Consider the following 141,964-nt stretch of genomic DNA (forward strand, 5'->3'; position numbering starts at 1 on the left):
AATTGCAAAAATTCCCACTCAATTTTGTTTAATTTTGGAAATTGTGAAAATTCCATTGTCTGAACCGGTTCGGACCGGTCTGACCGCCGGTCGGACAGGTCGAACCGGTCCGAACTGATGCATCTTCTTCCCCAACTCAGCTGCGCCATTTGCAGAATTGAGAGTCGAATTTCAATGGCCAAATTGATGGTCAATTCGTGTATAATTGTGTCAATTGATTTAGGGTTTTTGTTGTGCGAGTCAAGAGGCGTCGAACGCCACCGGCGGCACGGCCAATGGCCGCCGGAGCAATGCGGCATTGCCGGTCAAAGCTCCAGCACGCAAAAAGTCAACATTTCTAAGCCCAAGTGCAATTCACGCTCGTTTTGGACTCAATGGACATCAAACGGCCTTGGACGGAATCTTAACGATTCCGTCACCGTTCGGCGAGCCGATTGGCATGTGATGGGCACGTGGGAGTCTCGGCCAGCTCACGCCCGTGCGCGCGCGAATTCAAAGATCGAGTATAAAAGGCCAAGAGGATTCTAGAACAAGGGGGAGGCTCATTCGCTCACTCACGCAACGGAATAGAGAGAGAAAGAGAGAGCGAGAGGTGAGAGAAGTTCTCGCGAGCTTTACCGTAGCTCGCCGGAGTTCAAACCGCGCGACGCTCGCCCGGCCAATCCAGGCCAAATCGAACTTGAAGATCACCGCCGAAAGCTAACCTGAACCACCGGGAAGCTATCGCACCGCTCCGATTGGCCCGCAACGTCCAAAAACGGCAAGGTGAGCTCTCGGTTTCTCCGCCGCACGATCATGGCATCCTCTCGTTACGAGCGTGATTGATAAAATTATTGTGTGCGTTTTCATCCTTGAGCTCACCGATCACGATCGCATCTTTGTTTGGCATTGATCTCGCATAAAAACCCGAGTCGAGCCTCCAACACCTCACGGCCTAGTCGGACTTCGGCCGAGTAACCCTAGCCTTCACGAGCTCAATCAGAGCTCCGGGTAAGCTTCCTCAACTTCTTCTCGAGCTTCTGTTTGATGGAATTGGATTGTTATGCTCTGTCCTTCGAGATTGAACTTCGCGTTGTCATTCTATGTTTGACTTGATTCTCGCGATTACGTGAATGAAATGATTTGATTCCGAGGTATGTTAATCTAGGAAGTGAGACGAGTAGAATAGCGTTGGTTTGGTGTCATTACGGCGAGATCTCACCGTTGGATCTCGCCGGAATATTCTGACCGTCCGTTCGGTGTCGTCGCAACAGAGAAGATGAAGTTGACGCGGCACGATCAACAGGTCAAAGTCTAGGTGGCGTCGTACGATTGGTCCAAGGCGTCGGCGACTCGGCTTAGTCGTTGGCGCGAGTAAGCCGAGTCAGATCTGATCCAACGGTCACCATAAATAGCTAGATTTGATTACGGACTGTTGGATCAGTATTTTTGTATTTTCGGAATTTCGTTTATTAGCTATAAAATAGAATAATGCAAAAACGGTGGCGTTTTATGTAAGCTGTGCGGCGTCGTTTTAGTCTTAGGGGAAGTGAACGGCCCGGATTGAATCTAGGTTAGATCGTAGCCGTCCATGCTTTTAATTGATGCGGCGTCGTTCGGGGGAGAGGGATAAATGCGTCGTCGTTTTAGGTATAAATGAAGCGAACGGCCTGGATTATATTTGGTTTTTGAATCGTGGCCGTTCATTTGTTAAGTTGCGCGACGTCGTTTTAGAGTAAAGAGATCAACGGCCCGGATTAGAACTAGGTTAGATCGCGGCCGTCCATTCGTTTAATAAGCACGGCGTCGTTTTTGAATAGATAGACTGGAATGTCGTCGTTTCGCTTGGATGAAGGTTGACGGCTGAGATCGATTCTAGGATTGATCTCGGCCGTCCATCCGTTTTCTTTAATTCCGAATATTAGAAATCGGATTTAGAAAATCCAAAAAAATGTATATATATACGGTACCGTTTTCGGTGTAGGGCGAGTCCGAGCCGGGTCGGACCGGGTTGACCGGCCGTTGACCGGGTTGACCCGGTCCAGAAAATTAATAAAAAAATAATAAAAATAAAAAGAAATTTCCAAAAAATCCAAAAAATTGCAAAAATACTTAGAAAATTCATAAAAATTCCCAGATTTTCCCAAAAAATTTCAAAAAATTTCTAGATCGATTCAGGACTCATAAAGTCTGGATCGAGAATTTTGAGACTTTGAGGGTCGATCTGTGTTGATCCGGAAAATTCCCAATTTTTTAGAAATAAATAAAAAAATTCAAAAAAATAGAGAAAATTAGAAAAATTCCATAAAATCACAAAAAATGGGAAATGACCACATTCAACTGGCCCGACCCTAATTTTGTGATTTTCGGGTCCCGAACCCCCAAAAATGACCATTCTACCCTTCCGGGCCTTTCGCCCCAAATTTTCCCGAACCATCCCCGGAACTCAAATTAGATATTTACGTGGGTTGATAGGACCGTATTAGACTCCTTTATTGGATTGATTGTCTGAATTGATTTTGATTGTTTTGATTGCGCATTAAATTTTTTGATTGTGATTGTTAAAAATAGAAAATTCCCATCCGCATGAACACCCTAGAATTGTTAGAGCCTACCTCACCCGATATCGCATCTGCATGAACTCGTAGGTTAGAAAATCACTCAACATCGGTAACCGAAAGGACGTCGATGAAAATCTCGGCGTAACCAAGTCCCCGGACCCAAAAATCTTTGATTTTTGCAGAACCGAACGGTTCCTCCCGACCGCTCGGTAGGGTTTTCCGATCGTACCCTCCAATAAATCGATCGGTGGCGACTCCAAAATTGCATGTACACATTGCACATGCCACCCGACCACACTAAGGTCGATTTCGATATTTGATAATTTTTACCCGACAACGCGATTCGAGTGATGGGTCTTGGGAGAGACCTGCGATCCTCAAAATACCCCGCGGACAACCGGGGTCATACATATAAAAAAGAGGAGGATCGGCTCGTTAGCCCTACTCGCCCGCCGGGGAGGAAGGAATTTCCGACGGAGGGTCGCGACAGACCGGCGACTCCACCGGGGATAACTTATAAGAGGACTTAAGCCGATAAAAATGTTGATTGTTTTCTAATCCCATTTTCTGCAGATGCTCTTGAAGTTGAGGTAAGTCCACTAACAAAAGTGTTAAATGTTGATGCAGATGGGAGTTATAAGGGGTGGTGTCTATGCTAACCTTTTTTGATGTAGATATGGAGTTTCGGGTTGTGTGTTTATTTATGCAAATATTGAAGCGGTGTTTTGAACATAAATTGTTGTGCATGTCTTGCATATTTTGAGGATCACGACACTGCACACACAAGTGCCTAAACCCGAGCCGCGAATCACCCTTATAGGTCGCCGTAGATAGGGATCGGTATGCGAAGCTCTTGTGTTTGATTGCACTTGGGTTGACCATATTTGATCCCGCTCGCTATGCAAAATTGATGATCCTACTCACTTGTTGTTTGATTGCGCTTGTGGACGGCTCATCGATTTGTATAGCGGGAGCCTTTTAGGTCCATACCCGAGCCTTTTTTGATTTCTTTAGAGTTGAACCTCACTTGTCTCATGCGCATGTGAAATGGACGGTTGGTATACCTAAAACCAAAAACCCAAAAAAAAGAGTAACATCGGTTAGTAAGGCTTTCTACCCTTTTTATTTTTGAATTTTTAAATTTAAATTTTGCATATCATGCATTTTCACGACATATCATCACAATTTGTAAGATCGTTTAAGTGATCGGGGTTGAAGGTCAAATTTTCCTTTTTAGGATAGATGGCGCCCCGAGGTCATATTGATGTACCCGACGTATTCATATGGGAGCGGAGGACTGTTCGACGCGAGGACCGAGTACCCGCTACATTTCGAGTCTTTGGATTTGTCCATGGACGGGAGCTCAATGGACGGAACCGCATTCGTAGCGAGAGTTGCGATTATACCCGTTGTGGACGCCATTTGGAAGTCAAGCGTGAAAAGGAGAGAATTTGGGAGTTTTATATGAAATTGGCGAGAAAGCCTCGTGCGATCAAGACGGCCCCAAAGCGCTCCCCGATTAAGAAGAAGGAAATCATCACCATATCCTCCGATGACAAAGAAGATGTCAAGTTTCCCGAGATAGTAGAGATCTCATCGGATGAGGAGACCATTCCGACTATCTAGTTTAGTATGACTTTGGGGCATTTTCTAGGTTTCATTACGTTTTGAGTCGATTATGTACTTTCATCGACATTTATTCTCCGAACATCTTTAGATGCTATCATGTCCTATCTCTTTTGACTTTATTGTACTAGACTTGTGAATCTTGTGAGTGGACAAATTTGGAGTTGTAAAAGTGGCTTTTTACCCCGATTGCGCTTAAACGATCCTAATCAAATTACATACCATCTTTGGGTGAGATTAGGTCCATAACTACCCTATTTGGCTTATTTGAGTCAAATGGGAGTAGTTGACATTCATGTTACCAAAAGATGACATTGAATTTGGTTAGCACATTTGCATCACATTTCATGCATATGCATATTAAATCCGTGGTAATTGACTTTAGGATCATCATTTTTGCATTTTTAGATCATGGGGAATGGAGACATCAAAGTCATCCCAATACCGCGCAAGGAGCTTTCTATATGGTGGGATCGCCTCGACATCATCAACAAGGCTTACGTTGAAGGACGTTTGGGACGGCTAGTAGATTTGATCAAAGTGGAATATCAACCGGCTCTCATTCAAGCACTAGCCAAGGCATGGGACGCGCGCACAATGACATTTAACTTCCGAGGGTTAGAATTGACCCCTACGCTTGAGGGATACACCGCTATTATCGGGGCCAAGTTTGAAGAACGTATAGCTCAACCCCCTTTAAACATGGACTCCACTCGTTCGTTATCGAGTTTTCTCCGTCTTAAAATTTCTGAGATTGAAAAAGTTTATAAATCAAATTCTAACAAGTTCACATTTTCATTCCTTTTCGACAATTATTCCTCTTTACCCACCGAAACCGGTCATAAATCGGGAAAGGTGTTCATCTTGGCTTTCTTTGCATTTGTCCTATTCCCAACTTCTAGAACTACCTTTGACCCTTCCATTGTCCATATAGCCGGACAAGCATGTTGTCGCTGGGATTATTCGTACATGATTCTAGCCGAGACCTTTCTTTCCCTAAATCGTTTCAAAACTTCGAAAAAGACCGTTTTTCAAGCATCTAATGGGCTACTCTACATGTGGTTCACTTCTCATATAAAGACATTCCAACTCCGAGTAGGGTGCTATAAGATCAATGAGCACGTTCACCTTCTTAGATCCTTCCTCAAGTGTCAATCCCTTGTACCCAAATACTCGTTTAAGAAGTGGGTTGAGCTATTAGAAAATTTGAAGCCTGAACATGTTAGATGGCGTTTGACTTGGCCTAAGATTGTGGAGGCTCGCATTATTGGTGTTGAAGATAGTCCTATCCCCTTATTGGGATGTACTTGCGCCGTGGCATATTACCCCGTCCGAGTGGTGAGGCAATTTGGAGTTCTACGAGAAATACCACCGGATGTTTATCCCGGGATTTTCTCGTTTGACATGACACGAGGAAAGCTCACCAAGGAAGCAAAGAAGTTGTATCGATCTCGGATCAAGCTCATTCTTCATGCTTTGAAGAACTCCCCGTTACGACAAGTTGAATGGCCGAATTATTTGGATGACGAGATGAACGTTCATAGAGCCTCTAAGGAGTATATCCAGAAGTTTAAGGAGTATCGTCAATCAATGGTCGAGCCATATGTACCTGAGTGCGTATCTTCTCGGATTGAAGATGTGGAGTCCTATGAGCCGGAGTACATAGTACCTTATGTACCGAGAATAGAGTCGTACATTCCCGAGGATCCGGAGCGGTGGATGTCAGAAGAAAGAGAAGACCCATACCCGTGGGACTCCGATGGATCGGAAGAACAAGAAGAGTGGAAGCGTCCTCGACTTGGATAGATTCATTCCCCCATTTAGATTTTCACATATTTGTTATCTTTTAGATACTTTTGAACAATTTGGTTTGTAATAAATACATATTATTTCTTTTATGAGCATTTCATGCATACATATAGAAAAGTCAATTACCATGGATCAATGTCTCCAAATCCTTTAATATTTTTCATACCGATTCGATGTTCTGGAAAACAGGTGAGTGACAAATACGAGGACTCGTAGCAAAACGTGCAAATTAAGGATGGAACAAGAAGAGCTCGCACCTTGTGTGGGTAATCTAGAGAACCAAATGAATATGATCGCCACAATGGTAGCAGAGATGAAAGCAATGCTGATCGCTAGTCAGGGGAGATACCCCGTCGACCCTAATTCTCAAGCCCCCGCGGGTTCATCCGATGGAGCGAACGCTAATCCGGCGCCCGCCGCTAATCCCACCCCGAATCCGGAGAGACCGCCTAAGGATCCTCCTGTTGTGATAGATTTGGAAAAGAAGGAGAAACATGTCCTCAAAATGGAAGAGGAGATCAAAAGGCTTGCTAAGATCGAAGAATGTTTGGCGAGTCGGGAGTATGAACTTTCAAGGTTCGATAAGGTAGCACCGTTTGAGAAGATAGAGGTTCCCGCTGATTACAAGGAACCAGAATTTGTGAGGAAATATAATGGGACCGGGTGTCTCAAGGCGCACTTGAAGTATTATTTGCGTCGAATGTCGCAATTCTCGGACAACGTTCCGTTACTGGTTAACACCTTCCGGGAAAGCCTATCTGGGGCAGCCCTGGCGTGGTTTATTGAATTGGAGCCGGAGAGGCTCGCCGATTGGGACAAGGCGCGAGACGAGTTCCTTCGGCAATACAAGTTTAATACTTTGACCGCCCTCACTAGAGAGGACCTTCTGAGAACCGTAAAGGGAAAAAGCGAGGCCGTTCGCGCCTACGCCCAAAGATTGAGAGCATTGGTTGTGCGGGTAAAGCCGCCCGTCCCGGAAGAAGAACTAATAGACCTGTTTCTCAAGGCCCTTCCCTTTGAATTTTTCGACAAGCTGAACACCTCTGAGTGTCGGACGTTTGCGCACCCGATCAAGGTGGCGGAACGCCATGAGTGGGCACCGAGAGAAAAGAAGATACCCGAAGCGCCTTTCAGACGCCAATACCCTTTGAGAAGGGACAATATGGAGCAAACCGGAGAAGTAGCCTTTGTCCCTAACCCGCCAAAGCCTAAAAACTTCTCGCCTTCAATCCCTACCCAAGGAACGTCCTCCTGGACCGCTTCCAAACCACCAGAATTTAAAAGAAAGAACCAACCTGTTTTCACCCCGCTACCCCGACCCTTATCCAAATTATTAACCATGCTGTTGGAGAACCGCCTGGTTGCAAAAGAGCCACCTAGAGCTCATCCGCCAAGATTTCCTGGGTTTGATGAGACCTAGACGTGCATATACCATATGGGAGAAAGGGGACATAACGTGGACAACTGTCTCGCTCTCAAGTTCAGAGTACAAGCGTTGATCGACGGTAAGGTTTTGGAGTTTGACAAAACTGAACCGAATGTGCAATGTAACCCGTTACTCGAGCATCGCGAGGTGAACGCGATTTTCGGAGGTGAAGAGGAAGAGGTTCTGGAGTTCATAGTGGATATGAGTAAAATGCGGGATGTCTTGACATTAGCCTCACAATACCCGGAAGGAGAGAGTATTTCCCGGGGGCAAAAGGAGGCTTGCTTAGAAAAGCTGATTAACTTGGGTGTTATAGGAAGAATGGAAGATGCTACTTTTAAGGGTATTTATGTGGCTGTGGACATGCTGTCCAAGGAATTTGCGATGAAACCTACGAGGGGAGCTGTTTTGAAAATACCCCCAGGATATTTAATGAGCATCAAAGATAACCAAGAAATTGAAGAGATAGACGAATATGAAGTACGCCTGGATAAAGCACGCAGAGGAGATAGAAGATTTATGCGGAATGCTCTTGAGAGGGGAGAAATAGTTGATAACCTGGGAGAAGATAGTGGCGGTTACAACTTCAAAGTTTTGTATTCAGCACCCCCAAGCTTTTTCATTGATTCGGGAGATGTAGTCCCCGATGGGTGGGGTGGCATGGATGACCCCGAAAGTGAGGAATTTGTGGGAACGGTCGATGAAGTTAAAGACCGGGCAGCCCCTCGGAATGAACAGGAGAACCGAGAGGTCGATATGCGGGTTTCTAATCTGGAGACGCCTATACGTCATTTGACAACTATGGTAGCAGAGTTATCTCGGTTGTTGGCTAAGAATGACGCCATAAGAGTAGAAGAGAACATGCAGATTCTGGAAATGCGGCGGGCCATAGAGACACAAAATCGAAAGATCGCCCTACCGCAAGAGCAAGGAGACGATGTGTCAAGGAAAATGGATGAGTTGAAAGAGCTGATTACACCACTTACTCAAGCAAGAAATGTTCCGCCCTAAGGCGTGAACCCGAGAGTGACCTTCCGCACGAAGTATAATGGCGCTGGGTGTCCTCTGGCGCATATCTCATACTATCTTCGCCAAATGGTTGGCCATCATGAGGATGATGAAACACTGATCCGGAATTTCGGACGTAGTCCGGCGGGCCCCGCACCGGTGTGGTTCCAATCAATCAATGCGGACTGGGTCCCAAGCTGGGAGGAATTATCGGAACACTTCATACGGCACTTTGAAGCTGGAATTAGAGGGTACTTTACTAAGGCTAATTTGTTAAACATCGGGAAAAGTGAAGATGAAAGTTTTGAGCTCTTTGCAAGGAGATGGAAGAAGCACGCTGCAATGGTGCAACCGCCGCTGTCGGAGAGAGAAATCTTGGAGTTTGTGCTCAAATCCCTTCCGGCGGAATACTTTGACCGCATGTATGCATATATATATTCGTCGTTCCAACATCCGGTGGAGATTGGTATGAGAATTAAGGGGATTATCCCGAGAATCAGAAGAGAAAGACAGAGGGATCCGGATGAAGAAAATGCCACGCTGGTAAAGCCAGGTCCAGAACATAACCCCGATGATGTCCATGAAGATGAGATGATCGGAATGGTAGATACTCCGATTCGCTTTGTCATTGATCTAAATAAGGTAGATAGTTGGGAAACATCCGCTTCGGAGAAGCCGTCAACGTCTGAATCACCACTAGAAAGGATCATATCGGTGAAGATTAAGTTACCGCTTGTGGAGGAATATAACTCAAAGGCAGTTCATTGGGATTATGGAACGGGCGAGATCGATGCCATAATGAGATCGGGGAGATGTTATCCACCAATAGAGGCGGATTCCGAAAAGAAAGTCCCAACTGCGGAAGAGGTTGAGAAGTTGCAATCCGACGGAGGGTCGCGACACCGTTATATTAAAAAAAATATATAAGTTGGTTTTAAAAAAAATTGATTTGTTTTTAATTCTTGCCTATAAATACCTATCCTCCCCCTTTCATTTTTCTCACAAATCCTCTCAACAATTCTCTCAAATTCTCTCAATTCACTCAATTCTCTCAATTCCGCCTCAATTCTCTCAATCGGATTTCCGATCAATTCTCTCAAAAATGGCAAATGGAAGCAGAAATGCTGAAAAGGGCAAGATGGGTATGGGAGATTCCGAGTATCCCATTCCTGAATATGATCATCGTGAGTATGCATGTTGGGAAGACAACGACGATAATATCAACATTGTCTCGATTCCGAACGTCGAGCACATCCCAACACAAGAAAGTCTTCATCTTTCTACTGGTGTCGAAGAAACGTCAACGGTAAATGAGCCGGAACGGAAGGGCCGAGATAGTACATCCGACTTGTGGCTACACTTCGATAAGGTACGTGATGAAGGCGAAGGTAAGTATAATATAAATTGTAAATATTGTTCGCAAACATATAAATTTACGAAATGAGACGGCTACGGAACATTCCGTTGGCATCTAACGAAAAAAATCCAATGCAAGCGGGGATGGACAATACGCAACAACAAATTTCCAGGTACGCCAATTCTAATCGTCATCTTTTATTCCGTTATACCGATGCACTTTATAAACAAACATTAGCTGAATATGTTGCCCTTGATCATGCTCCGTTTACTACTGGTGAAAATTTTAATTTGAAATATTTGATAAATATTGCATTGGTTCCGCAAGCACCAACTATTCCAAAAAGTACTATTAAACGCGAAGTTTTTCATTTTTATAAAAAAGGAAAAAAATCTTTAGCAAAATTTTTTGCGGAATTCAATGAACGTGTGCGTATAGGTAGCGATATTTAGAGTGATCTTTGGCAAATTCATTCTTATATGGGTGTCACGTGTCATTGGATAAGTGACGATTGGATCATTCAAAAAAGATTTATTGCATTTTGAGTTTTTGATGAAAGACATTCGGCTCATAATATTTATAGAATAATTAGACAAATTTTAGAAGAATATAATTTGATAAATAAAGCATTTTCAATTGGTTTTGATAATGCCGCCGCAAATACCGCTTTCATTTCCGAATTAGAAACTATTTGCAAACCCTCTTTTGGTGGACAATTTTTCACATTAGATGTGCTTGCTATGTTTTAAATTTATGTGTATAAGATGGTTTACGAACTCTTGACACTTCTCTCGCCCCAATAAAGGGTGCAATTAAATTTTTATAGAGTCGTGCCCATTTTATGAAAGCATTGGGAAAATTTTGTAAAGAACATGAGAGAAGGGCAAAAGATTTCCAAAAGATATTCCGACTCGTTGGAATTCTACCTATGAGTTGCTTCGACAAACTTTTGATTACAAAAATTTATGATGTATGTTTATTTTACAAAATATTCTCGAAATTACTTTACTTTCGCAACATTGGGACGTTTGCAAAAAAAAATTAGATTTTTTGAAAATTTTTAATGATGCTACTAAGATTTTATCTGATATTTATTATCCTACTACGCATTTATTTTTAATAGAGTGTGTTAATATTGGTAGTGTTTTTAGTGAATATGAAAATGATACTGAATTAGCTCTAACTATTTTAGTAATGCGAGAAAAATGGTTGCATTATTATTTCCAAATTCATCTTGTCTATTTAGTTGGCGTTGTTTTTTATCCATGTATTAAATTAGATGGTTTACTGGATTATTTGAATGTGTATTATCATGATTGTTTACATTTGGAAGATTAAATAAATATTTCAAATATACAAGGAGATGTTAAAGAATCTATAGTAGTATTATATGGAGAATTTTGTTGTAGATATGGTTTAAGTGATTCTGGATCTTTACAATTTACTGCCTCACGTATCGAATGTGGTAGTTCACTTAGTAGAGGGTATAATATGCTCAAAAGTATGCAAAAACAAAAAACAAAAAGGGGCAACAAGTAGTATTTCTGAATTAGAACAATATTTAATCATTCAATTTGAGTTTCGTGATACGTAACATAGTACAGATTTCGAAATCCTAAAGTGGTGGAAGAGTCACCAAATCGATTATCCAGTTCTCGCCCTCATCGCTCGCGAGATATTAGCAACCATTTCTTCAACGGTTGCGGTTGAACAAGCATTTAGCACTGGATGATTAGTTTTGGACTCTCGCCATTCAAGATTAAGCCCGGAGTCTATGGAAGCTCAAGCTTGTGTCGACGACCGGACGAAGGCGAAATTTCGACACCAAGAGCTGGATCGAGAACACAAATTTTTTAGCGATGATTGTGGAGATACCACCGCCACGGGTACCATAACGGGTAGCGACGATTGACGATGAGGTAAGTTGGGGTTATCAAAGGTAAAATAACTACATGAGCTTTGATTCTTCTATCGCCACGAGTAACTTAATGATAATTCATTAAGTTCAAGCTCATTCCTCCTCTCTCTCTTTTTTCCTCACATTTTATTACAATGTACAATTTGATTATATTTTATAATTTATAATTTATTATGTTTATTTTATTATTTATTATTTTAAAAATTAAAATTAAAAAACGGAACCGGAAGGAATCGGCTCGGGAACCAGCTCGGAATCGGAATCGGCCCTGGAACCGGCCCGGAACCGGTATTTTCAAGGGCCGGTTCCTGTTCCAACTTTTCGTGGAATCGAAACCGCCGGTTCTACGGAACCGGCCATGTCTAGTTACACACGAGTAAACCAAACATGAATATGTCCTTTCTAGAATACTCTTTTCTTGAATATCGATCAATTTCGAATAGCCTAGTATTCAATCAATTAGTAATCCAAAATTCAAGACATTTATTAAATGAGAGAGATCCACTAGGGAAAAAATACTATAGATTTAAGATATAGAAGAGGAAGAAATGCTTTCTTTTTTGCCATTTTTTCTTTTCATCTTTGAATTGTTAATGAACCCGCCTCATTTGTTGAATCTATAACTTACCGGGCATACCTCGCCAGCATTTAAACCTGCATCCTCAAATGCGGAGAAAGCATCTACAGATAGCACCTCTGCCCACTGAAAACCAAGACATTAAACCACACATATCAAACAGGGGATGAAGATATTTAATGAAGGACATTTAGCTACAACAATGAGCATAAGGTCACAAGTCTCATCGTTCATCTAAGAAACAATGAAAAAAATCATCCGAAAGGGTAAAATTATTGTGGCACAAGAATGGCTCATTGGATCATATAAACCATCATGGTCAATAACCGAGGACTCACCAAGTATCAGGTGTGAATCAAAATGTGTTTAGAATGGGAGCGGGTAATATCGAAAGGTGAACAATAGACCCATTTCTAGATACAGGCATTGGAGGAGAGAAGTGCATATCTTCGGACATTATACATTGTAAAAATATTAGCACTACAAGGATTCAGTGATATCACATTAAAAAAATAGATTGTCATCACAAAATTTTCAAGTGAAAAATTGCTTGGCATTTACATCATTAGTCATTTCCAGAAACTAATCTTCTCTTGCTAACAATCGTTATTGAACCTATTTCTTGATTCTTTCAGTAGTTGTGCTCCGAGCAGGTGGAATGAGGACAAATCAATATATATGTGTGTGTGTGGACTTCTTCATAAATGTCTTTACAATTGCAGAACTTTGAATCCTATTTAAGAATTTACCAAAATCCAACCATTAAAACTAAGATCATGGAAAGCAGACTTAAAAACCCTCATCTATTTTTCTGATGGCAATATGTCGTTCCCACCATTTTTTGTTAGCTTGTGGCTGCACTAGCTAACCTCCATCTGTTTAGCTCGGACTCAAATAGCATAAAAGGTCAATAAACCGAGGAAAGGAGTTGAAAATCGACCTCTTGGAACATTATCGGAGCCGGCTTGTTCCCCAAAGCTGGTGTTTGATTGATTGCACACAATGATAGTAATTGATAATCTTGCACTTGCACCATCTCGGGTTCCAAAACCTCCGTTGAAGTCGCCTTCCACGTCGAGTATCCTCCCTCCTTTGAAGGACAGCCACCAGAAACCGCCATGTTGCCTTCCAAGAACCGACCCTCTTCTCACCCCTTGGACGCCGCCATGTTTCGGTGGAGAAACCACCTCCGATGGAGAATTGCAACGCCGTGTCGCGAAGCTCAAACTCCCCTGGCCTCGGATGACGCCTGCGGTGATCATGACGGTGGTCAGAGTGATCGACGCTGGTTTTCCTAAGCTTCAAGAGCCGGGACGAGAGCAGAGAAGGGCGGGGCGAGGCTCGCCACACCCTCGCCCGGATCCCACCTGGCTCCAACAGAAAGGAAAGAAAAAAAAAACACGAATTTCCCTTTTTTAATATTATTTTTTATTTTTTATTTTTATTTTCTGTTGGGGCCGGAAGGGCCCGGCGAAAATATAAAATGATGAAAATACCTTCTTTGAAATAATATTCATTTTTAAAAAAAATTATTTTTCAAATAATGGCGGCCTTTATTTGGAATTTTTACAATAGAGTATAATAAAAATGTGAAAGTAATAGAATTGACACTTGACATCATCCTTGTTACCTTAAAAAGAAAAAGGAAAAAAATAGAAAGTTTTTCAGCTCCGCATTTTCACAAATGGATATCGAGCAGCTTGCATCAGGTCCACTTTATTTTTCTTTTTCCCCATTACAAATTATCAGATTACTTACCGCCATGGAAAGACTTGCTCTTTCATCTCACACACTGCTCACATAAACGACCTTAAAATTCATAACAGCGTAAAACCTCACCGAAGCTCTTCATACACACGACCACTTCGAAGCCGAGGCGTGCGAAAGAATCGGAGAATTGTGTAACTTGGAGTAGTGATTTTCGTAAGCCGGTGTTTCGATAGAAGTTAGAACAATGAGATAATGCATTTGCAAACTAAGAATCCTATACAATAGTGAGGGCCAATGGAGATGGAGATGGAGATGGAGCTCACATGAGGCTTGAGGAGACCCTTATGTCGCGGACGATGTTGAAGGGCTTCCGTTTGCACCGAAAATTGGTCAGGTCCTCAATATGAATAAACATGTGACTAGAGTGCATGGTGTCATTCTGCAGGTCCCCAAACTCTGCAATTTCTTCGTATCTAATCACTTTTTATCTGATTCTATCATATTTTTATTTTACATGCTACTGTCCGCAGATTGCGGCTCCGTCGCTCACGCGTCCCCACCCTTAACCCCGAGAAGGTGGGGAATCGAACTCCCCACCTCCTTGGGAAAGGTGGCCACCCCAGTGGTTTATCTGAATCACTTGTTCATTAGCTGTAAGTTGTTGCAGAATCTCAATTGGTATTGATGACCCTCAAATCAAACCTAAAATCTCTCATGAGCTCGTTTTCTGAAGCGCTGATCGGATGGCGGCAACGGCGATATGGCTATGGAAAACAAGAAGAACCAAATTTTAGACACTTAGGAGAAGAATTACAGTCAGGTGAAATATGAATTTTCTGTCGTTTAACTGCGTCATTTGCATACACTCCTCCTCCTCCTCTTCTTCTTCTTCTTCTTCTTCTTCTTTCTTTTTTCTTCTGCAAAAGAAAACTCTTTGCAACTCTGTCGACTCGAAAATGGAAATGGAGATCCCCTGCCCATCTTGTACAGTTCAACACAGGGAATGTTCCAAAAAAATGCACCCGATGGTTGACCTGTCGCGGAAGAATCGTATGTCCAATCTTTCTCTGCTTTCGTTTCCATCACTGGTCGCTGTATGGGCGGATGAAAGCGGAGTTCATCTGCCATATCTTGAGCGAGGCCTTAACATTAGCCTCGGTGGCGTTGTTGAACAAGAAGACCCGTGCCGCGCCGTAGATGGCCTTCGTGGGATAAACTCGGGCCGTGATGCAACTCCTCCCTCCCTGAGCGAAGGTCTCTACGATGGAATGATCCACCTGGAAGATCGGCGTAAGAGAGGACACAAGTTACTGATAAGTCCAAGGATAGGTACGACGCATAACATCAATTTCATGTGAAAGAGAATGTGAGCTCTCTCACCATGATTCTGACCGACAACTTTTCGCCTTCTAGTACCGGGACAAAGCTCCCATAGACATGCTTGACGACATCGCTTGCCTCGGAAGACCTAGGGAGCCAACGAAAATAAGTTTTCAGCATGATTAATGAAGGCGAGACCAGACGGAATCGAAGGAGAAAACGAGATCGAGAGGGTTACCTCAATTGGTCGGTGCAGATTGAAGTCTTGAGCGTGCCGTTCGGTCCCTTAACGACATAGAAGTACACGGGGGTCTGCTCGGATAAGCCATCGTCCGCTAGAACCAGGAGGCCAAACGGCCCTAGAGCACCTCGTTGAGAAGCCCCACCACTGGCGCCGCAGCTGTAATCAGCATCGGCCTCGGGTGTCGCCCCTAGGGCCTGTTTGTCTAGCTCAAACTCAGCCACGATGTCCACCTGAAAATCAATATTATTGTTAGCCAGAAGTCCTCACTTCACCGAATATTTTACAGTTATAGATGAAGAATAGAAGACACGGACCTGCGTGGCGGTTCCGACGTCTAGAGGCACCACCGTCCCGGTTTTGACCTCTATGCTGTCGAATTCTTTGCTGCTTAATCTCAAGCTCTCAACTTCCTCCACCGGCCACTGAAGTAGGTTGCTTCCGGTCTTCGTGTCGAGAACAATGGTCCTCGGAATTCCCTGAGAAATTCGAATGCAGTTTATCTTGCTCAGTCTCGAATGAGGATTTGAGATCATTAAACAACCACATGATATGACATAGGGCAAGTGAGAACATTGCACAGACCTGAAGTGAAGCCCATCCTTTCTGCACATCGGCGGCCTCGCTGTCTGACTCCGTGATCCAACCCCACAAGATCCGCCTCCTCTTGTTCTGGTCATAGAACGTCTTCGAGGCATAGAATATACCGTAGTCATACCTAATCCCGATCCCGACATCAATCTCGGGGTTGTCCGGGACCCAAGTGTTGGCCTTCTCGTCATAAGTCCCGATCGAATAGTAATCGTGCCTGTCGTCATCGAGGCTAACCTTCATCACGTGCTTCACTCCTGGACCATTCACAGACGTGTCCAACCCGTCTTCCGAGACGGGGAAAAAGTCCACGCATTCCCACATGCCGGTCCCCGGGACGGCATGGAGCATGCCCGGCAAGAGCTTGTAGTTCTTGAAGTCCTCGGTCTCGTACACGAGCGACATTCCCGTCTTGTTGATCTTGGCCCCGATGGCAATGCGCCATTTGCCTCCCGATGTGTACCAAGCAGTGGTCGGGTCACGGAAGTCCAACTTGTTGATGCACGGCGGAGGGGCCAGGACAGGGTTGCCGGGGTGCTTGACCCAGTGGACGAGGAGCGGGTCAGAGAGGTCGGCGGGGTAGGCGAGGTTCTGGAGCTGCACGGACTCGTTGGACGAGCCGGTATAGAGCATGACGACTTGGCCATCGGGGAGGATCGTGGCGGAGCCGCTCCACACGCCGTTGACGTCGTACCACTGGTCGGCCACCATGGCAAGGGGGAGGTGGAGCCAGTGGATCAGGTCCTCCGACACAGCATGGCCCCACACGATGTTGCCCCAGACGGCGCCCTCCGGGTTGTACTGGTAGAAGAAGTGGTACCACCCTTTGTAATACATGGGACCTAGAATGATTTCTCTTCGTTAATGTTCGACGGTCAGCAATTTCTGTACCAAGTTACACGTTCACGAAAGCAATCTTTACCGTTGGGATCTATGGCGGACGATGAAACCAGATTCCCATGCCAGAGCGAGACCAGAGCCATGAAAAGAAGGACAAAAACAAACGCAAATCAGTTAAAATACAAATCTCTAGTTGTAACTATCAATAAAGTCAAAATCTTTTTTTTTTTTTTGTAGTCTAAGTTAAATTACATTTTCCGGTGTACTATACGCTCATTGAACAAAATCTCGATAGAAAAAAACCTCAAATGACCTTTCAAGGTACCCAGAGAAAGATTTGACTTGAAGAATCCTCAGAAAGTTTGAATATCATTCTAGCACAAAAATAACATCGACAAAAATTCCAGAAAAAGGCAAAGACATTCTTAAAGAAATGAAATGCCATGAATGGACAAGATGAGGACAGCAAAAGAGGAGAAGGAAAGGAGAAAAAAAAGGTCACCATTCATCCAGTTCTTCTCTGGCTGAAAATGGAAGGCCGTTCTCTGCCATGACAACATGCTGTTGTTCCACGGGAAACTCGGCACGTTGACGCCAGCAATGATCCTGCTCGACTTATCGGACACTCCTTCCTTCACGCCGCGAGCCCCCGGCCTGACCACAGCCTCGGCTGGTATCGACCTCGGCCCCGCTCCTTCCCGGGTCATCGACAATAGGGCATCATTAGCTTGCGTGCAGAAGTCCGGCTTCGTGTCAGTGAAGAAACCGAGCATCATGCCGATAACTAACAACACGGAAAGGCCTGCCAAGATCACCTTGGTCGGTCGACGGCGGTCCTCGGGTTTCGCCCCGCCCGAGAGAGGGGCGTATTCGGGGTCTTCATGGTCGATGGAAGAGCGAACTGGGTTGGGTTCCGCCATTGGGAACGGTTTCGGCATGGAAAAAGCTTTCTAGGATGGCTTAAAAAGCCAAAATGTAGAGAGAGACAGACAGACAGAGAGAGTGCTAGCTGTTCAATGGAAGAAAACAGAATGTTTAGCAAAATTAGAGATGCTGAATTTGGAAAAGGGTATCAGCCCTATACGAGGCAAATGATACTAATGATCCGGACGTGAATATAGAGATGAATTCAAAGCCCATTTATACACACACGTTCAATTGTAAGCAAGGGTTTGAGGAGATTGTTTATTATTTCGTTTGGAACGTCTAAAGTTGTCTCTTGTGATTAACAGTGAAGATAATCACAAGAGACAATGAAATGGTAGATTTCATTTATATGCATGCGACGAAAATTGACAAATTCCGAAGCATGTGCTTGATAATGCGCGTTGAACATGAATAAAGTTATCTGCGTCAAATGGGGCAACTTTGTCCCCGTTTGGTGAGTCGTGATCTCTCATGTGTCATGTTAGGGTGTCTTGCTAGATTGAGGGTGGTTCAATAAGGAAACGAGGAGGATGCTTGTTCATTCATGCTTCGTTGCCCTTTTCTTTTGCATAGAATTTCGAGGTTCGATCCAAGTTTGAAACACACCAAACCCTTCGTGTCTTAATGTATTTCAATATCGGAACTTGCCTAAATATCTCCGCATACTTATTGATAGATTTAGAGAAGTTGATAATGGAGTGATAAAATTACAATTAGGCACAAGGCCGATATAAATATACATATAGGGAAAGGTATAAACATAAATACATACACTAAAGGAAAAAATCCTAATCCTAATATATACAATATATCTAACTCTTATTTTCGATAGATTCGGGGTCATGTATGACATGAAATTTGTTCGTTCGACAACCAGGGTGGCGCCAAAGCTCGACGTCCTCTTATTTGGTGGGAAAATTCTAAATTGTGACTGGCGTCGTTAATTCGGTTCCATCGATTCATCTCCAACATCCACGAGGATGATAAGAATAACAATAAAGGAGGAGGAGGAGGAGGAGGAGGTTGGAAGGGTGAGAATGACGGACGGACAAGTATGAACCACACGTCTAAGGAAAACGAAAAGTCCATTCAAAATTAACTGTAAAAAAAAAAAAACAATATTTTTCCCTATTACCGCGAAGGGGAGGATTCAATGGTCCAAAACGAGGGCATTCGGGGTGCAAAAGAGAAGATGGAACACGTAAATCCAATTCTAGGGTTTCCGTTCATCACTTTGGACAAGCTCGACCTGGCCAAAAAAAACATGTCCCACGAGGAAACAAGAGAGCGATGAGGAGTTGCTGATTCGGATCCGGAAAGTGGGACTCCTCCTCCTTTTGTCTTTATCTGCTTCAATGTTCACATAATTCCATTTCTTTTAATGAATAGACGTCGCATAAAATACGACGCACCACAGAAAATTACGTGGGGAGATTGGCAAAACCGTCCACATGAATCGAACATAGAACTCGGACACGTGGCACGAGCCTATTGGCCAGAGGTACGGCTGACTCAGCACGAACACATCAGTTTGACCCCGATCCATCGAGGAAATCATGCGTGGGGACAATTTTTTTTTTTTTCTTTAGGGGTCTTCATTAGGAAAAGTACAAAGGCAATAACCACAAGGAGACAACCGTCAGTCAAATCAGCTCTCGCGTTTTCTCTGCCTTCTTCCTAATAATTTGGGTGAATTATGGGGGGAGGGTAGGTTGGTTCACGATCACATGGGAGGCCACGTGGTGGCTTCTCGGCATCACATGCTTTTTGCCTTGGCAAAGAACACAAACGATAATAATAGAGGAAGACGGGATCGATGCGTTGGCACGAAATCAGGAAGTTGAAATGGATCGATCGGCGCGTTTGGATCTTGTGAATGATTAGCGATTCGGAGGAATCAATCAGGACAATAGAAAATTACACACACACACACAACGAACAAGTGCCCTCAATTTTTATGAGAAAATTGTCAAAAAAAAAAAAAAAGTCCTAAACCTATTGCATTTTTATCAATTCAGTCCGAAACATTTTAATTCTACAAATCCAGTCTTAAATTTTTTATATACGTGCTAATTCAGTCCTAAACCTTTCGTTGTGCTAATTTAATCCTTAATATTTGTATTTATGTCAATTCAATATATTCGATCAATTTTGACCAACAGGCGATGACGTGGATGTCAATCGGCAATGACGTGGACATTAGAGCTAACTTGAATAGTTTTTTAATAATATTATAATATTTTTTCAAATTGTTTTTTAAATTTCCTTTTTTCCCCTTTTTTCATCTTTTCTTTTTTTCTTTCTTGTTCCTCTTCTCTCCATATCTTTTTCCTTCAAGAACCAGAGGCTGCCATAGTAGGTATTCAAGAATCAGTACATGAAATTTTAATGAATTTGAAAGAAATTATATTGAGAAGTAATTTATATGGAACTCGCAACGCGTCTATCTCACAGGCCTTAGGTGAAGCTCATCCCTGTCGCCCACCGGCAAGGGCGAGCCTCGCCTACGCTATGTGAGGCGTGACCTTGCCCGGATCCGGTCCGCGCGAGGTCGCGTCTCGACCGGTCATGGCAAGGCCCGACCTCGCCCAAATCGGATCCGAGCAAACTAGACCTCGCCTAGTGATGGCGAGTCCGGCAAGGCACTATTTGGGCTAGGCGACCGCCGACGCAATGCAAGAGAGGCCAAATTATTTGAACTGACTCAAAATTCGTCATCAAATCCTTTGAAGCTCGAATGAAGCAGCATGTGAGCTGCTGAGGGTATAATACGAGCACATCCAAATGGCAAGAGAAGAAGACGAAAGGGGTTGAGGGGAAACTTGAATTATCATGGATGGCTTGACTCGTCTCTTTTGGTTCCTTCTGTGACCAGAGAGAGAAAGACAGACGGGAAGGAGAACGCACGAGAAAAAGTAAAAAGCAAAAAGAAAGAAAAAAAAGGAAATCAAAGAAATAATTTGAAAATTATTATAATATTATTAAAAAAAACTATCCTAGTCAGCGCCCACCGTCCACGTCAACGCCGGCCGGTATCCACATCGGTGCCGATTGGCCAAAGTTGATTGGATGGACTGAATTGGCACGAATGCAAAAGGTTTAGGACCGAATAGACAATATTAAAAGGTTTATGATTAAATTATAAATTTAGAACTTTTTTGACAATTTTCTCTGAATTTTCTATATTTGTATAAATTCAGTCATAAGATTCCGACAAGATTGGCCCTCAGCTGTGGTAGGAGGAAAAAGGAAAAAATTTTAAAAATTATCAAAAATTCGGATTCTTTAAAAAAAGAAATTGTAGAAAGTGTCCACGTCAAAGCGAATCGTGCCACGTAAGAAGGCCGGCGTCCACATCATCAATTTCTATCGAAATTGATCGGAAAGACTAAATCGATTTGTCAAAAGGTTTACAACTCAATAAACATAATTGAAATGGTTAAGATTGACTTAGCACAATCGCCATAAGTCTAGGACTCTTTTGGTAATTCGCCGACAAGGACAATTTGAAAATTATTGTTTGTGAGTTATAGATAGACCTGCTTGTCCACGATGTGATTGTTACATGTGAAGAGAAAAGGCACGGATTAGACATTCGTTTTGGCCTGAAAACACTAATTAGATTCAAGTCCCCACACTAATCACTTTTGAGAGGCGTGTTATCTCGGTAATTACCATATATAGTGCGAGTCGCACCATTTTCTAACATGTTATTTTCTTCATAAAAAAAAATTAATACTGGTTGTTCGTTCAAGGGTAAAGAACTAAGAAGTTCGAAACTTCAGTAAGTTTGGCAGATCAAAATTGGCAAAAGCTAGTACAAAACCCATTTGTCTGAATACCCTTTGTTACAGTCTTTTTTATTGCGAGCAAGGATGAAATCGATCCTCCACATTCCCCAGGTAGCAAAAATCATTTGAAATAGATCGTGTGTCTATTTACAGTCCATCAATTGGACTCATATAGACATTGAACTACTCTTTTCATAAACTTTAAAATAGGGGCGCGCGCGCGCACATCTTGCTAGGATGGGTAAGTTCGAGCTTTTCCATAGTAGACTTCATCAATAAGACTTCCAAGCCAACAGCTAAGAAATCATCAGGGAACGGATTATGGAGGAGAAGATAGAACACCTGAGATTCAGCTGAAGACATATTCTCCACACGTTCCGGCAAAATCCTTTGCCGGAATGTCATGTGCTTACTTATTTCTTTTTGCCAGGTATGCTACGCCAGAAATATTAGAGCAGCTAATAAGACCAATCTCATTACCATCCCAAAAGCATGTGACAATGCCAGAGCAGAATCATATGCTTCACGAGCATTGAAAATAAGCGGACTTTGAGGAAGAAGCTTTCAGAATCAGAGATGCACGATGAAGCAGAAACCTGGAACACCAAGGTTACACTCTGTTTGGTGACAAGGACGACTCAGGTTCGGTTCTCATATTGGAGCAAGGAGGAAAAAATTCGATAGCTGTAAAACTTATTAACATCAGGCGATGAGCTTTACATTCTTTTGCATCATAGCCCAAGTGAAAAGCCTAAGCGCGAAAAGCAGGTGGAATCAGAATTATTCTCTTCGTAAATAAGAGCCGCTTAGAGATTCCAGATGGTGAATCATACGTTCGGGGGTGGCCAGATCTTGCCAAAAAGCTCCTCGACTCGCTTGGCCTGATTAACGTACCCATCCAATCCAGCCGCAAGTAGCTCCACAGAAGCTGGTCCCATAGCTGAGCCAAGGCTCAGTTGGTCCCACTTACGAAGCTGAACAGGATATATACCCATTGGAATCAAGTCAGTGACATTGTAGATGGGAAAGAGAGAGTAGTTTATTCCAATGATGAAATGCATCTGAGTCATCTTTCTTACTCAACATGTAGTAATCGTCCATATGGAGTAGCACTACAGACTCCTTAATCATTATGAAAAAAATGTGATTAAGCGTACCTATAACTTTTTTAAGATTTTTCAGCAAGCTTCTTAAGCGCATTCAACAAGCTCGCTCTCTGTCCATGTGCACGTGCATGCATGCGTGAGTGTTCATGAGTGTGTACATGCATGGCGTGCACTATGCACTTCCCAATCTAAGAACGGACATGCACTAAGCGTGACGCACCCAAAGCAACTACAAAAACTCCACTGTGCTTCACAGGGCACATCTATTTTCATTCCAACAGGTTTGCAAGCTACAGCATCATCGGTCCTTTATCGGATCATTTGGCTCCGAAATGGAGCTCACATTATCGAACAGCTACCCTAAAATCAAATGGGCTCACACAGACTAGATGCAAGCAAAAAACTATCACGGGGGAAATAAACATGTACAATTGAAGCGCACCTCTTCTTCAGAGAAATTGTAGGTAGCAGCAGACTCTGGTGACAGCCTACTAACAAAAGAGTATTTCTCATCTGGAGCAGTGATTGATTCTTTAAGAGATTGCATGACCTTCAATGGTGCAATAATGTAGTCCACCCTGTAAAGGAAGAACAGAAAGACATGATCAGAGAATGACAATCCTTGACTGAAATTGACTAGAAACTTCGATTCTGTTCAGAAAATTAGCATAAGAAAAACATGATGCCACGAATGTCATGGGGAGAGAGAGAGAGAGTACCCTAGAAGACTGAACAAATCCTGTTTGTTTCTCACTGCTGCTGCCATCAATTTGGATTTATGCCCATATTTGTGGATGTAGTTATAAGCCTTCGTCACCTGCACGAAGAACATAACTAGATCAGGCATGAACAGTTATTCCGCAGCAATATTGTGAAATAGAACTCTTTTCTCGCGTTACTGATGCAATGGAGTACCCTCATGTCAAATCAACTTCAATCCGGCATTCCAACTAGATGTTTCTCTCTTAATATGTAGTCCAACTAGGTATCGAAACAAAATAAGTAATTAACAGTAGGAGCCTAGGATTTCTATAAAGGAGCTCAGGCATCCCCTACTGCCGAGGCATCATTGAATAGTGCCAGAATGTTAAAAATAAAACCATTGATGCTAATTGATCACCTTCTCTCCTACAAGGTGTGCCTTGTAAGTTGACATCCTTTTCAAATAGATCAAAGACAAGGGCAGAGGTCTGTGGACCGAGGAAGGCAATGACCTTTACGAAACATGACTACTGGGGCTTTAGATTGAGCATAATAGTCATATCGCTTAAAGTGGCAGGATCCTAATGAACATAGCAAGGATCCGCAGCAAGTAGTCATGTTAATGCCAGTAATTTCAGTTTGAAAGTGGCAGCTCAAACCACCTTTATCATGGTAACGACAAGATACACTTGGACTGCTCCTATGATCTTTGGCTAATGTGAATTCCATAGCTCCACGAGATCACGAAAAGATCAAAAAATAAAGAATTTTTCCTTTCACAGTAGTCAACTAAGAAACTGAAGAAGTTATATAACTACTGAGCAAGAGTTGAACCCTTCAACCTTCTAAAAGCCAACAAATTTGTAATATAACACAAAGCTATCACAAATTTCGACAAGAAAATATCCATGAACAGTGAGTTTGGTGGCATGGCTAACTGAAGAAAACCTTTTGCAGCATAGAAATACAATCACAAATGCGTCTACGACTGCTATTTATTTTACCAAAAATTTAATCTTTGTAACTAACCAGAGCCAACCCTGGATCTTCACCTCTTCTCGTAGCAGCATCCACTTCTGGGTCACCAGAGTGATTGCGTGCCCAATCCTGAGGATGATGCAAGTGTCAAAAGGAATGTCGCAAATAATATACAAAAATCATAATAGAAAAGAGCCAAAGGGCTAAGCTGTTACCCTAAGACGACCAACAAAAATCTGAACGACAGAAGCACCGGCTTGTGCGGCAGCCGCTGCTTGAGCAAAGCTGTAGATAAATGAACAAATAATCAATGGCTAGTACATTAAGACAGCTCAAGGATAGAGAGAGAAAGGAGGAAACTAGAAAATAAAATATCATGATGTGTGAAAAGTCAAAGCAACAAGGGATAGAATAGCAGCGAAACTTCCAAACACAAAATGACAGAACCTAATTATTATCAAGCTGGATCGCGAGCCCTAGTCCGCCAATAGTGCTTACAATTCTCTAGACGGATTATCCACGGAAAGCCATGCCAATCGACAAACATTGAAAAACTAGCAGGACACTTCATGTTAATCATACCAAAGATGGCTTCCCAATTTCTAAAACTATGTGAAATATTATGGTACTAATGAAATCTCTGGGCAAGCTATTGGAAAATCAATGGTTTTATCAGCAATCACCTACAGCCCTTTCCTCTGCTGGGGGCTTCCACGAAATGAAAAGGGCCGGCGTCGTCGTATGCTCGACATTTGTTGCCCTGGTTTATATCCCGGAGTACTCCAATGACCGATCTATCACCCAACTTACTTAAACAACCTAAAGGCAGGGGTGAATTTCCCAATTCCTAGCTTCCGCACCAGATGATTGCCACTACCACGTTCTCAGCAAATTCCTTTCAATGCGAATCTAGATCTCGACATTCGGAGTGGAATTGATTTAATCTCCCTAAGGTATACTGTTCCTATACCAGCAGGTTCTTGTGCCAATTTGACCGGCGTCCTGCGGTCCTATTAAGTCTCAACTAGTTTATACCGAATTGGCGCTTCTGCCCCTTGAAAAATTATCAAGATACTTCAGAGTCCATGTACACTATCCGCACCAATATGTTCTCCTGACATTAGAGGCACTACAAAAGAACCACACATTTCCCTGCAGACTTGGTCACTGAAACCGATGCCAGGCTGAGGAAACAAGTATTACATGGTGATGATTCAGATTTGAAAGTAAAATGAATACTTGCAATCACACTCAAAAAGCTAGAACAGAATTGAGTCGTGTCAAGAGTGGTTGATCTTGTCAATCACACTCAAGTAGCTACATGGATTCATCCGTGTGCTTCCAAAGATTTTTCCCATGCAATAGATAGTTAGTCATGCTGTTAATTATCCGAATATTGTGATATAATCAGTCTTTCAAGTCAACATTCAAACAGGCTATTACCCTTGATTATGGGCATTGGGGCCTGGCTCATCCAAGGTCTACAGCCCAAAATTTTGAAGGCAAGTGGATATGGCTCTCTAGGGTCGGACCAGCCTCTAATATGTGAAAACAATCTCTTTAGGTATTTTATGTCATTGGTCATTAAGTACAACTATTTAGGCCCAATGCGCAGCCGAACTGACTAGCTGGTCCACTCTGCTTTTACAGACGTCTAGCAGCTTGTGTAAAAACGAGGACTCTAGATGATAAACATCAAAATAGCTTGACAGCGTAAGCAGATAAAATGAAGTAACCAAAAAAGCCCTTATAAAAATACCTGTAAACAAAAGTCAAATGTGTCTGTATGCCCTCAGATTCAAGCAATCTTGAGGCCTCTATCCCCTACATAAACACCCAGAAATGGCCCACAAAAGGGCCAGATAAGTATAAGCTAACTTTTAGAAGTACCAACAATTCCAACTAAAGCACACACTGGCCACTTACTTGCCATGTGGAAGGAATTTTAAACAACAAACGCTCGGGAGGAACATTTACTTCGCCGTACAGCTTTAGCAAGTCATGCACCTGCAATGAGTAAAATGTAGCTGGCATCGGATTGGACACCCAAGTTCCAATTTTACTGCTAAGAGCTCCCAAAGGAAGCTGACTACTCATATTGCGGATCAAAATCATCAAGTAAATTTTAACAATTTTTTCTTTACAAGCATACAATAAATCCAACAACAACTGTTTGTGATAAAGTGGAGTCAGCCTGATGTCCAATATCACACTCTCTTATCTATACTCCATCGCAACACATTGTAGCAAGGTCAACTGTATGAGCCAAAATCGGAGCAACATCAACCATTAAGTCCAAATTCACAGAAAACATTGCATTCAGAGAGGAACCTCAATTTTCTACTATCTTGGATTAAAAAAACCTCTTCTATATGAGATAATTGCAAGACAGTCATTCGTTTACATAGCTTAGTAGGGACTTTTAATTTATCAATTTTTCTACAGGGGCTTCTGCCATCAGTAACCTAATATGGACATTTACACATAGTAATATGTTGAGCGTAGCTCTACAGCTATGAGGATGTTACAGGCTTATTGATTTTTTTTTTTTTTGGTCGAAACATGCTTATTGATTAGGGAGTACAAAAGAAGCAAATACCTTTCGAATAATTCCATGAGTGTCATAAGCCAGACGAGCATCCACTTCTGTTGATACTCTACCCGGAACAAGCTTTGCCATATCACCTCCGACATTGACCAAAGCCTGCGTTGAGAAATCTCATATCAACTACCCAACCAAAGGAAGAAAAGGCAAATTTATACATGATCCGGCATGTCACATCTAAATGTTTGATAAAAGGAAATTATTCTCTTTCTTGTACTCTGCATTCAATCTCCATACAAAAACAAGGGTAAAGTAACGTAAGTTTTCCCCTCATTCTTTCTGCTTTCCAACTGAAATTTCCTGTTGTATAACACACACCATGAATTGAAAACTGCAAGGTAGAGTGGGGAAAAAGCACCTACCTTGTTGACAAAACAGGACAACCTCATCTCATTGTTCGCCAACCCATAGCAGCCTCTATCAGCCAAGGCCATTTCAATGGCATTCTAAGCAAATGAATGGTTTCCATTCAGCGAACAGGGCAGTTAATTGGAATCAAAAGATTAAGTGGACTTTTCCTACTAGTTTCCGAAATTTTCCCCTAAATGAAAAAAAATTGATACCCCGAAAATAGTATCCGGAAGACTGCATATCCCCAGGAGGAGCGAGGAGCTAACGGTCGCAGCGGTAGGAGGAAACCTGAAATCAGAGAAATTGAGAATAACCGTTCGCGATTAAGCTTGAAACTCTTCGATGCAAAAGAGAAACGGGATTACGATCACTATCGTAATAATGCCAGTGCAGAAAACAGATAAACAGCATCATCTACGCCGCACTATTATTTCATTTCGCTCACTTCTCGAAGTCATCGAAGATGACAGTATCAGGAACGATCTCGCTGAAGCTGGACACCGCATCCAATTCAGTGCTCAGACCTTCACAAAACAGTTAAATAGACGAAGATCAAATCATCAAACACGAACGTCAATCGCAATGCCAAAAGAAGCTACGCTAGCTGAAAAGCGGATGAGCAATACCGGCATCGAGAGAGGAGGAGGAGTTGGAGGTGGCTCGAATCCGAGGAAGCGACGGATTGTAGCAGAACGCGAGCTTCGACGCCGCGGATCGAGCGAGCAGCCTCAGCTTCCCGTCCTGTATATATGTCGATTAAAGCACCGATTCACGCATTTTTCACGGGGCATCAAGCAAATGCACAGAGAGAGAGAGAGAGAGGGGTTACGTGAAGAGAGGAGGAGGAGGAGAGAGTCGAAGAAGGCGGAGATTGCAAGGAGAGTGACATCTTCTTCAGCTTCGGAGAGGAGTGAGCGAGGGAGCTCGAGGAGGAAGGAGGCAGCTTGAGCTAGTGATGGCGTGATTCAGGAGGGTCCGTCCATACATTTTCATTTTAGAAAGGAGGTGGCAATTTGCCTTTCCTCTCCTTTCAATTTTTTCCATTTATATATATATATATATATATATATATATATATATATATATATATATATATATTCACTAAAAATTTTAAAACTTATAATCAAGTACAATTGAATCCTACAACTTATAAAATTACAATCGAGTTCTAAAACTTATCAAATTAATACAATCGAGTTCTAAGGTTAACTTCATCTAATTTGGCTAACAAAAAATGATCATGTTATATTTTTTTTAATATTTTCTCTCTCATATGTAACGATAAGGGGATTAAAACGACTTTATTTTGATTCGAATCTAATTTTTAATAGGGCTGGCAACGATCGGCAACCCTCAACCAAAGCCGATGATGGGAGGCGGCAGCAACGACCTAGTCTCACTATCGAAACCCGCCCAATTGCTTTTCCTCTTTTCTTTTCTTTTTTTTAAGTTTTAGCTTTTTAAAATTAAAGTTTAACTTTTTCTTTAGTTTTTAATTAATTTAAATAATATTTGGAAAAAAAAATCATAAAAATTACCACATAGGAGAGAGAAATTAATTTTAAAAATAACATGTCAGCATTTTCGCTCGAACAAGTTAGAGGTGTTAACGGAAGGATTCGATTACATTAATTTGACAAGTTTTTGAGACTTGATTGCACTCTTTAAAAGTTTTAGGATTCAATTGTAATTTCGCGATAAGTTTTAGGACTTCTAGTACACTCATCTCTTTTTTTTTTCCCTCTGAATTTCGGTTTTACCATTTAATTTCGTTTCGATCTTCAGAATTTTTGTCTTGATCGTTGAAAAACAGATAAAAAGATGATAACGACGAGAATTTGGGGATTGCCTGGGATACTCCACTGGATAACAAATACATTCCGTAATGTGGGTCACTCGATAAGACCACGACTTTCATTGGACTCCACCCTCGCAACTAGAAACCATCGAATGCACTAGCCCCGGTGAATGGCATCCAGGCCGGTTTCGGATGATCGATTCGCTCGCGTCCACTGTTTCAAACTCGAGTTTGTCACAACATTGAGACAGAGGGGTTTGAATGGAATCGCCAAATCGTCCGTCACAGGAGCATGAATCTCCAAGGAACTGGAATCAATACGTATTCTTCCCGAATGAAAGCTTTATTTCGTAAGGGAATTTTTATTTTTAGGGCGGCGACATTCTGTAAGCCAATCATGAACGACAAGTCGGTCGATGAAATCGAGGAAGACATGTCCGTCCGGTCCAAGCCAAAAAGCCTGCCCCCCTCGCGTCCTCCGCCCCGGTCCTCATGCGAGTCCAAACGCATCAAAACACATGGGCCTTCTTCAACCACCTCAAACATTCTCGTATTCCAAAACCAGAAGAGTCAAAACCGAGGTTTTGCTAAGACACCGGTATATGACCCTGATAGGATGCTGAGTGATGCCGGGAAATTCATCTCCATCGTCATCGTTTTCTCTGAAAGTCACTTAAAAAAGAGTACAGCTTTCCTCTCTGAATTGTTTCACTATCTTCTGTTGCTTTTCACAAAATCATCACAGAACTCAGCAGAGATTCAAAAGAATAGACAGGAGGAATACAGAGTGTCATATAAATTAAATAGCCGGCGACCATCCACATGCGATTCCCCTCGGGCCATTGTCTGTCTCAATAATTAGTAAAATGACTAAGACTATGAAATGAACCAAACACCTTATTTAGTACATCGCATTCCATCCGCTCCCTCGGCAAATTAAATGCGTGCGGAGCGACGGAAAAGACCTTCAGACCCAAAAGAACGAAAAAAAAGAATGTACCACTCGGTTGCCCGGAAGAGAAAAATTGCAAGCAATAGGCCTCCTCTTTTATTGTAAGCAGGAAAAAGAACAACACGAGAGCCTTGATCTAATCTGCTTTCTGCAACATACTTGTTGAGACGGCATTTGATTCTCAATCATTCCCCGCTTCTTCGGTCTTCTTCCAATCGCCCAGCAACTTCAAAAATTCCATGACCTAAATTTTGCCAAGAGAAGAATCCCGCGAAAATCAGACCAATGCCGGAAAAAAAGATGCAAAAATTCGATGACGAGAAACTTCAATGATAACTGCTGTATGCACCTCTGATGGATCCTTGAGTGAGTAAACAGCACTAGTTTCCTTAGGTGTTGAAGCTACTAGAATACCAAAACCACAATTTCCTTCTCGCAGTACCTAACAAAATGAATATCGGGCTGAGATCAGGCTCTATGAACTGTCCATGTCCAGATTGGGAGAGGATGAGGGTGGTCTTTTCTTGTTACCTTAAATGCATCTTCGTCTGTCTTGTCATCCCCGATGTAGATCGGAAGCACATCTTCGCTGTCACTCAGCCCTGTGACCAACAGAGTAGCAATTGAGAAATTTGAGATGAGGCCGAATTCTTACAGAAAACCACGAAAGGCGAAATGCGGTAAAATGGCAAAATGGCTCAGTACCAAGAGAATCAAGCAAAAACTCAACTGCCTTTCCCTTGTTCCAGTCAATCACTGGACGGACCTCTAAAACCTGGAACAATTGACACGACTATCAAGCGGCGGCATCATAATAGCGCGAAATAGATGTTAGGAGGGAAAAGGAAACAAAATGAGCCTCCTAAGGTCACCACCAATAGTACCTTCCGTCCATGTGTTAACCGTAGACGAGGATACTCTTTCAGAATATCATGAACACACTGAGCAATAACTGGCCAATTCTGAAGTCAAGTTAAGGAGAAAGAGATACATCAATATGCATCCGGCAGCCAAACTTATATAGACAATCTGAAGTCCAAGAAAATTCCCCTACCTTTTCATCTACATTACGATAATGTACAGAGGCACAAAACTTGTGATTCTCAACTTTTGCGCCTGTGATACCCTTTGTATTTTCGACGAGGGTTCTAAAAACCTGCATAAACACGTTAAAGGTCATCCAATCAGAAAGAAAAAACACTACTCCGAGAAACAAAAACTATGCATGCCGAACAATTCTTGTACCTCATCAATCACGGGTAAAAATTCTCTAGCAGGCTGGAAGAGATTTACCTCCTTCCCCTGCCATGGCAAGCATCCCCATTAGTTACGTCATGGAATTGGAGACTTGCTAGGGAAGGCAAATCGAAAGAACATATGATTTCGCTACCTAAGGATCGCACCGGGAGAGAACAACAACAATCAAGCTCTCCGAAAGAAACACCATACCTGTTGGTCAGTTGATTTAACGCAGCTTGGGTGGTCATTGGACACACTGTTGTTGACAGGGCCCATAATGTCCATTCCATGACTACCAGCATAGTAGAGTTCAGTTAGTCCTACCAAATCGTAAACCTGTAAATTAAGGCAAGTCAGACCTCGAGTTTACAAGTGTGGATCAACAGATGTACCAAAAAGAAACATCATGTTGTATTCGAAGGAAGATCCTCGATTACCTTGTCGCGACTCCTTCCACTGATAATTGCTGTAGGAAAGCGATCTGCGACATTCTTTACAGCTACACGCATCTGAAAAGCAATTTATATGGTTCGACATAAGTAAATGCGCAAAGACGGGCATCTGCAGAGGCAAATGTTTTGTCCGCTTACATCATCAGACATTAATGCACAATCTGGGTCATCAACAATTGGAGACAGAACACCGTCATAGTCCAGAAACACCACTATCTTCTTGTTCTTAGCCTGCTCAATTATTTGCTCGAAAGAATTGAGAGCTGATGGATGCTTAAGCTGCATCATCACCGAAAAGAAGGAATCAGGAAATAAAAAGGCAAAATAAGGAAAGAAATCACAATTCGGTGACAGAAAATACTACTATATATCACAACCTGCAATGCTTAATGTGTTTCTTTATCTACATATGAGATAAGAATAATGAAACATCTCGACTAGTCATTTGAGAAAGAGAACACACCATCCAGGATACATAAGCAGCATCGGAGTCATCTACAGCAACTTCAAGAATGAAATCCTTGACAAGCTTTTTGCGAGGGGGAGAGGATGCTTTCATGGCATCGAGCCAGCCGTTGGAGCGGACATCATCCAGTATTCCAGGCTTTTTCCTCGGAATTGTTATGCACTTGCTCGAGGAAAGCGCTGCTCCATTCTGAGGCCACAAGCGGATGCCAAGCCTTGACTTGGTAACAGGAGCAGGATCAGTAAGAACAGGAGAAGCATGATTAGGCTTCATTTCCATTGGATCCAGATTTCTTGCTACGGTATATATGTACTCTAAACCAAAACGAATTCTTTAAACAGCCACTTGGTCAGAATGGAGATCTAGGCACCTTTAACCCAGTTTCCTTTACCCAACCCTTTTGTCTATAAAGAACCACCGCTTCAGAGTCTTCTTGTCACTGCTGCTGTTGGGTGAGCAGTCCATTAAGCGTAGGCTTCCTGAGAACTGGTTACAAGGTCGAGTGAATTACAGCTCAAATCAGAGTGAAAAATGGGAAGAAAAATTATGCTACTTCCGAGAGTAATAGATTACCTTCTCATCTCCAGAGCCAAACCACATTTATAGCAAAAGATTAAACATCAGCATGGAGGAGTTCGTCAGAAGGATGGAGCAAATTGCTTCCAAATCTCAGGAGTGTAAAAATCTGCTCCTTCCCGAAAGCACTGAAGGGGCAATAATTTTTCAACGATCAGTTGGCCAAAACCTTAAAAGACAAGTATACAACAAGGTTTTCAGAAACAAATTCAACATCAAAGTGAAATAATTAGACCAAAAGTACGATCGAAAACTCATGGATGGTTTTCTAGTAAGGGATTTTTCTACCACTTGAACAATGTTTGAATTTCAGCAGCCTCTTAGATCTTGATTGCAGTCAATGATAATCTTATCAAGCAAATAAACTTCCAACAGATGTTCGACCAAAAAAAAAATATTAACAGATGACTTTAAAAAATTGCATTGACTTCATTAAAGCACTAAAAATTCAGTGGCACACAATATTTATAATCCTCATTAATATGACTGTCATGATTTCATGACCTGTTCCATGACATATTCCAATTACAATATCTCTTATCAGATAAATTTCATATCTTTTCCCATGATCTCCGAGCCAAGAGTGTGAATCTTCATGTATACTACGGCCGAAAAGTTGCGGACCATTTTATACTATATAATATGTGCAATATAAACAACATTTCCTGCTAAAATTAAGAGAATAACCTCTCAAGGATCATTTACCGTTTCATGTATTTGAGATATGAAAGACAGATAGTGATACAGCCATAGACAAATAAATTATTTTACAAACCAAAGCACTTTGCACATGAACAACCTTCCATTATCAAAACAAATACAACAAACCACACGTTCACACCCAGAAGCACATCTTCAACCAACATTAAACAAAGGGAAGCTACATGCTGTGGGCCTGTGCGGCCTTAGACAAAGGCCAAGTAAACATTAAGCAGCGACATGTCTACTATAATATGATAGTGGCTTCATAAAATAGAAAAGGAAAAGAAGGAATTCAAGGCTGCGAAAAGACACCGCAACTACCAAAACAACCACACAAAACCCAGGAACAAATAAACTTGAAAAAAGGAAAAACTAAAAGAAAAAAGCAAAATTATGCCCACTTGTATTATCAAGAAAACTTCAATTTAATGAATCAATAAGTCACTTTTAACACAGCATAAGAGTTAATGACAATGGAAGTTTCTTGGCAAGATATAAAAGATCTAGCAAGACCACACTAGAAAAATGATACATAGCCAATGATCGATGCGTCGACTTTTACCCAAATTGCAGGTTGCATCGAGAAAGAATTATACGTGTTTCGGGGACTTCTTACTCCCGTTTTACACCAGCACACTCAACCAAATAAATTAAAAGAAAAGAAACTTGTACTAAAATATGCTGGACTTATTTAAAACAAGGTCTTGGAATCAGACCAAACATGGGAAACAAGACGTAGACTTTTCCCCACTTAAAGGTCATGGGACTGGTTCTTTATGCCGGTTACATCGTAAGAAAGTGATTAAGACACACTTCGTGACTTTAGACACGACTCTCTCCCGGTTTACAGCGACTACCCAAAAAAGGAAAAAAAAAACCTATGGACAAGAAAACATCGTCAAATCAGCATCTGTAGAACATAGAAGACATCACATGTGAAACCGGGAAAACAAGTCATTTAATACTATTCACAAAGTCAAATACCGCACCGAGGGGACCAAAACAAAGCCATCTAAAATCTGATTCTGCCGATTCAAGAAATCCTAAAACCGACAGCTTCACGAACCTAACCCTGATAACTTCCTTTCCAATTCACGAGGGAAAAAAAAAAAACCCAAAGACGCCAACGGAGACAAGACAACAGCCTCAAACAAGGCCACACGATCCTCCATTTTCGCACACGCACCAAGAAAAAACACAAAACTCACTCGGTTCGCATGCATCGTCTCCAAAACCCCAAATTCACTTTACGCAAAAGCATCGTAAAGCACAAGAAACCCGCAAAACAAAGAACGGAGGCGCATTTCTAGGAATCGACGGCGAGCAATGAGGGGTAAACAATCTTAACCCAAATGTCGGAAGCCGAGACCTCGGACAGAAAACGCCGCGTCACCCTCAGAGCATTCGTTACTGGGAATTTTGCGCGGGGTTCCCACGAGAGAGAGAGAGAGAGAGAGAGAGAGAGAGAGAGAGCGCGAGAAGGATGGCCGAAATTGCACCTTCGAGGAGAAATGGGGGAACCGCCGAAACCCTAGGGAAGCGCAGGAGCCGCAGAGCGCGAGAATGGCAAAAACGAAGAGAGAGAGAGAGAGAGAGAGAGAAAAGAGAGAAGGATTCTAAGGCGAGAGGGGAGGGGGCATTTATAGAGAGCTATGGATTCAGTTGGACGAGGAAGACGTGCTTTGCAAGGCAGCTGCTCGGTTGTTCAAACCGAAAGCTTTTTTTTCCTTTTTTTTTCTGGGACATAAAAAAAATTTAAATTATTTATGGAAAATGATTAAAATATTCTATTTAAATTTATTTTTAAAAAATTAAGCGAAGCGTTGTTAGTTTTTGGGAAGTGCTCGTGGAATGCCGTCGAAAATACGTGTAGGTGGAATATGGGGGGGACGCTGACCGCGCTCGGGAACAAATCTGCGTGACGTGGCCACGTGTCAGCGCGGGCCCCGCCTCCCCCCGCCCCCTCTCTCTCTCCCCTAACCACAACCTTCGCGTCGCTGTCGCCGTGCACAGCTGTCAGCGGTGGGTCGGCGAGGCGAACCACCGAAAACGCCTGCCGATCCCGTCGCATTTTACGCTTTTAACTATATGGGTTCCGGCTGATTTCGTCAACGAGGGAAATTATTGCGCGGCTTTAAATTATACACTTCTCGATGCGCCATCTTAGCACTAATTAAGGAAAAAAAAATTGGAAAGATAAAAATAAAAAGCTAGCGCTAATTAAGGAAAAAAAAAATTTTAATCGCCGCTGATAGGTTCGGCCGTGGCGAACACGTGGGAGAATCAGCGCTGGTAAATAAAAAAGCGGGGTCCTGCTTTTCTACGGCTGGGGAGCCGCACGGATCTCGTGTTCCGTGCCACGTGCGACCCGCCATCCGAGCTGGCATCGCGGGTCCCCTTTTCCCCCCTCGGCTTCATGTGAGGCCTTCCTTCCCAACAACTGTTTTAAGACAATTTATTTCTTTCCCTCCTAAGGATTTCCATCATAAATGAGAAAAACAGACATTAGTTGAGCGACTTAAACCGTTTTTTCAATGAATTATTTCAAGCTTAATGCGCTGAATGAGAATTTACACACACACACACACAAAAAAAAAAGAACGAAAGCCGATTATCTAAAGAGGCGGGGGTGCATGTAAGCATAATTTTTTCCCGTTCACGGGCCGTAGAGGATTTTATATGGAGTACATGTCTGAAAAGATGCACAAAAAAACAAGGGAGAATTACGGCGGTTGCGCACGAGAATTAGTCCTTTTGTGAATTGCTCGGTTTCTTCTTTTCACTATCGAAGTAGCAATGGAGACAGAGGAAATTAAAAATGCCCAAGCTTAATTGCTTGATCGATCGATCTAATTTATCTTAAGAGGCGAAATATTTTTTGAATATCACATCATAATAAATGTATATTCCGTAAATTCGAATCATTAAAAAGCTCACAAAATGATTTTTTTTTTTTTTTGTGGCGAAGGATGAGTCTCTTGACTAGATCAAAAAGCACCATGTGGGTGGGAAAAATCTGCAAAATCCTGGACTTATTTAATAGAAAAGTAAAGTTCGACCCAAAAAAAAAAAAAAAGGAAAAATAAAGTGTTTCAGTTTTTGCCCTCGCTTCTAGACGAATCGTGTGGTGCTTAGGGTTTGTGGCTCCAATTACTTCCGTTGAAAGGAAAAGCACACGGGAGTTGGTGGGGCCCAGATACGGTTGGTCGTTTTTTCCCCCTCCTTTCTTGCCGCCGTTGGTCACCTGTCTCCAAGGAAACATCGCTGGAATTCACGGAAACGGTCCATCTTGACGGGGATTGCGTGCGAAAAGGCATGCGACCGAATTTCGTGGCTTGAAATCGAAACGCCATAGTTCTCGACGTTGTCCTCTCGCTTATTTTACGTGCTTCCTTAGTCCCTATGAATCCTTCCTCGCTTGTAAAAAAATTTCAATACAAGAGTAATGACGCGAAATTAAAAGTTGAAATCATCCGCTTCTCTCGGAATACTCTGTCATTAATGATTAGTAAAATTGAACAAGAAGGGGAATGTTGTAATTTGGAAGCTAAGTTGGAGACACTCGCTAACCTGAACACGGCACTTCGTCCTTTGACTTCCCCCTCTCTTTTCCAGAGAACACCGAATGTCCGTGAGAAGCACTCGGCGGCGATCCAAATTCTTAAAAGGACAAGAATAGAATTTTAGATATCCTCCTTTAGCTCTTGGCTTAGAAGTCTTGCTTTATAATCTTTCTTCCTCCTCTCCTGTTCCTAAGATTGTTTCGCATATGACATAATAAATGTTCTTGTCGTCGGGGTCGAACATTAAGATAGAGTTTCTATAAGGGGAAAAAAAAGTCGGGCATGCAAAAACTAAAATGTGGCAACTCAAAGCACCAATGGAAGAAACACCAAGAATGGAAGCACTATAGCTCAATAGTTCCCTTATAATTGGGAGATAAATAGGAGATTTTCACATCTCACTAGATTCTCCACATCGGAACTATGCATTATTGCTCCCCGAATATCCTTGATGAATGCTTATTGGTTGGAATCGATGTTGCAATATCACGTTACCTGGTATAACAATTTTGTAAATGTCGTGAATAGGTTCATGTACTCTTGGGGCATGTTTGGTTCAGCATTTGGAAAGAGCTTTAGGGCTCTAAAGTCCCTTGGCCAAATGCAAATAGCGTTTGGTTCTTTTTTGCTCAATTTTGGGGAAATGTTATTGCATTTCCAAAGGCCTTTAGCCTATAGTAGGTCCGGAGGTTCTCTGGAAAGCTGCAATGCCGTAATGCAATTACAATTTTTTTCTTTCAATTTTACCCTCGCTCAACTTTCATAATTATGGCAACATCCTCGAAACCCTAATTTTGTCAACAAAGGCCTCGATTGCCGGCAAAGGCTCCACGAGCATCCGATGAGCGACCAGCAAGTCGCCGCTAGCCTCGCCGAGGTCGCTAGACCTCAAGGGAGCCGCCCAAGGTCGGTCAACCCCAATTTTGCATAGTTATGATTATCTCGTTACATTTTCCAATTCACAATTTAGCATATTTCTATTGGCATGGCAACATACATACATACATACATACATAATCCAAGAGATAAAAATAATCGAGGAAGATATGAAGAATCTCCCAATTATCTTTCGATTATCTCTTCACATTTTGCCATTCACAATTTAGCAAATTTCTGTTGGCGCGGTGAAGTGCGTGGACCAAAAGAACAGTGCTAGAATCGACTTAGCGTCCTAACTTGCTCTCCATTCATCTATGGACGATCCGATGGATTGTTCTCCACTGACATGGCGACACCGATAAAAATAAAAATAAATTAAATTGACTTCCTTGTCCTCAAGAGAACATGCATACCTGTGTACACGTACCCGAGTTTGACTTGACAATTTCTCGTTCTTTTCTTTTCACATTTTTTTGTTTCTATTATAACATTGTTTTACGCGCATTCATCATATGAACGGTAACGCGAATTCATCGCCAAAGTCAAGGCAGCCAACTGTAGTTCCTTGATCTGTCTTATTCTGCTCATTTCTTTTTGAATAATTGAGAGGGCACGGACATACAGACCCGATTACTTGAGGACCCACGGATCCATTCAAGTTGAGACCTTTAGCATGCGCATGTGGTCCATGCACGTAGCGCTGATTTGGTACAGTTTGCATGCAGCTCGTGGGGATTCGAACGAATGATCTCCAATTACTGAACCGAACATCATTCGATGCCCCCAACCTACCTCGCCCACGGAATTTTCAAAAGAAAAGGTAAATTACCTCCTGCTATACATACATGTTATGTATTGTTTCAGGGGTTCAATACTACGTGAAGTCATATTTCAAATACTATAAATAAAACAAACATAAAAAAGGCGACAATTAAATGCAGAGATCACGTGAAACACACCTAAATATCTTTTGCAACAAGACAACATTGTACATACAAATCGAATCAAGCTGGTACAAGGAGGGAGGTTGGTGGTGAAATTGGAATACCGGGGGCCAAAATACTCTGTTTCCTCCCATGCACTTTCCTCTTGTTGTTGGATCTAGCTACCCATCAATTTAACGACACCTACCCGTCGTTGCTCCCTCGTAAACTCTTAGCTTGAACCATGGACTGCTTCAAGCAAAAGCGAATCGAATTCGACGGTCTTAAACTCTTCAACCCTACAAATTTCACAGTTGTCAGTCTTCAAAGCGGGGATTGGTGAGAAGATGCTTCTCCCAGGCAAATTTCTTCTGTCAACCCTAATCGCCAGGAGTCACGTGCAACATTGTCTGCTCTAGAAAATATGATAGGAGAAAGCGCACGAAGACAGCTTGAATCGTCCGTAAGAAATAATTGACGTCGACCATCGTACTGAGAGAAAATTGTCAAAAAATTCCTAAATTTATTGCAATTGTACCAATTCAATCCTAAACCTTTTACAATTGTGCCAATCTAATCCATCCAGCGAATTTGGCTGGTCGACGCTAACGTGGACATCGGTAGGCAGGCGATCGAATATTTTAATAATTTTGTGAATTTTTAAATGAATTTTCTTATTTTTTTCCTTTTTTTTCCCTTTTTTCTCCCCTCCCCTTCAGCTTCCCCATCCCCGTTCTACCTCCCCCCTTCCCCTTCCCCTTCTTGTTTCCATTTTCCACCTCCAACTGGACCTCGAGCCAGCAACCGGCCAAAGGTCAACCGGCAAGGTTGAGCCTCGCCATGGCCGGGCAAGCGAGGTCGAGCCTCACCCGGCCATGGCGAGGCCGACAAGAGCCTCGCTAAGGTACCACGAACACGCAGCCATGCATGATGTAGATCGACGTGGCGACCCTTGACATGTAGACCCATGGTGGGGGAACGGCGACGACCGTGGCGAGTAGGAGCGGAGATGGGGCGAAGGCGGACACGATGGGGTTGTGGACGTAGACTAGACGATGGCGTGGCGGGTGGCCTGCAGCTGATTCGAGTTCTTCTTCGGTGAACTGGTGTAGTTGAAGTAGAAGAACAAGGAAGATGAAGTCGAAGAACATGGAAGCGGAAGTGGGAAGCAGAAAAAAAAAAAAAAAACTGGTGTAGTTACGGGCTAGCGAGGTCGGCCTTTCCCTGGCCATGGCGAGAGCCTCGCCAATCATACTCTAGCCGGTCGTCCGCTCAATGACCTACTAGAGGTAGAAGCGGAAGGGGAAGGGGAAGGGGATCAAAGAACGGGGGAAGCTGAAGGGGAGGGGAGGAAAAAAATAAGAAAAATAATTAAAAAAAAATATTAAAATATTCGATATCCGGCCAAAATTCGCCAGATAGACTGAATTGACATAATTTCAAAAGGTTTAGGATTGAATCGGCAAAAAAAAAAAAAAAGATTTATGACTAAATTGACACAATTACAATAGGCTTAGGATTTTTTTGGTAATTTTCCCTCGTATCGATGTTGTTGTATGCACCGGTGGAAAGTAAGCCTCAAGGCCCTACATACTCATCACATATGAAATCGGGAGATAGAAGCTAGCTAGTGTGTTCTTTTTGGCAGAAAGATATCGTATACCGAATGCACATGAAGCACAATAGCGGTTGGACCAACCAAGTGAACTTTTTCGAGCAATTATATACTTTAGAGTTAAGTTATCAATACTCAATTATAGTACTTTGTTTTTCCCTTGAAACCACAATCGAATTCGGGTTCCGAGTAAGACTTACTAACCAATTAAGTCGAGCTTCTTGAAAGCACATGCCACTTGAATTCGCTTGGGTGGTGTTTTGAGCCTTAGATATTCGAGCTGGGTCGAGCTCAAGTATTGATCTGTATACCGATTCGATTCGATTAGACCTTGTTAGTGACCTACCGGTGCGCCATATTATTTCTCTCACTCACTGTGCTAGAGTCTATCTCTCAATCAATCTCGAAAGAGGCCTTGTGCATTGTAAGAGGTAACGACGTCGAAACCACCTCGGACAGGACATGGTGCAATCCGCTTCTGTCCGGACCGTTGACGACAAAAGAAACACTGGGGCCCACCATCCGGCATCGGTACGGCTAGCCTCCCGCCTAGCCATCAGCACTTGCTCTTGTTTCTCTCTGTCACGTGTCACGTCCCAGTGATCAAAGGGACCGTGCTGACGTGGCTTGGATACTTTAGTTTAGATGGGGATCGACGGTGTTCCCGTCTTCCCTCCTCCTTTAATTATTACATTTTTTTGGGGCCCAAGGCCATCTTCTAGCGGCCCCCACGTACCTAGGGAACGCAGGGGAGGTGGGGCGGTCTCCTGGATGACGTGGCGCAGACGTACTACTGTGGCCTGACTCAGAGCTGACTAGGATTGCACTGGTGAAAAGAGCGCTGAAGGCCGGACAAGAAGAGAAAAACGAAAAGGCAACATCTTTCCTCGCCTTTTTGGAACTTTCCGGGAAAATTGGGTCCGATCTGAGATTGCCCAGTATAGAAAGACAGTGGAGAGAGAGAGAGACCCAAAAAAAAAAACAGAAAGAAAGACAGTGGAGAAGATGCTGGGATTACCCACTTGGGCGGTAACCGGTAAAAGAAATCTCTTTAGCTATGGCAGGGGAAAAAGGTACGGACACAATGATGAGACCATCATTGACAAATGGGGTTTTCCTCCTCCAAAATTCTATTACTTGAATGTCGAGTTTGGCGATTTGATTTCCTACTAAAAGTGTCGGCAGCAATACCACCACAGAGGTAATTCTTTTTCGCATTTTTTTAAGTAGAATTAAAGGAATAAGTGTGTTTAGATGAAGGCGTGATTTGCCTAGTACTAGATTTTGCTTGATTTGGAAATATTTCATTGAGAGGCAAATAGGATCTTAAAAAAGTTTGAACTAATGACCTCCTGCTTTGGTAGGATGTGAGATTTGATGGGAGCATTATTAATCATTTTAAAAGTTTAAACTATTAGATGAATATGTTATTTAATATATATAATTACTTTAAAAGAAATAAGATATTTAGCATTTTGAGTACTTTGATTATTTATCCTAACAGAAATTGTTACTGACCAAAATCACGATTCAAACAAGATAAAAACATGACAAGCGAGAAAAGGATGAAAACGTAGCATTTTCGGAGACTAGCTTATAGAAATTAAAGCATATATACCAGCATGTTAAAATTGGAATGAACGATTACTTTCGAGCGCCTTCGTTAAGGAAGATATGCTCTTTACTAAAGAAAAAGATGCGCGCCTTTCAACTATATACCGGTTCGGAATTGCCGCAAATTGTTTCAGCCAGAGCTACAGCACAATCAAAGTGATTCAAATTCCGGTGATATTCATGCACGCGACTTTCAATCATCAACCAGTCAACGTAGAATACGGATCCAATTCTCCAGGATGACAAGCAAGCTTCGGTTTAACTTGCATACTTACCTTTCCCAAGAGAACAAGCCAAGATAGAAATCAGAGGAAACTTGAGAAGGTGAGCAATTGGTGAACGGCGGCATATTGTTCACTCACTCGTCATCAATGACATCTTGAGAAATGCTTGGGCGCTAAGTCGATTCAATACTCATGCACGGTATCTTTCCGTGGTTCTTCGCCCATCTTCGATTCTCGATTCCATATGCGAAAGATGTTAGGATTAAACATGCAAACACAACGAAATAGAGAATTAAGATGAAAAAGAAAAATCGAGACACAATATTTATCATAATTCACCTTTAAATTGTGGCTATATCCAAGAAAGGACTCCATTGTAATTAGCATCTCCCCATCTCTATGTTACAACTCTTGATTACAAGAGAAAAAAACTATACATAATAGTAGATATTTATCGGCCAAAGCTCAAACTATCAATAAAATACGGATTAAACTATAAAAGCCCTCTAGTTTTCTACCCGTGCCTTCATGTCGATGGGGCGTATGAACGACATCCAAACATTCTCGAACTTGGCGACTACTTCACATACTTCTTTAGAGCCAACATAGCTGTTCACCATTCAAATTTTTATGCACTCACTACCTTGGTCAAAGAATTTGCACTATTCACCCATGTGTCAACTTTTTCTAGCACTACAACCTTATTTTTCACTTTCTCACGGGTGAAGTGATATTGTATTCTGATGTGCTTTGTTCCCGCATGAAATCCAGGATTCTTACCCAATAATATAGCACTCTGGCTTTTACACCTAATCTTCACTCTTCCTTGTATAAAACCATGCTCTTTACATAATCGGCACAGCCACATCACCTCCTTAGCAACATGAATAAGGATCATGTACTCTACCTCAATAGTAGATAAAGCAATTGTGTTCTACCTCTTGCTCATCCAACTTACAGCTCTCCCAAATACAGAAACAACATATCTGTTGATTGACCTCATGCTATCAAGTCACGTTGCCAATCCACATCCATAAAACGCTTAGGTTAGTGCTTGTTGTCTCTTTGAGCTAATTATGTTTTCATAATATAGCTCAAAGTCAGATGTACCACAAAGATAACGAATCACCCGTTTTGTTGTCATTGTGATGGTCCAAGTTTCGCCTAACCATTTAACGAGTCAATCGGATTAGTTTGGCGGCGAAAGTCGAGGAATCGTATTTTAAGGAATGTTAGTCGATGGCGCGGAAGTTTTATCGACAGAAGTATGAGGGCATCTTGTAATTAGTATCGGTCCCATAGAGCTTGCTTATGCGGAAAATTGGAGCAAGTAGTGCAATTTTCTTCTTGGTGGACCGAAAATTTGTGAAGGCAACCCCAACCAACCCCCCCCTCCTCTCTTTCCTTCCCTCACCGTGGACAACTCCCTCAATTCTCTCTCTCGCTCGGCCATGCTCTCCCTCTCTCGATCATCTCTCCCTCCCACTCGGTCTCACCCCCCCTCTCTCGTCTCTCTCCATCTTGCTCGAGCGAAGGAAGAAAGGAAGGGCTCGCGGGTGGCGCAGCAGCTCGTTGACGATCATCATTGTACGTGTATTCGAGTTGAATTTCTAACTCTTTGATTTTTGGTTTGTCGATTGTTCTTGCATGTCGTGTATTCGAGCTAGATAGTTGTCCTCCAATGTTGGGTTTGCGGATTCTGTGGTTGAATCGTCACGAGGGACGATGGATGATGGTTGATCGCATGAGAGGTTCGAAAATGGGTTAGTTATGGGTGTGACAAGCGTCCAATTTGCTTGCATGTCTTAAATTTTAGCGGGATAGACTTCCTCGATGTTTGGGTGAGCTGAATTGATGGTTGGATCATCGCGAAAGGCGATGGATGGTTGCTAGGCGTGGATGACCCGAAGCGAAGACGTGGGCGTGAAAGGCCCGGAACTGGTTTGCATGTTCCATACTCTTGCTAGATGAGGTGCTATGATGTTCTTTCTCCAAATTGGACATATATCTACTCAATACTTCCACTGCTTGAGCAATATTTAGACGAGTACACACCATATCATATATCAAACTCTCAATTAGACTTGTATATGGGGTTGTTGCCCACTCTTCAGCATCATCTTCAGTGTTGGGACGCTAGGTTGAAACTTGTGAGCGTGAAGAGTATGACCCGCACCCTAACAAAAGACTCGACCAAAGTTCTTCTTTAGATGTTTCCAATAAGTCTTTTCATGGAGAACCGTTTTCTATAACTCAGGTTTGGACGAGCACGATATCCTCCTTAGGCAATGCCATATAGGCACAAACCCATTTCTCGAGTCATGACCATGACTAAAACGTCTCATTTTTAATCATTAGACATTGAAAGCAACATAAAGCCCTAAATTTTTCTTCCTCGTCATTGATCTTGCGAGTCTCATTATGGGGCCCACACATTCAATGGTCATGGCCAATAACGGTACAGGTCCGACGTATTTGTTACCATTATGGATGTCGTGTTTTGTCACTAATATTTGTTCCCCAGGCGTCCAGGGCTGCAGCTAAACCTCCTCTCCCCAAGTGCATTAGCTGTTAACCTTAAATGCAAACCCAAGACCCTACACTTTGCACAATCGAGTCTCATTGTCATATGTTCTCTAGTTTCTCCGATCCCCTCCGCACCACAGATCTGTTTACAAAGGGCTAAATGCCCCCAGAAAAACAAAAGAAGAGTATGACAGATACCAAATCTAACCTAAAGTCACAATGTCGAGCTAAGTCATATCGATCACTTTGCTATATCCTTAAAATCGCTATCCATTGTTTGGTTTGCATTGCTTTCATGTACAGCTTTACCTTTTGTTGACACCTAAAACAATCCAAGAAAGCTCGTGACAAGCACGTGAGGGGGCAATAATCGGTTACCGGAAGGAACACTGAAACAAAGTACGTGCCGATCAAAAAGGGTGCCACGTGTTAGGATAAATTCTGGCGCCACTTCCTTCCCGAACAAGAAAGGCTCGCGGAGGAGGGCCATGATCGAAGCGGTTGCTAAAAGATTGACGGTAATCCCCACGAGGTAAAAAGAAAAGGCGCGAAAACTAGGAAACCGTCATCCACGTGACTTATGGAAAAGGGTAAAGCGTGGGGCCGAAGGAAGAAACCGCTCGGCAGTTATCAAAGAGTCTGCCTATAAATACCCCGTAGTAGCAACACACAAAAACACACAACAACAAACACAAAAGCACCTATCTTTTCAACTACCCCTTAGTCTTTAGTCTAGCCTAGCCATAGCTTTTCAGATTCCCGTCGTCGATTCAATTCCGGCGAGTTTCATATCCAGAGTCGGGTGTCGTCGATTAAATTCCGACGTCTGCTCACTAGGTTCGATACCGTCAATTCAATTCCGGTGTTAAACCCTTCGCCCATCTTGTCCAGTACCGTCGATTCAATTCCGATGTTGTGTCCTATAATCCCCCGTCCAATGATGTTGATTGAATTCCAGCATTGTGTCCTACATCATTGCCCGGTCCTATCGATTTAATTCCAGGATCGTGTCGAAGTTTGCCACATACTTCTACTATTGCGCGTATTGAATTGTCGAAGTTGTTGAAAGTCTATAACACGCATTTTGTGTTAATAAAGACATTTACTGCATTTGATACTCTCTGTCCAAAATCGACCCAGAACTCCTTTTCGAAAAACGAACGGATTAAATTCGATAAAAGATTATAGCGTTAGCAATATCTTTTGGGCTATAGTCATTTTGGGCCTAGAACCCATAACCAAGATAGCCCGGTCGAAGGATTTCGACGCGCAACACCTTTACAACGTCCTTCTTGCCTAGCTACCATTATTTCATTTGCTAAGTCGTTAGGTAGCTCGTCGTTTGTAATGTCTTAACAACATAGTGTATACGAAAGAGTTGTCGGGTATAGCATTCGTTTCATAAGAGAAACAAAGTCCTTGTTCCCCGATCCTGTCCATAGTTCTACCACATTGTCATATGCTCAATCGACTAAAATGACAAAACAATATGAGTCAATGAAAGGTGGTTCTCCATCGAATTCCATCTACTACCCTAATAATGTTTCGATACCAGCATCGGCAATATACGGGGAATTAGGGTCTGATTTCAAGGGCAAGAATCTGGCACTTATCGGCGGAATTCAAGCTCCACGTGAATCCTAGCTTAATATAGCTTCGAGAGCCCAACAATGGATCAACAACCACGTTCGTTAGGCCATTGTCCAGCTATGAGATCACATGGCTGACAAGATGAGGCCAGAAAGTTGGTGTGGCAAAAGGATGATAACGCTGCTCTCTCGATCGTGCACGAGCGCATTAGGCATGCTTGTTTGATATTCAAAATGTCTGGACTCATCAAAAGTCAAAAGTAACGTCTTCCTTTCCCACTAAAACACCAGACGTCGCTCAAATTAAGAGGTCATGAAAAATTTGTATGAAAGCTTCGGGCGCTTCAAATTGAGAAAAGTCAACGCGCGTGAGGCCGCGAGATTTGCAAACCGTCGAAAGTCAAAAGTGAAAACCGGCTCTAGACAAACCCTAGATGATTAGAAAATGACACTGCACATCTTTTACATTTACGCAATCCCATCTATGGGAGAACTTGTAGAAACGAGGGAAGCTTGAGATAAGCGATAGTAAATACCATATCATGAGTATGCCCTAGGAAATCTAATGACAAGCAAAGGGAAATACAAGGACTTTGACTCGGAACCTCTTATCTTTTTTATACCATCTTTAGGATATCATGTTAGAATTATTTTTCTATCTCATCATTCCCACGAAAAATCTTCTATTCTCATATCACTATGGTTTGGCTATCGACCACTTCTTGACAACCTGTGATCTACGATTAAGATACTTGGGAAACTCAAAAAGATGGTCCTTGCCAATATAGTCTTGGGTTCATATCACGAAAAACCTCAAACTGGTACATCTATGATAAATTTATCCAAAATTTCATTTTTTACCACAAAAAAAAATCAAATTGATACATATGTGACAAATTTAACCCATACTATTTTTTTGACTACCTAAAATCCTAAACAGATACACATGTGATAAATTTACCTTAAACTAATTCTTTGACCAAGAAAAACCTCAAACTGGTACACACGTAATAAATTTACCCTAAACTAATTTTTTTACCACAAGAAACTCCAAATTAGTACATCTTTGATAAATATATCATATGTTAGTTTCTATTCAATTGGGTTAATACCACGAAAAAATTTTTAAAATTATACATTTGTGACAAATAAGGGATAAAAACTCCAAATCGGTATACCCATCATATGTCATGTGTTATCCAACTTATCAATTTGCACATTTTAAATTATCATGTTACGGTTAATATTCTATCTCATCGTCCCCGTGAAAATCTTTTATTCTCGTATCACTAGGGTTTGACTATCGACCATTGCTTGACAACCCGTAATCTAAGATTAAGATTCTTGGGAAACTCAAAAAGATAGTCCTTGCAAATATAGTTTTGTCGTACTTTTCGTGGTATTGGTTGCACACCGCACCTAAGAAGTCCAAGAGTGAAAACTACCATCTCATGACTATTTGCTTCGAACAAATGATGGGGACAGCTTCTGTCATCTGACATATACATCAACAGTATGATGTGCAGAATTGTGGTTAGGATGATTTATCAGCACCACATCTTATTTAAAACTGTTGACTATTCTGACATTACTTCTGTGTTGTCCCATCTCATTGGGCCTGAGAAGCACTTGGCCTTGAAAAACCATTGCCAAGCATCAATACCAGAGAATATCTACCCAATCTTTGACTTCACTTTACTTTTTTTGGTGATAAAGAGCCCAGGTTTTTGCCTTTTGGTGCACATACTGCCATATTTGGAGGAAGGTGGGGACTAAGCAGGTGCTACTTCTGGGAATCATGCTCGAGACTCAAATAAATATCTACATCTTCTTGTAATGCTCGAATCTGTCAGAGCTTTCTTTTTCTTAACTTGTTCTTGTCTTGCCTTAAATCTGTCAAATGTTTTTGGATAAAGCAGAATCTGTCTCAGGAGAGACCAGGTGCCAACACCAGGAGAGCCTTGGCTTTTGCACGCTAATGAACTCCAAGTTGACAACGTGACGATTTTTAATCAGTTCCTTCTCCGTGTCAATCCAACTCCAAAGCTCTCGCAGACTATTCTACGATTAAACTGTCGTTGTCTGCATCGTTGGTCGGTACCATTCAGGAATTCGTTCGAATATGTCTCATCGCGGTTGCCAGAAATGAGCTGGAGTTTCAGATTCGAACTCTCTTTTTAGTCTGTTTGGCGTTGTGTTGTACTTCTTGTAATTTGTGATCATCCTTGTGGATAAGGAGAATTATTGCTGATGGGATATTAAACTCCAAGTTGACATTAGTTCCCATATATTTCACCAGTCTCATTGGCTTTTGTTGAATAAATTTCGCTTATGTTTGGATCAGTCCATCTAGTTCTGTTGATCCCGCACCCTAAAAACAAAAAAAAAACACAGAAACCACATGGTCCGCCGATCTTGTTGGATATTACTTGAAGCTCCTTATTTGCTAGAAATAGCTGTAATATAAAGATATGACTGTTCAATATGTAAGCCGTGAAAATGGCACCCCGACATCTCCATAGCTAAGATTTAGAACCCAATAATCGAGAAAAGAGAATTTCACACCTAATCTGTACTTCGACGTCCTTGATGCGGAATTAAGGATTATATATAGAATTTTAAGCCGCAAACCCTCTCATCACAATCCTGGTTTTATTCGGCTCACACAAGCTAGCCTCATATTAGACTAATTATGAACATGTATATCTTACCCTATTAGTCCAATTTCGTAAAATGGTAATTACAATGCTCGCGTGAGAAAAACTCTTGCACAGTCTTCACCCAAGGTTTCATTTCTCACCTGTATCTTCGAATGGTGCATAATCGCCATTGGGTTTGGGCCCAACCCATGGGTGTCATGGTTTGGGCTCATCCATCTCTCAGCACAAAAAGGAGAAAAGACTAATCAAACCCAGTAAATGTACTCGAAAATTGACCTGATCAAACACTGCGAAGCAAAAATCCAGGGACTTGCATTTCCATCTGTCCCTTCCAAAACTTCAGGGAGGCAAACATTGCCCACGAAAAGAAATGAAAAACTAAGATCGCAAACAAGAAGTCACTACTACTCTATTCGAATTGATTCGGGGAGGAAAATCGCGAGCTCACACCAAATTAATCGGCAATCCAAGGACACCGCCATCAAAAGGTTCGGAGCACCCGCCGCAACGAACATTCAGTCGGGGCATCATAGCTGGCCTTCTTTTCCCTGCCATCGACGCAGCAAAAAAGGAAAAAAAAAATTGGAAGTTGCTTAGTTAGATTAGCATGTATTAGCCAACCATTTGGAAGAACTTCCAAACTACATTACAGGCGCGATAGGGTTAGATGACGGCATACCTTCGTCCCCATGCGGAAAAAAAAAGAAAGGTCCCACTCCAAATCCTCCAAAAGAAAATCAACAGCTTAAATAAACCCTAAATTATGGAAAGTCGAGTCCTCATCAACGCATCTTCACCGGGCAATGCTGGAACTTCTCCAGCAATTCCGGGTCTCTCAACCCAACAAGAAATTGGGCCAAAGCTTCAAGAAACAGACCCGCCTGGTACACATTGGTTGCGCTCATTATATCCGCCAGCACGCTCTTCCTCAGCCTGTTGGCATCCAAGAAAACGCCCGCCAAACCCTGTGTTGTGGCCGCCGCGGCCTTCCCTAGCACCGCCGTCATGTCCTTGGTCTTCTCGCCGGACGCTCTCGTCCACTGATCAGCCACACGGTCCGCGAGGCGGGCCTGCTCGGCCTTGGCCCGGTCCCACAGGGCTGGCACCATCAGCCGGACCCCGCACTCGATCTGCTCGATCCGGGATATCGTGTACTTGCTAGGGTTCTTCCACGCCGTCAGTACCTGCCACGGCCTGCCCAGAAGGTGGTTGCAGTTTTCTTCAAGAAAGACGCCGGCGCATTCGTCGTCGCTGTCGTGGTCGTCGTTTTCGAGGAGCGAGCGGAGGAGGGTGGTGAAGATGTAAGGGTGGAGGTCGCCGAGGAAGAGGAAGGGCCTCTCGAGGGAGTTGCGCCACGGAGGGTAGAGCAGCTGAGGGAGCTGGCAGGAGGAGGAGGATGCGGCGAGGTTGAGGGCGGAGTAGTAGGACTGGAGGTGGCGGTGGAGGGAGTGGACGGCGGAGGACAACTGGGTCGACGTGGACGAAGAGGAGGAGGACAAGGAGTCTCGGAGGAGCGGGAGGAGGGTGCCCTCGAGGGCGTTGAGCCACTCGACATGGAAGTCGGCGAAGCGGCGGGTTTTCTTGAAAAGGTTGGCTGTGTGCGACAAGATGAAAAGAATCAGAGAGAGGATTCCATGGCTAGGGTTCGGGTTAGTCCTTTCTTGAAACTTACAGAGAGAGAGAGAGAGAGAGAGAGAGAGAGAGGTACCTGCAGATTTGTGCATGTTGAAGAGACCAGAGACGAAAATGGAGTCGTTGCTTTGACTTTGAGGAGAGATCCAAGGGGAGAGAGAAGAGAAGGAATTTGGAGACGAATCTGAGGAATTCTTTAGTTGGGAGGTAAAAGAGAAGAAGTTTCACCTATTTGAAAGCTGCAAATGGGCGGGCATCCAAGATAGTTTCGCGGGTTCGGCTCAAGGCCCGTGAAGTGATGATGCCCGAAAGCCCGCAATAAGGCTACCGGATTTTTTTTTATTATTATTGTTGGTCTTTTGCCCAACAATAAAGATTGTAAAACCAAGTATTAACAAAGAGTTCTTCAATATAGCTTCTAGAGGAATAAAATCGCCATATGCTTTCGGTATATAAATGTGTGGAGAACATTAAAGACACCCAGAAAGCTAGCTCTATGGTATCACCATTGCCATACATACCGCCCAACAATTACCATCACAAATTCATCGAGAGAGAGATCGAATACAGCTTCGTTCGAAAAAATCTTGATTTATCTGGATATCGCATAGCTCGCGAGTCGTAAATAGGAGAATAAGAGATGAAAGAAGGGCGATAACATCGAGATCTTTGCTTTGTCTAACCAGAAACTCGAACGAGTACCTACCTAAGGTGACCAAATTGGATGGATACTGCAATGTTTGCATGCCACTCTCTTTCTAGCTTCATTAAGTAGATTCGTCAAGTTTATGTGACTACCTAGTGTAGGATGATGGTTTTTTTTTTTTTCCCTTCATATTCCCATCAATTAGAGTTATTTTAAGATTTGTCGACTTCTATTTTTGCTTGTCAAACGTGGAAGAGGCCTTAAAGCAATCTTTTCCTGGGAAAAATACAAAAACTTCAACTTCAATCTTCCACTTGCAGGACATAGGATCAGAGCTTCTGACCGAGCCGCAAGACCAACATAACGAGGTTAAGATTTGAGAGCGGTCGGTGCGCGCGTGGCAATTAAATAGGGCGGTGGGAGTACAGAAAAATTAAGATATAATATTTAATTGAGAGATCAAAGCGTTCATCAAGCACCAGTGGTCTAGTGGTAGAATAGTACCCTGCCACGGTACAGACCCGGGTTCGATTCCCGGCTGGTGCATTGAGTTTCCATTTTTTCTCTCTCTCTCTCTCTTCAGCTCTTATTTCTTCATGTAACTTTTTTTGCTTATCTTTTTGGTTTCATGGTGTGAGAAATTTTTTTCTCTCTCTCTCTTCAGCTCTTTTTTCTTCGGTCCAAACACGGAAAAGTAAGATCGATGTATGGAAATGTTCCGACGGAAAAGAGTTCGGGATTCAACCGTCCTAAAGTTTAAATAGCCATCATCATGCAACATACAATACAATCATGTGGAAAGCTAAATTATAAGAATGTACTCGAGTTTGAGACCGACTGCTCGATTTTCAGTCAAACATCTTCTCCTACTTCGCCCAAAGAGCACGTGCATTAGCCTTCTTAGAGGGGTGGACACACTTGCTCTCTGGCTTTCTGCCACATTCCCTCCACTCCAGTGGGATAATGCATGTTTCGACAACGGAGATAAACTCCTCACTTGAGCCCTCCCTGTCGAGCAATTCGACTTGGTTAACTTGATCATGTCACCACAAGGAGATCATGCGGGTCGGTATTCAAAATCATGATAAAAATGAAGAGAGAATCGAGACTTACTCCTTGTTGGAACTACAGATCTTCCAATTTTAATTTGGTGTGAACGTGAGTTTTCTACATTTTCGAGAGAATTATATAAAAAGTTATAAACCTACTGCACTTTAACTTAATCAATTTTAACCATTTCAATCCACTTTTTCTCTTTCTCATCCGTCTCCACCCTCTAGGATTCCCAGCCGCCACTAGCAAATTTGAGGGAGAGAGAAGGACCTCTCTCTTTCTCTCCTTCTTCTTAGGTAGTTTTACTTTTCTATCTCTTTTTCTTGTTTTCCTCCCATTTGAGAGTTTTTCTCTTCCGATTTAGTCTAAATCTAGAAGTTTCTCTCTTCCATTTCAAAGAGATTTCTATCCCGATCTAGTCTAGATTTTAGGTTTTTTGCGTGCATGTTTTCGGGGTTTCACTTTTTCTCGGGTTTTGTTGGTGAACAAGTTTAATTTTGAAAAAGATCGGAGGAACTTCATAAAGGTTTCGCTTTCGCGGGTATTAGATCTATGCCTATTCAATATTTTTACTCTGTTTAGTGATGGTGTTGGGGACACTAAATATAGGTGTGCACCGCCTAAAGGTAAAACCATAGCATCAAATAAAGTTCTCAGTGTGTGCTCATTATCGAAGACAAATTTAGTGATAGGTTGCCGATTTTGGTGTGAAGAAGTTATAGGTGTGTTCTTTGATTGTATAACCTATAATTTTATTCTGATGATTTGTTTTGTTATTTTGAGCTTGTTCTATTTTGAAATTGTTTGGGATTTATCAAGGTTTGAAGTTATGCTCTTTAGAGCGAGATGTTTCTCTCTTGTATGTCGATAGAGGAAGTGAATGAAATGTTACATTGACAAAAAAAGATTCTACCAATTGAGTCCTAAAAAATATTTTGACACTTAGAGTGATTAAATTTTAACCATTCAATTCTACCAATTGAGTTCTAAAAAACCTTTTGACACTCTGCCAATTGAGTCAATTAGGCCGAATTTAGTAGGAAGTTGCTAACGTGGACGAAGGATGTCCTACTTGCCACGGCTAGTACCGACGTGGGCAATTTTTATAAATTTTTTAAACAAATTGCATTTTATTTTATTTTTTTATTTTATTTTTATCATGTTGTACTTCCGATGCCGTCGACGGAAGAGTCGAAGGTACAAAAGTCGGCTCTTATAGTCAATGTAGGCCCAATCCAAAACAAGTCTACGGCCCATGGTCCGTTTGAAATTGTTGGCAAACCAGTCCGTACGTTCTTTTAAATACGTCAAGACTTCCCAACCTCAGTGAAGTCAAATTGGGCATGCGGATTTTCTCCTCTCGTTTCACATTGATCATTAGATTTTTCAAACGCTAGTGTCGTTCCGGCTTTCAACGCTACGAGAAATTAAGGAGAAATTATTGTTCAATTGTATAAGAAAAAGTAAACAAGTGCAGTTCGTCTCTTGTTAAAAAAGAAATTCTTATTATAGATCGATGAACGTGGCCCCATCGTAGCATAAAAGCTCCGCAAAATGCGAGCTTTAATTGTCCTTCGAAGGGCAGGGCAAGGTGGACTTTTATTTCAATGATGCCGGATTGAATTTGCGTCACTAATCTTGCGCTTAGTTGACATTGACGCGACATGAATTTCATGCATGAACAGTTACCAAAGAGGGATAAGATATTCTTACAGCAAAAAGAAAGGGGACAAAAGTAGGAAACAGAGAGGATGTATGTTACATGTCAAATGATCATCATAATGACATATTCACGTGATCATATTTCGAGACACTTGAGATCAGTATCATCTTAATTTAGAGAGAATTATTCAAAAAACTCTTAAATTTATTGTACAATAGCCAATTCAGTTCTAAACTTTTTAATTTGACAAATTTAATCTCAAACCTTTTGATGATTCGTCAATTTAGTCGTTCCGGTCAATTTTTGCCATAAATCACCGATATAGATGATTTTTGCAGTTCTTTTAAAAAATTTCTGAACTTTTTTCTTTGCTCTTCTTCCTTTTCTTTCCTTTCCTTTTTTTTTTTTTCTTATTTCCCATCTCTGGTCGTTGGGCCTTGGTAATGGCTCTCATCGGCGTCAACAATCTTACGCCGACCGGTCATGCGAAGTAAGACGACCGATGGCCACATTAACGAATTTCAACTAAAATGATCGGAAAGATTTCATTGGCAAAATATCAAAATGTTTAGGGAAAAATTCAAAAAAGGACCTGAAGTGATCGCATTTTCTCAAATAAGGGCCCAGAGTGAACTTCGTTTCAAACAAGGGCTTGAAGTGTTAAAATTGTTTCAAAAAAGGGCCTAATCGAAGGGCATTTATGTCATTTACTCTTTGATTTTTTTATATTTTTCTTTTTACCTTTTCTTTTCTGTTTTTCCCCTCTCCTCCGTCCTGTTCATCATCTCCCCAAGCATGTCTACTTCGAGGGGGACTCGCCGACGCACACATCAATTTTTTTTTTCAACAAAGATCAGCATATTTTCGAGACAAAAACGACCAAACGGAGAAGGTACCAACCGGACGATTAAGAGTCGATTCAAAACCACCAGCCATGAAATCAGCCAACCCATTAATAAAACCTTCATGTTCGAGAATCCTAATGTCCTCGCCGCTACCGTTTCCACTCCTAAAAGAAGCGGTTCTTGCGATCTCGGCCATGTGCCTTCGGTTCAAGAGCTTGTTTTTCCCATGAGCGAGCGCGCTGGAGTCGAACCCACCATGGCCGATTGACTTCAAGCGGCGAGAATCGAACGCCAAAATGGGATTCAGCCACAAAGATTTGACCTTTGAAGAAGAAGAAGAAGAAGAAGAAGGGGGAAAAGCATTAAAACTTGGTTGGTGAACGACAGTCGCGGAGTTGGGCATTTTGGGTAATGTGGGAACAGAGAGAGCAAAAGCTGCGGATTTGGTTGCGATGCAAGGATCGCAGATGGAGGTGGCGTTGTCATTGGGCAGCAAGTAGCATCACGGCTCATTCGGGTCACCGAGAGCCATCAAGCTTAGCAACATAGAGCAGCCACCAAAGCCCAACGTTGAGAACGACGGCGGCCGCGAAGTGACCGGAGTTTCACGGCACCCATGCGGCGACTAGGAGGTGTCGGTCTCATTGGATATGATCAAGATGTTGACATTGCCTGAGATGACACCACTAGTTTGTGGACGTGGTGACCGGTGTCGACGGCGAGAGAGGAGGCTCCGATTAGTGAAGGCGTAGGTGCAGGTCTTTCGGTGACATCCCCGGGAAGAAGACGTGCTGGGGGAGATGATGAGTAGGACGGAGGAGAGGGGAAAACTAGAAAAGAAAAATATAAAAAATTCAAAGAGTAAAGGACATAAATGCCCTTCGATTAGGCCCTTTTTTGAAATAATTTTAACACTTCAGGCCCTTGTTTGAAACGAAATTCACTCTGGGCCCTTATTTGAGAAAATGCGACCACTTCGGGTCCTTTTTTGAATTTTTTCCAAATGTTTAGGCCTAAATTAGTGAAATTGAAAAGTTTTAGTATTAAATTAGCCGTTGTACAATTGCTTTAGGACTTTTTGAACGGCTATCCCTCTCGATATATGTATGCTTTTTTGTTGATTTGTGTATGTTTCATTATATTTGGCCGTCATTAAGATCTTGACTTATTAAAACCGTGCTCTCTTAATGATTTTATGCGTGCAAGGAAGGTTTATGTTTATGATCATTATCTTGCTATTAGACGAATAAAAATCGATCAACCTCGACAGGACATGTTCATCTGTCCAACCGCCCATCATTTGAGCAAACAGAAAGATTGCGTTTTTGACGAAGAGAAAGATTAGCGTCCCTTCCCAACCAATTTTGCGTGTGCCGAAATGAAATTATGAAACTTTCTATTGGTTTCGGATTTTGTCCTGCGGCCAAGACAAAAATCTCAATGAATGCTTTTGGTCGATTTCGTTTCTCCTCGGATCCGCCTGATGGAGATTGAACCTGGACGGTTGGACCGATCGTACGCACGCGGCAGAGCATGAATGATACCTTCGGAATCCAATCTTTGGCCCATTTATTTCCGGGTACGAAAGGAAACGGTAGTCACGAAGCTCCTCGAGATACACGCACTTCCGAACGAGACCCTACACGAACATAAAAGATTTCGACTTTCAAATTCAAAAACTTAAATTGTTTGGCAGGAAAATTCTAAATAAGAACGTAAAGTATCATTATTTTCTCAAATAATGAGCTAAAGTGAATCTTATTTTGAATATAGACTTGAAATGCTTTCAATATTTCAAAAAAGAACATTTTAGTCATTTACTTTTTCCTTATATTTTTTTCTCTTCCTTTCAAAGTCCGATGGAGACCCCATGATTCTCGTCCAGGATGACGACTCTAACCAAGACCCGAGTTTACGGCCTCCGCCCCCACCTCCACCTCCACCTCCTCTCGTTGTGGCCCCAAAAGCAAGAAAGCCTTGCTGAAACGGTGCGCCATAGAGAGGAAGACGCAGTAGAAGCTCGAAATGCTTGTCAAGACCTTCAAGCCCATTCCTTTCGCCCCTCGTCAAGGCTCTCGACTTATCGAGTCACGAGGATCTGTTGCACCGGCTGGGCGAGGCCAGCAAGGAGGGGGGCCCTCTCCTGGTCGAGGGCTGCACGGCTCGCTCTTTTTGAAACCGGAGATCGGTTGCGCAATTAAGTTGCCGTGCAAGGCCTTGTCAAAGTCCTTGGGAAAAAATGGAGAAAAAAAGAAAGAAAAAAAGAAAAAGGAATTAAAATAAAAATAAATAACAATAATGCCCTCGACCATGCCTTCTTTGAGATAATGTGGACACTTCAAGTCCTCATTTGCAATAAGGTCCACTTTAAATCCTGATTTGAGAAAATAAGAGCACTCCAATCCCTTATTTGATATTTTTCCTTGTTGGGCGATAAGGATCCACATGCATATTAAACCCACATCCGCTTCATACCTAGGTGAAGGCAACATGTCACTTGACGTAAAATATTTACCGCTTCAAATCCGTAATTTTTCGCGTAGTGTTTGATTTTATCTCAATAATACTTAACAATATTTGATAGAGCTAAATCCACACATGCTCCGTCTATCATAGCTCGACCAGTCCTTTCCCCGGGGCACGATTGGCGGAGGATTAGTCAAAATTGGGCCATGCTAACGATTACAAATTCGAGGAATTTTTTTTGTTCTTATGGATCAATCAAATCAATAACTACTCCAGAAATCGTGAGATTGACTAAGGAATTTCGTAAAATGATGCTCGTTTTCCTCCCCGGGTTTCCCACATGTTCGGAACATTGTGCTAGCGTCGTTTCGCGTGCAATTGGACTGTGTCTTCATTTGTCCCTTGATGGTGCTCGGGATTGGCTGCAACTTGCAAGTTAAGGCCAAGACAATGATGGGACTATACTAGTATTTAATTTGGAAAAGATTTATTATTTTGAGCGAATTGACAAATATGTCCGTCTATTCGGAATACGAGGATGTTTGGTCTTGGAGCTTGTAATTTTGTGGAAAAGGGACGGTCAAATTGTCATGTGCTCGTTTAGTTATAATAGACTTGGTTGTATAGCTTGAATATCTTCCCAGCATTTAATTAAACGTGGGTGTACTATGAAAAGTTCAAATATTTTCTTATGTGTACATAGATAGTTGGAAAAGAATAATGAAATTCAATTAGGCTCGACCAGCTTAGCATCGGCCTACTCGAACTTCACTTGATAAGATACTTGATTATAACCGAGCTCGACTCAAAGTAAAGTAGAGCGAGTACATTTCAAATGTTCATCGAATCAAACTCAAATTATTTGTTCATACATGGAAAACGTGAATTCTAGAATATCAAATCAATGAGATCAAGCTTTTGAAGACCAGACGAATGCGAGTCTTGATTGGCTATTACAGATAAAGTATAGGGCCAACGAAACCCATGAAGCGTGGATGCTCAACGTCCTAACCATGGAAAGCTATCAAATTAGTCTTAAAGATATTGTACAAATGCTAATTCGGTCCTCAATTTTCAATTTTGTCAATTTAGTCTCAAACCTTTGCGCAAAATTTCAATGCAATCCTTTCGGCCAATCTTCACAAAAAAAAATCGCTAATGTGGCAACGTGCCGTGTAGGATGACCGATCTTGAACGGCCCGCCACGTCCATCGTTTCCGGCAAAAATTAATCGGAATGACCACATTGAAATTTTTCATACAAACATATATGATTAAATTGGCACAAACAAAAACTAAAAAAAGAAGAAGCATAAATCGAAAGTTTAGAACCGAATGGGCATTAGTACAATAATTTAGGATTAATCGAGTAATTTTGCCTTCCTAATCATGTGCTTTCCTTCATTGATTGTACGACTTGGACGTGGGCAAACGTCATTATACTACATAAAATGACATCTTTCGAGAAAGATATAAGGAGTGTCCAATAATTCACAACATTAAATAAGAGATAAATTAACAAAAGCAAGATCTAATGGAATTTTTTTTTTCTGGATCGCATACGCAGAAAGCAACAATCCATAGATTGCAGGATCTTCCGAGAGATCTGACCCCCCGAAGATGGCAAGCCAGACAAGAAGATGAAACGCCCACATGACAGCGACCAACAGAGGAATCGAATCATTCGGTACACCATACAAATTGCATGTGGACTAGACACAAGACAAAGACCCATGATGGTCTCCCCTTTCAACACCAAAAGGAGAGAAAGGGAAATTCCAAAATATGTCTAAATAACGATAATACGAGTTTTGGCGATCGGCCGCCAATCGTGCTGCGATGGTATGATAAATCTGTTCTTGTAGAAGGAGGGAGTTGCTATAGGTTATACTAAGTTGAGCTCGAACTAATGTTTTTCTTTTTTCTTGTCATAAGGAAATTTTCATTTCACTTAAAAGAAGGGTAAATGTCATCAAGAAAAAATCAATCACAAATCGTTATGATTCGGTATAAATCTGAAAAATAGATCAACTTGGCTGCAGCAACTCCCTCCTTCCACAAGACCGAATTTGCTACAATATCATATCATAATCGGCAATCGATCGCCGAAACTTGCATCATCATCGATGATGAGCACACAGAAAAATCTTCATCTATAGTAACGGTTTTGCCAAACCATGTATGGTACTGGGGACGCTAAACTTGGGAGCTCTAGCTAATGTTTAAAACAAGAATTTCTTTTCAATGCTCGAGCTTCCCTCAACTACAATGGCGGTCCCGGCTCATCCATTTGAACATGATCTGATGGTAGATTGTGACTTAAGGTTTGCACGTGCATGAGTTTATTAAAGTATCCTACATTTTTATTATCTCTTTTCACCTACTAGCTCAAGCATTAAAGTTGGAAATTCTAATAGGTAATCGAGTCATCCATTTCAACATAGATTGACTACAAATTTTTGAAGTCGAGCATTCTCAAATATTGGGGAAATTATCCGATCAATTTTAAATCTATTGTACGGATCTAAATTTAGTCATAATATTTTTAATTCTGTCAATTTAATCCTCAATCTTTGCGTGAAATTCGATATAATCCTTTCAATCGATTTTCTCTAGAAATTGTTGACGTGGCGGTCCAGTCATTGTCGGTTGTCAAAATTGGAATTCCATACAAAGGGTTAGGACCAAATTGACAAAATTGAAATGTCTATAACTGGATTGACATTCGTACAATATGTTTAGGACTGATTAGGTTCTCGTCAAATGTGTTGGGGTATGATTCACATTTCCCATTGATAAGAAGGCATGTGGGTCCCGCTTCGATGGGGTCTTAAGGGGGCGGCGCCCCTGGACACGAGAGAGATTTTATATTTTGAACCCATATTTTTTTCATTGGTAGTTTGGGCTTGAACTCATGAATAACCACCACTATATATACTCTTTTTCACTTATAATTAAATGATGTAACGAGATGTTCGATATGCTAATTATAGTGGAATCCTCTTTTGGACGTAGCCCTAATTTAAGGGTGAATCGGGATAAAATCTCGTGTCTTGATTTCTCTTTCTCTTTTTACGCTTTACTTCGTTGTAATTGTGTGTCGAATCCTAACAAAATATTGAGTGTTCGTGGAGTGAACATCGATTTATAATTGCCATTTTGCATGAGGTCTCTTCTAGGACTGGAATTCTGTTTTATGTTTTTACGGACATACTTGATAATTTATATACGCTTGCGTACGGTTGGAGCCAAGCATTTAACGCTGAAAATTGTTCCCTCCCATTTGGCTCGATCTCTTCTGCATCCTTCTATGCTTGGCGCAAGATTTATGGACATTTGAGAACAGCAAATCAAACACCACCAATATCACGCGACCATTGTAAAATTCCAAACAATCATTCGTACAATGATAATGATGTTAGTACATAGGAAATATTATTGGGAAGGGAAAAAACCACCAAAAACCCTAAACTATGTCTCTTGTGACACATTTACCCCGAACTTTTTTTTGTATCACCAAAAACCCTAAACTTATATCGTGTGACAGATTTACCCTCGGTTATGTTTTTGTCAAGAATCACCGTTAAATATTCTACGTGGCGGCCGACGTGGATGAAGAAAAGTATAGGGTTCTGATGTGGCGTCCACCTGGATTAATGAAAAAGAAACGACCTGGTTTTCTTGGGTATGAACAAAACGACGTCATGTTCTTCCTATATGTCGTTCTTCGTCTCTCTCGTTTTGGGGGTTAGGGTTCTTCGCGATGCTCCGTTGCTCTCCATCTCTCTGATTGCTCCACCGAAACGATGACGAAAGCTCGATTTCTCCGGAGGAAGGAGTTCGACTTCGGGCTGAACTCTCGCGATTCCCCTTTGCATCTCACTTTCCGCTCGATTCGTGGCTGAACTCTCTCTTCCACGATCCGGGGTCTACGTTCTTCTTTGATTTTTCTAATCTTCCATTGCCCCACATGAAGTAGCTGGATTCGGTTGTTAAAGGTTATCATATTTTTGGCCCTCTTTTCGATTTTGTTTTGCGTTTTCTTCATCGATTTGGGTGTTCCTTGATTTCCTTGTTAAGCTACTATAATGGTTTTGAATTCCCCCCTCGCTCTTTCCTGATTCATTTGTTGAATGTTCGGATGGTCGAACTTTTGAGTTGTTCCGCATAATCTTTGATATGCTTTTGGCTATTAGTGCATAAGATGCGTGTGATTTCTCTCTCTGCATATAGAGGCGATTGCTACCTTCAAAAGCTAATAGGTCTTTCTTTACGGGTATAGTTTTTCACATTTACGGGTTGTTCGAGATTTCGCAGCAATTGCTCCAACTGTCTAAAACTCCATCCGTTGGTTGGCTCGTTATCGAAGCTGTATTTGCTCCATACGAGACTCACTCGTTTCTAGCTCGGTAATTCTAAGCAAATAGAGTTTCTGAAGTGGTTGTGTTGTTTTTTTTTTTTTTTTTACCTCTATTTGTTGACCTTTGATAATGCGGTCGCATTGGGTCTTAAGCATGTTTGCTTAGGGAAAACTAACTTCTCGAGTTCATATTACTTTAGAACATGATATATTGTTAACGTAAGTTACCTTGTCTTTGCGGGGAAAATTGAGGAGTCTCTCGGCTTTAAGTCTCCCACATGCAAAAAGATGGTACAATGTATAGATGGAATGACAAATATAGTTGATATTGAAATAGTAGATGACTTTGAGGTGGAAATTCACAATGGAGCCGTGGGTGCTAGCCGGGGTGAAGTTGAGGTTGGGTTTGAATCAAGCAATAAAGTTGGGACTGAACTTCCGGTTAGGGTGCACGGCGGGGCTTGATTATGGGAGTGCTAGTCAGAGTGGAGTTAGTGAGAGTGATGATGGACTTTGCTTTGAGAGTGATGATAGTGAGAGTGATGATCATGAGATTGATTTATTAACTTGGATGTGTGATCAACACATTCTATCTAGAGATGAGGAAGGGATACATGAGGTAGAGATGGTAAGGGATGCGACATTTATTGTTGATGCGGGACAAGAAGACATGAATGAGACTGAAAATGATGAGGACAACGAAGCCCATGAAGATCTTAGTCCTCCTAACTCTAGAGATGAGGAGATATGTCACCAAACAAGGGCTTTGACTATTAGATATGACCCTGGTTGTGATCATAGAGAATTGCAATTTCAGTTAGGCATGAGATTTGAGTCTCATACTCAATTTAAGAGGGCAGTCCGGAAATATGCAATCATGAACGGCTACAACATTGGTTGGAAGAAAAGTGAATTTAAAAAGATGTATGCGAAGTGTGTGAGCGGATGTGAATGGTCTCTTTATGGCAGTTGGTTGAACAAAGAGAAAACATTTGTCATCAAGACAATTGGTGAAGACCATACTTGCCCTAGAAGTATGAGAAATAAAAGTGCATCTTATGTATGGCTTGCGGAAGAGTTCTTGCCTAAGATAAGAACTAATTTGAAATATCTTGCAGCACAATTGCAGGCGGATGCAATGGAGATGTGGGGACTCACGCTCAACAAAAGAACCTGTTATAGAGCAATTGCCAGAGCTCTTAAGATTATTAGGGGTCCATTTGCCGAGCAATATAAGTTATTGGCATCTTATAAAGCTCAATTAAAGCAATCTAGTAAGAACAGCACATTTCATGTTTTACTTAGACACCCACAAAACATGTTCAAGAGATTTTATGTAGGCTTCGAAGGGCTGAAAATGGGCTGTCTAGAAGGTTGTAGGAAAGTAATTGGACTAGATGGTTGTTTTATTAAGACCGTAGTAAGGCGGATACTACTTTGTCTTTGTTGGAAGAGATGGAAACAATCGAGATGTTTCCGGTTGCATGGGCTGTTGTTGAAGCGAGAGACACAAGACAGGTTGGACTTGGTTCCTCAAGTTTCTATTCTGAGATCTTCAAGTAGGTAGAGGTGATTGTTGGACCTTCATTAGTGATCAACAAAAGGTAGAATGAGTCTCCAACTTAATCGGTTCCTTCATAACTATTGTTGAATTATGTCTTAGCTTTATTAATGCATTTCAATTATGCCTTATAGGGCCTTATTAGTGCGGTTTCTTCATTGGCTCCTTGTCTTGAACATAGGAATTGTTCAAGGCACATTTATGCAAATTGGAAAAAACTATACAAGGGAGAAACATTTCGAAATTACTTCTGGAAAGCTGCATATGCTACATACGAGGCTGAATTCAACATAGCAATTAAAGGAATGAAGGAGGAGTCTGTTGATGCCTATGAAGACTTCATGAGACAAGGGCCAGAGCACTTCTACGGGGCATTCATAAAGGCTGGGCGAAAATGTGATGCCATCGAGAACAATTTGAGTGAGACTTTCAATGCGTATATCTGCAAGCAGAGAGAGATGCCAATTGTTGATATGTTAGAAGCGATAAGAACGACTTTGATGGTAAGAATGTATGAGAAAAGCCAGTTGATGGTGGATTCCCGAGATGAATTGTGTCCAAGAATTAGGGGAAAGGTAGAGGAAGCAAAGATGAAGTCCAGGTGTTGTGTTGCCAAACCATGTATTGGGGGAAAGTTTGAAGTTGAAGTTGATAATGATCGATTTGAGGTGGATTTGAGAGGGATGACATGTACTTGTAGGCAATGGGATATCTCGGGAATACCCTGTAGCCATGCTATCTCGTGCATCAATTATATGAAGCATGAGATTAATCAATATGTTGATGATTGTTTCAAAAAAGAAGCTTACGAAAGATGCTACCAATTTCCATTGCCGACGTTGAGTGGGAAGAAAATGTGGCCATTGTCCATTGAAGAGCCAATATTGCCTCCGCCATTCGGAAAGCTTCCGGGGAGACCCAAGAAACAACGCAATAAGCAAGGTGAGAATATTGAGAAAAGGACAAGAAAGGGGAAGGCCATGGTTCATCCAAATACTAATCCAAATAAATTGACAAAAGTCGGGGTAATCATCTCATGCTCAAACTGTCATGACTCGGGACACAATAAGAGAACATGCCTCAAGCCTCTAGCACCAACACGCATTAAACCTCCGGTAAGAAATAATGGAGACAAAGAAAACTTACATATGGCCCAAGCCTCTAGTATCAACATGGCCTCGTGACGATAATTACTGTAACTTATACTTACTTTTCTATGCGGGGTAAAAAGGGAAGACCAAGAAAACATCCGAGACCAGCCATGGTGAAAGGGACATCTACCGGACAAGGAGATGCTATAACACAAGAATCTGCAAGTCAAACCCACCATGTCTCAAATCGGGCTTGTAGAACATGTGGAACTCAAGAATCTGCATGTCATGCCCCATGTTGAAGCATATGTGAATTCCATCCAAATGTTCATAGCTAAAGAGTAGTTGCTTATTCTTTTTTGGTTTTAATTCAAGTCTAGCACTAATGTAGAATCTCGTTGCTTGTGTTGTAACTAGAAACAAAGAGTACAAGCAAGAGTTCCTTTTTTGATGTAATCCAAGTCCCTTTTTGGTTGAACTGGAAGAGTTCCTTTTTTGATGTAATCCAAGTCCCTTTTTGGTTGAGCTGGAAGAGTTCCTTTTTGGTTGTAATCAAAGTTCAATACTAACTATGACTCATTATCCAATTGTGGGTATGCTAATGTGATTAGATTATTTGTGTTGTGCCTCGTTACATGAATGAAATCGATGTTTTGATGGTGGCCGCAAATTATTAGTCTTGCGCACTAGTTCATTACCTGCTGCTTGTTCTTTTTAGTAATCCAAGTTGAATTGTAACTCTTACTTTGGGTAATGCATGAAGAGAAAACTAGCTGGATATTTTTGTGGGAAGAAGAGACTTTGTAGCGTTGTAATAATCTAAGTTGGTGGAATCTCTTTTTACGTGCCAACTTGGTTGCTCATGTCCAATCGGATTTTTCTACAATGGCAATATTACTATATGGACAGCTTATGGAACACATTAAACACATAAGAAGGACAACATTGCTACAAGGTATTTAAAATAGATATGCAATATATGGAACAAGACATCTATTATTGGAAACATTGTAAACAGTTAGAGCTTGGATTTGCTAATACAGTTGAACACGGTTTCACTTTTTTCGCATCATATCGGTCTTCCCCAGCATCTACCCTCCACCGAGATACGTAAAAGCAAAAAAAAAAAAAAAACAGAAAAGAAGAAGATAGAAAAACAACACCACCATCTCCAATCCAACTCTGTTGTGTTCTTTTATCCTTCTTCGGTAGCAGCATTGCACACATCAGCCCTATAGATACAACTAAGCCTCTCAAAAAGATTTTTTCCTTTGCTTTCAGTTGAGATGCTCCCACTTGAATCTTGTTGCTCTGTCGCTTACTCCATTATAGCTGCATATGGGTTACGTTTGGCTTGCACGTAAGACATGCTGCAACAACCATTCCGAAGTTGCTTGATTTTCTTGAGATATACCTATTGACTTCTGTTTCTCTTCATTCGATGAGACACCGTCTTTAGGAGCAGCTTCTTTCCACCTTTAACATGTGATTATCCTAAAAGAATGAATAGGACCTCAAAAGCAAAGAAAATAATTGTTGAGCTATATACTAATTAAGTGAGAAGAACATTAACATGGCTAAACAAAAGGTTAAACTAATATAACGTGTTATCTCTTTGAAGTAAGCTCGAACAGGTTGCAACAGTGATTAACAAGAAGTGCACTATCCAGAGCAACAACAATGTCAAATTAGGAAGAAACTTAAATTTCAGAGTTCGGAAAAATTTCAACATAGTAAGTTGGTACTATCTTGACTTTAGTCTGAGTTCTACTACCCCAATACACCTCATAAATCAGAACTTACTCTTGTTGTTCCAAATTAGGAAGAACTTTTCAGCGTTGCATCTATGTCGAGTCCCGCTATTGAACTTGTCGTGATGCATCATTTTGATTGCGAAAAGCTGTGGGAAATTTAAACAGAGTAAGTTGGTACTATTAGTCAATGTATGGTGTTAGTAAAATAAATTTTAATAGATCTAGTCAATAAACAAAGCAGCCATTTCAAACGACAATGTACTAAACTGTTTTAAGATGTTTTAACTTTAGCAATCACTTTGATGGGGTCACCGATGCACAATGACTTTTTCCACTGTTTAAAAGGGATGTATAGAATAGATAAATATCAATTCACCAAAGTCAATAAGTTATACATATATTGTGCAAGAAACAACCAAATTTTCATTTCATAAATTGCACAATGAATAGGGATCACATTCAAATTTTCATTCCAAACCTTTTGTATGCTTACCTACACTATACTAACCTAAACCATGAGATATAAGGAACTAAAAAAGTTCCATTCTTTTATGCCCACGTCTTGACATATTACACCTTATGGCAGAGGATAACAACAGCATGTTCAACTAAGAGCCAAAAGCATAATAAAGATGATGCATAACAGTTGAAAAGTTTCACTCTTAGAATAGTCAACAAATGAATCAGGAAAGAGCAAGAGGATGGAATTCGGAACTATTATAGCAGCCTAATAAAGAAATCAAGGAACACCCATGTGGATGAAAAAAACGCACAGACAAATAAAAAACGAGAGGGCCAAGAACATGATAACTTGGACAATTGAATCCAGTTACTTCATGTGGAGCAATAAAAGTTTCGAAAAATTAAGGAAGAACATAGAAACCCGGATCGTGGCGGAGAGAGTTTGGCCGGGAATCAAGTGGAAAGTGAGATGCAAAGGGGAATCGCGAGAGTTCAGCCCGATGTCGAACTCCTTCCTCCGTAGAAATCAAGCTTTCGTCGTCGTTTCGGTGGAGCAATCAGAGAGATGGAGAGCGACGGAGCATCGCGAAGAACCCTAACCCCCAAAACGAGAGAGACGAAGAACGACGGATAGGAAGAACATGACGTCGTTTTGTTCATACCCAAGAAAACCAGGTCGTTTCTTTTTCATTAATCCAGGTGGATGCCACATCGAACCCCTGTACTTTTCTTCATCCACGTTAGCCGCCACGTAGGATACTTAACGGTGATTCTTGACAAAAACATAACCAAGGGTAAATCTGTCACACGATATAAGTTTAGGGTTTTTGGTGATACAAAAAAAAGTTCGGGGTAAATGTGTCATAACGGACATAATTTGGGGTTTTTGGTGGTTTTTTCCCTATTGGGAAAGCCAAAACATACCCACATTATCACTTGTTTTTTTTTTTTAAGTACCGCCGACGTTACTTTAACTAGCCATCACCCGCAGACCTCCCATACTGTTCACCACCACTGCAATCCACGATAGGAGAAAAGTACAAAAAAAAATTTATAAACCTATTGCCCAAACTTGCTAATTGAATCAATTCAATCTCAAACTTTTTTGTATATATACCAATTGAGTCCATTCGATTAATTTTGACGGCAATCACTAATGTGGATGTTAGCCATCCTATGTGGCGTGGCCGGCGATGACGTGATTGAGAATATTTTAAGTTTTCTTTCATAACATTTTTGGTTCTTTTTTTCCCCTTTTTTTTCCACTTATATGTGCTTTAGCTCTTTTTCTTTTTTGCTGTGGCTGGCAAAGGCGTCCAGACGACCATCGTTAACCCCTAGGGTGAGGGCTCGTGAGGCCCCTCGCCCGGACTCGACGAGGATCGTGATGCCCTTGCCGGATCCGGGCCACGTAAAGGCATATTGGGCCTCAGCCAAATAAAAAATAAAGAACAAAATATAAAAGAAAAAAGATTAATCTATAAAAAGATAAAATTGCCCATGTCACGTCGGGTTGTCAGAGTTCACATCAGTAATTTCTGGTCAAAATTGGCCGGATTGACTCAATTAATACTAACGCAAAAAGGTTTAGGATTGAATCGGTTCAATTAAAAGGTTTAAGATTGAATTTGTACCGATGCAATATGTTTAGAATTTTTTTTTTTTTTGGGTGCTTTTTCCTTAGCCACGGCCTCCAAATTACTACCGCAAAGGCCTGCCGCAGGACAACGGTCTCTCGCGGTATTGGCTCGTCACTACGATGATAGTGTGAGTGGCCGAGACACGAGCGGTGCGGCAACGAAGGAGACGTCGACAAGAACATCGGCGAAGGTTGGAAAGTGAGAGGCGATGATAAGCTCTGCGGATCGAATGAGCAAACAGTTGGCCGAGATCGAGGATAAGCAAGTGTCGAATGTGATTGATTTTCTCGGGGAGATCGGTTTCCCGGTAGAAAATCATACATGGCCAAAGAAAAATATTGTTTGTAAAGCAAAATGTTTAATGAATTAATCTATTTTCCATCGCTTTCTATCAGAAGTAGTTTTCGAATCTGTACAGCAAATATTCTGTGGGCGAACTCTCATCTATCTCGCATTAACCCAAACATCTTTTTCTCTTAACACGCGGCGACCACGAATTAAATGAGTTTGTCGTTGTCGTTTTCATCCGCACTCCCGCTTGCTTTTTACCATTAAAACGATTTTCTTCTTCTTTTTTCGTTTGATCGATTCTGGGTTATCTGAGTAAAACCTGTCGTCTCTGCAGATTGCAAAGAATCTGATTGTAAGGAAAAAAAAATATTGGGGAAGAAGAAGGTAAGACGATAATTTTCATTCGCCCTATGGTTTAACTTTGACATGCCCATGATATACTCCTAGAGCCTGTTTGGTGATGCTTCTATCACTCTGATTCCTGTTTTGTTGTTCCTGAGAACATAAAAAGGACAGAAATTTGTTTGGAACTTCAATTAATTTTTCTGTTCCCGAGAACAGATCAATAGGCGAGGAACAGATTTGAAACAAAAACAAGAAACCAAAAAAAAAAAAAATCTACTTATTTGTTCTCGAGAACAGAATTAGAAAAAATCATTTATGCTCAGAAATTATTCCCGAGAACAAAAGTATTACCAAACAGGCCCCTAGAGGTCACATCGGAAAAAAGAGAGGAAAAAAAGTACAACAACAAACAAATATTTAGGTGTTTCGAATCGAATTTGATGCCATGTAAAGTGTTTGAAAAAATTATCCAAAAAGTCCTAAACTTATTGTACGGCGATCAATTCAATCATAAATCTTTCAATTATGCTACCGTAGCCCTAAACCTTTTCACTATTTACCAATTTAATCATATACCTTTCAATTATGTCAATTTAATCCTAAATTTTTTGATATTTTGCCAATTTAGTTCTAGATCTTTTCAATATTCGTCAATTTAGTACTAAATCTATATTGGTGGAAAGAACTACGCTGACAAATTATCAAAATGTTTAGATCTAAATAGGCAAATCATCAAAAGGTTTATAACTAAATTGACACGATTGAAAGGTTTATAACTGAATTGCCAAATAGTCAAAAGGTTTGGGATTACATTGACACGGTTAAAAGGTTTAAGACTAAATTGACCACCATACGATAGGTGTAGGACTTTTTGAACAATCTACCATTAACTCTTTTCCACAATAAAACAAACTCGACTTTAATCTCACATTTAACCCAAAAAATTCTGACAATATTCATGGTTAATGTAAGACGAAAGATGTCCAGAACGATTGCAAAATGCTAATTTAAGATCCAATTTATCCCATAAATCACTCATGAATTCATGCCTTCTTCTCCACAAAATGTCTAAAATGATAAGGACCACATTTTGGTCTCTTTGGACCGATTCTTATTTGGGTTCTGTTGACAAGCCTGTCGAGAGCATTAACTAAACTGATATGTAGACAAAAGAAAAAAGAGATCATTTTCCGATGCACTTAAACAATCGAACAAGTACACAATCTAAGAAGGCTAATTACTTCAAACAGACAACTTCACAATTTCAAAACATATTTTGATGAGACTTAACAAGCATCTTTAATTTTTGCTTTTCATCATTGTACTTGACACCAAAAGAGCAAATCTTTAGAAACGTCCCCACATGAACCTAAGCATAACTTTCCAAAATTAAAGTATACTTTCGATTGGCTTATGCTTTACTTAATTGCCCCATATGACATTAAATTTATCACTTTCGTTTTGTAAGATAAACCATTCGTCACAAGTCAAAAGAACCGACGACAACCATTTTATCCATGGTCACACGTCAAGAATCTTTCAACGCGAGAGTCTTGACATGCCATATATTTAAGGACTTTTTGACAATCTAACCTCGGGCACTTTAAGTAAGATAAAGAATATGGACAAGGTACCATCCTTTTTTCAAATTACTTAGGTATCAAAGTAGTCATCTCGTTACCTAACAAAGCAGGACAACAAGGGAAAAAGTCGTCAAACCCAATTCCCCCGCACGGAGCCGAACATAGCCGCAGATCATATTTAAGGATATTTCAATTGCACATCTCCATTAACAATGATTAATCTCGAGACTTCTCGTAATCAACAACTCTAACCCTAGGGCCTAACCACAAACCACAAAGAACAAAGAGAACAATCCTTGAAAAGCTGAATTCCACTATGCAGCGCAGGTTTGTCTGTTCGGCGTGGGAAATTTTCTAAGTGTTCTGTCTGTAAGTAAACAAATCAGGCATTATCGTTTCATTTTCAGGTTATGTTAGATAATTGATAGGGATGTTGTTTTTGAAGGACTCTCTCTTAACTTTTTGTGAAGGAAAGAGAAAACAATTTTAACGATTAATGGAATCAATGACAAGGTACTTTTCATACGAAAAAGAAGAAGAAGAGGGGATGTCACATTTTGTATCTAATGTCTATTGATCTCTGTTATAGAAAGAAATTGTGCTTAAACTTCATATTTCTCACGATTTTCCAACATTTAACATTTGCTTCGATTGTATCCCATTGTTTCTACGCATGTAAATAGAGATAGATATTGACATCAGTCGGGACTGAGGACTAGCATTAGTGCTCGAATGAAACAAAAAAAAAATTAATTTTTGTCGTTAAAATTATGTAGTAATCTTCATCTTTTCTCTGCAAAAACACGCAAATCAAATGGGTATAAAGAGCAAAAACAAAAGACAGGCGAGCTACTTCGATATCACTCGATATCATCAATAGGTTAGCCATTTTAACATATTACTAGGAGATTACTCCGGGCAATGCTAGTGATGGATTAGGCTTTAAAGAAAGTCAAGTGATCTTGTTGTAGTAAAAAAAAACCAAATAATCTTTATCGGACGGCAGATTCAAGTAATATCTTTTAGTTTTTTATATTTTGGTGCAAAGAAAATTTACATAACTCAACGACGAAAATTTGCACTTGTTTTTTTTTTTTTTTTTTGTGGGTAAGGACACTTGTTTTATTTTAATCCTGATAATCTTAACAAATTGTAAATACATCATACCATCTTAAATTGTTTAAGCTGTATTTATCATCACGCACAAATCTCTTAAATAGGTGGTGCTATGGTCCAAAAGACTCGTGATTGATCATAGTGTTGCATTTTATATGTAATTATAAAAAATAAACTATAAATGTTAATGGAGTAATAATTAGCATAAAATAGCATAGGTGATCATAACAAGTGAACACTTCTCTCGTAAAGATTATCATCAAGCATGTTATAGTTAAGGCTAAAGTTAATAGTTGAACTTAGATCAAGCAAGTTATTAAAAGGATCATAAAATAGATATAACACGACTTTCTTATTGTGTGAGACGTAAATAGAGTAATATGCACGATTAAAAAGGGGAAAGGTGTAGTCATGGGTAAGGCTAAAAGTTCTTATTTGACTATAAAAACTATTAAATAACTCAGAAAATATATTAGATTTACTAAACTATGAGATTAAAAAAAGCAACAAACAATTCTAAAAGGACCACAGTCACCAAAGTGCAATTCGTAACCCACATTAATTTAAACTATTTCGTTACAATAGAACTTGGAATAAAAATTTTAGGTTAGAAATGATGAGAGTGTAAAGACGTTAATTAAAGAGCATGATTAGGAAGATAATCAAAACTTCATAAAATCCTCAAGAGGCAAGATAGGCCTTTTACTATTTAAGTCACCTTCTTCTAATGAGCACGTTTTCTGGCAACAAATAACAGAATAGTGGCATTATGTTAGGTGAAATGAAAGAAAAAGTAAATGGATTCAGAAAAGGTTAAAACAATTGAAAGTTCACCCAAGAGGCCAAATCACAAATCATAATATTATAAAACACAACTAAGGATGGACATATTAAAGGTTTTTATTTTTTTTATATTTTTTTTGTTATTCTAAAGTAGATGGATAAAAAGATGGGCTATGGGCATATTAACACATCATTTTTAAAAAATTCAACTCAAAATGCAGTGCTCCATCAAATAACATTTATCACTAATTTAGGGATCACATTGAATAAATTAAAAGTCTAATGATTATATTGCATAATGTGCCGAAGTTTAAAAATCCTTTTATGTCATTTTTCGTATTGGAATTGACAAAAAAAATTTCTCAATGTGCTTAACAATCAATATACTGAAAACCGTAAAGTCTATTTTTATTTTTTTAATAGATATATTTAAGGAACTTATTAACAAATTTCTTTGTTAACTTTAGTGATAATTGATAAATAACGGGGTTACATATGTAAAAAGGTTAAAGTACGTTACAAATGTCAAAATTTATATAAGGCGCTCACTTTAGTGCCAAAACTTTCAAAATGATCATTTAAGTGCCAAATTTTTTGAAAAACGATTACTTCGGTGCCAACTCCAATTTGAGCTAAGCGGCTCGTCGGAAATTCGACGTGGCATTTTTTTTAATATTTGTGCTAACGTGGCTCGTCGAATTTGACATTGAAGTGAGTATTTTTCAAAAAAATTGACACTTAAGTAATCGTTTTGAAAATTTTGGTTCTAAATTTAATACCGAAATGATCGTTTTAAAAAAAAAATGGTACTTATAATATATTTTAGCCCATGTAAAAGGAAAAAAAAAAAGAAACATAGGGCTTCGTGGTTCCATATTTAAGCTGTATGTTCCACTTCCCTTTTCACCCTTTACACCTCCCCCTACCGCTCTCTCTTGTGCAGAGTGCCCCCCCTCTCGCTTCTCACCAAACTACTCTCTCTCTCTCTCTCTCTCTCTCTCTCTCTTTCTCCATTTAAGTCATGCCCGAGTGTAGCTTTTGAACTGTGTTTGAGAGAGGAGAAAGAGGCGTCGTTGCTTTTTGTATCTCTTTGGCCTGTCTCTCTCTCTCTCTCTGCCCCTCCCTCTGTGTTGCATTGTGTTGAGCGGACGGAGCAACAATGGCAGCTTACAGGGACAAGGATCCTCGCATCCATGGCATCAAAACTAAGATTCGGGTCGTCCCCAATTTCCCCAAACCAGGTTCTCACTCCGCCTTTTGCGAACCCTTCAACGATCATTTCTCTCTCTTTTCTCTTGCCCGTCTCCTTTTTCCCTCCAGTTGCAAAATGCTGGAACCGAGATAACTCGGAATAAAAGGAGGGTTTTTGAGGCTACAAGCTCGTTCAATTCTTGAAATTTCCAGTTTATTGAGGATGTTGCGTGAGCATGAGGAGGCAAAGTGAATTTTTTTTTTTTTTTCGCTTTGGCCCCCGTGGTGACGAGATGACATGCAGCACAAGCTTCAAAAACTGTCTCCTTGTGGCTCAGCTTTTCTTTTTTCTTTCTTTGGTGGCATTCCTTTGTTTCAATAGCAGTTTGGTTGAGATTATTGACGGGCATGATTGCAGGCATAATGTTCCAAGACATCACTACTCTGCTACTGGATCCAAAAGCCTTCAAAGACACCATTGATTTGTTCGTTGAGAGATACAAGGGCAAAAACATATCAGTTGTTGCAGGTAAAAACGGGCGTGAAAAGAAAAACATAGAGGGGAAAAATCTTTTTGGGTGTTAAAAGTTTTTATCTTTATATGGAATGTTAGCGAACATTGGTTGAATTGATTTTCAGATTAGCTTTCAAGACTTAGGTGGGGTCCATGCAAAGAAGAAAGTAGGTCAGGGAAAGAATGGGGAAATTTCTTGCTCATTGTTGCATATTATGATTTTTTTTTTTCGGTTTACATGGTCTTCAATCTTGTGAATGCTTTTGAGAAAGATTGTGGAATGGAAGCAACTGTGGTTTTCTTCTATTCTTTACTTGGCTTCTTGGGCAGTGATTTCTTGGTTTGACTATGGGCCATTGCTAGTGGAGTGTGCTACTTAATGCTCTCTATCAAGTTTATTGAGCGGCTCACATTTGCTCAATCTCTCTCTCTCTCTCTCTCTCTCTCGCGAGCATGTGCTTGCATCCTTGATTATGTGGTTGGTAGGTGATAATGGATGCCCACATTGTTAAAGTGGACCCTGCTGATGTGAGCTTGGATTGAGTTGATTTCTGCATATGTCCATGTCTTTTTAGTACTTTGTCTGATTTTACTAGAGTTTGGAGAGAATAAAAATCTCTGGACACTGAAACTTACCTTGATTGGATGTTTCTGTGCTCGGATTTTTCATTCGCATCTTCATGTTGATATGTGAAAACATGAACTATGGTGCCTGCTGCTGCCACTTGTCCCTGAAATGACATGATCTTTGCGTATCACTTCTGGGACCAAGGATATCAACCTTTTGGATATGCTTGTTCTACATTTAAGTGGTAGATTGATTGTCAATTGACTTGTAAGATCGTGGCATGTGACGGAATTTATGGTTGAGAAGCAATTTCATGAGATAGAGTTTCAAGCGTTGGATCACTTTGAGATGATAGGTCCTCATCACTAATAATTGACATTTCAATTTTTCCCCCAAGGGTCAATTTAACTTAAAACAGGATCTCAAACCAACTTTTTGGGTATGCTTGAGTGACTGCACCAAAATTGCTACAGCAGACTATGTTTCCTCTGATATCTCATCAAGGTTTTCAACTTCAATCATCTGCTTAAAATTTTTGCCATTTGCTTTCAAACTGATGATTTTTTTTAATTCTGTGTACTAATGAAAGTGTTTTTCATGCCAATTTTGTGAAAAGATTTGTCTAATGCTGTAACTCTGTGGTATGATTACATGCTCTGATTCTTGGTTGGCAAGCACTGTTACTGTATTTTGTGTAGCGGTCGCTACACATGTCCCATTTATCAATCCCTGAAATTATTTTCTACAATCTTTTACCAGGGATAGAGGCTCGAGGTTTTATATTTGGTCCTCCCATTGCTTTGGCGATTGGAGCAAAGTTTGTACCTCTGAGAAAGCCAAAGAAATTGCCTGGTAACTCCAACCCAACTGTAGTAATTTCCATGCATCCAAACTTCCTTTTCATTAATGTATCTTTTCTGTTATGTATTTAATTTCACGCCGACTTGTCATGTCCTATTTGTTGTTTGTTATATCTCCTCCTCCTTTGTCATTATTTCAATTTGCCTAAAGTATGAGAAGCTTTGATAAATTACATGTACATTGCATTCTGGGCCTGAAGAAGTTGTCGTCATTTGCAAAAATAATTTTTCTGTGCTGGTCATCGTATACTATGATCCAAGTTGAATTTCTTTGTCAGTTCTTTGGTCCCTTAAGATGTCTCTCTGCTTATGGAATGTTTCCATAGTTTACAATTCGTGGTGCTAGGCTGCTAGCTTAGTGCTATGGGCCGATATTCCACAAACGTGTGGTCATGAGGTTGAATTTGCTTGCAGTCCGTGGTTGTGCATGTTTCTCTGTGTGAATGGGTTCCGGACCTCTAGCACATCAGTGGGGCTATGGTGATGGGGCTGGCCCACCTTTGACCAAGGGGGTCTTTAATGGTGCTAAGGCGCAACAAATCTACGGTCTTAAATACGACTCTCATGGCAATAGCCAGAGAGATTAGCCACGCCTATTGCTCCTCTATGCTCGTTTTTTAGCGAATGTCAGAGTCTTTAAACTTTGGCAAGTCATTTTGAGTGAGATCTGTTAGTAATATCATGGTTACTGCACCCTAAGTACACCTTTTCCTCAACTGTGGCTCCATGAATCTACCAAATTGGTAACTCCTGAGTGATCATATGCAAATTCCACCCTGGAATGGTGCCTCGTAATCTTGATATACTTATAATTTGCCCTTCCCAACCACATCTAACATGTTGTATTGGAATAACCTTGATATTGATGTTTTCGTCATTCTCGTCTCATTTTACCTTTTGCATGAGTATGTGGGCCATGGCTATGACCAATAAACAACGTGGCTGTCACATGGGAGAACATCAGTTGATATCGTATTTCATTTCAGCATTTCATTTGACATTGCGTTTATGTAGCTTTTACCTAATTTTTTTTTTCCTATCTGGTTTTCGTTTATACTTCAAGTCCATCGACAAAAGTTCAGTACCTCCAGCCTTCAAATCTTCCCATCTTCCATGTCTTCCAATAATTATTTGGTCATGTTGTGCTCACGATTGACAGAATTTAGCATCCTCCATCTTTAGAAAACTTAGCAATCTTGTTCCTTTCTGGACATTATATGTCAAAACAATTCCACGGTGATGGCTTTCTCAAGATGCATTCATGTAGACACTCTTAGATGAAGAGTGATGCTGCCACTATTGTGGCACTGGTACTAATTGCTTTCTTCCATGGCAGGGGAAGTTATCTCAGAAGAGTATATTCTAGAATACGGAAGAGATTGTCTGGAGATGCATGTCGGAGCTGTGGAACCTGGCGATCGGGCTTTGGTGGTGGATGATTTGATTGCCACTGGCGGAACTCTTTGTGCGGCCATGAATTTACTAGGTAAGTGCTCAGTGGACTTCTAATGTAGCAGTACTAGCAACGCAACAAATCTGCAGCTTCAGGTACTGCAAAGTTAGTTTGGATACTGATTCCATCTCTAATATTTATATCGGTCTGAAAAAAGAGACATTTCTTCTGTTTTTCTGCTACGTTATGCTTACCCTTTATGATAAATAAACCTAAACATGTGCCCGCATGACTGTTTTCATTTTTTGCATTTCTTATACTAAGGTACACAAACTGCATTTTTATGTAATTCTGTTTGTATATCTAAACTTCTGAGTTCTTTATTGTGGAAGGAGGTGTTCTTTGATCTGACAAATAAAAAGTGAGTAGAATATATGGAACTAGAAACTCAAATATTTAACACTTGAGAAGTTCAAAAAAGAGGCTGATAAATTTGTACCCAGGCAAAAGTAATTGATAGGTGACATCTGATAGTATCTTATGGATCTCTTACACATCGCTCTAGCTGACTTTCTCGTGACAGTTTTGGGAAACTCGTAGCATCTATGTAAATAGCTTTATGGCCTTTAAGAAGGGAAATTTTATTATCTACATTTCCCTGTTCCGGTGTTCATGGCGGCAACTTCAGCAGCTGGATCAGGCATTAGGGCTCAGTTTTGTGAACATGGACTACTAATTAGTTTGCCTTCTGACAAGTAGCATACCAAGTGGGCAAGAGGAATTTGGTTTAAGATTTATCTTCCAATAGGAGCTGCCTGATATGTGTGAACATAGCTTGCTGGTTACATATTCTAACCACAGTGAGTCAATGCAAAGCAGCCTTAGGACTGCTGTACCAAAATGCTAGTTTGTCGAAAGAAGCGAACGATGCATCTTCTCTGATAAACAGCCCCCTTGCTTCTTCCCATCTGTCCCGTATTGCCTCACCAGAAAAGAGCTCTCCTTCGCTTCTCCTGAACTTGATCATCATTATCATGAACTTACACTTTAGTATCTTGGTGAATTGCTTGGTTTAGCAAATCTGCTACCCCCTGGGCACAATCTCTTGTTTTTCTTTGTTTAGACTTGATTCTTTCAATGAGCTAAGTCATATGCTTCATCTCCTCGTGTAGTTTTCACTGTGAATACCACTTAGATATTTTGCTATTTCGATCTCTAAACTTATGCCCAACTTATGTTCCTCAGAACGCGTTGGTGCTCAAGTAGTCGAATGTGCATGCGTCATTGAACTTCCAGATTTAAAGGTGCGTATATCATAATGACACTCTCTTTCTCCTTCAGCCATTCATCGTTCTGTCCATCTTCATTTCATTCCACTTCTTTGCATCCTATTGTAGAATTATCTTCTCTCTCGCAGAACTTCTCATCTATGTGGCTTGGGCCATTACCGTATGTTGTTTTCCCATTATTGAACATTTCAGGGACGTGAGAGGTTGCATGGCAAACCGTTGTATGTACTCGTGGAGTCGCATTGATCGGGGGACGATGCTCCAACTACAGCAAAGCGCTCCACAATGTACATTAAGAGGGATTCGTGATCACTTCAGGGCTGGAATATGCCTTTTCATTCTTCTCTGTTTCGATTAGGTGGGAGATAATTTTGAAGTCTGCTGGTTCAAGACCATCCGTTTATCTTGTCGGTTGGGCTAAAAATTAGAACTACATAAAGGGCTTCTTTGGCAGAAGATGGTAGAAAATTTTCCATTAAGCTTCTCGAGTATGAGACCAGACACGGGCTTTTGACCTCGTGCTATTTTGGTGATTCATCCTTTGCCAAATCAAAGAGGTCTTAAATTCAATTCGCATCCTCTCTTTCCATGCTTTCTAGGTTGTAAAAGTTGAATGAGAAAAAGGACCTGGTCAAGTCTCAAGTCAGCAATCCGAAGATCGCATCCGCATCGCAAGACGTTCCGAGAAAGTTCGTCAAAATGGCATCGCGTTTTTCGGCAGTTGTTCTGAACTGTCACTAGAGCAAATATAGAATGAATGGTGAAGGAAATGATGGAAATCGAGCAATGAAAGTGACCATATGCCCTCTACTCTTGCCCTCTCTTTTCATGTTCCTCCTAAGTAAAGTTAAAGTATGGACCAAACAAAGCATGTGGCTTGCGAAGCACTTAAGACTTGGGCAATAAGTATGAGCAGTTGAGAAAGGTTTGGCGACCCCTAACCTAATTGGCATCACCACCACCCTCCTTCGCTAGCTTGACCTAACCCTCTTGCATCCATGTGTGATCTGATCTCATTCTACTTCATTAATGGTCAACTGTAAATGCCACCGTACTGCACGAGGGCCGAACCTAAGAGGCTTTCTCGAGAGCGTCCATGGCAGGTCAAAATCGGGACATTTTAGCGATTCATCGAATAGTTAGGGCAATGAAACATGAGGAATGAGAAAACCCCTTGCCTTTGTTAACATCGACTTGGACTGTATTTCGTCCGGTCAATGACGAGTTTTTGGCCAACTGTGTAGCTCGTCGACTTTGGGTTGGATAAAGGGATCTTTATTTGCTTCAACGGTTCCATCAATAAGCGGTATTTTCTCAGAAGCTATATATAGAAGAGAATTCAGATGACTGGTTTTTTGGGTTGAGCATAGTGGACTGACGAAACCGAGAACCGCCTGGACTGGACCGGACCGAACTAGCTCATTAGCTCTTGTTCTGGGGGGCTCTGGTCTGGTTCCTGGTTCCAAGGGAGAACCAGACCAATCGAACCGGATCGTATAAATATTTCTGTTAAAGAAAATTTCCTAAACCTAAACCTAAACCTAAAATGCTTAGGATGACTTCTAGATTTAGCGACAACGCAATGCAATTAAAGAAAGATGGTCTAGTGAATACGACGCTAACAAGAAAAATTTAACGACATATTAAAAGAAAAAGAAAAAGAATGCGATTGACCCGGTCCGATTCCCAATCCTTGAAATTAGGGACTAATCCTATTCCCGTTTTCAAAGTGAGATTGGACCAGACCGGAAATCGATCATTACCCATTTTTGTTGCCCAAGGAACTAATCGCCACTTGATTTGACCATTGGGGCGGTTGAATGAATGCATTACTGTCAAAACCATAATTCTGCCATAAAAAAAAATAATAATAACATGTTGTGCATGATCATATACTGTCCGACGAAGATGAAAGAAAAGAGTACCTCAAAGTCAAATCTTTAGTATTTCATGACCAAACAAGATTATCTTAATGCAATGCCCAAACTGCTATCTTGAATGGCAGACCAAGCATGGTGCTTGATGATGGCCAAGAACATAAACAACTACGGCACGATGATGTACACTCATGTTAGCCCTCAGCTGTATCCATCCGGGTCTTCTTTCTTTAATCAATCTTATGATCAAATCAATTCAATCCTTACTCCAACTAAGATTGAAATGGTTAATTACCGACTTAGACATTCATTAAGATGGTTTCCTACATAATCAGAAAAACAAAACAAGGTAAAAAATGAACTAAAGTACTCCTCAAAATTAGTAGTGATATGACACCAAAGATTAGATTAAAATCGTAAATTACGAGCTTAGCATACATTCAGACAGCTTTAGACATGATAAAAGACAACTAACCACCACCCCCAAAAAAAAAAAAAAATTTCACATCTTCATCGTTCCAAAGCAAAAAAGACCCCCAAGGAAGTAATAACAAACAAAGTTTAAATAGCAAATGAAATGTCAAAAGTTCTTTCCATGTACCTCTTTACAGTCTATAGATAATAAGGAAGCAAGGCAAGACCGCGCGAGGATCAAACACTATCAACTCGCCCTTGTCCCCATTCACCGAGTCATACCCGGCCCGAACCTCCAAAAAAGGGTCGGGTCCGGCCTGTTTCGCCACCCGGCCCGCGATGACCCGGCAAACCAGCATAGCCCTCCTCCCCTTCCCGCCGCCCGCCCTCTCGTGGGCCGACCCGCTGCCCGCGAAGAACGTGCAGACCGCCGCCCCCTTGCCGCCGGAGAAGGCCGAGAAGTCCGCCGAGGAGATGCCGCCACCCGCCGACGCGGGCCCCATGCAGCGGAACCGCATGACCTCGTTGCCATCCGCGACGCACCGCGCGGCATTGTCCTCCGAGCACCCGCCAACTACGCCCAGCCCGAACCCGGACCCGGCGCGGGACTTGACCGCCTCCCGATATTCCTCAAACCGGGCCGTCGTCTTGGGCCCGGTCTGGACCTTGAAGATCTTCTCGACCCGACCGGGAAACGCCGACATCTCGCTCCAGCTCGTGTGGAAGATGATCTCCACCACTTTGCGCGACGGGTGGCCCTCCGGCAGCTCGGTCAGGGGCGGGCATAATGACCTGGAGGAGCGCGGAGAGACTGCCGCGGCCTGAACAACTTTCCGGGTGCGTGGGTCGTTCGGATCCGAGTCCCTTTTGGAGGGTTTGGAGTGCTTGGACTTGGTGGGTAGCGGTTGCTCTGTTCTTGGTTTGGGCTTTCCTCTGGCCATCTCGACGATGTCCCTCACGGTTTGTGCGCTCTTCCGGCAACTCGCCGACGTCGAGAGGCGGCTCTTCGCCTTCGGTTGGTGGTAAACGTCCTCGAACGCTCTCGATTTGCAGTGCAACGACTTGACCCACCCGGTCGCCATTGATTTACGAACACCTCGACCTTTGGTCTCTCTCTCTCTTTCTCTCTCTCTAGAGAGCTTAATATGGGTCTCTCTTCTCTTGTGATGATATTGTTCCTCCCATGATTCTGCTTCTCGTCTTGGCGTTGAAGCTCGGCGGTCTGGAGGGAGAAGAAGAAGAGGAAGAGACGATGGCGCGATATTAAATGATGGGCGTTTACTACCCGCATGCACGCGAAAAGACGAGGACGCCCTCGCCGGGGTCGACCCCACGTGGGCTCTGTCTCCTCCCTTTCGCGGGGGGCAGAAGTGGAAACAGGGAAAAAGCTACAGAACAAAAACCATTTAATCGGGGAAACAAATTTCCATAATTATGTCGCCGACGAGAGATTTGAATTTTTCCATTTTCCGCCGGGGGAGGGGGTGCGGACATTGATAAGACGTTTTGTATTTTGCGTTTGGTTGTGACGGGTCGCTACCAGAATGCTTCGGCGTCTTTATTGCTTAAAAAGGCTTGGGGATTTGGCAGTTCAAAATGCATTCAAATCATCATCCCCTTCATTACTAGAATATCTTAAAAGATTTGACGTTCGATTGATTTTGCCTGATTTGGCCAGCAGAAGAAGAGGGGCCCGGGGCGGAGCATAGAACTTCCTCATCTGTTCTCCCAATTTCCTTGTGCCTTCTTGGGCAATAAGGGACCCATGAAAAGGACACCAAGTCCAGCATTATGGTCACTTTGAGAAGATTATCATGTAGCTAGGTGGGAGAACTTAGGTTGCTAGCCACTGTTTTGCGCTTGACCGAAATGCCACGGTCGCGACGAATCCGACGAGGCTAATGGGTCAACAATGCCTAAGCTATTTTTTCGATACAGTGTGAGATTTTGAAAAGCGAATCATATATGTCGTGTAGGGTTTTCATGTCTCTCGCGCCTCCTATTCAAGTATTCTTCGAAGTCGTTTAAGTTCCTCTCCTGTCCACCATTGATAGGACGGCATTGTTGATTCGTTTTTCGCCCCCAGCAATTTCAGATATTTTCCATGCAATCTCTCCTAAAGGTAGTGAGAGAAAAAGTTTACGTACACTATTAGCTTTGAAGATAATAGTTTCTGGACAGAGCTCTCTCTCTTTTCATGTTCCTGCTCCTCGGCTTTGTTTTTCCTAGGCGGTCCAGTCAAAAGTAATCTAGTACTGGCGATTATTCTCCTCCTCTTTTTGTCTTCTCTCCAAGCAAACCAAACTGTCTTCAAGACTACTAGTGTCCCCCAACAAGAGCCTTCAATAATGCGGCTTAAGCACTACACAGTACATACCACAGTTTGCCCAAGCTTTTGCCAAGAAGCAAAACAAAAAAATTATTGGTACTGAGTACCAAACATTAGATGGATGTTATTTATTTTCCAAGCTTCCTAACTTTACATACTTTTTTCTTCCTATTCATGCACTTTTTTTTTTTTTGGGGGGGCGTATTATTGGTGGGGGTGGGGTACTTATATAAATTGCAATCAAACCCATCTGCCCGAATAGCTTTGATTTTTCCCCCTTCTCCTCTCGTTGATTAGGGTTCCTGACATTTGTGCTCGAAATCAATGAAGTGTTGGTATCAGTGATGACAAAGGTTGCTTTCAAAGCTTCCAATCGAGCCCAAGACATCAAGAACGGCGATGCTTTATTTGTAATTTTTGTTTTTTATGTTATTTTCCGGATGAACCGAACTCGGGAATTTATTGGCCCAGTACCTAATTCGGGTCAAGTCGTTTTCTAATAAACGCACGTTCTGTCCCATGTATGAATGACACGACCCTTGTCGTTCCTTGGACTCAAAGCAACAATTACTGTCTTTCACATCGATCTCGGCTATAACCTGGGCTGGGCGGCTACCTTTGTGTTTTGCTCTTCTTCATGTTGTCAAGAAATCTTCGCTCGAAGCGGGGAACATGTCATGCTAATTAGGGTTTCGGAAAGATGCTCGACAGGAGACTTTGGAGATTCCCGAGTTCCTAAGCAGTAATTACGCACGAAATTCCAGGGAAAGATAAAGAGGAATTCTTCGTGATTAATCTAATAAAATACGAGGAGAAAGAAATCGCGGGAGGAATCTTGTATGGAAGTTAGGGTTGAAACAGAGGAGAATAGAATAGAAGAACATGAAGAGAATGGAAGCTGGCGGAGAACACGTCCTAAATATTTAAAAAAAAAAAAAGCTCTGAAATTCGAATTAGATTAGACGACATATTTTCTTCCTAATCTTTTTTTTAATGCTTGATTAACAGATTGAAATCGCATCTGCAGCAGCCGGAAGTAAGCACTGGAGCAGTCTCTATCTTCCAAGAGTTTGGTGTGTGACATTGGGATAGTAGATTATAGTAACATGAGGTGGCGGACAACCTTGAGATTTGCAAACTTTGTCTTCGGTTTCTACGTACTTAAATACACTAGTGGACGTGTTGTTTTTTTTAACTCAGTAAAACCATGTGCTTAGATCAAAACATTACTAGCAATATCACATTCAAAACCCCAAAATAACGTGAACGACGTAACTCGTGAGAAGGGCGAACAACATCGACACATGAATTACATGGATGAAATCTTGAAGTTTGAAAATAAATCATCGAATTAGGTAAAAGGCTAGCGATTCGCGAGTATCAGAAAAATGATTAGTTTCTAATATTGTATGTCAAGCATATCATGTTCTTTTAAATACGTATAAGTAGCCAAACGGGTACAAGACGTAGCTCAAAACGTGGTTGATTAAATGGTGACTTTTGGACTCGGGAGTTGGTGCTTAATTTGGAGCTTTTTCCAGCCTTTAGCTCTTCACGCCTGCCAAATCTTGAGTTTCTCCGGGAACGACGTTCCAACTTTTGCGCGCTTCGACACGGAAGATAACCCCAAATTTAATTATTACTGATTTCTCACATTCTTCAACTTGCTTCAGAATTAATGCATGCATCCTAAGCTATCATTAGCATCACTATACTCTAAGCTTTTAGTACCGAAACAAAAGACCGCGACAAAATGAGCTTTAGTACCGAAACAAAAGACCGCGACAAAATGAGCTTTAGCATGTGTTTTTTTTTTTTTTTTCCTTTTTTTAATTTTTTCTAATTTTTATTGCTATCCTCGTTTATTTTATTTTGGGAAAAAAGTCACAAACACCCCAAACTACATATATTTTGCTTGAACACCCCAAGCTATATTATTATTCACTGTGATAACCATTTGGTTTTCGGCATTCGTGTGGACGGATCTTTAACGGTTCTCATTGTTAGAATTTGACGAAGGGTAAATGCTAAAACAGGTTCGTGTTTGAGATTTCTAGTGCCACATAAAAAGGAATTTATAGTAAATGTATCCCGCCTATCGGATAATCTAATTCCGATATCGCTCGCGAATCCCGCAAAGAAAATAATTTGTAATGAGGTAATGCTTTTGCTCATTTGAAACCTGCCTATCAGAGATGTTGGAAGGTCACGGTGAAAGTGTCTCGATTTTGCATTATGCTCGATGTAATTTTTTTCACGTGTCATTAGACCTTTATTGATCGCAACAAAATGGAAGTAGTCTTTTTCCGCCTCTCTCTTTTGATTCATGTTAAAAGTGCAAGTAGACCATCTTGGACATAAAAAAGATTTGGTATGCGGCCGTTCAGTTTGATTCATCGAATGGGCATCTTGAGCATATATGCATTTAGACTCTGTTTGTTCCGCGAAAAATGACTTTCAGGCAAAAAAAAATTTGGATTTTTTGGCGCTTGGTTCGCGAAAAATAAGCTAGTTAGGAAAATATTTTCCACCCATGAAAAAAAAAAAAAAAACTCCTTCAAAAGTGGAGATAATATTTTCCTGTTTTTGAGAAAAAGAAAACATTTTCCCTCATCTTTGCTCCTTTCAATTACTTTACATATATTTTCTTTTATACTATTTTTTTCTTCCTTTCTTTCGTTTTCTTTTTTTGTTTATTCTTTTTTATTTTTTATTTCTCCTTCTTTGTCCTTCCACTGCGCACGGCTACTTCCTCCTTCTTCCTCCGGCGATCGCGGACCTCGGCAATGGCCGGTAGCTCGGTGATCAGCCATGATGCGGGCCCACAAGCTCGAGCTCGCCTGGATCTAGCGATGATTAATGGGGTATGTTTACGGAGGGTGCATGTGGCATGGGGCGCGCGAGAATGACAGGATCTTCCTTGCGAAAGTAGCCAAATCACTGAAAGAGTGTGTTTATAGATTTTCATACAATAGTTGTCAAACAATTTATATTTATTTATTTATCCATTGCTAAAAGTTTTAAAGCCAAAACCATATTTTGATATCAGCATGTCTTTGCTATTTCCTTTTGCTTGATTATCTTCCGTCGTGAAAATAAAAAACCATGTCTTGACAAGACTTTAATTGCGTTGTTTTTTTTTTTTTTGGTCCAAATTTAGTTTGCATTAAGGTTACTTCTCGTTAGATTGCAACATGATTGTATCCGAGTTTTGAGAGATGAATTTTGATATGTAACTTCAATTTAATTACGACGATGGTTGTGTAATTTCTCTTTCGCATTATTTGCCTGGATCTGGCGAGCTCGGACGAGCTCGAGATCGTCGAGACTAGCCGAGCTTCGAGCCCGTTTGCGGTTGGTCGCTAGCCGTCGCCGTTGCTGGTGATCGGCCGAAATCAAAAGGAAAAGAGAGAAAATAAAAAAAATAAAAAGAGAAAAGAGAAAAAATATAAAGATAAATACCTTACCAAAAAAAAAAATATAAAGATAAATAATTAAAAATTTTAATTCTTTAAATAAAAAAAAACTATTGAAAGGAGTGCATGGAGGAAAATCTAATCCAATTCTACATACCAAATGACGAAAAATATTTTTTGGATCTTTTTCATACTTGAGCCAAACACAAAAAAATATAGTAATTTTCTTGAAAATTGACTTCCCGAAAAATATTTTTAAAAAATGACATATTTTTCGTGAAACAAATGGAACCTTATATTATCTTGGAATCTATATGAATACCGCCAGTGCTTGTATTGGTTAATTTGTTAATTAGTTAGTTGCTAACGACAACAATTGTTCAATGTGTAAAATAGGTCCAACTTGGTCTTTACTTTCATGAATTGCATAATTCTATGTATCACGGTTAAAAGGGTCAATATGGGCCCATGACCCATTTTTGGACTCATATTTTATACAAATGAGTTGTATATGAGTCATAAGTTTTTGAAGGGCCAAGTAAAAATGAGCTCAAAAAGTTGAAGTTAAATAAGAAAGTTTAAAAATGGGTCACACAATTGAACCTATTTTCAATCCATTTTTGGCTCGTGACCATGAGCTTCCCAAGCATCACTTATAAATGGCTCTCAATTATATTAGTTTATACTATATATATATATATATATATATATATATATTTTACTTGAGTTGGGCCTTATATATATTTGTTTATATTTTTTTTATGGTAAAAAAAGAAAGAATGAAAAATAAAATTAGAAAAATACAAAAACTGTTTAAGTTGCTGCCTCGCCGATTGCCACCGCCCTCCGCCGGTCTCCATCGCCCTACATCGGACCCTCGCCATCCATCGACGGTCGCCATTGACCGAAAAAATATTTAAAAAAAAAATAATTAGAAAAATGCAAAACCTATTCAAACCGCCACCCACTGTCGGTCGCCGCTAGTCGCCGTCGTCCTCCAATCGGACCTCTCTGCCGCAAGTCACCAGCGGCCAAAAAAATGAAATTTTTTTAAAAAAATAGAAAAATGCAAAAACTGTTCAAGCCACTTGCTTCTTGGGCCCCGGGAGGCTATTAAAATAAAAAATAATTTTTTAAACAAAAAATAAAAAAATAGAAGAATGCAAAAACTGTTCAAGCCGCCGTCGTAAAAATAAAAAATAAAAAAAATGGTAAATTAATTTTTAATATAAAAATTTTTTTTGAAAAAAATTAAAAAAAATCACTAGATTTGTATTGCATGAAAGCATTTTAGGAATATCATTTTTCTCAACAAATTATAAGATAAAAATATTGCATAATTTGGTTAAATATAAAAGTGCTCAAGTAATACCGGCCGGGTATGGATCGTTAGAATTGTATTACATGAAAATGGGGCAAAGCGAGTTAAACTTGTCGAATATGGGTCGGACCATATTTGAACCGACCCAAACCACACCCGACGCCCCTGTTTGAAGCATCTAATCACGGTATTATATTGCTGGGAGGACAATCTGTATTGACCCGAGTTAAGCTCCTTAAAAGGATTACTCCGACGACATAACCCTCGTAAGGCGACGTCTATTATGACTCATGAGTGTGCTGTCCTGTCATGAGCAACCCAACGGGATCCCCTTTCGTTTCGATGTTTTGGTTCAGTTTGGTTCGGTTCGTACCGGCCCGTGCCATCCTTGAAGCCAATCTGAAGCCGCGCATTCGAACCTTCTGGCCCCACGAGAAAATCATTATTCTCGCGCTCGTTTAATTGGGTTTGGGCACAAGCCACACATCTACTAAAGGGAATCCTCCGGTGGTATAGCCTATAACGATTGGGCCCGTTCAGCCTCCTGGGCTCGGCTTAACAAGAAGTACTCTTAACAATCCGAATTTCTTAGTTAAGATAAGATCCGGAAAGCCCAATGGGCTTTCTAATTTTATGGGCCAAGGTAGCTTTACCGATGTCACTTTGCGAGAAAATTAAACAAATCCTGGTAATTTAATTAATTTTTTTTTTTAGTCAACAATATTTAAATCGTTTTGTTTTCTTTTTCCAAATCGAATATCGGAATCGTTCCAATATGAAGTGTTTTGATTGGAAAAGAAAGAAACATTTGGGGAATCCAATCACAAGCTGCCACATCCCATCGCTCCTGGCACACCACCGACACGACCCGTTGTCCGACGCCCTGCCCCACCATGGACCCTCCCCCTCCTCCCACCACCCTAACCGCCGCGCCACCGCCTCTCCTCCGCCGTCTCTCCGCCGTCGACGCCTCCCTCTCCGAGCTCCTCCACCGCCACAACTTCCTCCCCCGCCCCCTCTTCCTCCTCCTCGAGCTCTCCGCCGACTTCCGCCTCTTCTTCCCCGTCTCCCTCTCCCTCTACCTCTCTCCGGTCCCCTCTCTCCGCCCTCTCCTCGCTCCTCTCATCCTCGGCCTCCTCCTCGACCTGGCCCTCGTCGGCCTCGTCAAGCTCCTCTTCCGTCGCCCTCGCCCCGTCTACAACAAGAACATGAACGTCGCCGTCTCCGTTGATCACTACTCCTTCCCCAGCGGACACGCCTCTAGGGTTTGCTTCGTCGCCGCATTGGTCTACCTCTCGGCTAAGGCGATGGAGGGGGTCGTCGTCGAATCGAGGTCCAGCGGATTCGTGGATCGGTGGATTGCTGAGGGCAGTGAGCGGAAGTTCGTGGAGCTCGTGGTTTTGGTTGCTTCTGTTTGGGCGGTGGCGACGGCGGGTTCTAGAGTTTTGCTCGGACGGCATTACGTGTGCGATGTTTTTGCTGGAGCGTGCTTGGGCGTGATTGAAGGTTGGCTCGCGTATCGGTACCTGAGGTTGTAGTGTTTGAGGTAAGAAGTTTTTGTATTTCCTGATCTTGTTTAATTCTGATTGATAGATAGGTGAATGAGAGGGTAATTACTGTAATCTACTCATGACAAGATCATTTTAATGCAAAAATTTGTGTATCGTATGTCATTAAAGCCTGTCATGTTCTATGAATCATATTCTTCTGTAAGAATGTTGCGTTTATTTGGTGGATAACAACCTCACATTGGAGTAGAGCCACGCGTGTCACTGTGTTGCGGAGAGCTTGTTCCACAGTGAGCCGGTTGTTAGTTAAATGGTTACTGTAAAGTAGTACGGGTGGGATGTTGATTATGGATATCTGGATTTATCTAGTCAGTCACTTTAGGATTCTGCAGATGAGGTGCTCATTACCGACCATGTGTTACTGGCATCGGTTGGCCCCTCTTGTACAAGTATTGCCTTCGTCATGCTAACAGGCAAGCTATGCTGAGGTTTAAGAACACGAATTTCCGTTCTGACCAAAAAAAAAAAAAAGTACGTGAATTTCCTGCAAAACCCGGCTGCGACATGGCGATCTTGGATTATTGGTTTGTTGTCCATTTGCAACACTTGAGTAACAACGAATCTCCAGTCAGCAGTTCTGCTTGTGTTCTGCTTATGTTCTTCCAATGAATCAAATTTTGTGCAAGCCAATTGGAGGCAGTCTGTCGACAATTGGAAGGGCAGTCTTTGCACATACTGGTTGAAGTTCTCTTCCATAAGATCTTGGTCTTGGAAGTAATTTTTCCGTGTTCCTTTGGTTGCTGCATTCATGGGACCAATGTTGTGAGGTTTCACAGCTTGGCATCTGAAGCTGTCGTGTCTCATTTCCTTATTTTTCTTCAAAACCTCTCTATCGAAATCTCATTATATCAACATATGTTTTTGATCCATTGATCGAAGTCAATGATTGGTGAAGAGTGGGCCCCATGGTGGTTTGCGAAGTAGTCATGAAGATCTTGTAGTTTTTAATTGGTCATCTAGAATGGTTGAAGGTGAAACTTTGCAGTGGAAGGTGATCATGAGATAAGTCACTGGTGGATGAACCTAGGTTGATGGTGATTGTGGTCTCTTGAATTCACTTTCTGCACTCTCGGTAGTCCCGTCTCTTAGTTAAATGTTGGTCCAAGTCTTTGGAGGGAAGAGGAAGTCAATAGTTGGACAGGGTCTTGGATGACGATACATTATTGATTTGCCACCAGGCAGATAACTGGCAGCAGGCAAGTTGCAGTTAATTGGGTTGAAGTTGCAGGGCAATGTTAGCTCTTTACAAATAGAATCCTGCACAAGCTGCATGAGCATCCCTCTGTTCAATATACAAGCAAATTTATCAGTCCATTGGATTGGGTGTAATCATATTTGCAGTCTTTGAGTGCCATCTTCAGCTCTTTTGCAAGGAAAAACTGCCATCTTGAGCTCTGTCATTGTGGTGAAACATTATGGTGAGTAAAGGAAGTTGCTAGAGCTTATTAACTCTCAGGATGCAAATACATACTGAGAGGTTCCAACATGAGCTTAGGCTGATCTTACTTGTCTTACGAATCTTTGGACCTTACTTCATTTATTTCTTCGTGAGTTTGACATGTTTGCAGCGTCCATTGTGAGCTTTGAAGTTAGGTTTGGTTTGGGCTAAGCTCTAAGGGATGTAGGTAATTCGACGTTTTCCTTTTATGTGTCACATAGTTGTCAGATGACTTTGGGAGGCCCTTGAGATTCTTGTAAAATGCAATACCCATGAGGTCTGTAAATATTGGACGACATTGTGGAAGGCATCCAGTCGTCGTACATTTTGTATCTGATATAATATAGATGTATTTAACTCTTGCTCTGCTGCAATCCTCTGCATTCAAGTGGATTCGATTTGTGCGCTAATTTTGAATTTCTAATTTTTTTGGCTGAATTTCAGTTCGGCCCATTGGGTTTGAGCCCATGTAGTGCAGGGCTCCTTTTGGTTCCTCACTTCCATCCCAGGCTTTAATACCTACTAGCTGACATCCTAGATAGACGAAAGCCACTTGAGAAAAGAAAAGCTACTTTTCCTTAGCTTTTGGCTTTTGAGTAAGGCGAATATGAAAAGTGTTCCTCAAAGTGAAAAGTACATAATCATGGCACGTTTCTTGTTTGTTCTTTGAATATTCCTGTAGTGAACGCGCCTGTAAGGACAGTTTTAAAATGACTAACTTCCAGCTACTTAACAGCAAACAGCTACAACAAAAACTCAAAACACTTTCTGAAATTTTTTGCCTTTGAGGTCTGAATTGATCCTCCATCTTTAATGTGGTTGTGAATTGAAGTGTCAAAAAAAAAAAAAGGAAAAAGAAGAGGATCTTGTAAGTGGCAAATAGCATGTTCAAAAACAGGTCATGCAGGTGATGTTATAAGGGTGGCCTTTTGAGTTTTGGCTAGTAGAATTCTTGGTAGCCAGCAGCCTCTTTTCCTACAACTCCTTTGCTTCTATTGCTATAACATTACTGTTATCGTGAAATAAACTGAAACTTATGAATGCTAAAGTTCGTGTAAATTGTCTATCCTTGCAGAAAACTTCTAGCCATTGGTGGAGCAGCCACTTTCATGGCCGCTAGACGTGCACTAGAATCTGTGTAGTGAATTCTTTTTATGTACCAAGATTTTGAAGGAAATTTACAGAAAATTTTCAACTTGCTCAACTCAAATTATCTCGCCTTCTTGAGCTGAAGCGCGCTGTTGTCTCAACTCGATGTATCTTTGATGTTAAAATGAAGCTTTGTCAAGTACATCTTCTGGAGCAACGTAGTCTTTACTCATGTAGCTGTTAGCCTGATAACTTACCTAACATCTGCAAATTCGAATGATTTGATTCATCAGATTAATTGTTGTTGGAGCTCATTGATTGATTGCTTGCTGTCTGGGACATAACAAACCTCCTATATTGTTGCTTGCAATTATTTGTTTGCTGCAGCCATTCTAGAAACGAATGATTGAAAATGTGAACAATACCAAGGAAAAGGGACTTTGGTCTCTCTGCTTCTGAGATCGACCTGTTGGGTGGCTGACACCTAAGCCCAGAACAGTGCATGCATTGCTAGGGTTAATCATTACTTGGGCTCAGTGGATGCTGGATGGAGGCGTCTGGAATATCTTCTAGCTAAAGTGCGGGTTTCCATCTTATCATTACCTTTCCCTTGAGTTGTTCCAACTATGATGCTCATAAGGAGATAGACGCTTTTGAACTTTGAACATGTTTCCTTACAAAAGCTTGGGGTTCTCTTTGTCGATTGTCACCAGCATTAGTCAAATTCAATCATCTAGCCACTTTGGGGGATCCACTTATGGTAGGGGTCCTGGACACGAAGTGGTTCTCATTTGCTCTATGTTCTCTGGGATGGTCCCCAAACTTTTGTTGATAAAAAGTGGCTCTTGGACAACGAGTAGGTTCAGTTCTTTGGCTGTGGAAATTAGTGTTAAATCTTGTCAAAGTGGTGGGACAGCCTGCATATGCAAACACCAGCTTTTCTTTGCTTGAGTTTGGTCCTCGTTTTCGAATCCTAGAAGGCCCCGTTTTAGCGCATGTGAAGGAGCTTGCGAATTAGAGGATGTTTGAGAATGTTACACTATTTCGCACGAACTCTATTTGCTCACTGCTCGTAATCTCATGGTTCGACTGGGCCATACATGTCCACCATCCACAGAGCTAAGAGCAAATACTTTACATTAGGCCATGGATTATTGTATCCTCTGGTTCACATTATTCATTGAGGTCTGTAAAAAAGTTAGTTCAGTAGTTACGCAATGCCATTTTACTTGAAAAAGTGCCGAACAAATCGCAGATTGCGGCTATATTCGGCGAATTCATCACAAATAGGAAAGACGGTAATTGTTTTCAGGTAAGTATAGTTGTGAGCAAGTTACTGCTCGTTTTACTTGTCTCATATGCAATTTACAGCATCGTATCATCTACCTAGTTGCTACATCTGGTTCTGGTCATGGTCCCCTACCTGTTGCCCAGTTTGGAAGACCTGGTTCACCTGGATGCTTGACCGGTCAACTCTTTTCTCATCAGGGCACTAGTCAGAGGGACTTTTGTGCTTGGATTCTGACATATGTGGATGAAATCACAGAGCTCATGGATCAATTTTTCGCAGTTAGCCGTAGGGGTGGTACCTAGAAAATCATGCGATGCTAGCATGTGAGGCTAAATGGGTTTTGAAAGTCCAAAACTCTTACTGTGGGAGTTTGTGTGTGGCTGTGAATTGATTGACGCTGAGGAGTTCTGGCTAAGCCACATGCTCGGCAGCTCAGGACAGAGAGAAACCTTTTGTTCTTGTGGAAAAAGGTTTTCTTTTCCGCCCACCCCCCTTAGGACCACAAAGCCTTGAAGGAATGAATGAATTTTCACTTTCCGAGTTTACCCAAGGGTACCAATTCCCCATATGATTGCAACAGAACAGAGGAACCTGGACAGCTAGATTCAGAAAAAAAAGGGACTGACAATTGATCATTTCCATCGTTTTTCTTTTCCGCTTTTGTGAGAGAGAAAGGTTGGTAGAGTCTGCAAAAGATGAACTGTGTCTCTGCTTCAGCTGTTTCTCTTACCCCACCGGCTTCAATGTTCTGAGAATCAAAATCCAAGCATCTGGTTAGTACCTCCCTAGAGCATCTTCCACCCATTTGGTGGTTGCTGACTTTGGTTTCTCACCAATGTTACTGCATGATCCTCAACTTTTATAGACCCTAATCTATGTAGCATTAGCAGAAGTAGCAGTAGAGAGAGACGTCTCCATATACACAGCTAATGCATGCAATGCATGCATGTGCTATGGCCTTGCTCAACTACTGTTGTTCTCAGTGTAGTACTCCAACTCACCACAATAACTTCTGGTCCATCTTCTTTCTCTCTCTCTTCTTTCGCTGTTTCTTTTCCTGGGCATTATTGTGGATAGATATACTAGGCAAAATAATATAAGCAGCTGGATACACCAAATGAAGAACAAAGCAGAAAGAGAGGCCAGGCAGGAAGGAAGACAGAGCGAAGATGGAGAAATCATTTGATGTCTTGCCTTGAAAAACTAGGAAGCCTAGAGTTCTATCTCTCGAGGAAAATTTACACGGAAAATATAAATAAAGAAGCAAGAAAAAAGCAAAGCTGGTGCAGAAAGGTATTGTTTAAGTTCAGATTTCTTACTGTAATACCGCAGTTTGTCTAAGTTTCATCGTAGTCAAGTGTAAAACATTCTGAAATGCGGTATTCCTTGTCCTTGCAACTAAATGCAGAGTTTTGTAAGATGAACCATAGTCATTAAAAAAAAAATCACCACATACAGCTTTACTTCTGGCCTATTTTTTTGTTTTTTCTGGAAATATAGGTCGGGTCGACATCGTAGGACACGATTTTATATATATATATATATATTTTTTCCCATCTCTCTGCCAATGTAGGGGCCGGCCTCTGGCAACAGCTCGGTTGAAAGAGGAACCCACTTCTTTGGTCCATGTCAAACGCTTCCCCATATATAATATCTTTGACTCTCACTGACAATCCTTAACAAGATCCTGTACATTTGTACTCACTTTGCTACATCGAGAGCCTCTCAATTTGTGATCCAGAGTGAATTCACTCGTTTTGGTGTCGGATCGCCACACATCGGCTTGATTGTCGAGGGCAAGTCAAATTAACCATAATGATCGATCTCAATTCTTCTCTTCTTCGCTGAAGTATCCAATGCTCGATACCCGCCCCGATTATTGAAGAGATATGAAGGAAAAAAAAAATACGCTCTCCGAGTTTTTAATCGTTTGTGGATAATACTTAGTCTTTAAAAGAGAATTTACAAACACCTGTTTTGCCCGAGGTTGATGGTGTTTCACAAAAGCCATTGTCTTGATAGGCCAGCCGGTCGATGTCATTAGCAATAGCAACCTCGAGTCACCCTCAGAACAACGTGGTAGTTGCACGGGCAGTCCTGTAGTAGCTTGTCACCCTCTTTGACCTAAGATACTCAATGCTCTTCAAGACTTTCTTTTCTTTTGGCCCCAACTCCAAAAAGAATGACTTGACGCTTATTGAAAGGAAATGAACGACTCAACCACTCCATGTATGTCCACTCTTTGAGGGTTCAATATGGCAAATGATACCACATGACATGGGGCCAATCTAGGTATCCACCTCGCGTGTTCGCTAAGTCATAAGAGAGGGCAACAACGACATTGGCACGATAGATGGGCGATCGAGAGCATGGGTAGGTATGGATCATCGTAGCATTTCCATTTACATTTTATGTCACATGGAGCCTTTGTGTGACAAAGTTGGAACCAGAAACCCGACCGATTGCCTTCAAACAAGGTATGCATATCGTGGTGATCGAACCCCCCCAATCGATTCCCACTTCGCAGCCTTGGTTCAGTGAAACTACTCAGGTTGATGATTGAATAATCACATGAGGAAAGCATAGTGTTAGTTGCGGATTTATGCATTTAACCCTCGTTTTAGAAGTTAGACTAATGGTGCATTTGTTTTACAGAAGACTTAATGATGAATGATAATAGTTTTCATGGAAATCATTTCTTTTCAAGTAAAATAGTTAGTTTTCCTTTTGTTTGGTGGTTTAGGGAATTGTCAAAAAATGAAGTTGTTTTTCCCTAATATAAGTTTATTGTTTTCAATTCATGAAAAACGTTTTCGTTGATCAATAGTTTTCTATCATTTAAATGTCGAAAGGTCAAAAAATAAATTTCGAAAAAATGTTTTCCTTTCGAACAAAAGAATCTTAATCCCTAACTTTCCATGGTGATGAGAGCTTCACGCAAGATGGGATGATCCCCAACATGGAGAGAGGGGGAGGGAATGGGGAAGCACATGTAGTGCTGGGGAGACACATAATTGCGTGATTTGATTTGATGTAAAATATAAAATCGACACTCGATGAGAGCTTCGGTCCGGACATTGGCGTAGCCATGGGGACCCTTTGCTAGTGCGAAATTGAGCTGTTTCCCAACTGGAAAATTGTTGGTTTAATGCTCTCCTTTGAAGCGATGAGATTGTCCTTGTTAGTATCACAGGGTGTCTCACTTTCGATTATTGTTTAGTACTTGCGGAAACATGGATTTGATTGCCCGTTTTCTGACCTTTGACTTAGCCCCAATGGAACCTTTGTTGTTTCGATTATTGTTCAGTACTAGTTGAAACACGGGTTTGATTGCCCGTTTGTCGACCGCCGACTTAGCCCCAATGGGGTCTTGATTCTTTCGATTATTGTTTAGTACTCGTGGAAACGCGGATTTGATTGCCCGTTTTCCGACCGCCGACTTAGCCCCAATGGGGTCTTGGTTGTCTCGATTGTTGTTTAGTACTTGTGGAAACACGGATTTGATTGCCCGTTTTCCGACCGTCGATTGTCGACTTAGCCCCGATACGGTCTTGGTCGTTTCGATTATTATTTAGTGCTTGTGGAAACACGGATTTGATTGCCTGTTTTCCGAACGTTGACTTAGCCCCAATGGGGTCTTCGTTGTTTCGATGTTGTCTCTTGTGCTCTTCAAATTCGAAATTTCAAGTGATTTAAAAGGCTTTTGCTTCAATTGCAAATGAATTCGAACAGGTGTTCTTAAAAATTGTCCTCACCCCGAGAAATTATAATTACTATTGTCAGAATTAGGCGTACAAGCACAACGAAATAGAGAGTAAATGTGAGAAAGAGAAATTGAAAAACAAGATTTCTCTTGGTTTCAACTTTAATTTAGGACTATACTCAACATAAGATTCCACTATAATTAACATCTCCCATATCTCTGTCACAACTCTCGATTATAAAAGAAAATGATCATATACATCAATAGTTATTCATGAGCTTAATCTCTAAACTACCGATAAAATACGGACTCAAACTATAAAAACCCTATGGTGTCTCGAGGGCGCTGCTCCTTTGATCATTTCTTCCACACTACGATTTCTCGAGTTTTTTTTTTTTTTTTTTACATAAGTCTCATGTATGAGAGTCCAAACTCAGGCATAGAAGATCCGACCAAAAAAAATAGAAAACAGTAAAACTGAGACATAGATGACCCATTAGAGAAGACAACCGCAGAAAAACATTTCTGGCATGAAATATATGTTATCTGTGTGACTTTATTAGAGGCACATTTTACAGCTACTTCTATATCGATGCCAACCATGATCACCGCAGCCTATGTCGGAGTATCTTCTGACAATGATATCGCACCCAGCTCGAAACCAGGGCTTGGCACATTTGTTTTTTTTTTTTTTTTCCTCAGCTAGTCATTTTCCAGTTTATTTGTGCTTAGATTTTTGGATATTTGTATATTTATCAATACCCGATGTGTTCACGATTGATTAATTTTCCGAATATCGTGTTTAGAAAGAGCAAACGTAGAAGCAAACAAATAAAAGCAGACATAAATTAAGACGGAGACAGTTGTTTGTTAAATATATGGGAGCACACATACAATGCGGTTGGAATTATTCAGATTCCTTATCCAATTTCAATTTGGTGGAAGCTAGTTGAGCATCCAAATTTGATCACAGCTATATGGTCGATATAGCCTGCATCGTCAGAGTCTAAGATAGGACAGATTGCAGGTGCATCACGCTGTCGCAAATTTTATTGACAAAGAAACTTCAAGGCACTGTAATAAGTGTACTTTTTTTTCTTGTATACATGTGCATGTATGGTGTTTATGACTCTTTGAGTACTCGACTAATCTCCATCAAGAGTGCTCCAGAGAGTGATTTCAAGAGAAATGCGCAAGTGCAGCGATCTAATTTCAAATCTTAAGTATGGAGGACAGAATATGTTTGCACTGGAGCAACTCCTTGGCTTAATATCTATAGAGTCTACTTGTTGCCGTTGGGAGTACATATATACATATACTCATACGTATACGTATACATATACACACATTAACGAAAGTATCTCAGCTATCAATAGCCATCCAAGTATATTATTATTATGCTGAATTTTGTCCCCACTTGTCTGCAAAGGACCTCAAATAAACAAATGAATATGTAAGTTTATTAGTGAAAATGCGACGCGATGCTCTCTGAATCTGTCCCACTGTACATTTCCAAGAACTTGAAGAGACGCAGAGCAGAACAGCAGCTTGAGAAAATCTAGGTTTGGCTAGACAACACATGAAGACATCTGGCTCGAGGCTGTGCGTTCACATCCATTGGAGTACCGTATGGGATAGAGAATTTTCGTCCAAAAATATTGTACGTGCGTGCAAGGGTGCGAACGATAATAATTTTATTATTATTTTTTATTTTTGTTAAAAATCCATATGGTAACGCAATTTCATCTTTCTATTTCTGAAACCAAAAATTCGTTCCAAAAATAGGTTTGGAACAAAAATGAAAAGATAAGATTTTCAGTTTTTCTATTTATAGAACAGAAATGAGAAATAAGAATTCTTACCCCATATATATATATATATATATATATATATATATATATATATATATCATCCCCGCCGCTAGTCACCAATCACCGGCCTGCTGCTGATCACCGGTCCACTATCCGTCGGTTACCTGTTGGTCGTCCACCCATTGCCGACAATCGTATAAATTTTATGCTGTAATCAAACAAATTCTTGCTTCGGAAATAGAAATTTTGTGTTGTTATTAAATGCTTTTATCTCGCTTAGAAACTTGTTCGAAACTAGAAATAGAAAAATTTATTCGCTAGCCAGAAATTGATTCCAGAAATAGAATGTTATCATTCACGCCCTAAGAGACTAGAGAAAGAAGAAGTACCTAGTAGGCAAAGAGTAGTCGGGTGCGGTATTGGATAATATGAGTAATAGAACTCGTATCCTCTCCACGTATCACAAAAATGATTTCCTTAAACATCAACGGCCAAACAATCCCTATATATGAGCGGCAGTTTTCTCTAAAAGATTTTGTAGGACTACTGCCAACTATTCTAAGAGATGAAGTTTTTAGATCAATTAACAATGGCCCTACAAATTCTCACATTATATCGTAGTAGGAGATCTTGAATATCTTGAATTCAAATCTTTCAAGCTTCATTTGTTTCCCTAATTAAATATGACTATGCTTAATACTAGGCAAAAAGACCAAATTAAGTGTGATAGAAAGAGTGATAGAATATTTGAATACTATACCACCCCTTCAACTAACTGTTTAAGTTTTTAAAATAGTCTTTGATTTTTGTGTATGTTTGCCCTAAAAGAATGGAAGATATAGGGTAGACTCCTTGCGCTAAAAATAATAATAAAGCAGAGACAGAATGGAAAGCAATCCCCTAGAACTAAACTAAAGTTTATCGTGCATGCCTTGCTTAAGCAAGCAGCATACATTAGCGGCGATGTCCATGCTGAATGCACATGTAAAAGTACTATTACTTCATATATATGTTTTTTTCCCACTCCAATTGGACACTCATATTGGCATATGCGTTTTGTTGAATATTGTCCATATGGCATTACCAGGATCTGATTGCAAGAAGTACCTTGACTTGACACCCAATAAAAAAAAAGAAAATAAAATAAACAAATTACCTTAATTTCATTTCGATAATAATAAAATCGTGTGTACTGAATGATGCTACAATAACTATTATGAGTGTGACGTATAATTTGTTCCTTTATATATGAGATTTAAGACATAGTATCCGGGGTGTATGAAAGTTAAGTTTCGGAAAAAAAGACAATTTAGTTTGATTAACAATCAATAACAATACTAGGTGATCAATTTTCAATTGCTATCAAATCACTTTTTATTAGTATTTTCAGCACATAAAATGTCAATGCTTAAATCTTCAGCACTCATTGCTCAATTTTCTAAACCCAAACATAAAGACAGCCTTCGCTCAAGGCATCCTTCTCTCCCCCTTCACATGATCACGTGGACACCCACCATCATAGCCGTTAAGGATCCATTTAGCAATACTTCCCACTCGTGGATCTTCTAAAAAAGAATGAAAACAACATCTATGTACGATTTATTAAAAAAAAAAAGGTTTGGGAAGTGGGTATTAAAAATTATTAAACATAAAGGGGGCAGATAATGTGCCCCCAAAGCAAGGTACTCCCTTTTCTTTTTGCCCTTCAGAGGAAGAAAATCCCTGGAAGAGGCTCGTGATATGGACTTTAACGATCCGGTCCAACGAGGGTGGGGAGTGATTGCCGAACCTAGAGGATCTATTTAAGGAACGGCTTTGGGCAAGCTTCTAAGATGGCGAAAGAGGAAAAAATGAACCAAACTGTATACCGAATAGAGAGAGCGCAATTCTGAAATATATATACACACATACAATGTGTGTGTGAACTAAAATTAACCCATGGAGGAGCCGTTTGACGTAACAGTAATACTTAGTTTTGGAGCTCTAAAATTAACCGTGCTCGTGTGGGAGCGCTCTCGGGATGTGTGATCTCCTGAAAAGTGCTCATCTGTATGTCAAATGACAAAATCGTGAGGTTCGATATGGACGGATTAAAGCAAATAATATCTCAGTGAGTTAATCTAAAATGTCACATGTGAGATGTCTTTGACCAAAACAAAAAAAATCTAAGATAGTCATATGTAAAGTGCCATGCATCTGTGGGGGTGGGGTTGGAATAGTGTTCTAAACAGAAATCTTAAATGTACAATCACATGGGAAAGGGATGACACAGATAATTCCTGTCTCGCAAAGGCCTGACATCATTATCTTTTGGGGTTTGTGATTTCGATTTGATTTCGTCTGAACAAGTACTTCATATTGTTATTTTTTCCTCTAAACTGTATTATAAATAATTTCCTCTCTGAACCCCCCCACTCTTTGGTCAGAACATTTGTACTAATCATGCCTCATCTACATGGACACATTAGCGGAAAAACGTTGTTGAGTGCTTTTTAGGGCAACTTTTTAAGACTCTCCTTTTGCTGTACGTGGAAACTTGGACTTTCCTTACTTAGCGCTAACTTTATCTCCGCTTATTTTGCGAAAACCATCGCTTGACATAATGAGCTAATAAAAAATACTTTTCGTGATCGGCAATAATTTATACCCAACATTTTCATGGACTTTTTTTTTTCATTATGCAAATGAGTTTTTTTTAGAAAAATATTTTCTAGATTATTCAATTTTCGAGGAATAAACGCAATATTTATCTAAATGCCATTTTTACCTTGAAATGTAGTTTTAATGTTTGTATAATCCTAATTTTTGCCCCTTCCTTTTCTTTTCTGTTCTTTGTTTTTCGTTTTTGCTTTTCTGAAGTGTTTTCCCCTCCAACCCACTCGGTGTCCCTGCTATATCAACTACAACCACGGGGTGAATGTCGGATAGAAGTTTCCTGGGCGCCGCGAGGGGGGCACGGTGAGTCGCTTCACCAGTACAGAGCCCTCTCACTGTCCAATTATTTTCTTCTCGATGTTGGATGGAAGGTGGAGCAATAATTTATGACTCTCGATGCCTCTTTTCATTCCAACTCGAAGTACAATAATTTGGGTGAAACCTTAACAGAAACCCTACATATTCCACACGTATGTGGCCTTGTTGATAAGGGTTCGCTTCAGTTATTGCGCGGATGAGCCGAATTATTACGATACGAAAATGTCGGACATTATGTCCACGAATTACTTGAGCTACGTGAACGCGATTATGTATGAGAAAGAATAGTAGCATTAGGATTAGGGTGAAGTTTGGGTGTGAATGGAGAGAGTTATACGTAGAGTTGAATCAAAGTGCAAATTATCAACGCATAGTAACCTAGGGAATACGCGAGAGATGTAGCGGGGCATGTGAAGGATAATGAGAGGAGAGAGGAGAAGGGTGCGACCTCGTAAAGAGAGAAGAGGAAACTCTTTCATAGGAAAGAGCAAAGGAGGGAAGAATGGCAAGCGTGTACAATTGAACTGCGAGCCTAACGCGTGTAGTACAAGCGGGTGGGATCAGCTTTGGCCACTTTAAAAATATTCACATTTGTTTTTCCAATGAGTCCCGGGCCAGGTCTCGATGGACGGCTACGATCGAAGGGTCCGAACTCTTCCGTTGAGATTTTCATATGCATGTTGAGAGCGTATTGAGATACACGTGTGAATTATGTCGGAGAAATCCACATCGAAAAATTTGTATAGTGTGGAGCAATTAATATATGTAAGTTAGCTTGTAACTCATCCATTTAAGCTTTTGCGTTAATGTTGGGCCCAACTAGATATATTGATGGGCTCGGGCTCTCTCTTAACGTTCTCCCCATCCGAAGGTATATAAGGTGTCCAATATTCTTCCGAGAGTATTTTTGTATCCATGATGGATGCATCCGCTCCCAACAAATGGTATTAGAATCGATGGTTGATTGATGGCTCACTCTAAATGTGTGTCTTTATGAATAAAGATACCTAGATTGAGGGAGAGCAGAGCTCATACGTGAGAATGAGATTGTTAAGATATACATGCGAGTTATGTTAGAAAAGTCTCATATCGAAAAATTGACGATGCTTTTGTGAGGAGATTATTGAGATGCACGTGGAGTTGCGTTAGAGAAATTTCAAGTCGGAAAATTGATGTAATAGTTTGTGGCAGTTAACATATCCAAATTGGTCCATAACTCATTGATTTAACGGGCTCAAATTTGGGCTCATTCTTTACGATTTTCCCTTATCAAGATTCAGCAAAGTGGGGGCGGATGTCTACACAATTTGCATCAGTACATCACATGATTTAGTAGCCATTTTGAACCTGCGGGGATGGTCGCGCTCTGTTTCTCTGACATCCCTGGCGTGGTCTCTAGGCCTTTTCTTCCCTCGGAAACCACGTTTGATTACGTGCTCACGTGCATGTATTACATATGAGAAGCCCGCATTGGGAGTAAATCATTCATTATTGTATAAATCATGGGGCGTTCATTCGTGTCATCAATAGCATAACTTTCCTGCCAAATATTCGTGAAAGTTCCTGCCCTTGTTCATGTTTGTCTGGGTAACTTCTACTCTTTAGCTTTCGACTCTTTTTTTTTTTTTCAAGCTTTTCTTTTTGGGACACTCATATTTCTTTTTTCTTTTTTTATTTTATCTAGAACCTATTTCAATATACAAATATTGATATTTCAGATATCTTTCAAGGTTTTAAATATGATATTTATTTTTTTATTTATGGGGAGAAAGTTATAAGTAAAAAGATCTTCTCTTCCATCATTCCTTAAAAAAGTTTCATCAAGTGATAAACTATACTGTTATACCTAGAATAAGTAATTATATACAAAAATATACAAAATAGAGCAGAAAGAAATTCAAATATATAAATAAAAATGAAATTATTTTTTCTCATTATTTTGAATTTTCTTTACAACGTCACAATACAAACATTGTTTACATTTAATTATTATCAATTACTTAAGAAGATTGTCATTCAAGAAAAATATTTTTTATACCACGAATATAAGGAATCATATCCATTTTTATCCCACGTTTTCATGGGATAATTTTGTCTAGATCGTATCCCCTTTATATTCAACGTTATCCTGCCTTGGGCTTTTTACCAAACACAGTATGGGGTAAATCCTAGCTACCAAACAAAGTCTTGGTTTTATCCACCCTAATTCATTAATTAATGGCTGTGATGATTAGCCTAGTGCCTTAGAGCTTACTCCCAAATGGTTTGAGTCCCCTCGGTTTATAGGTTCGAACCCCTAACCACTCTTCGGTCTCAAGAAGCCTTGATTAGTCTATGGTGTAGGTTCGATTAATGCTGTGGTGCGAGATAAATCTGCCTCTAGTCTTTGCTAGCACCCTCCAAGGAGGGTCGCCAACACTGGTCACCCATTTCCATCCTTTTTTCACTGACAATAGGAACCGATTTCATTAATGTTGTGACTAGAAAATTGGCAAGAATATCTCGTTGTTATTACACACGGCAAAAGGTCACAATTAAGCAAGGAAACATATGAAATTGGCTTAATTGTGAAGGAATGCACTTGTGTGTATGAACTTAGGCGCGTGACATAGATGCAAAGTGAACTGAAAAACGACATGTTAATCGATGAACGGAGGGCCTCACACTAGACATAATTTCGAGACGGAACACTATATTGAAATGTGGCCTGTTAAAATCTCGTAAACGAGCGGGACGGTATGGAGGTTTTATTTCTTTGAAGGTGAAATTGCCTGAGACTTGGCGCGGAGCCTACGACTAGAGCAACACAAATCCTAAGCAGAAGTCAATAGGCATGTGACTTGGATTTGTGGACACACTTGTCCTAAGGATTTTTAACCAAGTATGCTAGAGGAGGGGACCTCACCCAAAAGCCAAGCTAATTGAAGCAGCCTCATTTAGGGTGGCGGATCTACATACTGTGGCCTTTGCTTATTATTATTATTATTATTATTATTATTATTATTATCAAATTTTGGCTTTTTACATTATGGCCCATGTTAGTTTTGTTTTCATTTAACGGTGAACTCCTAAAATAAATGGGTCGGCATGTACTTTTTTGGTTGTTACATCTTGACAGTTAAATAACTATTAAAGGAAAATATCTTTACGTTACATACCATAAGAAACACAATTTTCTCTATCTTATTACTGATATCTTGAATGCCTCAACTAGTCTTACTGTTGGCAATCAAAATAATCCGCCAATCCACATGTGCGAAATCGACACACGTGCTAAACACGTGATGAGTAAGCACCTTGACATAATACAAACCATATGCAGAACATGTGAGGATTCCTGTAGGTGTCAATTAATGAGAAATACTAAGCAAGCTATCGATACCATCAAGGAACAATGCTACCTGTCTAGGTAGCAAGGGTAATACCGTATGTCCAAAGCAATGGGGCATATCAAGAATGGATAAAGCAAGCTATAAATATGGGCGCCAATGAAAAGTAATCACATTCCCACCAAAGATTCAAATACTGTTCAAGAAGCGCCAAAGAAGACAAAAAAACCGTCCTTGAAGTACTTGGCAGGAATACAGTTATCAACAGGTAGTGATTGGGCAGCTCCCTGGAAATATGGCCCAGAAGTTTGTAAAGTACGGAGGATGCGAACACAAGCCACATGAATGAAAAAGGTTTAGTTGGCACGGCTAAGCTAGAGGCTATCAACAGTTACCGTGCTTTTAACTCAGAAGTCCTAAAAGTGGAGGACGTGGATACGATTGGTCCGAGCTAGGAGGCTAAGCTAAAGCTAAGATATTGATAGTTATTTGAAGCTAAATAATTGCTTGAAGACCCGATCAAAAGAGTTCGTGGGAGATGATAGACTTGGTAGCTACTGGCATGCTAAAAGTCATAACCGTTGAAGGGCGATTACCTGCTCAACCATTATAATATTGTAAACGTCCACATAAAAAGCCCCCTAAACAAATCAACAAAATTTATCTGATATTTACTTATTGCACCGCACTTTACTTTTCTTAGCTATAGCTTTCAGATTTTCGTTGTTAAGTCAAACTCCAGCGTTAGTCTTTACCTTAGATTCTGCACCTGAGTCAAACTCTATTGTAGTATCGAGGCGAATTCAAGCTCCGTCGTCGAGTCAAACTTGGGCATTGTTTTGGGTGTGTCAATTCGTCATCTTTTGAAGGAAATTGTGCTCACTAAGCCATCTCGTCGAGTTAAACTCCGATGTGGTCTACGCTTGTATATTTTCTTTCAAGTCCAATTGTACCGATTTCTATTGGATTGTACTCCTTACATTTCTCCATCGAGTCAATCTCCGGTAGAGATCACATTTAAGTAATTCTATCGAGATATGTGCAAATCTTAAGTGTTGATTTTTTGATTATCTGGATCTCTCCTGTTCAAGATCTCCACATGACCCTTTATCATATTTAAAAATCGAAGAATGAAATTCTGTGAAAGATATTTTGTCGCGGAGAAATTTCGGCGAAACACTTACAATGTTTGATGACGAACTTTTCCGTTGATTTGTTCGTATATTATAATCATGCAGGTTATGTTATGCTAAAATATCACTCCCTTAACATTCGGAATTTACCTTTGTGTATGTTAGAATCAATACAATATAACAATATGATTAACCACGAGTCTTTATGCGCCTAAGACTTCCGATTGGAAGACTGTTAAAAAAGTCCTAAATCTCGCGCACTTTTACCAATTTAGTCATAAACCTTTTAAGTTTGCCGATTCAATCCTAAACCTTTTTATCTTTTGCCAATTCAGTCATATTGGCCAAAAATTACTGATGTGGACGCCGATCGTTCTAAGTGACACTGTTGACGTGAATAATTTTTAATAATTTTTATAATAATTTTTTGAATGTTATTTATTTATTTATTTGTCCTTTTTATCTTTTAGAGGCCAACAGCCACGCCGGACCTTGGCTAAGGCCGACGACCCCCACCGAGCCCCGATTCCGTAAAGTAAGGAAGAAAAGAAAGAAACAATTAAAAATTGATAAATTATTAACGTCGGCGCCGGAGGTGTCATGTAAGACGATCGACGTCCATAAGTGATTTTTGGCTAATAGGACTAAATTGGAAAAATGAAAAGGCTTAAGACTGACTCAACAAATTTAAAAGGTTTAAAACTGAATTGGCAAAAGTATGAAAGGTTTTGTACTTTTTTGACAATTTCCCCCACTACCGATAAGAGGGGTTTCAGGAACAATAATTTAAGCACAATGAAAACATTGAAAGATGGTGTGAATTATCATTAACTTGGGGGAAAGGGATACTACAAGTGCAAAAAATTGTGTACGGAGATCACTTTGATATCAAAAGTTTCATCCAGATCAATTAAGTGCCAATTTTTTTTTTTTTTTTTGGAAAAACGATCACCTGAATGCCAACTCCAATATGTATTGCTAAAAATTCGACGTGACACTATTTTACTAATATTTGAAGCCGACATGGCTCGCCGGAGGTCCAGTTAGCAATAAAAAAAGCAAAAATTGAAAAATTATAAAAAAAATGGAAAATACAAACTTAATTAGTTAAAAAATTAAAAAGCTAAAAAAAAAGGACATGCCCAATAAATGTCTTAAAACTTGTCACAAAAGTGGAATTGAATCCCAAAACTTATAAAAAGTGTAATCAAATCCTAAAATTTGTCAAATTGATTCAGATGAGTCCTTATGTTAACTCCGAAAAATGATGACATTTTTTAATATTTTCTCTCTCGTACATGGTAATGACATGGCTAAAACAATGTCGGTTTGGTTCATATTCGATTTGTAATACAAGTTTTATTTAAATTATATTTTTAAAAATTAAAAATAACAAAAAAAATTAAAATACAAGTTTTATTTAAAATAAATTGAAGAATAACTTAAAAATTTAACAAAAAAGATAAAGAAATAAAAAAAAGGTAAGAGTAGAACCAGGCGACGAGGGTCGCGGCCCTCGTCTAGATTGAGTAAGGGTTGCCGGCCCTCGCCTGCGGTCGGTGGGGGTCGTTGGCCCCTAGTAGGGGCTCGGCGACCCTCGTTGGCCATTCCCCACCGGTGCTGGCCATTGCCAGCGATGGTGGGGAGGCCGTGACGGTGAGGTTTGCATGAGCCCTCACCGCCTTGTTCTCTACCTATTTTTTAAAGCTTTTTTGTTAAATTTGTAAGCTTATGTTTAATTTTATTTTAAATAAAAATATGTATTCAAACCAATTTAGTTTTTAGCTAATTTTTAATTTATTTTAAAGTATAGAACTCCATGTGGACTTATTTTTTTTTTAAATGTCATTGTCATTAAAATTTTAATTATTAAATCAACGTGGCAGCTTTGGCCGGAATATTTTATCGGAGGTCTCCGATTTGGCACTTTTGTGATTCAACGGAAACTTTTGGCACTAAAGTGATCTCCATACGTAATTTTTAGCATTTATATTACCCTTTCCCCTTTACTTGGTATACTAAAAATTATCAATATAAAAGCGATTACGAGTAAACTTTTGTTTGGATGACTTATGTGCGCTTTCTTTCGACAAACGTAACAAATTAGAAGACTTTATAGGCTATTTTTTTTTTTAAACACCGACCAGATCATTGGACTTTCTTAAAAGGAAAATGGAAACAAAGGAGATTAAATTTGTTGCGTTTAAAGAACATAATTCAAACAAATGGGTGTTAAGGCCACGCTATCAAATTAATAATTTTCCTAATGACATGACCTTCTCTTTTCTTACACAATAAGAGCATGATTCTTACGTTTCAGCTAAAACCTTCTTTGACTATGCAAAGCTTCAAAAATTTGTTGATAGAGAAGCATCTTCGTGTCTTTTGGTAGGTGATTTATCCTCTTTTATTGCCCAATTGATATGTGATTTTCTTAGTAAACCAAGGCTTTATTTTGCCAAACGGTACATTATGATGTTGGGAGTGAGATTGCCAAGAGGGAGCCTAAGTCTGAGCCTATTAATATATCCAGTTGGACCGGAGTTTACTTAAAAACTTAAGCCAATGAGTCATGAGTCAATTATGATATATTAACTGCTCAACCCTACAGCAATTCTTCGAGGTGGGACTTCTCTAACACAATTTACACGTGCATCTCAACATATGAAATTCTCTCTCTCTCTCTCTCTCACAAAGTCAACAATGCATGCCAGAGAATAATTTTTTTTTTCTAAAAGTGCAATGAAACTGATAATATGATCTGTGTGTCCAAAATAAACAAATTGAATTATAATAAAGCTCGACCAAAAAAAGTCCTTTTAAGCAAAAGATTTTTTTTTGGTGGTCAAAAGCAAAAGACTTTGAATGGTTGTAAGATAGAGATTTTTAATTTCAATTTGTAATGTAAGAGGATTCTTCGGGTGTTAATTACGGTGTCATCAACGGTAATCGGAGTTGTTTAAATTTTAGAATCTGACAACTTAATCATACTGTTACGTAGCAATCCTTGCCACTAGAAGTCCTCTAAATTTCAAATTTCTCTGACCCCACCCAAATAAAAAAGTAACTTATATTTCTTTTTGTATAAAAAGTGCTGTTTTGGTTTTGAATGTCTGATCATGAAAGCAGTTCTTTTCGTGATTATCAACCCATGATTCTAGGAGATTAGTCAATCTGATTTCCATAAAAATCTACAAACCAGCTTGGAATTGAGATTTCAATTGAGTGGTGCGAACAAAACAACTCGAGTCGAAGCAAAAACTCGATCCACATTATATTTCTTTCATTAATGTGCTCATCGACTAGGATGGTCATAATAGTGCAATCGACTCACAAAACCTGCTGATGGAATGCCTTATAGCTATCCATCACGAGTTTTCAATAGGCAAAGTTACAGTGAAGTGCACGACATGTTGTCGGGATCAGTTGACTCGAAGTGTCCTCGGTAGTTGAAAATTGAGTCAGAAAGTATCCACCGACTAGGGAAATTTGTGGCTGATGGATCGATGGCAGTCATCCTAGATGTAGCGCTCAAGTCAAGGCAATTAGAGATTTTTTTCGGCAGAATTCGCGACTCGTGTCGGACTGGCTCATTAAAGGAATCAAAGTGAAGATCTACAATAAACCCCATACATTCAACAACCAATCAATCAACAAATACACAAGCAATCAAGGCATCAAGAAAATTGAGAAGCGCATCAAGAAAATTGAGAAGCACATCAAGTTTCGGTGGTAGTAAGATCATTTGTAACGGATCAAATTAGATTAAATTTTTGTCTAAAGCTCGGATTCCGAATTAGAATTAGATCTAGCTTTTTAATTCCATTACTCGCCTTTAATAATAAAAATTGTCGAATTGTATATTGTAAGCTTTTTACCTTTTCCACTCATTTCAATCATCTCCATTGGGAGTTTTATGTTCAGCTTCTGCAATCAAAGCAAGCATAACATCCAAGAATGCAAATCATATATTCTGATTCATTTAAAAGTTTCATGCAATTTCTTTTGTTTATTTGCAATCTAGTATCTGCGCATTATTCCGACATTTACTTTTGACTTAGAGTCAAATTTGATAACATAGCTGGTCATCAATCATTCCGACATTGGACTTTCTTTTATTAAGGAAGTTTCTCTATGACCACTACTTGAAAAGAATACCCCTAATGATCGTGTAATTGAAAAGGCTACAGGGAGATTGAAAATCCACATCTCGATTAAAGGTTATTGAACATAAAAGAGATAAAATTATTTGCAAAACTATGGAAAAAACATTTCATGCAAGACGTTACGTTTTTGCAAATTAGTTGATTAACCAAATGGCGCTACACGCTGCTCGTGCAGAAGATTACATAGTCTGCGTGTCATAGGACAACATGCTTTTAACTCAAGGGAGAAAGCCATAAAAAAATCAGATAAATTTTCTCATGGCTCTATTTGTTTCTTGAAAAATGAATGATTTTAAAAATCTTTCTTTTTTGGTAAAATGATTGCTCATATTGTTTGAACTAATTAGGCAACCGCAAATACGTCCAAACATTTTCACGGACAATGAAATTATTCTCTGCTCAATCACTTTCATAAGCGGCACACGAAATTATTTTTAGGAAAATATTTTTCCAGATCATTCAATTTTTTTTTTTGCGAAATCGACTGAGTTTAAGTTTATCAATCTTAAAAAAAATATAAAAAAAAATCCAAACGCACCCGAATTTTTGCGCATTAATAGGAATCCTAAATACAATCCTAAAAGCCAGTGTTTCAGGGATTTTGGGATTAACAGTTGACACACCCACTTTACTGACTAATCAAGCAAGACGGAGCACTTCCCCCTCCCCCTTATTTAATTACTCGAAACGCCTCTCGCTCTCTCTCCCATTCCTCCTCCTCCTCCTCCTGTTGCAGCATCAGCAATACACACAGCCATCGCAGCTCGAACCACACGCGAATCGTCGCCGATTCGAGCTCCCGGTCTACGTGCGTGCGCCAGCTGCGGTGCCCGGTCGTATGAGAAGCCGCGCGTAGCCCTCCTCCTCCTCCTCCTCCTCCCCCCAAAGAAATCGCGCGCGCGGCCGGGGGATCGGCAATGCGAGTCAAGGAGCTGCACCCCCTCTGCTGCATCTCCCTCGAGAGCGCCGGCGTCGGCCGCGCCTCGCCGGACGTCCCGCTCGCCCGGGCCCGGAGCATGCCGGCCGGCTCCCTCGCCCTCCCAGGCGGATCCGACGGCGGCGTCGCCGGCCGCCCGCCGCCGGGATCTGAGCCGATCGTCGCCGGGGTCCTGTACAAGTGGACGAACTACGGCAAGGGTTGGAGATCGCGGTGGTTCCTGCTGCGGAACGGCACGCTGTCGTACTCGAAGATACGGCGGACGGATAGCCTGAATCTGCTGCCGCCAGAGGACGACGTCAGGTTGATCGGAGGCATTCCGGTCGATAAGGTTCCGAGGGCCGATGGCGGGAGTTGCAGGCGGAAGCCCCAGAAGACCGTCGGCATTGTACAGCTTAAGGTACGATTGGTAATGCGCGTTCATACGGCATTTTCGTCGGTGCTCGCGTGCATATAATCGTCTGCAATTTTCGCGAGTCTTCGTCCACATCTTTTTAATTTCCGCTCGATTTTTTTTGTCAATGTACAATTAAAAAAGTAATTTTTTAAATCATACTCATGAAAATTCTGAACGTGTATCATCATTCACTGAATCAATCGTCCAACGAAATGCGAAGCCCACCTGCGATTTGTTGGTCGCCAATGTGCTAAAGTTCCAAGCAGTGTCTTTCCTCTGTTCTGATGTTCTTTCCTTACCCCTTCTGAAAACATTTGGCGTGACATCACAAGAATTGCCTTTTTCTTCTCGAGTGGCCAGCGATCGGATTACCCTTTTATAGGAAATATCTTCGATGCGCAAAATTCACCCGACTTTTTCCAAATTTGTTCTCTCTGCGGAAAGATTTCTCTCCCATTGTCTGGATAGAAGCTGCTTCGATATCTGGGACAGAGCATCCTATTAACCGATGGTCGCTCATCTTTTTCTTTTCTCTTGTCCGGGCGCTGGTTCAATTTCAGCTTTTTTTTTTTTTTCACATTAAACGTACTTTTTAAAGCTCCTTCTCCCTTTTCCCAGTTTAACTGGGTGTTAATTCCTAGTGGGTCACATCAGCAGGTGGTGTCGATAGGGGCAGCTCAGTGTTTTTTTTTTTGTAGGTTTTGTTGTTGTGTCGAGGTATCAACCGGGGTCACGCCGTTCGCAGAAGGGAAAAAAGATGAGGGGATTGGAATTTTACTTTTGAAACGTCTACAATTATCTAATGATCTTTCATTCCTCGTCGATCTTGTGTTCCTCTTTTTCACGCCATTTTAAGCTCGTCCAGCTCAGGATTTCCTTTGGTTTCCTTCCGGGAAAGGCCTGTGACTCGCCAAGTTCAGTGTCGATTTGCCGAGTAAGGCTTATTGGTTCCACTTCTTTCGTGTGATGTCTCCTTAAAATTTGTTACTCTCATGGTTTTTGTCGGGTTCTTCTGGTAGTCATGTATATTATTTTCCGCTAAGGTCAAGGTCCTCCTGTATTGTTTGAAAATGAAGAATCCCCATCTCTTTCTGGTAGGAAAAATTCTAGTAATTGCAATTATCTAAAGGTTCGCCTCGTCTTTTACTGCCGCCTGAAGGGCGATCTCTCTATATGGTGTCTTCGTTGAGGCGTTTGTCTTCTTTGACTAAATAAATTTTCTTCTTTTAAGAAACTTCGGTTTACTTTTTCTACCAAAGTACTCCGTGAAAAAGAAAACGTGGGGCTGGGGGCTTCGATCCAGGATCGGGACCAGTAGCTGGCCCTTGTGTCGATCTTCTCGATTCCGATTTTGCTTACCACTTTGGTTTTAATCATCAAGCAAGCGTTGTTTCTGTCCTTTGGCGCTCCGCCGGATTGTTCTTTCCCCCCCACCGGGCCACCACCGCAATTAATCCTTACGCTTGCTCAAGTAGCAACGTGTTCTTCTTCGCCACCACCGCAGTAAATCCTTACGCTTACTCAAGTAGCAACCAACTCTTATTCTCCCAAACTGTGAAAACCTGGGAAGCTGCGAGCCTCAAGTGAGGAATTAAGTTCTCCCCGTCGAACGTCTCTCTGTCGAACTAGGTTCTTTAGCCTTGATCCGTTGCTGTCGGAGTTTGTGTCAAATAAATAAAGCTAAACCTTACCCTGGAATCTCGATTTGCTTACGGTCTGGAGCTGCGCAGGTGATTCGACTCCTCTTATTTTGTTCAAAGCAATTCTATTGCACTTAAATGCGACGTTACATGTTTTGACCACCTTTTATTCTGATAATGTTGCCCACTATTGCTGAACTTTCACATGCGAGTTCCTTCTCATTTGTTATGATGGAAGATCCTGTTATTTTTTAACTTGGCATGTGAGTTCGTTACCTCCCATTGACCAATGGAAGTTCAGGTGTCTCCTGTTGCACAAGCATTAAGCAATCTCGTCATTCACTCTTCTTCTGTAGATCTCGTCATTTAGAGAAAGCAAGTCCGATGACCGGCGTTTCTACATATTTACAGCAACAAAAACCCTTCATTTAAGAACTGATTCTAAAAGAGACCGGGTGGCTTGGATGCAAGCCTTGATCTCGACCAGAAGCCTGTTTCCGTCCAGATCGCTTAGAGATGACTACTCTCTGGTACCAAATGATCTGTCTATATCAACTGATAAACTGAGGAAGCGCTTAATTCAAGAGGGACTCTGCGAAAATGCTGTGACGGATTGCGAACAGATCGTGCTATCTGAGTTTTCTGAAGTACAAGGACAACTTCAATTGCTTTGCGAAGAACGAACGAATTTGCTTGACACACTCAGACAACTTGAGGTGAGTTAACTTCATTGCATTATGCAGCATGTTTTCGTGGTTTCTTTTTTGGTCTTCATTCATTGTTGGCTTCATAACATAGATTGTCGTATTTTGGTAGTCGTGTCACATCTAACTTTGCGCTGCCGTGAGCATCCTTGCTCTGTCTAGTTATGTAATTGGGGAAGTAGAATATATTGATATGTCTAGTTATGTAATTGGGGAAGTACATTATATTAATAGTCTCCATATGTAGATGGTCTTGATTCTCATATTCTCTTTTTAGTCCTTTTCGTTCTTTCTGTTGCATCCTAGTTTGATTTGAAAATTGGCCATTGTTTGTCCTGGTCTAGAATAGAAGCTGAGACCACGTATAATGACCTTTTCATCGATGTGCAGGCGGCTAATTTAGAAGCTGAAGCCCCTGGGATTAATGATGCTGATTACGTGTTGCCAAAACATGAGTTTTCCAGCATAGGCCGTGGAAAGTATTGTGGTGCGTGTCATCCATAACCCTTCTTAATTAGGATACTGATCTTTTCTGTTATGTATTCTCCACATCAGATTGCTCGCTTCTCTTGGTCGTGGTGGTGGTGGTGGTGGTGGTTGTAGTGATGTTATCTTCGTAGTGGCATCCTATTTCCGAAGGGTAATCTCATGATGCACGTCTGCTCCAACATGCAAGCGTGCACATGCACATGTTATAGAGAGCATGCATACAAGAGACAAAGAGTGACGTTGTAAATTACTGGTGAATGTTATTACTGATTGACGAAAATAATTGTGTCTGATCAATGTTCTACAAAATCCGTACTGAAAATGCGGAAAGATGGCTGACACATGGTTTCGTAAGGTCCCAACAATATCACCAGGTTCTTGGTTGATAAAAACAAAACTTTGAGCTTTATTTAGAAAGCCTGATCATCTTATCTTCTTATTTTCTGTTTCTTATTATGGGAGATCTATTTTTGTGGAGGATATGGTAATTTATGTTCCATGTTAAAAGCACCTCTTGCACTTTATAAATCCTTTGAGCATAATAAACAGCTTTCTGCCAAGTTTAGGTGCAAGTTTTATCTACATGTTTTAGATTCTGCGTGGTCCTAATGTAAATGCGAGGAGAAAATGATGCCATGTCAATTAGGTACTTGTCCCTTTTCTTGCGGGGACTTTACAAGTTGTCTTGTTTTGTCTCTAATATTCCATGGTTGCCGCTTGAATTTTAGCTGGACTGCTTTTGTGTTCCCTCTTTGAGATATTAATTCTGAAGAGAAGTGTTCGGTTTTCATGCCTTTGTGTTTTGGATTGCTTGGAATTCAAACTTATAGACTGAACCATATTGTAGTTGCATTTTTCTTTTAAGTGTGAATTGGTTGAATGTACCGTCTGAAACTTACATTACGCAATTGACCTAGTGTTTTGTCTCCACTAATCTTCCTTCCAGAATGCAGCACTACTGCATCGTCTGATGACATTGAGAAACAAGAAGCTGAGGAGGTTTCAGATGAAGATTACACATCATATTTTGATACAGAAGAGTATTTTACTGAACCTTCTGTTACCAGTGGGCTGGTAAGGAAAACAACCCATGCAGATAATGGATGCAAGGACATCGAAAGTCAGCATGTGAAGGAAATGCATACAGAGGAAGAAGTTTGTGATACTGAAATATTTTCTTCTGGTAGACGGAAGAAGCTGCCTGATCCAGTAGAGAAAGAGAAAGGAGTCAGTCTATGGTCACTGATCAAAGACAATGTGGGAAAAGACCTTACCCGAGTTTGTCTCCCTGTTTATTTCAATGAGCCAATTTCATCCCTTCAGAAATGCTTTGAGGACTTCGAATATTCATATCTTTTAGATCAAGCATACGAGCATGGAAAAGCGGTAAGAGTGAAGATGACTTGTTTTCAGCCATATCCTTTTCACCTTAACTGTGAACAATTGGGAGTACATACTGCTAACTTTACGCTAGCAGATGCACATTCTGGTTGCCATTCGAGGGTTTTCTTTTCCTCATCTGACCTTTGATACAGTTCCATTGGAACATCATTTTGAAGAACGATTAATTGTTGTGTAGTAGATTAACCACCCGTTATGTGCTTCTAAGTTTGAATTGATTCCATGCTTGTTTGGCTCCTCCCAAATATTTCTCTTTGTTGCTCTATTTATGCATGATTTGTGAGTGTCATGTGATACATGCTAATTTAATTTTCTGACACTTTGTTCTTGGGTTTGTATTATGTTAGCAGGGTAACAGTCTCCTAAGGATTCTGAATGTTGCAGCTTTTGCCGTTTCTGGGTATGCTTCATCTAAAGGGCGGCATTGCAAACCCTTCAACCCTTTACTGGGGGAAACTTATGAAGCTGACTATCCTGAGAGAGGAGTTCGCTTCTTTTCTGAGAAGGTCAGTAAGGGAGACTCATAGGAAAAAGAAACGGACCACTGGTGATTCATGTTCACGTGTCGTAGTTGTGTTCGATATTCTTGTCAAGACGTGTCTTTAATAGCCACTATGCTTTGGTCTATTATGCTGTAAAGCCTATCTATCTATTGAATTCGTGTCAATGCCTATCACTTTATGGTTTGCTATATAATCGTGTTTGAATGTGAAGTTGGTGTCAGAGATCGCCAGCCCCTTTCATGGTTATTCATCTGGCAATTTTGTCTTTTAAGAGTTTTGAGATTATTTATTTATTTATTTATTTTTTTGGGGTTAGTTATTGTCTATTGTTGGCCTCTATGGTAGAAGTCGGAGGGCCGGAGAGGCCTTGATTATTATGTCGGGGTACGAAATGTGGAACCAAATGAAAGAAGTCTTTATATGTATATAACTATCTACGTTCCCAATGTGCTGATGATGCAGCAACCGGTGGTGCGACATCTCGAAACATGAAATAAGAGCAGTAGTAAAGAGGCGAGTGGATGCCATGTGTACTCACAGTAATGGGGCTTCCTAAATTGTTGATATGAAGTGCCGATGCATGATTCGCATTTTTTCCGGGAACGATGTATAACCTTGAAATTTGATGCAGATGGACAAGATACAAAAACTATGGCCTCTCTTGTTTCCTTAACCTTTTTGTTGGTTTTGAACCTGGTTTATTGGTGCTTGTGCCTTCTGTTGCTCCAGGTTAGTCACCACCCAACTCTCATTGCTTGCCATTGTGAAGGAAGAGGATGGAAATTCTGGGGTGACAGCAATTTAAGGACAAAATTTTGGGGACAGTCTATTCAGCTTGATCCTGTGGGAGTACTTACCATTGAGTTTGATGATGGCGAGATTTTTCAGTGGAATAAGGTGTGCACACCTTTGACATTCGGTTGCAGAGATTGAATTTCTCTAGTGTTATCAATTGGTGTTTTGGTTTTGTAGCTGGCTAGCTAAATCCTTTGCTTGTCTGATACAGCTGGGATTTTTTCCTATGTTCTTAGGTAACAACTAGCATCAACAATCTTATAATTGGAAAAGTTTACTGTGATCATCACGGCGTCATGAATGTACATGGTAACCGCCAATATTCATGCAAATTAAAGTTCAAAGAGCCATCTATTCTTGACCGAACTCCTCACCAGGTTAGAAGTGGCATTGAATGTGGACTTGAACTGAGTTTTTCTCTTGAAAATTTTATTGATATTTCTAGCATTAATATCATTTCTAATTTCTGAATATTGTTGATTTTCCAATGCCTCCCCTTTGTTTGAATGCTTTGAGTTATCTAAGCTGATTATGATAAATCACGATGTAGAGTATTCTATCACGTGTTTAGCAATGAGTATCTGCAATATATAGGTCCATGGAATTGTTGAAGATGTCACAGGGAGAAAAGTTGCCACGATAGTTGGGAAATGGGACGAGGCCATATACTATGTAGATGGGGAGGGGACCAGGAAGCTAAAGAATTATAGTGACGCATCTTTATTGTGGAAGTGTAACAAGCGGCCACCTACTCCCACTAGATACAACATGTCGTCATTTGCAATTACGCTAAATGAGTTAACTCCAGGATCGCAGGTAGTTGATGTGCTCATCCCATTAGTTCATATGAAACTGCATTTCCCTTAGTCCCTTCTAATCGTTCTTTATAGTTTAGTCTGATTCATGTTGTTTGATCACGGATTAAGGAGAAGCTTCCACCTACGGATTCCAGACTCAGGCCTGACCAGCGTCATTTGGAAAATGGAGAGTACGAGAAGGCAAATGTGGAGAAACAGCGTTTGGAGAAGAGGCAGAGAATGGTATGACATTTCACTGCAATATGCTTTCTTAAGCTTGAAATTTTGCATCAGTTTTATGTACACGTGCAATAATTAGACTTGATTATGGGCCGAACGCCCTGCTGGACCTGTCGAAGCCCAATAGCCCATAGTCAATATTAAGGTGGAATTGGGCAAGGGTGCTTAGTTATAAGGACGTGCCAGATCTGAAAATATTATGCATTTCTTTTTATGACTGTCCTTTTTAGTCCTTTTTCCCTATATATATTTATATATTTTTATATAATTATTTCTTTTCCCTCAATCGGTCTTGCTTTTATTTGATTTATTTTTGGGTTCATCGACCGCTGACCCTAACTAGTTTGGGATAAAGGTGATGTTGATGTTAAGGCCTATGCAACAAGTTAGGCTTGATCTTCAGGCTTAGCGCAACCCGCCCAGAGATCACCTGGATTAATAATCAGCATTTTGTCACGTTTTTGTTTTCTCAAGAATTTTCACATTGGTTATGAGCAGTCCTGCTTTCGGTAATTTTCAACTCTCAGTATGATCATTCAAAAATTTATGCATGTTATTAATTGGTTTCGGTGGCAAAGCAATTTGAATCTGTGCCCATGTGACCAACTCTAACTGGTATGGCTGATGTAACCAGAAATTAAAGCTATGTTCCTGTAGTTATAAATGACCTCTCTGAAAGATGAAGATGGGCATTGAGTCCCGTTTACTTGGGGAGTTGTTTCAGCATTATTTCGGCAATCAAATAGGAAGTTTATGTTTAAATGCTTTTGGTCCTCTTTTTGGATGGATGCTAAATCTTTGGAGAGATTCAAATTGGTGAAATCTGATTTACAAACTATTTAATCTAGTGCATGTCGCTATTCCTAGATCAAGGAGATACATTCGATTGAAATAAAAAAGAAGGAGAGAGCCCCATGAAGTAGACGTATAGAAAACACAATACAAATTTATATTCATCCCAAATTGGGTGCATCTAGCAATAAAGTAGAAGATCCCTTTCTTTTTCCTTCACCTTGCTCCAGGCATTTGTCACTGAACAAATGAATTTGTTTCAGATGGATGTAGTGTTTTGGTACTATGGGTTGCATTTTTTGTGTGTTCTTTCCCCTCAATTCATTAAGCAGTATTGAATTAGCTAGAGTTCAAAATATTGGTTAATTACACTCCCTATTTCACGCAGTCAAGGCAATTGCAAGAAAATGGGTGGAAGCCCAGATGGTTCCAGAGACAGGGTGAGAGTGGACCTTTTCGCTATGTTGGTGGCTATTGGGAAGCGCGCCAACATTGCAAATGGGAAGGATGCCCAGATATCTTTGGCGAGTTTTGTGATGATACTGGGGAATCCACTTGTAACTCTTAATGTCAAGTCAGGTGCATGTTTTCTCGTTCTTGCATCTTCCTTCTGTGTTCCATGATCTATCCTATTTGCTGCTTCTACCAAATCAAATTCAGTAGCTTTGTTCTAAAACAGGAAAAAAAAATCATATTCACTGCAGATTATAGTTGTAGGCAGAGGTCGCCATCATTGTTGAAGAGTGCATAAATTTAACACAGAATTGTATCCTCAATGCTTTTAGATGTACTTTTTGACTGGAAGATGGATGAATTGCCCGTAGCCATGAGCATGTGTCATGGACAGGAGTGTCGACCTGCGACACATGCTCATGAATATGGCACATGGAAAAACACTGTAGTAGCATGGCAGGTGCAAGGTACAAATGTATGGCTAGATAACGTGTGCCAAGCATGGATTTAACCTCTGCAAGATTGCTTTCCGTTGTTAGCTGGTTGTTCTCAGTATTTCTCACGGTGTTAGCCTGATTGCCGATACAGGAAGAATCCTGAAGAGTTACCATCAAGTTGTGCAGACGAAGAAGCCTTTTCATGCGACGTCCAGTTCAAGGGGGTCACATTCGAGATTTGATTCCTAGTCCAAAAGTTGGAGAACTAATCTCTTAGATTCAAGTCCAATCGTCAAATTGGACTTCGATAATTATTCTTTTCTAGTGGGGGGGCATCTATGTGAGATGCAGTTTCATACGGCCCCCCGGTCTTCAGTAATTTCTACAAAGAAGAACTGCCTTTGGCTCACGCTCATTCAGTGGAAATTGCTTTTGTTTAAGAATAAGAAGGGGGAGAGATGGAAATGTGCTGTCCATATTACTGTGTTAGATTATACTGGTAGCGTCTTTCATGATCAGGAAGTTACATCTCACTGCTTTGTAGCTCATTCATTCACTCGAATTACTGATGAAACAAATTTGCAGACAATCTCGGTTAATGTGGAGGAGGATTATCATACTTACGTTTGTGTGTTTGTGAGATCGACGCCTGCATGCTATATTATGTTTCGTTTTGAACTAATTTTATTGCAACAAGGTAGGCATGGCAATTTTACTATCTCAAATGTAGATTCAAACTGTTAAATTTTGTCTCGATTTTGTGTTCGAATATGGTTTGTTAAAAGAAAATCTTCATGACGTGCACTGGATAACTTCTTCGAAATTAATATTGCCTATTTGAATTAGTATTTTTCTAGGAAGGAATATCAATATGCCGTGGGAAGTTGGTCAAGAAAGTCCAAATCTTTTATCAAAGATTTGACTGTGCAAGTGGATATCCCCTAGCTACACATATATCTATTTTTTATTCCTTTTGAGGGGCAAATAGGGAACTTCGGACAGAGAAAAGGAGACTTTCTACACATATATCTATTTTTTATTCCTTTTGAGGGGCAAACAAGGGAACTTCGGATAGAGAAAAGGAGACTTTCTTATCTAGCGTCATTAAAAGGGTGAAGGAGCTGCACGAGAAAACGTACAGAGCGTTTTCGAGAAGAAGATATATGTCAAGCTTCGCCTGGGCTTGAACACGTTGATCTGTCCGTGATTTTATTTTATTATATCCAATTGTAAGTTGTTTATTTCTAAACAGCTAGGGTTTATGTATAATTTAGGTATGGGAAACACGAGTGTATTGAGCGATTGTAAATCTGATTTTCCGATTATAGTAAATTGTTCTTGCCGGCTCTTCCCGTGGATATAGGTACCAATATTTGGACCGAACCACGTAATCTCTAGTGTTCTTTATCATTCATTGTTATTTCTCTGCGCTTTTTGCAATGACTTATTTGTAAGATCCTAGTTAGTTTCCGCATGTTAATTTTTATAATAATTGGTATCAAAGCTTGGATCGGATATTACGGATTGTGATTTGAGGCTTTTTTTTTGCTTGTCTGATTATTATCTGGATATTCTGTGATTAAAATTATGTCCGGAGTGAAAGCTAAAATTGATAAGTTTAATGGGAGGAACAACTTTGAGTTATGGAACCTCAAGATGGAGGCGTTATCGATAACTCAAGGTTTAGCAGAAATATTGGAGGGCAAGGCCGAGTTGCCCGAAACGATGACAGATCCTGAAAAGGATGTGGTAATGAGGAAAGCTAGAAGTTTAATCCTGTTGAATTTATCGGATGAAGTGTTAATAGATATAGGCGAGAAGAAGGATACCGTAGTATTGTGGGCAAAACTTCATCTATGTAACGATGGGTTCAAACAATTGCTTATATATGTTGAAGAGAATGTTTCGGTTCGGATATACCGAAGGTACGTCTATCAGAACCCACCTAGATGAATTTAATAAACTCATGATGGATTTGAAGAATGTCGGTAAGACACTTGATGATGAAAAGCGGGGCATGATGTTGTTAGCTTCTTTACTAGAGTCATGGGAGCACTTTATCGATTCATTGTTGCATGGGCATACTATGATTACCTCGGAAGATGTAAAGTCCATCTTATTTTCTAAGGAGTGGCAGAGAAAGTTGCGAGATGACAATCTAGCGTAGGATGTAGCGCGAGGACTAATGATTCGGGGAAAAGAACAATGGCGAGGGTCTAGTAGCAGTAGAGGTAAAAATAGGTCTAAATCACGCCATAGAAAGTCCAAGGGACGCGTGAAGTGCTTTGAATGTCACGAGAAGTGGCACATTAGGAGAGATTGTCATAAGCTGAGAAACATATGTGATAAGTAGAAAGCCACAAGCAGTGTGGCGAATATTCTTGAGGAAAGCACTAGTGATGTAGAGGTTGTCTTGTGTGTGACTACGGGTTCGTCAAGAGACGAATAGGTGCTAGATTCGGGGCATTCTTATCATATAACATCTCATAAGAACTGGTTTACTACTTACCGGACTGCAGATGGTGGTAGAATTCCGTTGGGGAATAACGCAGCCTGCAAGGTTGTAGGGATAGAGACAGTTCGGATTCGGATGCATGATGATGTAGTGTGTACATTGACAGATGTGAGACATATATTGGAGCTCAAGAAGAATCTTATTTCTCTAGGGACGCTCGATGATATCGGGTGTAAGTGCACCGCTGAAGGTGAAGTGCTGAAGATCTCTCGAGGTGTCATGATAGCGATGAAAGAGAAGAAAGCAAGTTCTCTCTATCATCTTCTAGGAGAGACCGTGACAGGCGCTGCTGCGGTTTCATCAAGTGAGTCAGATTCTGATTTAACTCATTTATGGCATATGCGTCTAGGGCACATGAGTGAGGTAGGTACGATGGTGCCGAGTGACATGGGGTTGTTAAAAGGTCGGAAGACAAATAAGTTAGACTTATGTGAGCACTGCATCTTTAGGAAGCATCGCATGATTAAGTTTGCTAAAGGTATTCATTCGACCAGCAATCGGTAGAATACATTCGTTTAGATGTTTGGGGCCCGTCTCCGATTCCTTCGAAAGGAGGTGCCCATTATATGCTGACATTTATTGATGACTATTTCAAGAAGGTATGGGTATACTTTCCGAAGCGGATATCCGACGTGTTTGATCGGTTCAAGAAATTTAAAGCATTGATTGAGAAGCGATCAAATAAACATATCAAGTGCTTGAGAACCGATAACGGCATGGAGTTTTATAGTAAAGATTTTACCGACTTTTGCGAAAGAGAAGGGATTGTGAGACACCGCACAGCACCCGGGACATCACAATGTAATGGCGTGGCAGAGCGAAAGAACAAAACTTTACTTGAGCGGGCTCGGAGCGTGCTTTCGCATGCTGAAATAGGCAAGGAATTTTGGGCCGAAGCGGTGAACATGGCTTGTTACTCGATTAATCGATCTCCATCATATACTATTGAGTGGAAGATTCTAAAGGAAGTATGATCGGGGAAACCCGTTGATTATTCCAAATTACGAGTATTCGGATGTCTTACGTATGCTCATGCGAGTGATGGTAAGCTTGAGTCGAGGTCGAAAAAGTGCATATTTTTGGGTTATGCACATGGGGTGAAAGGCTACCGGCTGTGGTGCACCGATCCCGCATCACCCGGTTTTCTAATCAGTAGAGACGTAATCTTCGACGAAACCGTAATGCTTTGACAGAGGAGTTCTGAGACACAATCAGCAGAGCAAACAGATCATGGTGTCAGTAGTGAGGTGAAGCTTCGGGTGGAGACTTCGAAGACTTCGGAGGTAACAGATGTTGAGACCGTAGATGAGACTGCAGTTCCTAAAGTCGGTGATAGTGAACAACCGGTATAGTCGCAGCATAGTATAGCTGCAGACGGACAGAGAAGGTAAATTAAACCACCCGTACGTTATAGTTATACGGATATTGCGTATGCTTTGACTATAGGTGATGAGGTAGAGACAGATGAGCTTTCGTCTTACTCTGAGACAATAGCTACTTTTGAGTCATCGTAGTGGCTAGGGGCTATGAGTGAAGAGATGAAATCACTCCATCGAAATCGGACATTGGAGCTAGTTAAAGTACCCAATAGCTAGAAAATTGTCGGAAGTAAATGGGTCTACAAACGGAAAGATGGCACTCCTGGTGAGCGAGGTATAAGGCTAGACTTGTTGCGAAGGGGTATACCCAGTGAGAGGGCATTGACTACAACAAGGTGTTTTCTCTTGTTGTAAGACATACTTCTATTCGTGTTTTACTTGCCTTAGTTGTTGCATAAGATCTCGAGTTGGAGCATCTTGATGTGAAAACGGCGTTTCTTCACAATGAGTTGGAGGAGCAGATTTACATGAGGTAGCCAGAGAGATTTGCTATTTCGGGTAAGAAAGACCATGTTTGTTTGTTAAAGAAATTTTTATATGGGTTGAAACAGTTTCCTAGGTAGTGGTATAAGCGGTTTGACACTTTCATGGCTAGTCAAGACTATTCGAAAAGTCGGATGGATAGCCGTGTTTATTTTAGGAGATTGGAAGACATGTTTTTGATATATTTGCTGCTATACGTCGATGATATATTGATAGCAGCGAAAAATATGTCTAATATTGATGTGCTAAAGAGGCAGTTGAGCGCTGAGTTTGAGATGAAAGATTTAGGTGCTGCAAAGAAAATTTTGGGTATGGAGATTTTGTGTGACAGGATTGCAGGATTATTATGTCTGTCTCAAAAGAAATATATTGAGACAATTGTTGCACGTTTTAATATGCAATCATCGAAGTCCGTGAGTACATCATTAGCGAAACACTTTAAACTTTCAGTTAAATTATCACTGCAGATTGAGGAGGAGGAGGAACATATGTCTCGTGTTCCTTATTCTAGTGCCGCGTGTAGTATTATGTACGCTATGGTATGCACTAGGCCTAATATTTCACAAGCTGTCAGTGTAGTTAGTCGTTATATGAAGTGTCCAGGTAAAACTCATCGAGAAGTTGTGAAATGGATCCTCGGATATTTGAAGGGAACAACTGACGTTGGTGTAGTATACCGAAGGGACAGTAATGGCAGTAAGACCACCGGTTTTGTGGATTTTGATCATGCAAGTGACTTGGATGAGTGCATGTATTTAGCGGGGTACGTATTTACGCTTGCAAGTTGTGCGGTTAGTTGGAAGGCGTCCTTACGGGACCACGTTGCCCTGTCGTCGACCGAGGTGGAGTACATGGCACCGACCTTTATAGTGAAATAGGCGATATGGTTACGGGGTTTGCTCTTGGACTTTTGGTTAGAACAGAAAAGTGTTGATATACACCGTGATAACCAATGTGCGATTTATCCGGCATATAATTCGATTTATCACGAGCGAGCGAAACATATCAATATTAGGTACCACTTCATTCGAGATGTCTTAGCGAATGGTAAGATTGTTGTGAAAAAGATTGCTACAGTAGAGAACCCAACAGACATGATGACTAAGCCTGTTCCTTTGGCAAAGCTCAAACTCTGCTTGAGCACTATTGGCGTATGTAGAGAGTGATTGCCCAAAAGGGTGATGGAAGAGCAGCATGGATGATAAGCACTATGAGTTAGCTTCAAATATCGAGCTAAGGTGGAGAATTGTTAAATTTTGTCTCAATTTTGAGCTCGAATATGGTTTGTTAAAAGAAAATCTTCATAACATGCGCTGGATAACTTCTTCGAAATTGATATTGCCTATTTGAATTAGTATTTTTCTAGAAAGGAATATCAATATGCTGTGGGAAGTTGGTCAAGAAAGTCCAAATCTTTTATTAAAGATTTGACCGTGCAAGTGGATATCCTCTAGCTGCACATATATCTATTTTTTATTCCTTTTGAGGGGCAAATAGGGAACTTCGTACAGAGAAAAGGAGACTTTCTTTTCTAGCGGTATTAAAAGGGTGAAGGAGCTGCACGAGAAAACGTACAGAACGTTTTTGAGAAGAAGATATACGTCGGGCTTCTCCTGGGCTTGAACACGTTGATCTGTCCGTGATTTTATTTTATTATATCCAATTGTAAGTTGTTTATTTCTGAACAGCTAGGGTTTGGTATAATTTAGGTGCGGGAAATACGAGCGTATTGAGCGATTGTAAATTTGATTCTTCGATTATAGTGGATTGTTCTTGCTGGCTTTTCCTGTGAATATAGGTACCGATATTCGGACCGAACCACGTAATCTCTGGTGTTCTTTATTGTTTATTGTTATTTCTCGGGGCTTTTCGCATTGACTTATTTGCAAGATCCTGGTTAGTTTCCACGTATTAATTTTTATAACACGAACTACTTTGATAAACATATGGCCAGGCGGGGTGAGGCTTTGAGGCCCTATGTTTGGTCCGCCCACCGATCGAGCTAGGATTTTTTTTAGATATACTTACGAGTTTAAATTCATTCGACCGCGCCCGGCCTTTTCACGGGCGGGTTCCCAGCCATCTGCCCGATGATCAAGTCGACCTCGTGCCAATCCCTACTTGCGATCCCCGCGGTGCCTGTTCATATTGGATTCTGGGGGAATTAAGACTCACAATTCCAAGAGTTTTTGTGATGAGAATGTGGCAGAGTTTGCTGTCTTTGATGCGAAGGTGGGAGCGGGGATGGGCATGGCCGTCTTTACCTCTAGGGGTGCGCATGGTCCGGAGACCCGCCCGGTAGTCCGGGTTCCCAAATTTTCGAGACCAAGGATCGGATCGGGATCGGGACCGGCGATGCAGTGCGGTCCTGGTCCCGCCCCGATGGGACCACTAAAATCTAATCCTTGAAATACAATATGCTTCGATTGTATGTTAATTTACAATCTATACCTCCGGTTGAATAAAAAAACACAATGGTCTAGTTTGCTCACCTTCATAATAAAGGCGTATCTTCACATAATAATAGGTTTAACAATGATATTGGTCTGACCGCCGACACAATAGAGATATATAAATGACAGAATCGAAAAAACTTAGCTAGCGAAGACATACTAATAGTGATGTTGTTCACTAAATGGATTCCACATCGAAGCAGTGTACGTAAACAAAATACATGATTACTCATTGAAATGAACAACGAAACACATGAACAAGTAAGAAATTGCTACCGCTATATTAAATGAATCGATTGAATCATTTCTTTTTGGAAAGAACATGCCATAGTATACTCACCATACAATGTACTGGAAAAGACCATAATAAATAGGATATACTGTATTCATAATATTGATGGGTTGTTCGAGTTTTAAGAATGTACTGCCTAACAATGGAAATGGCTCGAGAAATGAACATTGAAAACAAATGAAAGCTTCATTTTTTTAATTGTATATATTGACACCTAATTTTGGTGATCTCGTATTTTGTTTTGTTTTATGTTATTTTATTTTATTCCGTTAGAATATTGTCTAATGGGTTAATTATGCGTTTTTGTGTGTTATATATATACATATATGTGTTCTCTTATTTTTATTCCCAAAATGAAAAAGAAAAAAAAAAAATATATATATATATATATATAAATCTTACAAAAAATTATTTAAAAAAAAAGAAAGAAAAGAAAGAAAGCAAAAAAAAAAAAAAAAAATTCTGATATGGTCAGCCTTGCCCGGGCCCGCTCGAGCGAGACTCGGCCCACGCTTTCTCTTCCTCTCGCGCGAAGTAGGCTTGCGTGGGCCAGCCCAAATGGGCTTCTTTTCCCCCAAGCGGACGGCCCACCTTTTCCTCTTATTTCCCTATAGGCCCAATTGCTTCCCTTTGTCCTTCCCGTCTAAGCCCAATCAAATGGCCCTCTTCTCCTTTTATTTCCCCACAGCCCATCTTCTCTTCTTTCTCTCTTTAGCCCACATCTCTCCTTTTTTTCATCCGAACCCCACATTCATTCCCCCACATCACTTTTTCTTGCACACACTCACGTCATTCACAATCTCACCGTATGCCTCACGTGGTCTCCCATTAAACCACGTCCACATCAATCGGAATTCATGCCCATCCGCATAAAAAAACTCGTTGAAGAAGGCAAGACCGGCATAAAAGGAAGGAGAGAGGGCGGGCTCATTTTTTCGTTCGGCTCCGGGAAGAAAGGGGTTCGGCGATCAAAAAATGGAGAGGAAATAGAGAAAAGGGAGAGAGAGTTGGAGTTGCAAGTTCGACTCCAAGAGGAAGAAGCGAGGGGTTCAAAAGAAAAAGGAAACGAACAGGGGGGTGCCGAGAAAAGGCTCCAAGAAGTTCCAAAAAGTTCGTTTCTCCTCAGCTCGCCAACCAAATAAGTTTCTTTTTTTCTCTCTTTAGTTTTTTTTTTTTTACCCGGATAGGATTGGTGTCTTTCTTGTTCATTTATTCTTCTTGTCTTCATGTAATGAATGTTTATATTGTTTTCTCTTAAACCTGGATGTGTTCTTATACCTTCATGGAGCCCACGTCCTTGCTCGTTAGTGTACCCCGCTTCGCTATAACATGTTTGCGATCGGTGCTTGTTGGCTTCTTCATGCTTGTGCACGCCGTCGTCTATCTTGTTTGGCCGAGAGGTTAGTCTAGCTGCAGCTCGTTTTCTCTTGCGTTGATGATAACTAGAGCAGTTTTGCGTCGCCTTTGGTGGATGGTCGGCCGTTACGGGTCGGCCGCGTCGGTTCTTGAGAGGGCTTTGGATCGCAAAGGATAGTTCGGATGAGCGCAGCGACCTTTTTTTAGTAGAGCAGAGGAGTTTGGGCGGGTTTGACGGGGAAGCCTAGCGGCCGACGAAGCCTGTGTCGGTACCAACGCTCCGGATCGGTGGCGACGCCAACGCGAACAGGAGAAGGCGATGCGGGATCGGATCAGTGGTGCCTTGCAAGTTAGTGTTGGGATTTGGTTGCAAGAAATCCCATAATAAGTGAATGAGAATGAAGGATGGAGAGTCCCAAATGGGAAAAGGAGTAGATGGAAGATGGGTTTAAATATTGGAACCTCACAAATGGGTTTGGGCCCCAAGGGGCACCCCACTTTTGTGGAAGGGAGAGGAACTACGCAAAGCTAGGTCGGCCCACGCGCGCGCCGCCGCCGCCGCCGCCCCCGCTCGGCTCGGTTCGGTTCGGGCCGGGCCCGGGTCCGCGCGTTCCATTATTTTTTTTTTATTTTATTTTTTGCTCTACTTCCTTTAAACCGAATGGACACGATTCGAACAGACACTATTGAAATTTTTTAAACTTCCTTCGTCCGAACAAATGTGTTTGTTCGGGAACTTTCCTTTGAACGAATATGTTTGTTCGAAAGGAGGTGTTTCGGTTCGTAATCCTTCATAGGCGAAACCGTATGGTTTCGTGACTTTCGTGATTCTTCATCTATTTGATTCACTCGTGACTCTTCAATTGTTTGTAACTATATATATAACTGTCAGTTTTTCCGAAAACATACAAGATCATCATCATTTTCTCGTCGCTCTCCTTCAATACATTCATTTGCTGCGATTATTTCTGCAAAATTGCGTTCGGTGGAATCTTCTGAACACGTACCATTTCGGAGGAACGAGATCCGTTCTATCCTGGGAGACAATCGTCCAATTTCCTCAGGTACTAATTGAGGGGGCGAATTTTGTCTTAAGGACACAACGACAATACGTTGGGCTCGGATCAACTTTTTGCATACTCATCCGCATTGGCTTCAGGTTAGTTGTTCGTCGTTCAATTGCAATTTCTTACATACGAACTTAGCCGACAACAATCTTAAGACAAAATTTTTCTTCTTTCTTTTGAAATGGTATTCTGTTTTCAATTCTGTTCGGTTCTGTTCGTATAATGATCCGAACTTAGTGCGTATTCTTATGCGTTGTTCTTTGAGTTGTCTATCAAATATTTATCACGCCGTTCGGAAATCTTGTATATTCCATAGTCGAAATTCTGTGACTTCGTTCATATAGTTATTTCATAGTATATACATTCTGTTTTATAGATTTTGTGATAGAAATGGCATCAACATCGATAACGCCTACACATATTCCGTCGGTTTCGACTCATGGAGAAAAGCCGGAAAAGTTCAATGGAACCGATTTCAAGAGATGGCAACAGAAGATGTTGTTCTATCTCACGACTTTGAATCTGGCAAGGTTCCTCAATGAGGATGCTCCTAAGTTGGATGAAGGAGAGGTAGACAAGGAAATGTTTGTTGCGGTAGATGCGTGGAAGCATTCTGACTTTACGTGTCGTAACTACATCCTTAATGGTTTCGACAATTCCCTCTACAATGTTTATAGTCCGCTGAAAACGGCTAAGGAATTATGGGAAAGTCTTGACAAGAAGTACAAGACAGAAGACGCTGGATTGAAGAAATTCATCGTCGGTAAATTTCTGGACTTCAAGATGGTAGATCATAAAACCCTCTTAAGTCAAGTTCGGGAACTTCAAGTGATTATGCATGACATTTATGCTGAAGGTATGATTTTAAGTGAATCATTTCAAGTGGCCGCTTTCATTGAAAAACTACCACCGTCTTGGAGAGATTTCAAAAATTATCTCAAACACAAGAGAAAGGAATTGTCACTTGAAGACTTAATTGTTCGATTGAGGATTGAGGAAGACAATAGACTCTCTGAGAAGAAAGTTGGCAAGAATCTGGAGAATTCAAGGGCCAATGTTGTTGAAGAAGGATCAAAACCCAACAAGAAGAGAAAAATGCCTAGCAAGTCGGGAGAGGGATTCACCCAAGGCCCGAAGAAGTTCGTTGGCAAGTGCTTTAAACGTGGAAAGTCCGGACATCGAGCCAAAGACAGCAGAGCCAAGAAAAGACAGAAAACTTAGGCGAATGTGATGGAACAAATTTCCAATGGCGTTGATGATATCAATCTTACTGCCATGATATCTGAATGCAACATGGTGGGAAACCCCAAGGAGTGGTGGATTGATACCGGAGCAACTCGTCATATCTCGTGCAAACAGATCGATGTTCTCGTCCTACACTACTTGTCGGGGTGATGAAAAACTCTATATGAGTAATTCATCAACCTCTAAGGTTGAAGGTGTCGGAAAGATTGCTCTGAAGATGACATCTGGAAAAATTGTGACACTAAATAATGTTCTGCATGTGCCGGATGTTCGCAAGAATTTAGTGTCTGGATCTCTCCTTAGTAAGAATGGCTTCAAGTTGGTTTTTTGTATCCGATAAGTTTGTACTCTCTAAAAATGAGATGTATGTAGGAAAGGGTTATCCGAGTGATGGTTTGTTCAAGCTGAATGTAATGATTGTTGTATCCAAGGATGATATGAATAAAATTGCTTCTACTTATGTGCTTGAGTCTCCTAATATCCGGCATGCTAGACTAGGACATGTTAATTATAAATCAATAAAGAAATTAATGAGTATGGGACTATTGCCGAAGTTTGACTGTCCAAGTGAAAAGTGCCAAATGTGTGTTGAATCTAAATTTTCTAAACCACCTTTTCATTACGTAGATAATAGAATCACAAAACCTTTAGATTTAATACACACGGATATATGTGATATGAAATCAATACCGTTAAGGGGTGGTAATAAGTACTTTATCACATTTATAGATGATTGTTCAAGGTATTACTATGCTTATTTGCTTAGTAGCAAAGATGAGGCGATTAATGCTTTTAGAACTTATAAATTTGAAGTTGAAACTCAGCTAAATAAGAAAATTAAAATGATAAGAAGTGATAGAGGAGGTGAATATGAATTTCCTTTTGAGGAAATATGCTCTGAGTTTGGCATCATTCACCAATTCACCGCTCCTTATACACCGCAATCGAATGGTGTGGCGGAAAGGAAAAATCAATCTTTAAAAGAAACAATGAATGCATTGTTGAATAGTTCTGGTTTACCGCAGAATTTGTGGGGGGAAGCTGTTTTGACAGCAAATTTTATTTTAAATAGAGTACCCCACAAAAGGACACAACAAACTCCCTATGAGAAGTGGAAAGATAGAATGCCTAACTTGAATTATCTCAAAGTGTGGGGGTGTTTGGCTAAGGTTGCGGTTCCTAAGCCTAAAAAGGTTAAGATAGGACCAAAGACTGTTGATTGTGTTTTAGCGGATATGCTCGGAATAGCAATGCATATCGTTTTCTTGTTCATAAGTCAGAGATCCCGGATATACATGTTAATACGATCATTGAATCAAGGGACGCTTCGTTCTTTGAAAATATATTTCCGTATAACATAGTATATGAACCAATTGATAATAATAAGAGGTCTCGAGATACTATATCTAGAAGTGATCCAATGGAGGATGAACCTAGACGTAGTAAAAGACAAAGGACTTCCACGTCTTTTGGACCTGATTTTTTAACGTATCTCTTAGAAAATGAGCCTCGGACATTCAAAGAAGCCGTGACATCGCCAGAAGCCCCATTCTGGAAAGAAGCTATCAATAGTGAAGTCGAATCCATATTATCAAATCATACTTGGGAATTGGTTGACCTTCCTCCTGGTAATAAATCACTACAAAGCAAGTGGATTTTCAAGAGGAAAATTAAAGCAGATGGTACTATTGATAAGTATAAGGCTAGGCTTGTGGTAAAAGGCTACAAGCAACGAGAAGGCCTTGATTATTTTGACACTTATCCACCTGTCACGAAAATTACATCTATACGGATGTTAATTGCTATAGCATGTGTAATGAGGCTTGAAATCCATCAAATGGATGTCAAAACAGCATTTCTAAATGGGGATCTAGAAGAAGAAATATATCTAGAACAACCAGAAGGGTTCGTTGTTCAAGGACAAGAGAAGAAAGTATGGCGGCTTATCAAGTCACTCTATGGGTTGAAACAAGCACCAAAACAATGGCATGCTAAATTTGACCAAGTAATGTTGTCAAATGGTTTTAAAATTAATGAGTGCGATAAATGTGTATATGTCAAGAGCACTCATAATAGTTTTGTCATTTTATGTCTCTATGTAGACGACATGCTTATAATGGGCAGCAACAGTGAAGTTGTTAAGGCAACCAAACGCATGCTCACAAGTAAATTTGATATGAAAGATATGGGGGCTGCAGATGTTATTTTGGGAATTAAAATCCATAAAACGTCTGAAGGATTAGCACTCTCACAGTCTCACTATATAGAAAACATTCTTGAAAAGTGCAAGAATCTAGACATTGTACCAGTAAAGACCCCGATAAATGTTAATTTACATCTTTCAAAGAATACTGGTGAAAGTAAGACTCAAAATGAGTATGCTAGTATACTAGGCAGTTTAATGTATGTCATGAATCGTACTAGGCTGGACATAGCTTGTGCTGTGAGCAAGCTAAGTCGATTTACAATTAGTCCAAATGAAAATCATTGGAAAGCTATGAAACGTGTATTGGGCTATTTGAAGCATACTCAAAACTATGCTTTGCACTACACATAGTATCCAGCGGTACTTGAAGGATCTTGTGATGCAAATTGGATAACCGGTACAAAAGACACAAAATCAACAAGTTGATATGTGTTCACACTTGGTGGGGGAGCGGTGTCTTGGAAATCATCTAAACAAACTTGTATAGCAAGATCTACTATGGAAGCAGAATTTATTGCTTTGGATAGAGCTGGTGAAGAAGCAGAGTGGCTTCGGAATTTTCTAGAAGATATTCCTAATTGGCCCAAACCGGTGCCGGTCGTGTGTATACATTGTGATAGTCAAGCGGCAATAGGAAGGGTAAGAAATGTCATGTATAACGGTAAGTCTCGACATATACGTCGAAGACATGATCTTGTAAGACAACTTCTTTCTAGTGGAATTATCACAATTGACTATGTGAAGTCAAAAAATAATATTGCGGATCCATTAACGAAAGGCCTAACTAGAGAGATAGTTGTGAAAACATCAAGCGGAATGGGGTTAAGGCCGATAAATAAGTCGTCATAGCGGAAACCCTACCTTGTTGATTGGAGATCCCAAGATCTAGGTTCAAAGGGACAACCAAGTTATGATGACAGTATAAAGTACTGTAAATTTTTACTCATTCCCGAATAAAGACAGTACTAATATATGAAGGCTAAGCGAAAGCTTTTAATGATTTTGAATTAAGAGTGCAATATATCGTACATTCAGAAATCACCTATGTGAGTGTGAAGTGAGGGCCGCTTCTGTGAGAATTGAAAAGGCCGAATTCTCTAAAACACTCATGAGACCAGGCGGTGTTCATGGCCAAAACGAACACAACAGTGAGAACCAATTTTGTTTGAGGGACAGTTGTGTGATCTTTATTGTCTAGGTTTACACCAAAGGTCGACAGTTCAAAGACATCAAGTCTACTGATTGACCGAGTAAGTCCGATAAATTTCACTAAGGAAAGTTCAAAGTCTCGGACTACTTATCCCGATGCAACGTTCTCTCGTGAAATAATCGCACATTGCATCTCATGCATATACGAAGAGTCATGATATTTGAATATCTCATTCATGTGGGGGATTGTTGGGATTTGGTTGCAAGAAATCCCATAATAAGTGAATGAGAATGAAGGATGGAGAGTCCCACATGGGAAAAGGAGTAGATGGAAGATGGGTTTAAATATTGAAACCTCACAAATGGGTTTGGGCCCCAAGGGGCACCCCACTTTTGTGGAAGGGAGAGGACCTACGCAAAGCTAGGTCGGCCCACGCGCGCGCGCCGCCGCCGCCGCCCGCCCGCTCGGCTCGGTTCGGTTCGGGCCGGGCCCGGTCCGCGCGTTCCATTATTATTATTTTTTATTATTTTTTGCTCTACTTCCTTTAAACCGAATGGACACGATTCGAACAAACACTATTGAAATTTTTTAAACTTCCTTCGTCCGAACATATGTGTTTGTTCGGGAACTTTCCTTTGAACGAATATGTTTGTTCGAAAGGAGGTGTTTCGGTTCGTAATCCTTCATAGGCGAAACCGTACGGTTTCGTGACTTTCGTGACTCTTCATCTATTTGATTCACTCGTGACTCTTCAATTGTTTGTAACTATATATATAACTATCAGTTTTTCCGAAAACATACAAGATCATCATCATTTTCTCGTCGCTCTCCTTCAATACATTCATTTGCTGCGATTATTTCTGCAAAATTGCGTTCGGTGGAATCCTCCGAACACGTACCATTTCGGAGGAACGAGATCCGTTCTATCCTGGGAGACAATCGTCCAATTTCCTCGGGTACTAATTGAGGGGGCGAATTTTGTCTTAAGGACACAACGACAATACGTTGGGCTCGGATCAACTTTTCGCATACTCATCCGCATTGGCTTCGGGTTAGTTGTTCGTCGTTCAATTGCAATTTCTTACATACGAACTTAGCCGACAACGATTAGGCGGACCAAAGCAAATGGATTCTGGTGGTAGTTGTTAGCGCCCGGAGGTGACGGACGGCGGTCGGGCGAGTCGGTCAACGACGATCGCGGATGGAGGCGACGCACACGTCAACACACGGTGACTGCGAATTTGAGGTGAGGCGACGCGAGGGCGAACAGAAGTGACTCGAGCTCGAGCCGAGGCGTACGAGTTCCGAACAGTGACGGCGCAAGTGGTGACTCGAGTCATAAGCGATGGCGCGGAGGTTGGATCTCGGCGTCGCGATCTTGGCGTCCCGTAAACAGAGCCAGATGGCTTCCAAGAAGACCAACGGGCATACCCTGGAGGCGTTCGATGAACGAGTCTCGGCGGTGCGGGAAAAAGGCGGGAGAAGTTTGTTGCGGTCGGTGATGTAGTGTTGTCGTCGAGTTGCAGAGAGGCGCGAGGGAGAAGACGATGAACAGTACCTGTGGGGACATTCCACGTTTTTTTTTGTTGTTGTTTGATTTGGGCTGGCGTGGATGAAATAAAGAGCAAAGGCTGAACCGAGTTGGGTTGGTCTAGAAGGGAAAAGAAAGGGATTTGGGCTTGGTTCGTTTTGTTCAAGGGAGAGGTTGGCGTGGGTTTTGGAAGTGGGCCTGTTCTTGGCTGAAGTTGGGCCAATTCCAAAATAGAAGAATGAAAATTGAGATTGGGCGTGAGTGAAATGGGCTAGGAGAAAATTTAGAGCCCAATTCAGTTAAAATAAAGAAAATTGGGCCTTTTTTTTGTGTGCCGACCGGGCCCGGCTCAAGTTCTCTCTCCCGGACCGGGTCAAGCCCAAATGACCTGGTCCAGTGTCCGGTCCGAGAAACCGACCCGGGCCCGGCTCCCTTTAATTAAATAATAATAAAAAATTAAATAAAAAAATTCAAAAAAAATCAGAAAAATTTCAGAAAATTAGAAAAATGGTTTCTTTGACCTTTTTACCCCTAATGTGAATTTTCACACCTCGGATTGGCATTGATTGAAAACCGATGTCCAATCCGGGTCGATAACTGTTGTAATTCAACCTCCGCGTTGAAATTGTTTGTTTAAATATCGCCATCATAGATTTGGTCCGCACGTGCTTATCCCGATCTTTATTTGGCATATTTACATGATTGAGTGTTTACATACACTGTCTTTTGAAAAATTTCCTGTTAATCGCTTTTCCTATCCGTTAGATTAAGGATAAATAGGTAATTGCACGAAATGATAGAAAAATATTATGCATGATCATTTAGTCCCGGTTAGATACACGATGAACTTAAAATAATATGCAGAATGTGTGGTCACCTTAGAGAATATCAACCGGTTAGGTATCGAAAGGGCGTTAATTATCTAGTTAACGTAAACAAGTTTCCGAACCTAGTAGCTCTGGTTGCGTAGGAATCGAGATAACCCTCCCGTGTCTCGATTGGTTTCTAGTCGACCCCAATAAGCTAGTGGCGACTCTTAATAGTATTTTATTTTGCTAATCGGAAAAAAGAAATCCTATGTCACGCGAGGTAGGATTTGGGAGAGTACACACCATTGATCTATGGCAATACCTCTAAATCCGCCGGACCCTCCGTGAGAGGCCGAAGGGGAGGTTGCGACAGTATATATCTATATATATAAATAATTATATATATTATGGGTGGTCCGGTCTAGGCGGTTTGGGTCGGTTCCATCCACCTGGAACCGAGGACCGGACCTCCTGGTCACCTGTCCCATTTATTGGGATCGGATCACCTCCCTCAAGGACCATATCAACTCGTTTGGTCCAGCCCCGGGCCGATCCGGACCGGTCTGGTCCAGTTTGTTCACCCCTATTTGCCTCTGCATTGCTCACCTTGCCTATCGCTCTCGAGTTCTTTGTGCGTCAAAAAACCCACCATTAGATGCAACGTTTGATACATCTTGCATGTCCCTATTTTATTCATGATTACGTACTAAAGACCTTTTGAAGCAAACTAGCTTGCTCAATTTCAATGTACCGAATTTTTATTTGGTTTCGCGGGCAAGTTATACTTTACGTCCCTATAATTTCGATCAAATTATTATGCAAATTTTGAACTTGAAGTTCATGCCGGGGTGGGTGGGTAGAGGGACATGGGTGCCTAGCATGGCACGATGCTCGTGCGATTGTTTCGGCCTATCTCATGCTTGGATGCATTCCTTATTTGTATGTATCTGATGTAGAACAGGTGACGTGTGATTTCTTGAAAAAACGTGATCGCTAAAAATCATGGCGATTCCACCGCTAATTCGTATTTAGGGCTGGCGAGCTCGGATTGTACTCGAATTTAGTTGGTGGCAAGGAAACGGGCCATCGATCAATACTCACCGCTTTTTTGTGACTAATGTCATATTTTCCTGTTTCGGAACCATTTAGATAGATTTTCGGGTAATTTTTCTATTTTAGGCAACTTTGCGATATATCCGATCGTAATATTTGATTCGATTTATGTTTTGATTTGATTATACTTGATTCATATTATCTCGTTTTATGTTATCCTAGTTCTCAAAGAAGTCCTATCTATATAAAGGACATCCACCCTTTGTAATCCACAAATTCAATTTATCAATTTCAGTCAATCTTTCGGGAAAGCTTTCTTGTTATTACTTTCCCTGCATCATTGGTATCAGAGCAAGGTTCTCCCTGCGACGATGACTAATAACGTGAATCGAAATACCTCCGTAGCCGAGGGCCATCCCGATGAGCTTGTTACATGAGAGGAGTTAACTCGGTTCTTTGAGGAAACTCGACGAACTCTGCGGGATAACCAACGGACGATGCAAGAATTGCTTGCCGCAATCCCTCTTGTCACCCCATTCTTGACCACATAAGGTTGTTGACACCTAAATTTTGATTTTTAGAAAAATCATTCGTATAAGCATAAAATGAGAGTTATTCATAATTCTCACAAAAAATAAATTTTCATGCATTGCATATTTAATTTTCATCGGTCAAGTGTACGTCATGTCAGCTAGGGCTAAAGATGAGTCAATTGAGCATGATTCCAACAGACGACCGAGTTAAAATCGACTCGAAAAGTCACTAGAGAGGGTGCAGAATTTTTTTATAATTCTGGACTCAAAATAGCCCATTTGAGCTCTTAAAATTGCAAAAAGGCCTTAATTAATTACCCATTTTATTAGTTAAGATCCAAGTGAGTCCGGAATCACAAAATGAGCCCATAAAACATTGAAAAGTAGCCCATTTCACCCCCCTTATTCATTTGGCCGAAAATTTGAAGGAATGCAAACCAAGTGAGACTCCTCAAAGTGCAGATTTTTTTTAATCCAATGGTTAAAAAGCTCAATCAAAGTCCTACTAGGACTCCCAATCTAACGGTCAACGTTCAATCCTATCTCCACTAGGTTTAGAATACTTGAGCTCTCTATAAATAGAGCCCTAAACCTAGGTGAAAGGGGGAGATTGATACACGTTCAGAAGTTTGGAGAGGAAAATAGGGAGGGGGCGAGAGCTTGAGATTTTTCTTTTGGGAACTAAAATCCCTCTGTTTCTTTCTCCTTGGTGGTTCTGCACGTCGTCCAACTTGCGTGCCCTCCACTGACGTTGCCACCTCTTGTTCCATAAGACCATAATTGAAGACCTTTTGTTGATGCTCCTGTGGAAGTCCTTGTCTCGAAGTCATAAAGAACTAGCAAATTCAAGAAGACTTCGTCCTGAGTCGTTGGTGCCTTGCGCGTGGAACAATAGTGGCTACCAGTCCCCAGACGTTGACTTTGCAGATCCACCGTCAATCGCATAGCCGCCTCAATCGGCCCACCGTTTAGCTCGTTTGCTCACTGTTTGAGGTGTTGTCCAACCTTATTTTCAGCTCGAATCGGATCTAATTTTTCCGACGAACTAAGGTAACTTCTATATACTTTTAGGATCAATTCGATACTGTTTTGAAGTGTTTGCAATGCTGTTTTGCCACTGTTTCCATGCTGTTTTTGTCCGAAACCAAGCTGTTTTCGTGTTATTCGTGCTACTAACACATGCAGAATTTTTCGCAAGCTTAAAGGTGAGATTTTGGACTATTGTTGTCGCTGTTTTGCATGAATTAGTCGCTGTTTTGCATGAATTAGTCGCTGTTTGTTTTCCGTTCTTCGACATGAACACTGAAAATTTTTACGGGAAAATTCAAGGAGCAAGTTTTGCATACCAAAACCCTAATTTTTATCATAAATTTTGAAAAGCGGGTTTAATTGGACTCATTGGACATGTTTTCAGAATAAAAAATCCTAAATCTAAATTAGGGAATTTTATTCCCTAATAGGCAACGTCTATGTTAAGTTGGATAAACTTGTCCGTCGCCGTTCGGATACGACCCTCCAACTTAGTAAAGATGGGAATTTAGTTAATCTGATCTATCGCCGTTTAGATCCGATTTGCTATCTTCAAAACGCCAATTTAGATTTAGGAATATCTTTTTTCGAAAAAATGCAAGAGGATGGGGTTTGATTCGTTTCGACTTATCCGGATTGCTATCTTGAATTATATGATTGGATTGATATTCCGCAATTGATTGGGATCTTGTTTGATTTAAATTTCCTGATAAACTTTAAAAAAAATCCTAAAAATTAGTGAGATATGGTTTCTTATAAACCATGTCTGATTAAATCTTTAGGAAGATAAGGTTTCCTAAAAACTTTATCTCATTAAGTTTATCTTGAAAATTTAGGTAAAGAGAATCAAATCAGAACATTCTTAATCTAGTCGAAAATTCAAAGAAAAGGAACGAAAATCAGTTCATTGTCATCTTGTGTGATTTCAGGATATCTCATCTTATTTGCGAAAAAATTACAAAAAAATCCCATGCATATCTTCATGTTATTTTTTTCACAAATCTCACGTTCCATGCATATCTATTCTGCATTATTTCATTTGTCTAGCCAAATTCACTTCATATATTTTCGAGTATCATATATTGCATTCCATATTTTCGAAATATCACTTGCATATCTTTAAGTTTTGTTTCCAAAAATAAAAATCTGCTCGTTTGAGATATTGCTTTATCTTTTGATCGCATCATATTTTCGTATACCATTTAGTCCTTCATCCATATTTTCGGAAATTAGCATATATCATCTATGCATTCATACTTTTGTATATCCCATTGGTTGTCTTCCATGTTCTAAAAATAACATTTTGCACATCTACATATCATATAACTTCACATATCATGTGTTGCATGTTCATGTTTTTTTTTTTTATATTATATTTACCATGTCATTCGCATGTCATGTAGTATCGCGTTTAGGACCATGCATTCTAGGTCAGTTAAAATTAATTCATATGTTTAAATCATTTAACCTAAAGTTGCATGTCACTTAGGCTAAATATAGTTTTCGTGTCAAATATAGTCGGCGTCATAGGATAGCTAGTTTCATGATTTTTGCACGCCATTAGGATAGATTATCTTACGTCATTTTGCATGCACTAATTAGTCATTTAAACTTTGCATATCATCGTTTGTCTTGGATTTTTGCATGAGCGTATCGTATTGTCATTTAGGTAGAATTCATTGTCATTGCAAGCATACATTCATTGCATTCATTTAAATAAGCGAACACACCAAAAAATTCATTCCATCATTTTGAACTTTAAAGTGAACTCAATCAAGTTGCCAAACCTAGGATTTTCATGAAATTTAAGGTACCGAAAGGGCATTAGCTTTAATTAGTTAATGTAATCAAGTCCCCGAATCCACAATCTCCGGTTCGTAGAAATAAGAATAGTCCTCCCGCTATTTTTATTTAGGTTTCTAATCAATCTACCCAAAATGGTTAGTGGCGACTCCAAATTCTAAATCGTTCTAATTAACCAAAGTTGCGATTTGGTAGGGCTTGGGAGAGTCCGTATTAGGTTAGTCATCAAAATTAACCCGATAATCCATTAGCCTGAAAAATTAATTTTTTTTAGGTCGCGACAAAGGTCTTGAGCCTTCTCCATCATTTTCTTGCCAAGTAAGAGTTACGCGAAATATATGTTACACTGAAAATGACTTTATCACAAGTGCAAAAACTGTAATGAAAAAAAGCCACAAAAAAAAAAAAGGAGGGGGGGAGTGGGGAAACCACTCATGCATGGCAAGTAGGTTCTTCGTCTTCAAGCTCAATCCCTTCCTCGGCCAGCCTCTTGTCTTTGTAAACGTACCATTTGGCGCAGACCAAGAAAATCAAGAAGTTGAGTGCGCTCAGGATCGCCAGGAGCCAGTAGAAATCGGACAGCTTCCCTCGGTTGAGATTATCAGCCAGCCATGGCTTCTTGTGCCCGGTCACCTTGTGGACTATGGTGACCAGGAGCGAGCTGACGAAGAACCCTAATGACAGGGTGCTCAGGAACAGCCCCGTGCTCATGGTCTTCATCCCTTTCGGGCACTCCCTCAGGAAGAAGTCCAGCTGCCCGATGTAGGTGAAGGCCTCGCCAGAACCCACGAAGAAAAACTGCGGCACCAGCCAGAACACGCTCATTGGGATCGCGTCGTTTGGGTCCCCTGTCACGCCGTGCGTCTGTGCGGCCCGCAGCCGCTTGATCTCGGTGAGGGCGGCGGCCAACATCGCCAGCACCGAGAGCGCCAGGCCGACCCCGATCCTCTGCAGTGGGGTCAGCCCGTGCGGGTTCTTGAGCAGCCGCTGGGCCGAAGGGACGATGACCCGGTCGTAGAAGGGCACGGTGAGGAGGATGCTGCCGACGAAGAAGGCGGTCAGGGAGGCGGCAGGGATCTGGAACGACCCGCCGATGTGGCGGTCCATGGTGGTCGCTTGGGAGACGGAGAAGGTGGTCATCTGGGCGTAGACGGTCCAGAACATGATGGTGGTGGCCCAAACGGGCAACATCCTCAGGACCAACTTCACTTCTTCCACATCGGTTAGTGTCGACAGGTACCATTTATTCGCCACGGCGGTGCCGTCGGGCATTTCCGACGGTCTGATCGCTGCCTTGTCCAAGAATCTGCG

The 141,964-nt window shown here is 40.8% G+C and overlaps 10 protein-coding genes, 1 long non-coding RNA gene and 1 other non-coding gene across 25 annotated transcripts in view; 6 read left to right on the top strand and 6 right to left on the bottom strand.

The window, feature by feature from the left end:
• Positions 1-14,715: 14,715 nt before the first annotated feature.
• LOC115736998 (acid beta-fructofuranosidase-like) lies at positions 14,716-18,067 on the bottom strand. The gene is made up of 7 exons (XM_030668941.2): positions 17,466-18,067; positions 17,046-17,054; positions 16,118-16,965; positions 15,850-16,011; positions 15,530-15,765; positions 15,352-15,439; positions 14,716-15,248 (listed from the first exon to the last, which is right to left on the bottom strand). Exons 1-7 carry the CDS (start codon positions 17,899-17,901, stop codon positions 15,054-15,056), a joined length of 1,974 nt encoding a protein of 657 aa, XP_030524801.1. The 5' UTR covers positions 17,902-18,067; the 3' UTR covers positions 14,716-15,053.
• A 4,181-nt stretch (positions 18,068-22,248) lies between these two features.
• LOC115736999 (transaldolase) lies at positions 22,249-28,392 on the bottom strand. 2 transcript variants are annotated; one of them, XM_048284963.1, is made up of 14 exons: positions 28,253-28,392; positions 28,050-28,164; positions 27,869-27,947; positions 27,636-27,711; positions 27,435-27,518; positions 27,067-27,171; positions 26,394-26,474; positions 26,227-26,291; positions 24,683-24,752; positions 24,519-24,596; positions 23,507-23,604; positions 23,230-23,365; positions 22,465-22,655; positions 22,249-22,407 (listed from the first exon to the last, which is right to left on the bottom strand). In XM_048284963.1, exons 1-13 carry the CDS (start codon positions 28,310-28,312, stop codon positions 22,509-22,511), a joined length of 1,194 nt encoding a protein of 397 aa, XP_048140920.1. In that variant the 5' UTR covers positions 28,313-28,392; the 3' UTR covers positions 22,249-22,407; positions 22,465-22,508. The 2 variants fall into 2 exon arrangements, with proteins under 2 accessions (XP_048140920.1, XP_030524802.1); XM_030668942.2 differs by having other exon boundaries at positions 22,249-22,655.
• Positions 28,393-30,246: 1,854 nt separating this feature from the next.
• LOC115737117 (probable trehalose-phosphate phosphatase F) lies at positions 30,247-35,208 on the bottom strand. Of its 3 annotated transcripts, none has more exons than XM_048284964.1 (13): positions 35,108-35,208; positions 32,904-33,034; positions 32,328-32,816; positions 32,003-32,143; positions 31,850-31,921; positions 31,623-31,748; positions 31,419-31,475; positions 31,228-31,329; positions 31,058-31,135; positions 30,879-30,948; positions 30,705-30,775; positions 30,523-30,615; positions 30,247-30,417 (listed from the first exon to the last, which is right to left on the bottom strand). In XM_048284964.1, the coding sequence occupies exons 3-13, from the start codon at positions 32,607-32,609 to the stop codon at positions 30,355-30,357; spliced, it is 1,155 nt and encodes a 384-aa protein (XP_048140921.1). In that variant the 5' UTR covers positions 32,610-32,816; positions 32,904-33,034; positions 35,108-35,208; the 3' UTR covers positions 30,247-30,354. The 3 variants fall into 3 exon arrangements, with proteins under 3 accessions (XP_048140921.1, XP_030524959.1, XP_048140922.1); XM_030669099.2 differs by lacking the exon at positions 35,108-35,208 and having other exon boundaries at positions 32,328-32,544; positions 32,701-32,816; positions 32,904-33,247; XM_048284965.1 differs by lacking the exon at positions 35,108-35,208 and having other exon boundaries at positions 32,328-32,549; positions 32,701-32,816; positions 32,904-33,247.
• Positions 35,209-49,419: 14,211 nt separating this feature from the next.
• Positions 49,420-51,081, bottom strand: LOC115737061 (protein INAPERTURATE POLLEN1). 2 transcript variants are annotated; one of them, XR_004014973.2, is made up of 4 exons: positions 50,999-51,081; positions 50,910-50,953; positions 49,881-50,795; positions 49,420-49,749 (listed from the first exon to the last, which is right to left on the bottom strand). XR_004014973.2 is itself a non-coding variant. In XM_030669016.1 (3 exons), the coding sequence occupies exons 2-3, from the start codon at positions 50,923-50,925 to the stop codon at positions 49,984-49,986; spliced, it is 828 nt and encodes a 275-aa protein (XP_030524876.1). In that variant the 5' UTR covers positions 50,926-50,953; positions 50,999-51,081; the 3' UTR covers positions 49,814-49,983. The 2 variants fall into 2 exon arrangements, 1 of the variants encoding a protein (XP_030524876.1); XM_030669016.1 differs by lacking the exon at positions 49,420-49,749 and having other exon boundaries at positions 49,814-50,795.
• Positions 51,082-51,954: 873 nt separating this feature from the next.
• Positions 51,955-52,025, top strand: TRNAG-GCC. Its single transcript has one exon. It is a non-coding gene; the product is annotated as a tRNA-Gly (tRNA).
• Positions 52,026-62,205: 10,180 nt separating this feature from the next.
• On the top strand, positions 62,206-64,805 carry LOC115737020. The gene is made up of 3 exons (XM_048285462.1): positions 62,206-63,238; positions 63,429-63,469; positions 63,561-64,805. Exons 1-3 carry the CDS (start codon positions 62,206-62,208, stop codon positions 64,608-64,610), a joined length of 2,124 nt encoding a protein of 707 aa, XP_048141419.1. The 3' UTR covers positions 64,611-64,805.
• An 8,594-nt stretch (positions 64,806-73,399) lies between these two features.
• LOC115736980 (adenine phosphoribosyltransferase 4) lies at positions 73,400-78,876 on the top strand. The gene is made up of 6 exons (XM_030668909.2): positions 73,400-73,732; positions 74,101-74,211; positions 75,524-75,616; positions 76,961-77,110; positions 78,263-78,321; positions 78,499-78,876. The coding sequence occupies exons 1-6, from the start codon at positions 73,651-73,653 to the stop codon at positions 78,550-78,552; spliced, it is 549 nt and encodes a 182-aa protein (XP_030524769.1). The 5' UTR covers positions 73,400-73,650; the 3' UTR covers positions 78,553-78,876.
• A 1,316-nt stretch (positions 78,877-80,192) lies between these two features.
• On the bottom strand, positions 80,193-81,982 carry LOC115736978. The gene is made up of 2 exons (XM_030668901.2): positions 80,787-81,982; positions 80,193-80,506 (listed from the first exon to the last, which is right to left on the bottom strand). The coding sequence occupies exon 1, from the start codon at positions 81,677-81,679 to the stop codon at positions 80,789-80,791; it is 891 nt and encodes a 296-aa protein (XP_030524761.1). The 5' UTR covers positions 81,680-81,982; the 3' UTR covers positions 80,193-80,506; positions 80,787-80,788.
• A 6,468-nt stretch (positions 81,983-88,450) lies between these two features.
• On the top strand, positions 88,451-94,674 carry LOC115736979 (probable lipid phosphate phosphatase beta). Of its 4 annotated transcripts, XM_030668905.2 has the most exons (3): positions 88,451-89,209; positions 89,645-89,663; positions 89,701-91,094. In XM_030668905.2, exon 1 carries the CDS (start codon positions 88,557-88,559, stop codon positions 89,199-89,201), a length of 645 nt encoding a protein of 214 aa, XP_030524765.1. In that variant the 5' UTR covers positions 88,451-88,556; the 3' UTR covers positions 89,202-89,209; positions 89,645-89,663; positions 89,701-91,094. The 4 variants fall into 4 exon arrangements, with proteins under 4 accessions (XP_030524765.1, XP_030524767.1, XP_030524768.1 ...); XM_030668907.2 differs by lacking the exons at positions 89,645-89,663; positions 89,701-91,094 and adding an exon at positions 94,623-94,674; XM_030668908.2 differs by lacking the exons at positions 89,645-89,663; positions 89,701-91,094 and adding an exon at positions 93,130-93,146.
• Positions 94,675-110,862: 16,188 nt separating this feature from the next.
• Positions 110,863-120,225, top strand: LOC115736976 (oxysterol-binding protein-related protein 2A). Of its 7 annotated transcripts, XM_048285158.1 has the most exons (12): positions 110,886-111,023; positions 111,072-111,501; positions 113,495-113,854; positions 114,233-114,329; positions 115,278-115,717; positions 116,080-116,238; positions 116,965-117,132; positions 117,267-117,407; positions 117,625-117,846; positions 117,951-118,070; positions 119,248-119,438; positions 119,901-120,225. In XM_048285158.1, the coding sequence occupies exons 2-11, from the start codon at positions 111,082-111,084 to the stop codon at positions 119,425-119,427; spliced, it is 2,307 nt and encodes a 768-aa protein (XP_048141115.1). In that variant the 5' UTR covers positions 110,886-111,023; positions 111,072-111,081; the 3' UTR covers positions 119,428-119,438; positions 119,901-120,225. The 7 variants fall into 7 exon arrangements, with proteins under 7 accessions (XP_048141119.1, XP_048141120.1, XP_048141114.1 ...); XM_048285157.1 differs by having other exon boundaries at positions 110,865-111,501; XM_048285160.1 differs by having other exon boundaries at positions 110,866-111,501; positions 117,957-118,070.
• A 17,579-nt stretch (positions 120,226-137,804) lies between these two features.
• Positions 137,805-141,047, top strand: LOC115737018. Its single transcript, XR_004014970.2, has 2 exons — positions 137,805-137,840; positions 140,940-141,047. It is a non-coding gene; the product is annotated as an uncharacterized LOC115737018 (long non-coding RNA).
• LOC115737017 (protein NRT1/ PTR FAMILY 6.3) overlaps positions 140,937-141,964 on the bottom strand; it is a 3,727-nt gene continuing 2,699 nt past the window's right edge. Inside the window, exon 5 of the mRNA XM_030668962.2 lies at positions 140,937-141,959. Coding sequence (XP_030524822.1) covers positions 141,086-141,959 — 874 coding nt within the window. The 3' untranslated portion in view covers positions 140,937-141,085. The remainder of the gene's footprint in view (positions 141,960-141,964) is intronic.

This window comes from Rhodamnia argentea, chromosome 9 (assembly GCF_020921035.1).
Source record: "Rhodamnia argentea isolate NSW1041297 chromosome 9, ASM2092103v1, whole genome shotgun sequence".
Lineage (NCBI taxonomy): Eukaryota > Viridiplantae > Streptophyta > Magnoliopsida > Myrtales > Myrtaceae > Rhodamnia > Rhodamnia argentea.

Excerpts from the sequence above, each read along its gene's own strand:
- LOC115736998 (XM_030668941.2), bottom strand. The coding sequence starts at position 17,901 with ATGCCGAAACCGTTCCCAATGGCGGAACCCAACCCAGTTCGCTCTTCC. Across the intron at positions 15,766-15,849 it reads ACGTCGGAACCGCCACGCAG|GTGGACATCGTGGCTGAGTT; the intron begins GTCCGTGTCTTC and ends ATTGATTTTCAG. Across the intron at positions 15,249-15,351 it reads AGTTGTCGGTCAGAATCATG|GTGGATCATTCCATCGTAGA; the intron begins GTGAGAGAGCTC and ends CCGATCTTCCAG.
- LOC115736999 (XM_048284963.1), bottom strand. The coding sequence starts at position 28,312 with ATGTCACTCTCCTTGCAATCTCCGCCTTCTTCGACTCTCTCCTCCTCC. Across the intron at positions 27,948-28,049 it reads CTCCTCCTCTCTCGATGCCG|GTCTGAGCACTGAATTGGAT; the intron begins GTATTGCTCATC and ends TGTTTTGTGAAG. Across the intron at positions 22,656-23,229 it reads ACAATTTCTCTGAAGAAGAG|CTTCGTAAGTGGGACCAACT; the intron begins GTGCGCTTCAAT and ends TATCCTGTTCAG.
- LOC115737117 (XM_048284964.1), bottom strand. The coding sequence starts at position 32,609 with ATGGAAATGAAGCCTAATCATGCTTCTCCTGTTCTTACTGATCCTGCT. Across the intron at positions 31,136-31,227 it reads ATCGTAATGTAGATGAAAAG|AATTGGCCAGTTATTGCTCA; the intron begins GTAGGGGAATTT and ends ACTTGACTTCAG. Across the intron at positions 30,616-30,704 it reads CAGACGAAGATGCATTTAAG|GTACTGCGAGAAGGAAATTG; the intron begins GTAACAAGAAAA and ends TCATTTTGTTAG.
- LOC115737020 (XM_048285462.1), top strand. The coding sequence starts at position 62,206 with ATGACTTTGAGGTGGAAATTCACAATGGAGCCGTGGGTGCTAGCCGGG. Across the intron at positions 63,239-63,428 it reads GAAAATGGGCTGTCTAGAAG|GTAGAGGTGATTGTTGGACC; the intron begins GTTGTAGGAAAG and ends ATCTTCAAGTAG. Across the intron at positions 63,470-63,560 it reads TCATTAGTGATCAACAAAAG|GGCCTTATTAGTGCGGTTTC; the intron begins GTAGAATGAGTC and ends TATGCCTTATAG.
- LOC115736980 (XM_030668909.2), top strand. The coding sequence starts at position 73,651 with ATGGCAGCTTACAGGGACAAGGATCCTCGCATCCATGGCATCAAAACT. Across the intron at positions 73,733-74,100 it reads CCCCAATTTCCCCAAACCAG|GCATAATGTTCCAAGACATC; the intron begins GTTCTCACTCCG and ends GCATGATTGCAG. Across the intron at positions 78,322-78,498 it reads TTGAACTTCCAGATTTAAAG|GGACGTGAGAGGTTGCATGG; the intron begins GTGCGTATATCA and ends TGAACATTTCAG.
- LOC115736978 (XM_030668901.2), bottom strand. The coding sequence starts at position 81,679 with ATGGCGACCGGGTGGGTCAAGTCGTTGCACTGCAAATCGAGAGCGTTC.
- LOC115736979 (XM_030668907.2), top strand. The coding sequence starts at position 88,557 with ATGGACCCTCCCCCTCCTCCCACCACCCTAACCGCCGCGCCACCGCCT.
- LOC115736976 (XM_048285157.1), top strand. The coding sequence starts at position 111,082 with ATGCGAGTCAAGGAGCTGCACCCCCTCTGCTGCATCTCCCTCGAGAGC. Across the intron at positions 114,330-115,277 it reads AGGCCGTGGAAAGTATTGTG|AATGCAGCACTACTGCATCG; the intron begins GTGCGTGTCATC and ends TCTTCCTTCCAG. Across the intron at positions 117,133-117,266 it reads AGATTTTTCAGTGGAATAAG|GTAACAACTAGCATCAACAA; the intron begins GTGTGCACACCT and ends CTATGTTCTTAG.